Genomic DNA, 144,179 nt, shown 5'->3' on the forward strand with positions numbered 1-144,179 from the left:
TTTACAGATAACCGAGCTATACATTTCTGAAAACCGAGCCTTAGGAATACTAGTCCTTGTATACCATATTTGTGTTTCTAAGATATTAAATTGAGATATTCCGTAGCTTTTTCTCTATGTCTTTTCACGTCAGTGGTTACAGAAATTTCCGCCTATTTGTATAGACTGTGTTGAGTTTCTTTTGCATGTTAATTTATTTTTGTGGCCATGATGTTATGATTCTCTCGCGTTAAAATTTTAATTAAGTACTGCGCAAGTAATTCTAACGAACCACATTTGGTGATGCAAAATTTAATTCAGAAATTGTGGTTAAGAATGTGCTATGATTAGCTCATAATGTCTTCGTCTAAATATCTACACGCCCAACTTCGCAATGGACAGCTCAAGGCCAAAAGTAAGACCGTGCAAGCTGTACTAATGCCAGTTTTCATCGCCTCAAATGCCTATAGATTTAAACGAAAAAAAAAAACGTTTCGTGACGTCTAAGTTACGACACCGATTCGGTGGATCTTAACGATCTTCTGTTTAGGGAACTCGTAAACTGACACTAGACAGATGAAAAAAAAAATTAAATTCGTTTTTTTTAATAACTTTAAATCCATACGAAAAATATGATAATACAAACAGAATAACCATAGACAAACCATAGATAAATGATTGCCTAGGAAACTTCTTTGATTAGGCGTTAGTAACTTAGGCATTGCATTGTCCGTAGTGAAAGCGGGCATATGACGTAATCACTTTTTGATGTACTTGTGTACCTTCCCGCCATACCGCGCGACGAAGGCCGGCACTTGGAACTTGCGTTTGCAGCCCTCGTAGTTCATGTAGCGAACCTTGCCGAACACCGCACGCTCCGCCCAGCCCTGGTCGTGGATCCCACAGATCGACCACATGCAGCCTGCAAACCATTACATTATATAACCTTAGTTCATCATCATGCACGGGTCTCCCCCACAATGGGATTTAGGCCGTGGTCCACCATGCTGGCCTACACTACATTCCATAGTGGACATTGCGCGACAAGTGTCGAATTGTTAATAATTTGAATGATCAATACGACCAATGAGGATGCGAGGTTCATATTCCGCTACAGAAGGCTTTGTTTTGTAGTTCGCACTATGATTTTCGGATTTAGTTAAATAAATAAATATACTACGATAACACACACATCGCCATCTAGCCCCAAAGTAAGCATAGCTTGTGTTATGGGTACTAAGATGACTGATGAATAATATACATAAATACTTATTATATATAGATACACCCACCCATACACTGAAAAACATTCATGTTCATCACACAAACATTGTCCAGTTGTGGGAATCGAACCCACGGCCTTGGCTCAGAGAGCAGGGTAGTTGCCCATTGCGCCAATCGTCCGTCAAAGTTAATATGCATTGAGCACTTGTGGAAACCTACATTAGTGTCTGTATATAATATCTTTGTGATACCCAAATAACTTTAACTTCAATTTGCAAATTGCTAATACATCTAAAACATTTTTTTTTCATCATCATCATCATCATATAACCCATTACCGGTAACGGTTCTCCTCCCACAATGAGAAGGGTAAAGGCCGAATTCCACCACGCTGGTCCCGTACGGAATGGTGGAATTCACACACCTTTGAGAATATTATGGAGAACTTAGGGCATGAACGAATGAATGTATGAATACACTTTTAATGTACACCAAAGAAAAAAAGTAGTTAGAGAGATATAAACACAGAGCAAGAGAGTACAATTTGGTGGCCTTATCGCTACATAGCGATTTCTTCCAGGCAACCAATGACGCAAATGGAAAAAACATAGACGAGATGGGCATGCAGTTTTTCTCACGTTTTCCTTCAACGTGATCCATAGTTGAACATGATTACCACAAAACAAACAAGGCAGTCAGGTCAAATCCCTGAGAGACATCTAACAAATGGGCAACATATACAGACCATGTACGGACTAGAATAGAAAATTAGAATACAATTGGAATATAAACATACCAACATATCCGCTGGGGTCCCTTCCATCGACGCTGTAGTGGTCGTTCAGATAAATCGCATATTTTAACGCTTCCTCGGGACTGGGCGTCCACTCTAGGATCTTTTTACACCAGTACATGCGCAGAAATCCATGCATTTTGCCTTCCTTGATCATTTGTATTTGCGCGGAGTTCCATAAATCATCGTGAGTCTCCGCTTTTGATAACTGTTCTAGTGTGTAGATGTGAGTTCTTTTGTCTTTTCTGAAACAATTAAAGGGTTTGGCATCTCTTAGCATGGAGCCTGGCTAATGGTTTACCTACTATCCGCCATTTTTTTTTTATATTTGCCTCATTGTTTTTTTTTTTTTTTATAAATATTTTTAAGTTTTTTTTTTTGTTGTGTCCATTGTTTTTTCTTCCTATTTGTGGTGTTTAAATAAATAAAAAATAAATAAATAAACATACTACGACAGTACACACGTCGCTATCTAGCCCCAAAATAAGCGTAGTATTCCAATAATAATCCAGTGTTATAGGTACTAAGATAAATTATGAATATATTTTATGAATAATAAATATAAATACTTATAATATAGAGATAAACACCCAGACATTTTCCAGTTTTGGGAATCAAACCTACGGCCTTGGACTCAGAAACAGGGTAGCTGTCCACTGCGCCATTCGGCCGTCAAACAACCCACCTAGTTACCACCATTTTTTAAATTTTTGTTATTATGAATTACATTTTATACACATATTGACACAAATAAATACTAAATAATATTTCTATTTTTATTTCTAAACGAGTTTTAAGTAGTGAAAATAGCTCTATAAGTTGTTTCATTTGACTAGAACCCAACATGGTCAATTGATGATAATATAGAATACCTGTGATCATCCAGAGTTTTCTGTGCCCAAGCACTGGCCCCCTTAATGCTATCGTAATTCTCGCAATAAAAACAGAAGTTGTCCGCTAATTCTCTGCGAACTATCGCCTCCTCTAGATATGCGTTCACGCTCTCGGTGTATTTCTTTTTGTACTCCTGTACGCATAATGCAACTCTTTGTACTGATATTTGACCTGAAAGTTGCGAAATTTATTTATTTCAAGTAGGACTTTTGAAACGTCAAGTCTGTCTGTTTTTAGTGACTCTACCACCGGTTCGGAAGGCAGATTCTAACGAGAAGAAGTCGTTGAGAAACTCAGCAGATGCTCTTTTCCAACATCAACTATTGAGATTTAACATTTTAACATTAATCTCTTTTATTTAAAGAGATATTACGATTTAAAAGCTGAATTTTTATACCACACTAGCGGTTCCTCGCAACCTCATCCGCGTATAAGTCAACCTTACAGGATAGACATAATATGCTGTTCCGGATTTCTTTTTAGAACTTTTAATTTTTCAAAATCGGACCTAAATCGGTTTCTCAGATAAAAAGTAAATAAACAAACAAACTCTTCAGCTTTATACAACCTGTAAATGATAACCGAAGTAATACTTCAGGGCTTTTATTATATAATGTATCTGAGACTAATCTGTGAAACCGAAACACTAATAGTTTTTGAGATGAGATGCAGCCCTAACATCACATGCAAAGTCGCTTAGCGTTGGTACTATGCGCGTGTCGTCCTTTTATCTTCAATAGGGTTGTCATAAGTAAACAATAAGAATGTTTTGAAATAGTTTGTATGAAAAAATAAATAGGCTTCTTTTGATTCAATATTTCTACAGTGTCATTCCTTATGAAATATACGTATTCACCCTTCAACAGTATTTCATAATTCCGTTACACGTTGTATATGAGTATTAGAGTATGAGAGATATATATATATGTATTACCAAAATGGAACCATGGCGACAGGTTACTTAGGGCATCTAGCGTGGGGTCGTTTCTTTTGGTCGCGAAGATCTTGAGGCGTGTATCGATAAAACTCTTCATCACCTTCAGGGCGTTTTCGTACCCTGGAGCCGCCCATTCTATCGGCCCCACGGACTTGTCTGCCTCCCGAGATTCTATTGCTTCATCAAAGTCTATTGGCTGTAAATTAAAAAAATATACATAATCGTTAATTTCTTCACCATTGATAGTATCCTACTACTGGGCACTCAACTCTTCTATCTAAGGCGAGAGGGAAATAGAGTTTCAAAACTAGACACGCTGTTCAAAGGTATACGTAACTCACTGTTGATGAGTTGAACGGACAAGAATTATTACTGACTGAGACTGACTGACTGTAGGCGTAAATAAAGAAAAACGGTGATAGCGCATTGAGTAGGAGCTCGACTCCACTTTCGGGGGGCCGAGTTCGAATCCCAGCACGCACCTGTAACGTTTCTATATTATGTGCTTTTTAAATAATTAAAATATTACTTGCTTCAACAGTGAAGGAAAACATCGTGAGGAAACCTGCATGCCTGCGAGTTCGGCTTTAATCAGATTTAAACTTCAATTCTGCCTGTATGAAGTGACTCTTCGACAAGCTTACACCACTATTCTAATAGATAATTACCTCAGGCTCGAATTTGCTTGTGTATGGATGTTTGATAACGGGTGGAAATTCTGTCAGATATTCGTCCAGCTTAGAGTTGATCTTATTCCTGATTGTCCGCGCTGAATACTCCTGTTTGTCTGAAGCCACCCAGCATGGCACTACGTTGTGTGCATCTACCTTGAAATTACAAGTTATATTGAGATACACAACATGTAATAATACTTCACAGGTTTCAGAGGTACATTATGTACTGTCTCTAAGACTTATTTGTGAAAACGAACCTAATAGTTTCTGAGTTTACTGCCATAGTTTTAACTCAAAGAAATCAGATACAGCCCTCACATCAAATTCAGAATTAAACATCACATGCATAATTTAAATCATGTTACTCCTATCACATTATTAGGTACGCGTCGCGTAGCTTAGGTACTATGCGCGTGTCGGTTTTTTATCTTCAACAGAGTTGTCCTAAGTAAACACTTAGAACGTTTTGAATTCTTTTGTATGGAAAAATAAATATGCTTCTTTTCATTTTATATTTTTACATGGTGATTCCTTATGAAATATACTTAAGCATCCTTAAATATTATTTCGTAATATTATTACACGTTGTATATCATCATCGAAACCACAGAACGTCCACTGCACCTAGGTCTTTTGTAGGGATTTCCAATCGCTCAGTTTTGCGCCGCTTGTGTCTAGCGACTCCCTGCGACTTGTTTGTATGTCTACTGTCCACCTCGTGGGTGGGTCTGCCAACGTTGCACATTCCAGTGTGGAGATAATTATATATGTCTGAAATTATAATTAAAGTTGCTATTAATAACAACACCATCTATTTTAAAGTCGTTGCGCTACGCTCAATACCGACATCTATTAGCGAATTAGGTTTTGTACTATTTCAATTGGTTCATTCAATCACTCAATTGACTTTATTATTATAACCTGGATGAAGTTGGTGTGGCGGGGGTTTCGAAAGTGGGGTTGGTGCCCGCCAAGCAGTTGTGCTGTACGTTAGTTATTGTGAAATACAAAGTGTAACTATAGTGTGCAATAGATCTTGTAATCAGTTTCTTGAGACACGCATTGACCTCCAACATATGTTTTTCTTTTTAATCATTTAAATCTTATTTTGTTACAAGTCTACTAATATTATGAGTGTATACTCCATGGATAACATCTCCTACCTACCACTCTTCTTGAGCTGTGTTATGCCGTCGGTTGCCTGGAAGAGATACAGCGATAAGGCCGCCTAATTGTATACTTTTCGTTAAATTTTATTTACAATTTTTTTATATGTTTATGTGGTGTACAATAAAAGTGTATTCATTTATTCATTTTTTATATTAGATAAAACATAAACAGCCTCAATTCACTGAACATAAATAGCCTGAATTGCTTGTTGATTATATACTACAGAGTTACTAAGTCTAATATATAAATTATGTGATGCTTATTTCTAAAAAGTTTCATAAAAATTTTTAACAATAGCCTGCTTAGTGAGGCTGTCCTTGGTCATAGGTCTCCTGTAGAATTCGTGTGCTACCTATGCACCATCCTTTTCGCAGGTCATGCTCACAACATCATTTATAAAGATATTTTAATATATTTCACAACTTTGCGAAAATCCAAAAAAGTCGTACAACCATGCAAATTTTTCGTACCTGTATTAATGGAACATTCTTCTTAAACTTCTTCTTGGCTCCCTCCAGCCATCCCATTGGCACCCTGAGTGGATTGAAGTCGCACACAACTGCACCAATCTTGTGATCTATGATCCATTGTGGTAAGGCTTCAGCTCCGCTCCCTTCCAGCAGGTGGAAGGATATATTTAATTTTTTACACTCTGCTGCAACTTTTTCTAGCCCTGTTGAATCAGAACATGTCTTTAATTAAACAGAAAATTTTAATAAACACTATTTCCTAAGGCCTGAATTACTATTTACTTGTAATAATAATATGTAATGATTGGTGCCATCCAGACACTATATCAAGGCTGTAGCCAGGACTTTATTACCTGACAGCTCATATGATAAATAAAATAAATAAATAAATATACTACAACAATACACACAACGCCATCTAGCCCCAAAGTAAGCGTAGCCTGTGTTATGGGTACTAAAATAACTAATGAATTTATTTTATAAATAATATACATAAATACTTATAATATAGAGATAAACACCCAGACATGTTCTAGTTTTGGGAATCGAACCTACAGCCTTGGACTCAGAAAGCCGGGTTGCTGCAAACTGCGCCAATCGGCCGGCAATATGATGAGTTGAAGAAGTTAATATTTTACGCAAATATTCTAATTTTCTTCATTCAATGGTTATGACTACCTCTAGAGCCTTACCCAATAATCAACATGGATTCTAAAAATAATCAAGCTGGATTTATAGTAGACCAACATGCTGTGTTGTATACTGATATAAATGCAGATTTTCTGTTTATCATTATTACACAGCACATCAGTCAATTGTGAAATTAAGTTTTCTAAATTAAAAAAAAGTTAAAACACCAACCTTTTAATAAAAAGTGGAACTGTCTAACAGAGGCATCTAAATATTTGGCAATTAAACAGAAACATACATGGAGAGGTACTTCATTTTTCAGTGCCAACTTCTGTGCAAACAGAAAAGCCCAGTTGTCCTGAACTCTGCTGTCCCTTGACATCCAGTAAACAATACCTATAAACAAAGTATGAGTCAAACAAATATTATATTACATACGCCACTCCCCTTATTCAGTTATGTGATGACAAAATAGTAACACAGTGTTTTGCAATGTATAAGGAATATTTTGCTTGAGCTTGCCAGTTGCTAAGACACTGACAGACAGTTGCTAACTGATGTATATACCAATATATATACATAAATATGCATATATATTGATAGGTATTTAATTTGGAAAGTTTATGTTATTTATTTTATCACTAGTTATTAACCTGTTGCACTATCCCGTTTTCCCCTACTTCATTCTACCATAAAGGGGTGTCTGGAGGAGGATGGTTGTCACTTAAAGCGATAAGACCGCCTATGCACATTTTATATATATATTATTTTTGTTTGAATTCTTTTCATTTGTGCAATAAAGACTATATATCTATCTATCTGATGCTTTCAAATTATTATCACCTGCTTGTGATAACAGTTGTTAAAGCCCACTAACCTGCATTGGAGCAGCATGGTGGGATTTAGCTCTAAAATATTCTTTTCTATGAGAGACCTGTGATCAGCAGTGGCATGTGAATTGGCTGAGGATGATGATGATGCAATCAAATTATGTGTTTTGTATGAAGAAGAAGAGTTGTTATCGTTGATACCTTGATATGTTCGTTTGTTAATTTAGTGTTTTAAAGCAAAGTCTGATTTACGTCTGAACATGAAGATATATGGCGTAAGACACGAGAAACGCTAAGACACGTCTCAGTAAAATATTAGGACTTTCAAAATTATTGAGAAATGTAACTTACAACTTAAGACCGTTAAAAACGTAGCTCTTGACATAAACTGGTTTTGTAAAAGAAACTTAAGTTACTAATTTATAGAGATATAAATACCTTCGCAGCCATCCGCAACCATTTGTTCTTGCGATATTATTCGCACACGTTTTTTGTTAAATTTATACTTCAAGATCGATTCCGCGGTCTCTTCGCGCCTCTTTTGTATTTGGTTCGCGAAATCATCGATTTTGGTTTTGCTTTCGGTAGTTGTTGATGGTGTTGATAGTTTTAGTTTTTTTGCCGATGAAGCCATCTTCGTATTTGGGTATATAAGTTTGAAAACACTCTTTCTCATTAATTGTATTAAATTTAAACCAAAACCAAATCAATCGTACCTAGGTACCTACAATAATAGTTGACATTGACAATTGTAAAATGTCAATGTCAGTTAGAAGCCTCCATTTTTTTGGCAGTTGTCAGTTTGTTTGACATATTAACAGATATTGCGTATTTTATGTATTGCCTTTTTTATTCCACTACCATTAGCAGTATGACATTAATTATATTAAACTCATACAACTAATCGGTTTCTACGCGACATCGTACCGGGACGATAATTCGCTCTGCAGTCGTTGTCTACGTCTTTTCGGTAGGGTGGTAACTAGCCACGGTAGAAGCGGAGGCTTCTACCGGAGTCTTCACCAGACATAACCTAGTGCCTATTACCACCACGGACACTCTGACATCCACAGAACACCATAGCCTTAACGGGTGTGCAGTGGTTGTACAGACTGTACCTACACCTACCAAGCATTTATCTACGACCTACGTGCCTCTAGGAAGAAGATGTGGTTTATCAAGCACTATTAGCATGAATCAGTAGGAACTACATTACCCCGTAGACATTGGCAAACACATAGCGTGTTTCTAAGAAGCCCACTGCATTCCATTTAGTAAAAAATGCAAAATATGAGGATGCTATTTTATTAAAGAAGAATACGTAATATTTATTTTACATGAACGTAGCTTTCATTAGGGCTGGAGAAATATTTGATTTTCAAATAATCGCTACATGGATGACAATTTGATCGGTCGACATTGGATTTCATGCAATCATAGGAACAAAAAAAAATTTGCTTGCAGCCAGTACATAAAATTTTGTCTTCGTTTAGTGGTTGGATACATTCAAAGCAGACATCAAATTTTTTTACCTGAAAGAAATTATGATTTATGTTACGTTATGGTAAGTACTTACTCATAATAATATTTTGAAAGTTTATATACCAATTTATATTACACTTGTTTATATAAGACGGAGCGAAGCAATGTATTGTAATTTGTACTATACCTAAAGCAACTGCGTTTTGCTTATTGTAACCTGGGAATCGAACCCAAGCCTCCAAGGTCTTGTAATCTAAATTAAAACACGCCACTCGATTAAAGAATCTTAAATACTTACGTCTTTAACTAACTCGGGCTTTACGTAATTCAGTTTCAATTGAAGCATGGATGTCTTCATTTTCTTGTCAGCTTTATGCTGAAGTAAAAGTCGGCTGACGTCGGCTTCTATAGCGTCATTTACTTGTGTAGTAAGTATTGTATCGGGAGCCACGTTACTGGTCCGTCGACCATAATTCTGCCACGACAGAAATAAAACGATACTAAGTGCATGTGTCATAATACGTTTATCGTTGTATATCCTCTTTTTGGTGTCGGATAAAATGTCCCATATTTCCAAACAGCGTTGAGGGGAAATCCATAGTCCCGTGCTTAGCGTACCTTGACAAGACTTTAATATCATATACCAGTGTCGGTGTTTATATCTGAAAAATAAAAACTTTTGTAAATTTCGTATGAATTCAACGATTTAATTATATTAGAAGCATAGGCAATTGTATTATGGCCCATCATAAGCAGCTAAATCAAGAATTATATGAATGATTATTCGTGCTTACGCTGCAGGTTATCACAATGTTGGCATAGGATCTAATATGTGCTATCGTTGAATTTTCAGCAACCCCCCTTTAGCGACATGTATTGCGATTGTGCAGCCCTAGAACCAACGCTGTACCGTAAGTTCGTCTTCGCTCTTAAGATCGGTATCACGATTGTTTGTTATTTCACGAAGAAGTTATTTCTCTATTTCAGCATGCATGATTATTTAAGCAATGGACTGCCCACATCAGATTTGGTTGTTGGGTCTTGTCCCTTTAATTCTTGTATCTTGTCTCTGCATAAATAATTAGACAGACCGTCTTATTATTGATGCAAGGACAAGGCACAAGATTGTTTGGATGGTCTTTTTTTTGGCTGGATTATTTATCTAGATATTGTGCCTCTTAATCTAAAGATATGTAACGAATAGCGCACTTCAACTTCAGGGAACTTACCTATCTATAGTAACAATAAGTTCTTTCATAAGTTTGCTTTGCAGCCATCGAATGTAGATAAGCCTTGCACATTCAGTTACAAGGTCAACCGCCTGTCTATAGTCTTCAACATCATCGGCGCTTTTACCAGTTGTTTTGGTAGACGACTTTTCATCTTTTTTCAATTTTCCAGCCTTTTTACTGACTTTGGTATCTGATGCCTTCGCTGTAAAACGTCCCAACCTCCATTTAATTACCTTTATAATTTGATAATTTTCAGGTACCTGAAGACATTATCAAATACTTTTCTATTAAGTACATGAATAATGCATACCAGGGAGGCCAACTGTTTTAGAATGAGATCGTTCCATTTCATAAAATATTTGTTTGGTTATAACAAATATATTTTGGTATGTCTCTTCACAATTTTGGCATTTTAGCAACGGATCTGCTCCGAATAATAGAAGGTCTGTAAGCTGAAAGAAATAATATGATTTCGTAACTTCTTATGTTTGCCCAACCTGAATCGAGGCATTTAGCCTTAATTCAATCCGAGGGCTTATCGAGAAAAGATTATTGTAAAGAAAACCTGCCATCATTTCATCTAATGTTTGTCTAGGCAAGTTTATCTACTGTTGCATTGTATCCATTCAATACACAAGCCCATTAGCGCGGTCAATAAATGGGGTCTCAAAGTTTCATCAAAACGAAATATAGAATATAAGTACTTAGATATAAATATAATTTTAATAGGGAAGTATTAAAATATAAAATATAATTTTAATAGCTCATCATCAAATGACAAGTGATAACGGTGACAGTTTCTGCATCTTGCTGAGTCGAGTGTAGTCCTATTTTTGGAACCTATACAATTGATAGCTTTATTTGTATGTTAAGCGACAGAATACAGGTAAATATAAAAATTGTAACATTACCAGTTGTAGTCTATATGCACTCGTTATACTTTTAAAGTATGGAAAACTAAACATTTTCACAAGAATACTTTGGTTATTTGTATTTATAATAGAATTCAGGTCAGTTTTTGGGCTTTTTATAATAATATTCAGAATATCATTGCTTTTGCACATCGCTACGTCAAGCGCTGAACGACCTTTGTAAAATGTTATGGGACTGCAGTTATACTGAAGTAAAAGTTCTAATAGATGAAGACGGATCTGAAATCAATGATTGATTTGTATTGGTTGTTTTTTATATAAGTATTTTTATACGGTCTGCTTTTTTGTCACTTACATCTTCTTCAATTTCGTTGTCAGCCTTTTTTGCTAAAACAACGTGTAAAAGTGTAGGCCCATCTAATTTTTCATTTTTTGGGTCTTCATGATGATTATAAATTATCCTGTGCTGTGCATTAGCACCTGATTCCAAAATCACTCTCACCATTTCAAGATTATCGTAGCTTAATAAACGTGAAACAGCTACATCCAAAGGAGTATAATCTAACACCTTCAAATAATTATATAATTATTAATTTAAATTCAGAGAAAGTTTTAGTTAAAATTACGATGAATTTATAATCATGCCTGATGGAATTTTTCGTTAATGTCCGCCCCATAATGTACTAAGTGTCGTATCAAATCAGGAGAGTTAGACATAACCGCCATCAAAAGAGCTGGTTGTGGACATCGCACTAATCTTGGATTCGCCCCGTCCGATAATAATTGTAAAATTGTACTCATTGTTTTTGTTAACCTGTAATTAATTTAAAAACTGAGATCAAGACAGCGTTAAGACCTAAGAGGCAGCAATATTGAATACCACATTGATTAATAAAGTACATATAATTGATTAATATTAAGTGAATGCGAATGCATAAATCTAATACTGACTTGTTTGATTTTATGTTCTCGGCACTAGTTATTGAAATTTCTTCTTTCTCGGTTTGTTGCCACATAATTTCTTTGCTTGTTTTTCTCGCATCTTTAACGTTTTTCGCGGAAAACATGTTTTTCAAGCTTTTTTCCGCTATTTTCTTACGATCATCTTCAAAAGCATCTATTTCAGTTTGTTGAATCATATCAGTGACATCAAAAAAATACTGAACAGGGCCATTGGACATTGTATACATGTCAGTAATTTTAATAGAAAATTCACGATGTATACTGTTATACAATGTTTTGTCTTCAGATATGGACTCATCTGATTGATAAATAGGATTGAGAACTTTAGGTTGAGCAATTTCAGCTTTCCTTCTATTTCCCGGTTGGTCCTTAATCGATAATAAGGATTTGATTTTCTTCGAGCTCATACTTCTATTACTTTTACTTGGACTCTTTGGTAATGTACCAGGTGTAATAGATATCTGTTCACGTGTCATGTTCCACTCAAGTACTGGCGGTTCTTAACGTAATTATTAACTTTATTAATATCTGTTGCACATTTTGGTTCAGTTAGGTTAACTTACAAATTCTATAGCATCATTAACCAATTCATGTTTTGCCACCCTAATGTGGGTAATGTATGTCTAACATTACCATCATTTTAACAACAAAAGTTCAAAAAGATTGAATTAAGGTGGTGAGAACACACACAATAAAAACGAAAGATATAAATGGCATTTATAACGATGTAGATAAGTTGTACATGACATTTTTTAAATAATAATATTTACAATTTTTCGTATTAGTAATAGTGTTTAGGAATAATTTAAAGCCGTTACTTGGAGGTTGTGTTAGAGAAGGCGGTAATAAAGCTTGTAACATTCCGCTGGGTGGTACATCGTTCTCAGTGCAGACATATCGCATCAAGGCCATCCCCAGAGGTGTACAACATCCGTCGTTATAAAAATCAACATTTGCCCCAGCCTCCACTAGGAAGTGTATAACATCAGGTTGATCTCCAACCTGGATTAAAAAGAATGCAGATAATTTAAAATATAATTAAAAATGCATCCAAAAAATAATAAAAGTTCATTCTATATACGGTTCTATATTCTTTAAAAGAATAAACCGATGCAGAAGATATTAAAATATAAGAATCATTCTGTCATCTCTCGTTACAGTGTCTCATTGAAATATAGACCTTTAAAAATAGATCAGATCTAACACACCTTGATAAATGAATGCAGATTGTAATAATAACGAATCACATCCTTTGGAAAATACTTTTATGAAATTCGGGCTTCGTTAGATTAAATAAAATAAATATAGATAAGTACCTATTAGGATACACATCGCCATCTAAGTAGCCCCAAAGAGAGATTAGCATGTGATATGGGTACTATGATGACTGATGAATATGTTTATGAATAATATACATACAAAAATTATAATATTCAGATAAACACCCAGACACTGATATAATTATCACACAATTATTTTCTAGCTCTGGGAATCGAATCCACAGCCTTGATCTCAGAAAGCAGAATCGCTGCCCACTGCGCCAATCGGCCGTCAAAGTCTAGACTAGCATTAGTAGATTCTGGTTGAACTATACTGGAAAGAAGGTGACCGAATTAATATTAGTTAAATCTTCCAGATGATCCCGAATTCGTTTGACTGTATTATTTAGGTATACACTTACAGTGGCATACATAATAGCTGAATTTCCTTGAGCATCAGACACGTCTGGATTAACATTTTTTTCGTTAACTAACTGAGCAACATTCTCGATATGGTCCAGAAAAGCAGCCATAAGAAATGTCCTGAAAAAAATAACTTGTATGCCATGTATTTAATTTATTTTGACTGTTACAAAAATGATCCCAATAAATAAAAACGTTCATAACGAACCAAAATAAATCTTAAAATGTATCTATGGATACCTACCAAGTAATACTTTGTAGGTATTATAATCAGCGAACGAAAAAAACAACTTTATCAATAACACTAAATTATTAACACACGATTAAATCATAATTTGACGATTATATTTAAATTTTTTGGACGAGGTCTTCACCTGAGAGGGGTCCTTGCGAATTAAATATGGAAACCAAAAATAAATTAATTCCTAAATATAATAAAAGAAAAAAAATGTTAAAACAAAATTGTATTGTAAACTTTATAGACACTATTTTTTATTTCATTATTTTTTACTATGTTTGTAATATTATTTGCGTGGAATAAAAGGCTTTTTTATTTTTATTATATTATTATAATTTAAATCTATTGATGACAGAAAAAATTGGGCAATTTTTCTGTCATCAAAAGATGAAACATCTGTCTGAATTAGTTGAAGAAGCTTACTTCTAGTTTCTTTTTTTACCAGCTATGCAAGTATTTTACGAAATTATTATAGTCATACTAAAAACATTGCATTTATAACTATAATCTGCTTTTTCAAACCTGCAATTTATTTCGTATTCTCCAGCTGATTTAAACTGTTTCCGATATCCTGATAAAATGTGATTTAAATCTATTGTTATGCTGCACCGCTGTTTTTCGTGCTTAAAACTGTGCTTCATCATGTTTAGCATCATATTGTTATTGTTCCAAGCATAATAATAGGTACTACTTTGTTCTGAAGTATCCGCACTGTTTTGGTCACTCTATATATTAAAGGGTTAAATTATAGTTATTAATTTAAAGTAGCCCTACCTTTTATTTGGCAATGACTTTCTGAGATGAAAATAGAGAAGTTAATAAGGTAATTAATCCAAAATGTTAAATTTATATATTTTTGTGTGTTCAATTATTATTAGTATCATCATGTCCAGAAAAGGCAACATTTGTTTACTAATCGAAATAAAAGTTATAGCAAGCAAAGCGGTAGCCCCTTTGATGTTGCTTAACATTACTGTTACATACTCCTAGTAGGTAACAGTCAAAATAGCATAATATACGAACTTTTGCTTTTTCAGGAAGCAAATCCACCTCTTTTAACGTATACAATTTTCCTTTATAATAGTTCCAGTCAAAAGCTTCAGTATAACATAAAGGGCTCGAAAGATCTGTGCAATATTTGGGATAGACTTTACTCCATTTCTCCGCAGCTAACCGCGGGTCTGCACCGCATTTCTTAAGAAGCTCTATAGCTTTGTTGGCCTCACCAATCTAAAAATATTGCATAATTTAGTATCACCATGAGCAATCACAAGCTTGATTTTTTGGACGATCTGTAGAGTTATTGGTTTTATTTTAAGCTTAATTTTATGTTTTAATTTTATTTTAGGTAGGTATATCTAGCAATATAGTGAACACTATTTCAAAATCTGTGCCTAACATAATCCTGTGTTTTTCAACAACAACTCGTCCAGTGTTTGAGTTTATAAACTCCAGAATGACTTTCAGATCGCCATGGCAGCCTCACTAGCTATTTTAGGCTTCATTTTAAATATATCGAGCAATACTAACTATTTCAATATCTGTGGCAAGCACAATCCTGTGTGATTCGACAATTGTTCGTCCAGTGTTTGTGTTAATAAACTCCGGCACGACGCTGGGACCTTCAGGTCGCCATGCCAGCCTCACAAGCTTATCGAAACGCCACAGACCAACGTCCTCGCGGACGTCAGCGTGAGATTGTATTCCTGGACCCCAACGTACATTATTAAAAAATAAACCCTGAAAAGAAGCTTTAAGTTCAATATTTAAATTTTTTCCTTTTTACTTAGGAAATCTAGGATGAAAAGTGGGTGAGGATGTGTTCTTACCTATTTAAACCCCTAACGCCGCCGTATAAATATATTCAAAGTCAAAGTCAAAAATATCTTTATTCAAGTAGGCCCATAGGTGGCATTTTTGATGCGTACATAAGAATTACACGGTAGTGAGATGATGGCGATAACCACATTCGTAAACTTAAAACTAAACCTACGAGGGTTCCAAACGCGTCCTGGTCTAAGAAGAAGCCCACAACAAACTGGTGTTTTTTTTTTGTTATCACCATATCACAATGTCATTTTAAATTATTAGAAGAGCAACCTGGTTAGAGCAATAATTTACACCCAAGCTTTTTTATCGTTTACGTAGTCCTTTATACTATAATAGGACTTTTCTATAAGCTTACGTTTAATACACTGACTGATATTGATTCCGAGATCTATGAAGAACATATTGGGTGCCTTCATTGGGTGGACTGATATATGTACGTTACATTATATATGTATAACTAGCTTCTGCCCGCGACATTGTCTGCGTGGACGTTACAATTGTTTCTAAAGCGTTCGTTAATAATTTTTAATCCTACCACAGGAACTATTTGAGAAATCGGTATAAAAAGTACATGTCCTTTTCCATAGCATAGGTAACATGTTTATCAAATTTCAAAGCTGTCTGCCCGCGATTTAGATAGTAAATAATTTTCTCTCGGAAACTACTAAAGTAATCGGGATAAAAGGTAGCTTATATTCTTGTCCAAGTCAAAGTCTACCATGCATGCCAAATTTTATCCAAAAACGTTCCGTTCCGTTTTTGCGTGATTGAGTAACAAACATCCACAATTGCACATTTATAATATTAGTAGGATTTGATCAAACGACCAGTCAATAGTTTTCAATATCTCTGCAAAAATATTCTGTATTTATATTCCTACCCAAATTCCACAAAATCAAAGATAAAGCCAAATAATTACATAAAATGTCCTTCCATCGGAATAAGACATCGTTCCATAGCCATTCATCCTGTTGCAATAAAAATGTCCCTCGTAGGTAAAACAAGCGTTTTCAGGGCCTTGGTAACGCCAGCGGTAGTCGCCAAAACCGTGCATAGTGTCTCGAATAAAATTTCCAGTATAACATTCTAGTGACTGAAAAAAATATCACTTTTATGGAATACACTAACACCTATTTAACATCGAAGAATTATATTAAACCACTACTCAATTATCTCGACGGCCGACTGGCGCAGTGGGCAGCGACCCTGCTCCCTGAGTCCAAGGCCGTGGCTTTGATTCCCACAACTGGAAAATATTTATGTGATGAACATGAATGTTTTTCAGAGTTTCACTCAAAGGAGTATGTGAATAGATTAGCTGGACTTTTCCCAGGTAGGTATTTTGAAGCATAGTGATTGGGATCTGACTTTCGAAAATGGTTAGAGATAAAATCCAGCCCCAAAGTAAGCGTAGCTTGTGATATGGGTGCTAAGATGACTGAAGAATAGTTTTATGAATAATATACATAAATACTTATAATATACAGATAAACACACAGACACTGAAAAACCTTCATGTTCATCACACATTTTCCAGTTGTGGGAATCGAACCCACACGCTTTGGACTCAGAAAGCAGGGTTGCTGCCCACTGCGCCAGTCTGCCGTCTATTATATCTTATAATAAAATCGATATAGATTAAAAATTAAAAAAAAGCAGTAGTAGCAGTATGTTACCTATACACTGCTGCTTTGGTGACCTCAAATTCTTAAGGTACGTATATACTGAATGTAGGTACACTACTTTTGGTGCACTTTCACTAAGTACCTTAGCTCCAGACCAGTGATGCTGGCCTTCTCCGCATTTTCTATTTTCTTCATCTTTTTCTCCTAAGTAATATTGTTGATATTCCCAAGTTTTTTCTTTATGAGTTAGAGGTAGCGGACAACGTATGGTAGTGTTGGACATCTTCTTCTTTTAATTTCATTAATTATCTTTCAGTTTTAATGGTTTTATTATTATCGTTATTATTATAATGGCAAAAGACACGAACTATAGAACATTTTGATCATATTCTCGGTGTCAAATAAATCACAAATCTGAAGTTCAAATTGTCAATAATAAAAGTCAATATTCATTGTTCTTAGACCCCTCGTGAGTTTTTAAGGTTACATTTATTGGAACAAAACGAGCTTTTTACAAATAAAAGACTAGTTTTATTAAAGTCGTTTATTTATTTAAAACTAAGTATCCGTATAAAAAAATTTACAAAAAAGCTAAACTTTAAAGTGTAAATAGCAGAGAGAGTTTCTAAAAACATGTGCCTAACATGCCTTGATTTGCATTGGCCACTATCATCCAAGCGATGCGATGGTTTCAGTAATTACTGTACCCGGCTATTTCCTGGTTTCTTACACAAGTTATTAGTTGTCTTGTGCATTTCTTTGAAGGCAGGTTTTTTTTAACAGCAGCATCGACAGCAACTGAATTTAGAGCTTTCAAAATAAGTGTATTCCTGTAATTAGAAACAAAATAAAATAATACATATCACTTATCTTTTAAGTTGACGACAATATTTAACAGGTTAATACGGCAACAAAAAAATTAATGCTAATACAAGTTAGCCTTTTTCTTAATGCAAGTACAATTTCATGCAAGTGATGATGCAATATGGGATGCTAGTCGGCTAAGCTGTTTGGATAATGCAGTTTTATTAAGTCTCATTATCGGTTTCTCAATAAAAGAAAAAAAAATTCTTATCGGCTCAAAAAGTGTAACTTGAATTAATATCAAAGAAAAAACTTGAATTAATATGAAAGAAAAAAATACTGAATAAATAAAAAATAAATAAATAAATACATTAGCATAAGTTGATTTAAATATTTGTAGTATGATACTCATATTGGGGAAAGATTCTAACATATTATATCATCTCCCTCTAGAATGTCTTCCCTGGCCGAACTACCTGTGTACTGTACGCTGCGCTACTGTACTTGGTGAAATGAAACATATAATATTCAATACTGCTATATAATTATTTCTATTGCTCAATAGAAATTTTAAACAGACGACTATCGAGAGATTTTTTTTTAAATGGTTGGTCCTATTACTGCATGGTGGTCTCTTACGGATAACCAAATACCTAAATTAACAATTCAGCTATAGCAAGTCCCAAAAGTCCCATCAAAAACATGAAAATGAGAGGCATGTTCAATATGAAGTATAAGGTTGGTTGTTGACTTCAAACTACGACGACAAAATAATTGAGATCTAGTTGGTGTGTTGGCAGTGCCTTCATATAGATTAAACTTAGCTGACACGCAACCGCGTGTTTTGATTAATCCATCTTTTGAACACTACAGTTTTCCTTAGTTATGGTTTTCCAAAATAAATATCGCTAACGAGAACTGAGCATTCAGTTTGATCGAAAATAATAAGAATTTCGCGATAAGTTAAAATCAGCCATCGCAAACTTCGAGTTGAAAAAATATTTGTATAATTATTTTTATTTACCAGCAAGAACGCAGCCGCCAAAATTAAAGCCTTATGTTTTGGTTGGACTGCATGAACTGGAAAGTTGATATTTGTAGTGAAGCTGACTAGCTCGCGATCCCAGGCGTGAGCAATTTTGCCAACTTGACGAAGAGAATCGCCTGTCAAGATCTGTAATTTAACCAAAGTTCTGAGATTAGTAACAAACATATTTTAAATTGTTCATGGTCTCAAAATTAAGAATGAAAGAATGTTGGTTCTTTATTTCTTTAACAATACTTGAAATAGTCAAGGGCAATTTGATACGGGCTTCGTTTCGGGGCCCTTAAAACATCCAGTTTAAAACAATTTTTATAGAAGTTTTTTGTGGTGTGCAATAAAATTATTTTCATTCATTCATTATGTTATATGTTCTTATAATACGTAGGTTATAAACGAATAAAGAAAACATCGCATGGAAACCTGCATGCCTGAGAGTTCTACACAATGTTCTTTAGCGCGTTTATTTAGCGTTTATTTAGCGTTTTTAAAAATCACACAAGAACTTTTTATTTGAAGAGATGATTAAAATGTTATCATCAGATGTTGTTATTACAAATAAACGGACCCTAGCACGTTAAATTATTAATCAAAGCTTAGTATTATTAATAACCAAGTAATCTGCGTTTGTTTCTCTTAGTTAGTATGATAGATTGGCGAGCAAAGTTTCCTCGCTTTGGTTCGGAGCATATTATTTATTGTCAGTCAATAATGCACAGTGATTGATTGCCATTGTAATTTGCGGCTGTGGAGCCAAGTGCCAAGAAATATCCGTTTATTCAGAGTTCCGTACCGTATAAAGATATAAAACTTAATTGAATCTGGCTGAAAAAAATTTAAGTCTTACTCAACGACGAAACATTTAAGTCTTATTTGACGGCCGACTGGCGCAGTGGGCAGCGAGCCTGCTTTCTGAATCCAAGGCCGTGGGTTCGATTCCCACAACTGGAAAATGTTTGTGTGATGAACATGAATGTCTTTCAGTGTCTGGGTGTTTATCAGTATATTATTAGTATTTACCTGTATTATATTCATAAAGGTATCCATCAGCTATCTTAGTACCCATAACACAAGCTATGCTTACTTTGGGGCTAGATGGCGATGTGTGTATTGTCGTAGTATATTTATTTATTATTTATTATACTTATCAAGTTCAATATTGAAAGGTACCTATAGGTACTAAGTTCCGTGGCTTTTCTTACCCTAATATGAAACATGAAAAGTTTTTTTGACGTGACAACGTCTTATAATTCGATGGAGCCGGCTGCACGCACGAAAAAACATGATGTATGCGGCGTTACCTCGCTCTGAGGCGTTCCATTCAAGGCTTGAAGTGCAAGCGAGAGCGCGGAACGAGCGACAAAGAGGCTCAGTCGGCCTCCGCGTTTGACATCTGTCTCTCTCCTACTTGAGTGAGCGATGCGTCCGCGTGGACAGCTTCTATACAATAATACATTTACATGTTTTCGGCAAGGATGAAGTGCAGTGAAAAGTGAATGTGGTGTCAATTGTTTATAGCAACGATAATATCTATCAAACAAATAAAATTAAAATTTTCTTTTGAAACATGCAACCATTCCATCAATATTTTCTTACGACGTTGTCACGTTCAACTATCGTCAGTAAGCCGACTTTACAGACAACCCATTTTTTTTTACTTCATAATGAATTATGGTTGGATAAAAAACCAAATCCATAATCATACGTTTATTTTTAAAGTACGGGATCTCGGATTGCATGCTTTTTCATTGCGATTGGCGCGGGTTTGATTACCACAACTAGAAAATGTTATGTGCGATGAACATGAATGTTTATCAGTGTCTGGGTGTTTATATGTAAATTATAAGTATTTATGTATATTATTTACAAACATATTCATCAGTTGTCTTAGTACCCATAGCACAAGCTACGCTTACTTTGCGGCTAGATGGCACTATGTGTGTATTGCGGTAGTATATTTATTTATTTATATTTTTTTTTTATTAGTAGTAAAATTAAAATCATGTGCCACTTTGTTAGGTACGCGTCGCGTGGCGTAGGTACTATGCGTGTGTCTGAACTTTTTGAATTCTTATCAAAATTAAGCTTAATTTGCTATACTCCGCGAAAAGCAGGAGAATCTGTGTGGTGTAATTTATAATTTATTCAATCCTTAAACTCCACACCAAACAGATCTTCGGCAATATACCCTCTACGCACGTTTCGCTCCGAAACCGGAGCATACTTCTACTATCTTTACCCGCTCGAGAAGAGAATAGAAGAGAATGAATATGGAGAGAAATAAATGATTTAATTTGTTATGAGACTTAAATTAAAAATTTAATGCTGTAAGTTTATTGTTTAAATAAAATAAAGCAAAATCTAGCCCGGCGAAGCGGGCTGGGTACGCTAGTAACACTATAAAAATACGCAAAATACACAAGCCTAGCAGTTTCAACGTCTTTAAACTGCATAGACAGCTGTAGTGTAATATGTACATAGGTGAAACTTGGAGGCATTTTCTACCAGTCTGACCTTTGGTAATGTGGACAAGGTTTTAATAATTGTAGATAGTATCTCGTAATAATCGTAGATAGAGAAGACTTAAATATGAAAAAAAAATAACTTTCAGAGCATTGTTCATATTATTTCGCACAAGTATATAATATCCAAACAATATATGTGTATAAGCGGGAGTACCTACACTTCTCCTATTCCAGGTTTCCGTGCTTTAGAAGGTTGACACGTTAATTATATCCTTTGTCAGTGGATATAATCGGGGATATAATTTATGTGTCCTGCCAGTGCTAGTCTGAAGGGCTAGCCTTCAGAACACGGGTCTTCTCCCTCAATGAGAAGGGTTTAGGGCGCAGTATACCACGCTGGCCCAGTACGGATTTGTTGACCCAACACGCCTTTGAGAATAATATCATATTGAAGTCATACATTCATTTTTTTATATTTGTAATCTAACCTTAAATTCCGAGAGTTGCAGTGACCTACGTCTCCAGCCCACAGGTCCCTCGATGACATACAGCACGTTGTCGCTTACGTCGCGCACCAAGTAGAATGGCACCACCCACGTCCACTGTTGCTGTATCCTGCCGATGTAGTCTCCTGGTGGTGTGATTACCTTCATTTCCTGTCATGTGATAGACAACATAGGTTATTTTAGGCAAATACATTTATATGTATAACTAGCTGTCACGGCGAACTTCTTACCGCGGATCATTTTCTTTTTATGAATGTTATATTTTAATACTTATTATCCTATTGACGGCCGATTGGCGCAGTGGGCAGCGACTCTGCTTTCTGAGTCCAAGGCCGTGGGTTCGATTCCCACAACTGGAAAATGTTTGTGTGATGAACATGAAAGTTTTTCAGTGTCTGGGTGTTTATCTGTATATTATAAGTATTTATGTGTATTATATTCATAAAATATTCATCAGCTATCTCAGTACCCATAACACAAGCTACGCTTACTTTGGGGCTAGATGGCGATGTGTGTATTGTCGTAGTATATTTATTTATTTATTTATTTATTTATTCCAGTTTAAGAGAAATCCAAAAAATCAAAGCTCCGTAAATATCCCGTTATTTGTAATGACTACGTTTTTGCGGCGCTTGCTTTTGAGACTCTAGGGCCATGATCTTCGGACACGAAAATTTTTATTAACATAGTGTCACAAAAATTGGTCCTTACGTCTGGTGACCCAAGAGCTGGCGCTTATTTAGCCCAACGGCTAAGTCTAGCTATACAAGGGGCAATAGCGCCAGCATTTTGGGTACCATGCCCATAAGTGAACAGTTAGACGGCTTATATTTATTGTAAATATTAATTTTAGTTTGTAATCATTATTTCCATAGTTTCATTATTAAAATTTAAGATTTTGTTTGAACATAATATATATGTAAATTGTAAGAATCTTTTTTTTTAAAAAAAAGGTAATAACATGATAGATAAAATAAAATAAATAAACGAAAATCAATTAGATATCATAAAAATTGGTCCAACTGTTCTTGAGTTATAAATGGTTTAACTAACACAGCTTTCTTTTATATATATAGAAGAAGAAGATTATTGAAAACCAATTCTATTTAAAATTAAAAATTAATTTATGTCAAGTTAGGATTTCGGCTTCATTTTCGTGGGGCTGAGTTCAAACCGAGCACTGCTAACTTCTCTAAGATACGTGCGTTTAAAGCAATAAAAATATCTCTTACTTCAACGGGAGCATCGTGAGGAAACCTGCATGCCTGAGAGTTCTCCATAATCGCACTTGGCCATCGTGGTAGACTTAATTCTGTGTGTGTGTGTGTGTGTGTGTGTTTGTACGTGTGTGTGTTTGTGTTCGTGTGTGTATGACTGAGAGTATATGTTAGCAAGTTATCGTGTCAATTTGTTTTTGTAATTTAATTTTTAATTGATTATACAAGGTTTTCTGTTTCGTTAAAGCAGTAGTTGTGGTAAAGATTCTAATTAGAAGAAGCCGGCAGGAACCTCAGCAATTGCTCTTATTTTGGTTGATAAAAATTAAATAGTCTAGATTAATCAGAAGAATTCTACTTAATATTATGGTGCCAATTTTGTTCAACACAATTCTCTAAACTATATTCACAGGTATCAAAACAGTGCTATCCCTTTCCACAAATGTCACTTTAGTTTTGCTTAGAAATTGTGTTGGGTCTTCATTGAGTTTAAATTAGTTACTTCGCGACCTAGAAATCAAGCACTGCATATTTTACTGACAGGAGAAAAACCTGATCGCTGTGCGCTTTATTACCGAAATTGGCTTGCTTTGCGAAAATAGAACTTGGACAAAAATGTAATTATTATCTCACAAAATGGCTTTAATAAGATTACCTGTAATCTGCATGGGAACCAGCAAGACGCTGCAGCCAGTCGCCTGTGCAACACTAATGCTTCTTGCCTAGTACTGTCATGTAGATGCATCACAAAGCCTCGTCCCATACCGCACAGACATCGCTGTGTCGAAGTCGACACTTCGCTCGCAATGTACAGAGCTTCGCCTTGCGGCACCCTCACTATGTACCGGTTTTCTGATTCTATCCTGGCAGTTACTGAAATAGATATGTATAACAATAATTAACTCTAACGCCTTAATTTTATAAATTTAAAATGCATATAAAAAATTTCGGAACCGACATCGAATTTCGGATTTGAACCTGCGACTCACGGGCAATCGCGGCCTGAGCGCTTTCACCAATTAAGCTACGGCTCTCCTACCGTCGAAGCCGAAATTAGTATATGCATTTCACATCAGTCTTATAGCGACTGTAGGCGTCATCTACCACTAAAAACACTAATAAAAATTATAAAAATATAAAAAAGCAAGCAGGTTCAAATCCTGTCGGTTCCAAAATTTTTTATATGCATTTTAAATTTATAAAATTGATAATTCCTCCAAGTGTAGGTAAAAACACTAATAAAAATTATAAAAAAAAAAAAATCTAATGCCTTAGTAGTAATATAGCTTATTATGACAGAGCTCGTCCAGGAAAATAATACCGCCGTCTTTATTTCTGCCGCCAAGTAGCATTGCTGTATTCTTTTTAATTTTCGTTAATAAGTAATAATAAGACCAAGCATGTAGCTTACCTGTGGTAACTGGAAAACCATCTTCATATTTCTTTGATCAGCTTTTTGAAGTTATACTTCTTTTGGCGCGTTACGGAAAAATTATGAGAGTAAATTTTTACGATGAAAATCAACTACGCTGTCCAAGGTTAGTGGACTCCACACGCCTTTGAGAACATTATGGAGAACTCTCAGGCAGTAATTATATGATACTTATTTAAAAATTCAGTAACCTAATCTTCAGCAATATATTATTAGAAGTAGTACATTTTTGTTATCTTTATACGCTCTCTACTTACAAGTTATATATATTTTATTCCAGTAGTCAAGCCCTTTCATTTGATACCCATACTGAAAAAAATGTAATTTGCCATTTAGTGGCGGCGGACATCTTGCATTTTGATTTTGATATTGAAATTAAACGTTTATTATCCATATTTCATTTTAGTTGTGAAATAAAATGTAATTAAGTCGCGGATTTGCAGATTAGAAAAAAAGATGTACTAACGTTCAACGAGTTCTACAGTTTGTTGGATTTGTAAACTTGAAGCACCAATGAGGAAGTCAAGGCCATGAATGGGAATGAACTGCCCTCTCGTTGTATTGGACTGCCAGCCTGTTGTGGAGACCGGGAGCTCGGCTCGGCTACTTTCTGTTAAATAAAATAAATTTAAAAAAATATATTTTAATATAATGTGTTATATATATATATATATTTTATTCCAGTAGTCAAGCCCTTTCATTTGATACCCATACTGAAAAAAATGTAATTTGCCATTTAGTGGCGGCCATCTTGCATTTTGATTTTGAAATTGAAATTAAACGTTTATTATCCATATTGAGGAAGTTGTGAAATAAAATGTAATTCACTATTTTATGTCCGCGGTTATGTTGGATTTGAAATTTGTCGTATAATACTAGTCGCTTTAATTTAATACCCATATTGAGTTTATTGACGGAAATATGAAAAAAAAGTATCACACACATCTACACAGACACATACAAACGCACACACACACACGCATATGCTCACACACACTAACACACACCTATACACACACACACCCACCTACACACACACATACATGCACATCCACACGCCAATTTAAAACACCCCGTCGTTTTTGTGTCGGGGTTAATAATAAACATTTATATAGAGTACATACGTGATTAATGTAAGGTGGTGCAATAGAGTGTTATGCTTTAATCTAACTGTTGATTAGATATACGTTAATTCTCTAAAATATGTATAAAAATAAATAAATAAAGTAATAAAGTAAGATAAATTAATATCCAGCATATTATGAGCTTAGTAGGGTTGTTTTTATTTTGAAATACCCTATTAAAGCCTGAAACTCCCTTGCTGTAATAACAATTTAGGTGAATATTAGACTCAGTATGCATACTTACAGTAGCTTTGCATTATATTTATAATAATATAGGCTTTGTGAGCGATATATTACTCTTATAAACAACAAACTGATATTAACTATCGACTTACCTGCCAGCAACGGATATAATTTGGTGATGTCTGCATAACGTCAGCGAGAGGTCCAAAACAACAAGTCCAACACAAAGGATTGGGGGGTTGAGTAGGTATACGCTTTTACAACATGATTCCTAAGGTTATTATGGACCTACCAATGTAAACATTTACATATCTAGTACAGCGCGGTAACTATATATTTGATGAATTTCGTACATTGGAAGCAGCAAGCTTCGCTATCATTTCCGCAAAATAGAAAAATTATTTTTAATGTTTATGATAAAAAAAGCAACTACTGAGTTTCTTGCCGGCTGTTTTCGGAAGAATCTACTTTCCGAACCGGTGGTAGAGTTTCACTATACTAGTATAGAGTTACAATATATTATGTTTGCGGAGAATCACGTTGATGACTTCTACGCAATCATGGGAAAACGATCTGCATCAATGGCGAGCAGAATGCGCTGAAGCTCCAACAATATTTTGAAAATATTAAGCAATAAAGGGCAAAATCCCTTTATGGAGCACTGGGTTGGTACACAATCACACACCAAGTGCTCAAGAGGGCACTTACCTTAGTTTGGAGATTACTTATCATTTATTATTTATAGTTTTGGCCAATTTTTATATATAGTATAGTAAATAAGATAATCGTTATTATTGTAGCTATGGAGTTTTATCTGAATTAAACGTTATTATTATTATTAAAATATCTTACCTCGTGTTTGCGGTTGTATATTGATTACCAAAGCGGGTGTTGCCGTTGAACCGTCATCTAAAAACAAAAGCAAATCTAGCGAATGCACTTAAATGTACAAACCCGGTATATTTTTATAATCTTTATTAGTGTTTGTACCTACACTCAAAGGAATTATAATTAAACTTAAAATGCATATAAAACTTTCGAAACCGACAGGATTTGCTTATTTTGATTTATATCCCTTGTAAACTTACACTTACAGATGGATTTGGATCTATGTGTTATAATTAAAAATTCTAGAATTTTTAAAACAATTCTAAAGGGTGTCTTACTAATATCGACGGAACTGACACAAAAGTATATTTCTAAATTAAAAGTTGTGTAGTCTTAAATATAGTAAAAAATTATTGCATGCATTACAGAGTTAACAATAGACAGAACCCTCATTCAGCAATTATTGCATGCAGTGCATTGTGTCCAAAAAACAGTAAAAACGCTCCGCGCACATCTCACTTCACACCCGCAGAATGGTGCTTACTCACAAACTTCTCCCATTTTATAGTATACGTTTTGAACGTTAGAGGTAAAATAATAGTAAATTCTGTGGCATGGATATCTTTTTCATTACTGCATTTAATTGTGTTATATTTCTAATGTTACTGACACTTACGATTTCATAACATACATGAGTGTGTACGCAATGAAAACATCTATTGATAAGGTATTACATTTTTTATCAGAGCAACGTCTTTTTCTGCATTTTATACAATTTATAACAAAACAGTATATTATTTAGTAAATTGTATCATTACCTTCAGTCGCTGCAGGATTATCTACCCCTCTATCAGCACTCCTCGTCAAAGCCATGGCTGCAAATACTACCAAAACTGGTCAACTACAAAATTTGTTTAATTAGAATGTTCTTTGTTGTTGGTACATTGATCTACTGTGTTATCGATACGATTCAATCGCGTCGCTTGTTATCAACAGATAAATCTGTATCATTATCACTGACGCAAAAGTTTTGCTGTGTGTGTATCGATATAGGTTATGTGTGCAGTTTTTTGGGTTCTGTAATCCAACTATGTAGCGGTGATAATCTATAGCAGTGGAAGTCTAGTAGTGGCTTCAGCTTCTCTTTACGAGGGCCCGTGTTCAATCCCCGGCACGCACCTCTTACTTTTCGGTGATATGTGCGTTTTTGACCAGGGTATGCATAAAGCAGGCACATGGCATAAAATGGTAAAAATTCCACTCCGAGCTTTATAAAATTATTTGGGTATGCAGTGCTTTTGTGCATGTATGAAGTGCACGCCACTGCAGTCTCAGGCATACAGGTTTCCTGACGATGTTTCCTTCACCGTTGAAGCAAGTGATATTTTTAATTACGCACAGAACTTAGAAAAGTTAGAGGTGCGTGCTGGGATTCGAACTCGGCCCCCCGAAAGTGAAGTCGAGACCCTACCCACTGCGCTATCACCGCTTCCACGTAAACCTGCATGCCTGAGAGTATTTCGTAAATTCGTAAGAGGCGTGTGAAGTCTACCAAGTCGCACCTGGTCAGAGTGGTAGACTACGGCAGAATCCTTTCTCATCCTGAGAGGAGACCATCAGGATGAGAAAAGGAAGAGAAAGAGAAAAATAAACCGCAAAATTACCTTTCGCTATAATTAATTAGTTAGTTAACTGTTAGAACCCTACCTTATGCGAGCCCTCACTCGCAATTGACAAGTTTTTGTTATTTCTTATCTGGAAGATTTAGATATACTAAATATTTTTGTGTTACTCATAATAAATACATATTTAGACGGCCGACTGGCGCAGTGGGCAGCCACCCTGCTTTCTGAGTCGGTGGTTCGATTGGAACTGGAAAATGATGATGGGATTCTAGTATATTTTCACAAAAATATACATCAGTCATCTTAGTACCCATAGCTTAATTTGGGGCTCTAGCCCCAAAAGTTATGGCGATGTGCGTATTGTCGTTGTTTATTTATTTATTGCATTCCATCCATCGCCTTTACCTGAAATGTAGTACTATTCGTCATATGTACGGCAGGGCCAGGATACCTGTCACGTTATTTTGTTACTCTAAGGGCTTGTTTCATCACCACCTGAAGCGTCAGATAGGTTATTCACATTCAAATTTGGTCTCTGTCACCTGACATTAAGTAAGAAAATTATATTACCTACGCTTAGGTTATGAACCACAAGAAAGCAGGTGCTTTTTAAAACACTTTAAGTAGCTAGAAGTAGATATTGTAGCATGAACTTTATTTTAGGAACGAACTTGCTCAAACTGAGGTGGAAGATCTTGGAGTCTGTAGACCGCCGATGATCTTATCCACTGTCTCCAAAGTCTTCAGCTCCCTTGGTGTTAATATAGAGTTTAAAATTAGGAGTGTCCTGTTGAGTTGCGCTGATACCTCCTATTTTCTGACCAAACTTCACACATCACTAGTTCCAATTACAGTCACCCATCTGCCCGGCGTAGTAATCATGAGCAAACCCTCCCATTTAAGGTCTGATGTCCAGCAGTGGACTGCTTTCGGCTAATGATTAAGTAAAACCTCACACAGTAGAAACAAATTTCATCCACATCATCCGGATGCCTGGTTTCCCATCCGTAATTACAGATCATTGCCGTGCACCTAACAAATTTTGGAAATTTTGCACTTGTCTATTCTGTACCCTCAAAATTACGATTTGGAGTAATTCAAGGGGAGGATGAACGAATTTTTAAAACCGGAAATGCATTGGTGCTGCAGATATTCGTGTGAAGTGGTGGAGTGTAATCAATGGAGATCGGCAGAATCTGCTAGCTTGTATCCCCATTATTTATAAAACAACAAACTAAAGTGTTTACTTCAGGAGTAGCATACTCACGTGCCGCTATGTGTAAATATGGTACGAAATATAGTAGATAAAACGCACCACCTGTTTTTTTGTGATACATATCTTTTCGTCAGGTCGATAAGGGAATTGCTTTTATGGTCCTAACTTGGAATTCAACTCTTTTCGGTCACTCGAAGAGAGCCTTTAAGTCAATTCCTTAAATTAATTAGTTAGTTAACTGTTAGAACCCTACCTTATGCGAGCCCTCACTCGCAATTGACAAGTTTTTGTTATTTCTTATCTGGAAGATTTAGATATACTAAATATTTTTGTGTTACTCATAATAAATACATATTTAGACGGCCGACTGGCGCAGTGGGCAGCCACCCTGCTTTCTGAGTCGGTGGTTCGATTGGAACTGGAAAATGATGATGGGATTCTAGTATATTTTCACAAAAATATACATCAGTCATCTTAGTACCCATAGCTTAATTTGGGGCTCTAGCCCCAAAAGTTATGGCGATGTGCGTATTGTCGTTGTTTATTTATTTATTGCATTCCATCCATCGCCTTTACCTGAAATGTAGTACTATTCGTCATATGTACGGCAGGGCCAGGATACCTGTCACGTTATTTTGTTACTCTAAGGGCTTGTTTCATCACCACCTGAAGCGTCAGATAGGTTATTCACATTCAAATTTGGTCTCTGTCACCTGACATTAAGTAAGAAAATTATATTACCTACGCTTAGGTTATGAACCACAAGAAAGCAGGTGCTTTTTAAAACACTTTAAGTAGCTAGAAGTAGATATTGTAGCATGAACTTTATTTTAGGAACGAACTTGCTCAAACTGAGGTGGAAGATCTTGGAGTCTGTAGACCGCCGATGATCTTATCCACTGTCTCCAAAGTCTTCAGCTCCCTTGGTGTTAATATAGAGTTTAAAATTAGGAGTGTCCTGTTGAGTTGCGCTGATACCTCCTATTTTCTGACCAAACTTCACACATCACTAGTTCCAATTACAGTCACCCATCTGCCCGGCGTAGTAATCATGAGCAAACCCTCCCATTTAAGGTCTGATGTCCAGCAGTGGACTGCTTTCGGCTAATGATTAAGTAAAACCTCACACAGTAGAAACAAATTTCATCCACATCATCCGGATGCCTGGTTTCCCATCCGTAATTACAGATCATTGCCGTGCACCTAACAAATTTTGGAAATTTTGCACTTGTCTATTCTGTACCCTCAAAATTACGATTTGGAGTAATTCAAGGGGAGGATGAACGAATTTTTAAAACCGGAAATGCATTGGTGCTGCAGATATTCGTGTGAAGTGGTGGAGTGTAATCAATGGAGATCGGCAGAATCTGCTAGCTTGTATCCCCATTATTTATAAAACAACAAACTAAAGTGTTTACTTCAGGAGTAGCATACTCACGTGCCGCTATGTGTAAATATGGTACGAAATATAGTAGATAAAACGCACCACCTGTTTTTTTGTGATACATATCTTTTCGTCAGGTCGATAAGGGAATTGCTTTTATGGTCCTAACTTGGAATTCAACTCTTTTCGGTCACTCGAAGAGAGCCTTTAAGTCAATTCCGGTCATTATCACTAACCACCTAAACTTATTGGACGAACTTTTAGCACGAAATTGTAATGATATGCATCCTTGTTCTTCTGTGCCCAGAAACGGATTATGAATAAAGCTAATAAAAAAAAATATATAGCTATAAATCTTTATTCTACAGAGAGAGAGAATATGGATAAATGAAACAAACCATTTTCGAAACCATATATATTAATGTTTTATCATGAGCTTGAACATTTTACTAATAAAGTGATAACATTTAAGTTATATATCCACTGGCAAAATTTCAAATCTTCATCTATTAAAATGACTCATTAAAAGTTACAATGGGTAACATTTTATTTAATATATAAAATTGATTTTGCATAAGAGCTGGCGTTTCAGATACTTGAAGTGTTATGTAGCATTCATGCCATATTTTGCTCGGAAGACATAGGAAACAGATAGCGTTTCCTTTCAGCTAGTAGGAGGATAGGCAACAAGAACCAGTGGGTAATGGGAGCCATTATGAAATACGTACCATAACAAAATATTCCTAACTACGAAATGTTGCCTCAAATCCCTCATTGAAGAATAAAATGTTTGCATTGATAACTAGTGTCAGTTTAATGTTTACATTAAAAGTTTTCAAATTTGCTTATGTTATAAATAACAAAAATGAAATTCTTAATGCAAGGGCAAAACTTGATGCCTAGTATTCTTCTACCATACGTAAGAGCAAGATAATTTCTGCCACGCACTCATTATTAAACGTATGAGTGTTAAAGAATTTATAATAATTGGTTAAGCTTATAATTATAACTCCCATTATCCCATTCTCCACTAACTTAAAAAGCTCAAAATGCACGAAAGCCTTTACGTTTTTTGTAAGGCTTAACGAGTCTTCATGTTCTTCGTGGGTCTTAGAATTTAGACAGAATTAGTCTTGGAAAGCAATTTTTTTATTGTCCTAGTATAGTCTAGAGTGGTGCACTAGTGCTAATTGTGCTTTACATCATCCAAAAGTATTTTCTTCCTTCAATTACGGTCTAATAGAAGCGAGTTGACTAGAAGATAACGCTTAGGAATACGATACTGTACTTTTATGTCATTCACTTTTTTATGCTTACTTGCACATAGGTGCAGGTCTTGTTTACCATGTACCTACTCTTTATATGGTTTTTCGCATCATAAATCCCCATTAACATCCCAACCACTATTGTTACCAAATACCGCCATATAATGGAATACATAATTATGTATATTCGTTAATTATAATTAACGATAATAGATACATGTATAAATAAATTATGTAAATTTACTCGAAATATCCAATACATACTCAGTATGAATGATCATTTAAAATTTGTGTTTATATTTTGTATTAATATTTTTTAAGTACTCCTTTATTATTCTTATAAATATCTCTATATTTTAATACATATATAGATTTTAAAATTTAAATTTATGTTTGTTATATAGTTAATTTTAGTTAATGTAATACTTAATTAACGTTGACACATTTAAAGAAACATTGTATATAATGTTAGTAAATATTTAACAACGATAGAGATACTTTTCCAAACACCCATAAACATTACCTACAAATCCGAGAAATCACCCCATATTGATCTGACTCACCATGTACATCTAACGTTTATAATAAACTATCGAACTAGCAATGCAAATTAATAAAAGCTTACGATTATCCAGACGATGATTAAGAATATATCATAACTGAAAAACATTTGACAATCAAAGCGACTGAATTTGCATAACTTATATCAATAGCAAAAAGCTAAGTATACATTAGACGGATATCAGTTACAATAGAAAACTTTAACCTTGATGCGCTTATGGCTGGTTAAGCGCATAAGGGTTCGGAGATGGAAATAAATAGTTTACAGTGAAACTCTAGGAATAAGTAACAGTTTGAAAAAATACAAATATTAAAATATTCAAAAATTATCATGATAGTAATATTTTACTCATTACATTCTTTAATATTAAAAGAGAAGTTTTAAATAATCGAGTTTTTAAACTCATTAATTAGGCTTCGCTTCCATTTCGATACATTATGTGTCGCTGAGATCATTGAACTTGGCTTTAACTTCAAAATTTTTGATTGCTTTTCATCTTTTATCGCTGCAATGCTCTTTGCCACCCCAGATTAAGCTTCAATGTAGCATGCAAGCATGGGCTAGCTTCGCATTCACCATCTAGTTCATCAGCCAAATTATCATGTAGTTCCCTCAGAGCCATGAGAGCGGAACGAGCAGCTCGCTGACAACTCATATCACCCTCGCATGTAGAATCTGCTTCGGAGAGAAATACCAAGTCACAAGTTGTTGGAGGAGCCTCTCCCTGAAATCAATCACATTAAATTAATATAGAAGTACTTTTGGACAAGATAAAATAATTAGTTATTCTGTAGGTACGTACGCAAAGATAACAAATCTGATGCAGGCTGCACAAAGGAAGAAATAGTTGTCCGCGATCTCCAGCCAATAGATCAACACCACGGCATCTTTGCACAATCTTTGCTAGAACTGGGCATGCTCCAGATGAACTCGCTGTAGCAAAGAAAAATGAGAATTAGTAGTTAGTTCAAAACTAAATCTGATATTCATATCTACTGACCAGTTGACATAACCGGAATACGGTGTCTTCCACTGCCACCCATATATCCTTCCGACAGCTGTTCTTCGATTTTTCCATTCAAATAATGTCCGGCTCCTTGTTCATCTTCAAAATCTTCATTTTTCTCATTACTGTTAGCGAGCGTTGGTATTTCGTTACTCAAAATAACTTTTTCTTTTTTAATAGCAACTCTTTTATCTTTTGCTTCAGCTTGGTCAGGAGTGGAACGCATACCTGCTGAATTCCTTTGCAATTGCAGACTTTGTTTAAAATCTTTTAGGGCTTTTCGCATTTTTTCCAAACTATAAGCTGCAGCTAATCGAGAAAGTAACTTTTCTTTCATTTCCTGTTCTTCCTTTGAATCGAGTTCTTCCCCAATATTTGAATAATGCAATGCTTCATCAACAATCAATCCTTCCATATTTCGTAGTTTCTTGTCAATACTATCCAGCTTTGATTCATTATCGGAACTAGAACTTCTCTTTTCGTCACTAATCGCAGGAGTTTGTATTTGATTCATTTGATTTTCAGTTTCCTTAGTAGGCTTAGCTTGCACGTAATTTCTTTTAGCAAAGTTGTGTTGCCTAAACGAATTTAAGGGATATATGACTTCCTTGTTAAATGTATCAAAGTATTGTTTCTTCAATCTATCTTCATTAAGCTTGTTAACAAAGGAAACAGATTTTTGTAGCCTTTTGTCGATCCCAAAATAGTCAGACCAGTCAATTGATTTCTTTGTAATTTTTAAGGGCTTCTCACTTTCTCCAACATGGTCATGGTGCGAGTGGTCATGAGTAACTTTGTGATCAGCAGAATGATTATCGTCATGGCTATGTTCATGTTCCTTGCTAGATAGAACAGGTGGATGCATATTATGACCATGTTCTTCAAGACTGTGGTCGATACGGGCAGTACCATTATAATCTTGAGTATGGTTATGGCTTTCCATTATAAGTGTTGGAGGTTTTGTATCATGAGAGCTCTCGACATATTCACTACTTCGCTTTACAGTTGTTTTTATGATTTGGTGGTCTGAATCTCCAAATATTTTTGATAGATCATTTATGATTTTAGGATCCGTACCTGCACTGCTCCTAAATGATTTAGAATTGTCATGTTTGCCCTGGTCTGCTGCAAATCTTTTCTTTTGGCTATTAAAATTATATGGACCACTGCTTCGTTTTGATATTGGAAAACGTTTTTCCATAGACTCATATCCATATTGATCTTCATCTGCTAAATCAGAAAGGCCATCGTCATCAAGTGGTTGAAATGCAATAGCATATTCTTCTCGCATATCATCCTTATCATCTTCAGGCAATTCGTATGAATTGTTTGGATCAATCGGGTTCAGATTTTCTAAAGGTTTCTTAATGGCTTCGGTATCAGTTAAAATTGTTCTCTCGAAGTCCGAGTCAGGGCTACGTTTACGTTTAAAAGCTATTGGGCCCCAGTTATTTGGATATCGCTTCTTGACAATTTTTTCTTTATACAATTTCACTACCCCTTGAGGTGCATTCTCAGCATTGTCAGTCCGAGCTTTGTTATTCTTATACTTTGACCAAAGCTGGCCCAGCAGTACTGCGTATTCAGCATCATTTTCTTCCTTGTTTTCTAAAGCATTATTGTTTTCTTCACCTTCGTTTCTATCCATGAACAGATCACGAAGCCTTTCATTATCTGAATGCTGGCTGCGCTCACGAAAAGGTGATTCTTGTTTAAGAGCGGGCCCATTATACGCTGAGTTTTTCTTTATTATTTTATACTCGTAAGCTTCAGAAGGTCTTTCGTTTCCTAAAACCTTGACAATGTATTTTGGTGTCGGTTCCTCATCCATATCTTCTACATCTTCTCCATAATCAGGTTCTTGAAAATAGAAAGTTAGTATATTAATCTCAAAATAACACTCTAAAGAAGAAAAATGTAAAGAAATTATTTTACTTACGAATGATGATATTAATTACGGAATTAAAGAAAACAGTAGAATTATATTGATTTGTTAAATCTTTCTTATATTTAGATACATGATTTTATCAAAATGTAGATGTTGTAGGTAGATACCAGGGTAGGCTTGAGGTGGAACGAATTCATATAGCGACTCGTAGTCCGGTGGTGGTATTTGGCCTTGAATGCGGCTTCGCTGCCGTCTCTGCAAAGCCTCGAGGGCTCCGCGCAACGATCCGCCGCGGTCTGCTGAGGTGCCAGCCACCGCGCAAGCGGCGAACACCAAGATCCACAAAATCTGCATGCCGTTACTTCCTATAAAAACCATCGTCATCATCATAAACCCATTACAACCCATTACAGCGCACGGGTCTCCCTCTCAGAAAGGTTTGAGGCTGGCTGGCCATATACTGATTGCTAGACTTCACACGCCCTTGAGAACATTATGTGTAACTCTCAGGCATGCAGGTTTCCGCACGATGATTTCCTTCACACCTTCTAGACTTCTAGACTTTTACCGCTAAAACAATCATCATCAGCCTACTAAAAGCGTGGCACGACCCAAACTGAAATGCAATCTAAAATGTTGTGCTCTTGCTTCCACTTTTTTGTAATTTCAGTTGTAAAGTTAAACGACAGTAAAGTAATCAGTTCTTCCCACATACTTATACAACGTGAAGTGGAATTTCTAAATACTGTTTAAGGGTGCATCATAAGAAATAACCCTGTGAAAATATTAAATCAAGAGAAGCATATTTATTTTTCCGTACCCACTAACTAATTCTAAACATTCTAAGTGTTTACTTATGACAACCCGATTTAAGATAAAAGTCCATGACACGTGGATAGTACCTACGCTACGCGACGTGCCTTATAAAGGAGACAGGAGTCACTTTATTTTACTTTTGCATGTGATGTTAGGGCTGTATATGATTTCTTTCAGTGATAACTATGGCAATGGTTACCTCTATAGCTATTTGCGTTTCGGTTTCACAGATAAGTCTCAGAGACAGTAAATAATGTTCCTATCTATATAGTGTATAAAGTATTTCGGTTTTCATTTACACGTTGTTTTTTTTTAACCTTACTTAGTAGAATAAGTTTAAAAGTTTTCGTTAGAGTTTACTTTTTTCCGTAAAGAAAATTTTACTGACAATTGTTATGTGGATAACCATTTCGTCAGAAACATAGTTAAAGTAAGATTACTTTTCTGCTATCAATAACTCCATCCACTTTTTTGCTATTTTTGTTCCCTAAAAAAATTGGTTGCCTGTAAAGTCGGTATACGGGCGAAAGTTTTACGTGACAACGACTTTGAGTGGTAAAATAATTTTAATGTGAATATTCATTCGTATAGTAGGAAGAAGGATGAAATAATAGTAACAATTTAAAACATTTATTTATACAAAGAATTATATTTAAAACATTAATTTATACAAAGAATCTCGCACTGAATTTCATATTAACAAAATTTTATTTTTACCTTTACACATACATACGTATTTATATACAAATATACATACAATAACTTGCAATACATTTGCGTACAATGAAACAGCGTTTACTACAAAGGGACGCGTGCCTTTCACTTTTTATGTCTGTCTCTCTCGCTCTTAGGCGGGCGCGTGCCTCTCACTCGCTCTCATTGTGAGCGCATAACGTGAGCGGAGCGCAGTTTCTTGAAGTGTCACCCGGCAAACCAATTTATAAGACGTTGTCACGTCAATAAAATTAACCATAACCAAAATAAATAATAACCTTACGAAGTAGGATCTTATTAAGTAATTTTATTTAATCCTAAAGAGTAATTATCAGTAACTTAGAAAACGTTAGAGGTAAATTTTACATTATTTTCCGTCCAGAAAAATTTACTTAATCGTGTAAAATGTATAGTAAGTCGAAAAACATACTTTTTTTTGTGAAGAACTAAGTAAAAAGCTTTAAAGCAGTATATAAAATCTAAATAAATTTTAGATAGGTGAATTTGATCGATTTTTTTTTGTTTTGTCTGTTATTTATTTACCAGACGTTTCGTAAACATGAGGAATATTAAATTTCTGTCTATATAAATAGTTAAGGAAAGCAAATCTCGTAGCGTGGAAACGGCAAATCAAGTTAACAAATTTTTCCCCAAGGAACGCCTTAATGTCGAGTTGATTCTATTACCCTGAAGATTTTTACAGCAAACAGGATAATCTACGTCACTTTATTTTAATTTCAGTTCGCTTCCACAATATATTAACATATAAAATGTCCGAAATGATTTCATCATAACATAGCAATATAGCGTACGTGGTAAAGCTTGAAATTTCGCCCTCATATTAATATTTATTTATTTCTCCAAGAATCTACATTACGAACCGGTAGAGGTAGGTCTACTTTAAATAAATAAATAAATATACTACGACAATACACAAATCGCCATCTAGCCCCAAAGTAAGCGTAGCTTGTGTTATGGGTACTAATACGACTGTTGAATATTCTTATGAACAATACATAAATATTTATAATATACAAATAAACACCCAGACAGTGAATAACATTCATGTTCATCACACAAACATCTTCCAGTTGTGGGAATCGAACCCACGGCCTTGGACACATAAAGCAGGGTCGCTGCCGACTGCGCCAGTCGGCCGTCGACTTTGACTATGAATAGATGTATTTATTTGACTTTTCTTTTTGTACTCAATAATGCAAAAGTATGTGCCCAGCAATGATGATGTATTTAAGGTAAAAATACAATATTTTCTTCATGTCTTTATCCCACTCTGTATTGGGCGGAACACTGTGACGTATTCTTCCACTCACTTCAAAACACGAAATATATTATGCTAGAAATAAAATATTTCTAAAGTTATATGCAGCTCAAATGTTCATTAATGGACATGGTTCCCTTTTGGGTTTCAATTGAATTCATCAATCACTTCATTTTTTAAGAAACTATATCTATATATAATATTACCTATTACATATAATATCTATACTTCTATATCCTTCTAATATTAGAAATGTGAAGCTTGGATGTTTGCTACTCAATCACGCAAAAACGGCTAAACGGATTTGGATGAAATTTGACATGAAAAGAACATAGGCTACCTTTTATCTGATTCCTTAAGTAGTTCTTGAGGGAAAATTGAAAATTGTTTACGAGCTAAGCCGCAGGCAGACAGCTTTGGAATTCGGTATGCATGTCAATTATGCTATGGAAAAGGAAATGCTCTTTCTGTACCGATCTCTCAAATAGTTCCCGTGGTAGGAGAAAACTTTGACTTTGACTTTGACTTTGAAGTCGCGAGCAGAAGCTAGTAAACTATGAAGTGTTGTGTGAGATCATTTGTCATATCTGATCACAATATAGTGCTTGCTAAAGCGTATCATGTTTGAACATATATAATAGTAGTACCTATATAGCTTTTTAGTAGAGCATGCTTATTTCTATTCCAAAGCAGCATTGTTGCAATGCTCTGTTCCGGTTTGAAGGTCGCGGTTGCCGGTATAATTACAGGCACACGAGGTTTAACAAAACCCCCCCACCTTTTCTCGCGGGTGTCGTATGAGGCTACTAAGGGAATATAACGGAGAACAGGCAGCAGCGTTATCTGTGCTACTAATACTACTACTATCTTGCCGATGCAATTTGCATGCCGATACAATATGGGCAAATACACTAGTTGCGAGAAGCCTTTAGTCCAGCAGTGGACGGCTGATGATACGAAGTCTCTGGCATGTTTTAGCATAGACGGTCCGTTACAAGCAAACAAAAACAATTTCAACATTTTCGATGCAACTCGTGGTTCTACTACTATATTCTGAACATAATACGTACTTATATCTAACCAGCCAACATTTATATTTTAAATAAGAAATCGAACACTTTGTCTGCTATCTATATTCAATTCAGAACGAATGGAAGTTCATGACAAGCATGTATAAAGCTTGTATCCTAGAAGCAGACATAGACTATTTACCCGGAAAAGCACAATTATAACGTTCCCGCGGGATAAAAAAATTGGATTTGGTACTTAAACGCGGCTTAACTGTTCTATTTTACCATCTTGCAGGACTTTTTATTCCGTGAAAGAAATGATATTCACTAGATTTAAAATGAAATCGAAAGAACCGCGGAATAAGTCACGGACAACAGGCAGTTGTTATAAATTAAGCTCCCGCATGTATCCTTTATATATATGATTTCAATAAAAAAGCAATAACATTTCTATATAGGAATAAAAGTTTTATAAACTTTCTAGCCCCCACGGGACCGGGCAATAGTAATTTATTTTCCAGTAATTAGTTTAAGATTATTAGACCGTGCCAAAGCTAGTTGTTGCGGAGTTGAGATGTTATCCATTTCCATTATTTACTTTCTTACAGAGAGAAGCTGCGAGTAACAGTTCTTTGCAAAATTTAATTAAGATAAAAAAAAATTACAAATTGTCATCGACATCGACATCGAATGACATTAAAAAAATAGAAAATGAGAATCTAGGAGAGAATGTAAAAACATTCATTCGGTCATTCTCTGAACAATACTTCTATATTGAAAAGATGAGAAAATAAAACAGAGAGTACAAAAATAAAAAAGAGAGCAGAAAAAACTTAATCAAAACTTATAACATAACATATTAAATTTAATTCAACTACCAGTCGATTAAAAAAGGCCTAATAAAGTAAATTTGCAGTTTCTAATATTTTTAGTCTGTGACTAATGATATTTTTATTTCGATACGATTCTATATCCTGTTTAACATTATTATTTAAAAAAACACTTATTTTAAGTGGCATAAGGAAATATAACTTTAGGAAACTATTGAGTGTAAAGCTCACTAATCAAATCAAGCTCTCAAAACTTTTTAAAATTAAAAACAAACTGTCTATTCAACAGGTGACAACATTCTTAACGTTCAATTATTTTCCCAACTTCGAAAATAGTCGGGTCGTTAAAATAGGTCACCATTGCCCCCGCATAAAAGACATGCCTAACACTATAACAAAGAGTGTTTTAAAAACATTTCTCTATGATTGACTGTGAAACGCCGTACATTGAAGGAATACCTAATTGTTGTTATAGATAGATAAAGAAGCCTTACCTTACAGCATTTGTCACGTCACAACAAAACAAAGGGCTCGTCAAGCAGTGTGCGAACACTAGGACGCCTGGAAAACAACTGGGATTCTGAGAGTTGGTAGGCTGCGCGCTACGTACTGCGCCGTAGACAACCGTAGGCCAGGGTTCCGTAGATTTTCAGCAGCTACGAGACACCTACGGAACTTGCTATCAATGATACGGCTGAAGGATCTCCGCGGGGCGGAGTGCGGAGAGAGGGGTTACATAACGGCGATCGATACAGGCAGCGAAGCCTAGGCGGCGTGCACAATGTTGCAGATCGCGTTTGTTTATTTTTATGGAATATTATCCGTCGACTTCCATTTTACATTGAGTGTGTTAGCTTTTATTACGCTTAGTTAACAAAGCTATTTATTATACTTGCTTGTATATTAGAGAAACACATACCTACTTATCTATATATTAATACGTAAAGCAACAACTTTGTATCCCTTTACGAAATTTGCGCACCCGGAGGAGCATGAAATTTCCCACTCTTATAGTTTTTAAAGAGAAGAAGTCCAGAATTCTATTTTTTTCATTATGCATAAAAATACATGTTTTTTTTTATTAATTTGATGTATTTATACTTATACTCTTTTTCAGTAGTGACATAAGACAAATTAAAAATGTAGCCTTCGCGAAATCTGTGATTTTAAAAGTATAATCTTTGTCAACAGATCCTTAATAATGTTCAAACTTTTAATTTAAATTAATTATGGTTGAATTTCGACCACTGGGCGACCACTAATTTTTATCAATGCGAAAGTTTGTCCGCTCATTTGTTTGTTAATCATGTTATACGACCATAATACCGTTCTGGAGAAAATATGTCACATGTATAGCTTATCATTAGGATTAATGGACATCGAATTTTATCCAAAAAAGCAAAAAAAAAAAGCCCTTGACTGCATGTCTTGCAGTCTTGCAGTCTTGCTTGTGTCTTGCTTGCACTGCAAAGATGCAGTCTAATATTGTAGCCGGCGAACCTGATACTGCAGTTATAATAAAACGATACCCCTAACGATACCCCAGTCGGCTATTATCGGTTTCTACGCAAAATCACCTTATCGCTTGGCACGTCTTTGTCAGCAGTGTGGTAACCAGCCTCTAGCCTCCAACCAGACATAAGCAGAAAAAATTCACACAGCACAGTAGTTTATACTGGATTGGATCGTTATCATTACGGACAGCTGGTTAGCTCAGTGAGCAGCGACCCTGCTTTCCGCGTCCAAGGCCGTGGGTTAAATATACTATGACAATACACAGATCGCCATCCGGCCCCATAGTAAGCGTAGCTTGTGTTATGGGTACTAAGATGACTGATCAATATTTTTATGAAAAATATATATAAATACTTAGAATAAACATATAAACACCCAGACACACAAACATTTTTCAGTTGTGGGAATCGAACCCACGGCCTTGACACTCAGAAAGCAGGGTCGCTGCAAACTGCGCCAATCGGCCGTCGAATTTCGGGGGTTGGGTTCGATCCCCACAACTGGAAAAATGTTTGTGTGATGAACATGAATTTTTCAGTTGTTATTTGTATATTATAAGTATTTATGTGTATATTTTCATAAACATTTTCATCAGCTATCTTAGTATCCATAACACAAGCTACGCTGATTTTGGGGCTAGATGGCGATGTGTGTATTGTCGTAGTATATTTATTTATTTATTTATATCAACCCATTATCGGCCCACTACAGGGCACGGGTCTCCTCCCACAATGAGGAGGGATTAAAGCCGTACTCCATCACGCAGTGCGGATTGGTGGACTCCACACACCTTTGAGAACATTATGCCGAACTTTTAGGTATGCAGGTTTCCTGTTTGCTTTACTTCACCGCATATTAGATTGGATAGATTCCAATCAATAGACTAAGCAAGTTAATTCCGAAGTTTTTTTTTTAAATTTATTATCTATCTATCTATATACGAGTATATAAAAGAGAAAGTGTGTGGGTATGTTCCGTATAGGCTCCGAAATGGCTGGACCGATTTCAATGAAACTTTTAGGGAATCTTCGGATTGACCTGGCGAATAAACCTGTTAAGTTTGGTGACGATCGGAGCACTCCTATTTTTGAACTCTCAAACTGTCAAATACAGCTTATATTTACTATGATGATATTCTATTTTTGGGTGTACATGGATGTAGATAATGATCTTCACCCGCCCGAGAAGAGAATAGAAGATAATGAATACGGATAGATATAAATGATTTATTATATTTTGAGAATTAAATAAAAAAATTAATGATGTAGGTTTATTGTTTAAATAAAATAAAGCAAAATCTAGCCTGGCGAAGCGGGCCGGGTACGCTAGTTTATTATAAAAATAATCCTGAAAGCCTGAGTCAGGTTAAGTTAGGTAAGCCGTTATATCATTAGCATATGAATAATCGTGTTATTATAGTAATATTATACCTATATTACTCTTTTGCCAACCCGCTTTGAAGCTGCGTTAGTTTTGAATCTCTTTCGGGTGAGAGTGAAGTCTTTTGCCCAGCCATAGGACTGCTGGTACTGAATGTTTTGTTTTAATAATTTATTAGGTGGGTGCGCTTTATTTCATAAGATGTATGGGGTATATAAAATAATCACAGAGGTAAAATTAATTTGTGTCATTGACTTCATTAACGAAACTATAAAATAAGTAATAGCATCTTTAAGATTGTTGCGCTAGCCTTACTGCGCATTTCACGTTATATTATCGTAAACTACGACTAGAGCGGGCCTAATTCAAGGTTGCTTGGAAGCAGGCCGCTTTGCTTTCATTTCACAAAAGATAGAAAAATGATTATAAAGTGATGTTGGAAAACAGCAACTGCTCGGTTCTTACTGGATTCTTCTCGGTAGAGTTTGCTTTTCGAACCTGTGGTAGATTCATTACAAACAGAAATACTTGAAGTTAAACAATTATTTATTTTGTATCAAACCTAACTACAAATACGGTAGCAGTAATAGCCCAGTGCTTTAGACTTCATTTTAACTTCAGGACCAAGTCAAACCCCGGCACGTCCCTCTAACTTTCTTAAGTATGTAAGTACTAAGCAATTTAATATCTAAACTTTAACGGTTAAAGAAATCATTGCGAGGAAATATGCAGCACTAAGAATTATCCATCATGTTCTAAAAGGCGTGTGAAGTCCACCAATCCGCACTTGGCCAGCATGGTGGACTACGGCCTGATTCCTTCTCATTCTCTGAGTAGACCCGTGTTAATGATGATAATAATGAACTACGAACACCTGAATTACAGACAAACCAACAAAGTAGCAGTTGCTAGGAAAAACTGTTTTCGAGACGCTGCCGGCACCATTTAACAACGCGCGTTGCATCAGTCGGGCAGTACAGTAGGTTATTGTGGTTAAACATTAAATTAAATTACGGTTAAAATATGAAAGCAGCAGAACCCGATATCGGTTTTAATAATTTAATAATTTAAAACCGATATTGGGTTCTGCTGCTTTCATATTTTAACCGTCAAGTTGCATAAGTTTGAAGGTAGTTTCAGTTATGATTGCTTTACGAACACTCAAAGCGAAGTTCAGTAAAGTGAGTTAGTGTGTAGTTCGTGGGTACATAGATACTAACTTTAGACATAACTGTAAACTTATGGTACCTATCTCTCCCACTATCCTTCCTACTATCGATCTATATCGTGCATTATATTGCCGATAGAATAGTGGAAAGATTTATATTCTTTTTAATATTTACATATATTTATTTATAGAAGATGTAGCTCGCAAGATCGTCCGCTTTTTTTTCCGGCGGCACCGGGATAACATGTCTATGCCTTTGCAAAATCTCGCCAAGATCGGTTTAGCTGTGCAGCCCCACATAGGTGAAAGAGGGATTTTTTTTTAAATCCCCCGGGATTGCTACCTGTTTGTTCCGAAACCATAAGTCGTATGTTTATCTCCAGGAAGCCTAGCTTTGTCCAACGAGGACTTTTTTATAGTCACAATCGAATCGCAGAGTGCCCATCTGATGCGATGAGGATAACCATCGCATATAAGCAGATAAATATTGCACAGGGTGTACAAGGAGCGGGTTCTCTACGAAGAGCCGCCCTTTCTTCAACAACATGAGGCGTAGGTACACCTGCAACCACGCCCTTCAGAACAGAATAGCACAGAATTTGGAACATACAGCAACCGTGTACACCACTAATATTGAAGCAGAAAAAACCCCTCCACCTTAGTAGTTAGTCATTTCAAACCATTTAGCAGTTGACAGTAATTATTTTACCTCTAATGTTCTAGTTTACCATAAAAGAGTATAAATGGGAAATAGTTTGTGAGCTAGCAGCATTCCGCGGGTGTGGAGTGAGACGTGCGCGGGGCGTTTTCACTGTTTTTGGACACAATGCAATACATGTGGCTGAATGATGGGGCTGTATTTTCTTCATTCTGTTGCAGGTCAAACAGGTCGTCCATAAAGTGCCGCCTAATTCCCTGAACGAGTTCTGACACAAAAAGCGACTACGATCAATCTACAACAATAGTTTTTATATTATCAAATTGATTAAATAACTTCTCAATATCCAGGGATAAGCAATATTGAGACGTCATAACTTAAACTTTATAAGCTTGAGATTTCAATATTCTCATAAGTGGTTCCACAAGCACTTTGACTAATAGAGTTCTGAGGAGCTAGAGAAAAGCGGGACAGATAAAATTAAACCGCTTAATTCAAGAATCTATGAATTTTATTTACCAAAAATAATGAGGAGAATTTTCACAAAGCGAGACATCTCATTTTTTTTCTCCTTAAGATAAGAAGGAGTCTTAGGATTAAATAACACAGGGATATAATATTAGTAGGATTACTAGTAATAATTGGCAGACAAAGCAGATGGCCCATCTGATGGCAAGATTGTGTAAACTATTGTGTAAATTATTGATTTTTTCAGAACCATTATTCAATTATAATTTAAAAGTAAATAATTAAAATTCATTTCAATGCTGATTATAAATTATTCTTGGCGCCATAAGTATTCATATTAAAAAAGTAGGCAGACGTAGCACACTACGCGCGTATAATAATTGTGAAAGTCAATTTGTAAAGGGCGCGTTTATTAAAATATCTTTTGCGGTTTCCCACTCTTGTTGGTGGTATTTAATTATCTGCGCCGCCCGTCCTCGCCCCCATTTGCGCTGTCATCTCGATTATTTGCTTCGACTTGTTATGCCGGTCTTCCACCTACTCGCTTCACTATTAAAGCCATTACGAATAAATAGGTCTAAACCACCGCTTTAGAATATTTAATAGATAGGTTTATCAAACTATGAATAAAATGCTATCATCGTCACCCGGAGCCTATGAACGCCCCAGTGCTGGGCAAAGGTCTCGTCTCTCGTATGGGAGACACTGCCGAATGCGGGTTTTTGTGTTCTAATGAACTTTGACAAAATATGTGATATAAATCGGGATCGACGACTTTGTGTGCTCTCTGAGGCACGGGGATTTACACCGCCAAATTCGTGGTGTGTACTCTGTAGTGGCCCAGTAATTAGTTGATTTAATAGTTTGTTTTGAAGCAGCGCGACGATAGCGCATTGGGTAGGACTTCCCTTCCGGGAGGCGAGTTCGAACCCCAGCACGCACCCCTTACTTTTATAAGTTATGTGCGTTTTAAGTAATGGGTGAAGGAAAACATCGTGATGAATGTTGCATGTTGCATGCTCTGTATGCCTGAGAGTTCTACATAATGTTCCCGAAGGTGTGTGGAGTCCACCAATCCGCACTAGGCTGCCTGGTGGACTACGGCCTTAACTCTTTCTCATTGTAGGTGGTGCCCGTGCTCTGTGGGGAAAATGGGAAAAGATTGTGAGCTAGCTACTTTCCGCGGGTCTGACCCGAGACTTGCTCGGGGCGTCTTCTCTGTTGACACAATGCACTACAGACAATAATGGCGGAACGAAAAGTATACCATTTCATACCACAGAACATTATTTCAAATCGGTTAATAAATTACGGTGTTTTGAGGTAACAATCATTTAAAACAGTAAATCGGAATTAATCGATTAAAAATAGAACAGACAGAAGAGCTGAAGAGATGGTAAATTTAAAATTAATATAATCTGTCGAGTCGACACTGTAGTACCTTTATTATATTCAGAGCCATCGATATTCTTTTGAAGTCAAATTCGGAGCAGATTCAACCTCACTTAGTTAGTCCCAGCCATTTGACTGGCAGTCCGCCACTGTTATGAACGTGTCTATATAAAAAAAAAAATGTTAATGGACATGGTTTATTAAAAATATTTTTGCTCTACGTAACCCCTCGCGCTGTCTACTCGATTATTCGCTTCATTATGACATCTTGCTCTCACCTTTCACCATTATAGCCATCAGGGCTTGGAGAAGTAAAATGAGTGAAGATACATAAAGCTTCATGTATCTTCAAGCAGGTTCTAAAAACTATAAATCTAATTTTATGATAAACAATGACTATATACCCCATTGCTCCGGTGTCAGGGCGATATGTGCGGTAGATCTGTATTGTGTAGAGTATAAGTATATAAGAAATTAAAAATTACTTTCCAGATTTAAAGGCCCCAGCCCTTTGACTGGCAGTCAGCCACTGTTATGAACGTGTCAGGCTATTCAACTAAGAGTAAGTTGCTGCGTAAAAAAAAAAAACGTAAAACAACATCAAACTTTCATTTCTATAATATAAAGTAATAAAAATGCAGCACAAGTATTTTGAGTCTGTGTAATAATCAAATTTCCAACTCTCTACAATACGGTCTATCTATCTGTTTCCTAACAATTAAGATACGAATTAATATTTACGTAAATAAGTTTAAGCAAAACAAACAAAGTGATGAAAATTATTGCGAAGATCTATCTGTTCATCGAGATAAACATCCCGATTCTCGATCCAATGAATAAACATTAAAGTTAAACGGATTTTGCGTCCAACGTCTACTACCGAAAAATCACTTTCGACCTGGAGAGGAGACGTCAAATACTTACTAAACAAAATTTATCAATAGCCTAAAACAGTCACATTATCAATACATTAAATGAAACGTGAAGAAGTAAATTTTAATTACATTTTTATTTTGTGGAGATATCCACAACAGAGATATGAAATATAAATGAAATCCAATACAACATTGGATAGAAACAGACGTTAGTTTGCGGAATTCGTATATTTATTATTATTCCTATATATTATAAAAATGAAGATAAGTTTGCTTTACTCCAAATCTATGAAACAAAGGGGAATCTATTATTTATAATTTTTTCAATCTCCACACCGAACAGATCTTCATCTCTGTTGCCCAAAATCACCCTTATGACCTCTCGAAGGCGCGTTTCTCAATGATAACATTATATATACCGTGGCCTCATAATATTGCCAAATCTAATATCTGCCACCCCGGGCCATGAATAAATAAACATGAATAACTTTATCCAGATTGTTTATCAATTAAAATGAGATGTGAGGCTTTCGCGACTGGAAATATATTCCGAATAACCCAGATTACGATATCTATGCAAGAAATAATGTAAAAATAGAAATATAGCTCTAGCTCTTCCCCACGATTTCACCCGCTTTAACCACAGGCACATGAAGTTTAATTACAGGCACATGTGGCTGAATTATAGGCATATGGGGCTTGATTGCAGGCATATGAGGTTAAATTACATACCACGCTGGCTCAGTGCTGATTGGTGGACTCCACCACCTTTGAGAAAATCTCGCAGGCATGCAGATTTCCTCACGTTGTTTTCCTTCACCGTTGAAGCAAGTATTATTTAAATTGCCTAAAACGCACATAGAATAAATAGAGGTGCCTGCTGCGACAACAGCACCCGGATTTTATTTGGCGGAATATAGTTAAAAAATATATAATCTTGATAAAACATAGTTTCAACTTAGTCTGCCATTTCGGAAGGCAAATATTTAAATCACATAGGATCATGATACTAAATGAAGTAGTTATGTAATATTAAAAATCTTATTAAAGTCAAAACTGTAACAGGTCGAAATTTGTACAAAAAAAAAAATGTTTACAAATTGTTTTTGGAGGGTACTCGATAAGCCAAAATTGTATTTTTTCATTTTTGTCCGTCTCGCCGAAACTTCTGAATGAATTCGAATAAAACTTTGTACGATTTGAGTTCATACTACGAGGTAGGACATTCAGCTTAGTTCCTTTGGGAGAAGGGATGAAAGTGTTCGACGAATTTATATTTCACTCCTTAACATGTAACCTTAATATTTTAACCGATTTAAATAAATATTTATGTATTGGATAGGTTACACTAACAGTTTAGTTTCGTCCAAATTTCGTGTAAATATAATTAATATGATTGGTGATAGAGGACAGATATTCTCACACAGCAGAGTTAGCAAAGTTCTTGATTGACATACGAATTAACTAAAAAGAAAAGATACTAAATTATTTTTCAAACTTTCAAGGGAGGGACCCATCCATTTAGTTGCAAGCAACGTAGGCCCAAGTAAATCGCCCTATCGACTAACATTGTAGTGCTGTTGATAAGCCACACATCAGTCATGCAGCCATTTGTTATAGGGCACTCAAAGTATATTAATAAATAAGGCAAAACGGGAGTAGGTTCTCGGGACGGGCTTTTGCGATTAGCAATGTTTATGTGAACGAATGTTTAATCACATTTGAATAGTGGGTGATTAAAGCTCCAAGAGCAAGAACAGATATATTATTGATCGACACCTGTCGTTTGTTTAAATATATTTGAATACTATCTGTACTTAAATTGTATATTTGAAACCTCCAGTACTTACGATTGATAAAACTTTACGTTTTGTATATGATTTTCTCAGGTGAAGTAGACTTAGTAGCAGTACGCGTTCCGTAAGTTACGCGGGCGAAGGCGCAGTGCACATCTAGTAAAAAAAAACAAATGAAACCAACGATTTTTTTCTTAGAATTTTATTCTTATCACATAACATCAATGTTCGTAATGCATTAAGGCATTTTATTATTTCGTATAATGTACTAATAAATTATGTAACTTTACGTGATTAATATCATTAATTATAAAATAATCAATTAAGTAATATTACTTACAATATCAATGGCATAACAGATCTTTCGAAATTATTTTATTAGATCTTACATAACGACGTAACGTTGATTGATAACACGAAACTACTTATATAAATAAGATAAAAAACTTACGCGACGAAAAACTACGAAGCTAATTTAGAAACACTGATTTATCTCATTCATTGATTTCTATTGTCTATTCTTAAAACAACTTCAGAATAATTAATTACCAATAAGAGAAATTTGTATTTCACATCAACCCTGTCCTTTAGGTTATTTGTAACAAACTTATTTTAGGTATTTGCACCCATATTTGTTTGGTATAAATATTATGCGGCTCTAACAAAATAAGCTGTAATACATAAAAGATGTTCATATTTTTGGTACACCAAAGAAATTTAGTACCTAAACCAAAATATATTTTAGAAATAAAATGAAAAAATAAAAACTATCGTAATCCAATGAGGTGATAACTTGAGCCCATATAGCCGTAAAACAGTTTTACATCTCTGTTAACGATCTCATAATAAAAAGCAGCCTAAACACTGCAGAAAACTAGACAATCAATTTGATTTTCTAAAAACAATAACCCGATTTTTTCGGAATTTTCTCGACATAAAAGTGAAAGCTTTATAGTATACAAGTATTAAAGCACTTATAACTGAAATGAGTTAATTTCCCTTAATGGCACTTGCATGGCTATAATATATTTATTGTCATAAGTATAAATAAATCACTATTAACATTTTGTAAAGGCAAGAATTAGTAGGTACTCGTAAATATATTCTCGTTGTTAATCATAATATGTGTAATTTTTGTTAATTTCACTTTACGATTACATCAATCGATTCTTAAATTTGATACTCTTATAAACGATCACGTGTTTTTTACTCAAGTAAATGTTACTCCTTGACAGATGGTAAGGTAAGGTAATGTATGATGCAGTCTAAGATGCTAGCGGATTAACCTTTTTGGGATATATCCATATCGGTTTCTACCCGGCATCGTACTGGAACTAAAGTTTTGTTAATTAAAGTTGTGTATTTATAATTGTTGTAAAGTTGTGTTTATTACCCTACCAAAGCATACCAAAATTCATAAATTATATATTTAAACTGGTCCTACAGACCCGGTACCTCCCACTTAAAAGTCCACAGATCTCTACCGCACCAGGGAGGTCGACATAGAGATAAATTCAGTCTCTATCAGACTAAGTTTATTAAAGCTTAATGGGATAATTATGTTGTACACGAAAGTTTCGTTTTATTGCAAGATTTGCTCGTCGTCGACACATATCAAACTCTAAAATATGGGCCTAATACTACTCGTTTTAAAGTCGACCCCCAGTAAACCCTCAAATTCCACACACGTTCTACGTTTTCTCTTTGAACCAATTTGAGCTTTAATACAATTTATATAAGATCAACTTTACTCTGATGTTCAAGTGTTTAAATACTCGAAAACGACTTCACTATTGCAAAGCGAACAAATCTTTTACTAAGAGTTCTGATGGCAAAACCTGTTAAATAAAATATAATAATTTTAAGCGGTATATTCAACGAGACATTGTATTACACATATATGAGTCTGAGTATTTATATAAGGGTATTTTTTCATAGTAGGTACAAAACAGATTTGCATTGATATTCCATAAACCCTGTGACTTATCAAAACGGCGAAATAACAACAATAATACTTATAAACGAATTAAAACTACATTTCGTCGTTCGGTTCCTCGGCATCGGCCAGTTTAATGAGACCTATGAAGCTCTTCTCCGGCTGCATAAGCGAGTGTCTATCTCCTCCGGTGTTCCTCACCGCAAGCTTATCCCCAGCTCTCAGGAAGAGAGCTGCAGCGGAGAAGCAGGAGTTAGGTTTGTCCAGACGCTCTGAGGAGTGAGAGGACTGTGCGCACTGGAGGAGCGTGTCTCGCCCTTCCATGTACGGGTTCGTCCGATGAAGCACCCAGGATATCACGTCATGACTATCCAAATAGTATATCTGAAAGAATGTATAATACGAATGTTAATAAGATAAGAACACAACAGGACACTGGGTCCTCTCAGAATGCGAAGGGTTCAGGCCGTAGGGCACCACGCTGGCCAAGTGCAGATTGGTTTCCCACGTGTACCTTCGCCGCTAAGGCAAGTCATATTTAATTGCTCAAAAAGGCACATAAGCTTTAAGGCTCCCCGCACATACAAAATATTGGCAATATTATTGACAATATTTTGCATATTGACAATAATATTGACTGTGTGCCGTATTGAAGAATTGAAGTATTGATAAAAAATACTTATTGCCAATAATATAAAATGTACGCGGGCAGTGAAATAGTATCAAAACGAATTTTATCGTGGCTCCTACAAGGAAACAATTCAAATGTCTTATAGAAGCTGTTCTAAATATCGTTAAAATACTCGTAATTGTAGTTTAAATATAAGTCTTTTGTTAACGTTCGAATAATTTAACTTAAATATAGTTCTATCCCAGTACTTAGTTATTATTTTCCCGGATTAATATTTCTTCTTCTTTTTGTCCTTTTATTATCACCTTGTGTTGCATAGGGCCGAGAATACTTTCCTTAGGCCAGATGTATCCCGAGCTGCAGACCTAAGCGCGATCCAACGTAAATTGTTAGCCTTCATTTCCGCACGTTGCTTTTGGCCTGACTAGCCTTCGTTTCCTCCTTAAGCTGCCATTGAAATGCTCCTTGTTGGACACCGGATGTTAGGAGTAAAGCATAATCTATCCAGTTCAACTTTTCTACGCCGAATTTGGTCAAGGATAGGGTTGGGTTGGTTATCTTTGGCAAGGGCCCAGGGAATTTCGGTTCAACATCATCATCATATCAACCCATTACCGGCACGGCTCTCCTTCCACAATGAAAAGGGGTTAAGGCCGTAGTCCCCCACGAAGGCCCAGTGCGCAATGGTAGACTTCACACACCTTTGAGAACATTACGGAGAACTCTCAGGCATGCAGGTTTCCTCACGATTTTTTCCTTCACCGTTGAACCAAGTGATATTTTAATTGCTTAAAACGCACATAACTTAGAAAAGTTAGAGGTGCGTGCTGGGTTTCGAACTCGCCTCCCCGAAAGTGAAGTCGAAGTCCACTGGGCTATCACCCCTACTTTGTTTTGATTGATTAATATTATTTACCTGTACGTAAACCAGGTACACGCCAGAGTGGTGCACGTTGACGTGGCCCGACCTGGTGAGGGTGGGACGGGAGTGCAGCGGCGATGCCGCAGTCCAGGGCGAGGGGTACCACACGTCGTGTGGAGCGCCGTGGGCCACTCGGAGCAGGCCATTTCCTGGTAACAAAATAAGAAAATATACACGGTGACTTTTTGTCATCTTTCAACAGTGACCCGGTTAATCTGATTCTAATATTCATCGGTAAAAAATGATAGACAATAAAAATAAAAAAAAATCCTTTTATGTACAATTCATTAATTTTCATGTTTTTCTATAAATACTTATTATTTGCAATTTATTTATTGTTGTTTAATTACAACGGAACAAGCCTAATAACAATAATTAAATCAATTTACGCGATATGAAATTGAACAAATCGGATAAAAAAAATTACTAAAAATTAGACAATTTCTCTATAGTACATTAATGTAAATTTATATATACACATTCGTTTTACTATTACGGTTAAAGACATATTATAGCCTGCTGACAGTCAGATGGACGAACGGATAGATGCCACAAGCTAAATAGTACCTTATCTTTGGGTACAGAACTCTACTAAACGAAAAAATCCATTTGTTTTCGTTTGCGTGGAGATTTTACCGTTTCCAGTAAGAACAGGAAATTATTTTTTTAGAATAATTTTCCATTTCTCTTGTGGGGGAGAAAACATGGGGCGTTTTTAATTATTCTCCTCGGTAGGTTGAATTATTTCGCTCGCGGCAAGTTTTAATAAATTGGGCTATAAGTCGACCCCTTGCAGACTTGCCATACTCCGTAGTCACCAGTGAGTACAACCCGTTGTCTTGTGGTCTTCGCACACCATTGTGACTATAAACTAGACTCCCATAAAAGAATTAAACTGTAATCTCGTTAAGGTTTATATTTAAGTAGTTAAATAAATAAATAAATATACTACGACAATACACACACCGCCATCTAGCCCCAAAGTAAGCGTAGCTGTGTTATGGTTACTAAGATGACTGATGAATATATTTTTTTTTTAATGAATAATATACATAAATACATAGAATATACATATAAACACCCAGACACTGACAAACATTCATGCTCATCACACAAACATTTTCCAGTTGTGGGAATCGAACCCACGGCCCTGGACTCAGAAAGCAGGGTTGCTGCAATTGGCCGTCAAGTAGTTAATTGTAACTTTGTAACGTGTATATCAGCGCTGCTTGCTGCAACCAGTGACGTGCATAGCAGGTATGCACAGGGTATGCAGATGATTATTAAAATGTAGAAAATCTCCAGTACGAGTTATAAATACTTAAGGGTAGGCTTTTTATAACTCTTACAATGCCAATCCTTAAGTTTTTTATAACTCGTACTGGAGATTTATTTCATTTTATATCATCCGCATACCCTGTGCACGCCACTGGCTGAAACTGATGCTGACCTTAATTTGTCCAATGTTGCTTTAGTTTATAATAAACCTGCATGCATCGATAGCACTTTCTTAATACACCTTTCGTTGCCTGGAAGAGATAGCTGTGTAGCGACATATAATACCGAAATTTTATTGTAACGATAAGGCCGCCATGTTGTAGGTACCTTTTATCTTATCGTTCTTTTATGTTGGATTTACTATAAAGCGTATTCATTCGTATGCTATCTCTACTCGTAATTCCAATATGGTCGGTTTGGTTTTGAAACTGTGCATAGCAAACGTTTTTTTTAATCCCATGGGAAAGTAAAGCTGTTGCTTTTTCGGAATAAAATTAACCCTTAGTCCATCTCAATTATGTAAAGCATATTTGTGCCAAAGTTCGTTCAGTTCGGTGCGCTGTTTGAGCCGAACTTATATAAGAAACAAATAAGCAACCACACATTTGCAGTTATAATACAAGAATGCTCAACACTAATTTCAATGCTTTAAATTCCGTCGAGTCATCGTTGAGTCGATATGATGTGCGAAAACCTTTAACAGCATACGTTCATATAAATACCACCTCTAGCTATCGTAGAAAGACATTTAATCCACCACCACATTGTTTAGGGTTGTCCTATCTAACACCTGCTTAAATTAGGTTTATAGTAATAAGTAACATCCACAACACCAGGAAAGCTACTTGTGCTTTAACGCAATAAAGATGTACACGTGTAACCCACCTACTCGCTCGTCAGCTATTTGGATAAAATAAATAAGTACCTTTGTAGTGCTCATGTATCTCAGGGCTGAGGTGGGAGGTGTTGCCATGGAAATGGGCCGCTATAAAGGCGCGCCTGGGACCGCCCTCCTAAGAAAACGGTAAACAATAAATATTAATACAGATACACACATAATGTGTACAGTAAAAACAATATAAAATGTTTAAAACATCTGTTCCACCCATCAATAACAGCAATTTATAAACGTAGTTTAGCAGTGGAGACTGTTGAGGTCTCGCAGAGTCCTTATCAGGCTGGGGATCAGTTTAGGAATTGATTATTTCATATTGTGTTGTGTAATTAATTGTGGTTTAAAAGTGGTTAATTAAACCACCGAGTAAAAACGTAACAGTAGATACGTTATCAAAATTATAGTTAAAAAAATATGGTTTGAATAAAGTGACGGACGTATTTCAGGTTAGCGCGTTTCCATCTAAGTCCGTATTAACAGTATAAAATCGACTTTAAGACAAAAAATTAAAAATTTTTAAGACAAGAAAGACATTTAAGTCAAAAAAGACAATTTTTTTGACAAAAAAGAACCGACTGTATTAAAAACTAAAAAGCAGGAAATGAATATTATCTTCAACATTTTAATGCGGTGTCAAGAAAAATAATAATAACTAAGCACAAATATACTTCGTAAGTTTGAATACGGCCCCTTTTAAATAATGGCAAGGAAAATACCTAGTAATTTTCAAAATTTTACTTGGCAATGGAAAATGTCGTAGAAAATATTCATTTTTTCTTATTAGATGTTTTATAAAGTCGGTTCTTTTTTTGTCTTAAAATTTATCTTTTTTGTTTTGATAATCCTCTTTATAAGTAGTATAAAAATAAAAAGTGATATTCAGGAAGCAGTGTAATGCTATTCAGGAATCACAGAACCCATTTTATTGAACACAAAATATGACTTTTGTAAATATATATAAAAGAACGGTTCTAGTAGCAAAATTCATTTTAATCTTCATACAGTGAAAAGATATTACTTTCACTAACTTTCCCCCACAAACCATAAAAACTAATAGATTATTTTTGATAAAAAAGCACGAAATATCTTGTTTTTCTGTTATTTGAGCATGAGACGGAATCTCCCGGGTAGCCTCTAATGGTATATGGTGAGGTGGAGCATGATTTAATGAAGATATTCTTCTGCAGGTTTCTTTGTTACGGTACTTCAAACGGCAGAAACAATTTGCATATTTTTTTTTTATAAATAAATACTACGACAACACACACATCACTATCTAGCTCCAAAGTAAGCGTAGCTTGTGTTATTGGTACTAAGATAGCTGAAAATATGTTTATGATTATAATACACAATAATAATAAATATTATATACAGATAAATACCCACACACTGAAAAACTGCGCCAGTCAGCAGTCAAAATTGTATATTTACCTCGGTGTTACTGTTTCTTGCAGTCCTCGATACAGTGTGCAGTGCTATTTTGCTAATGGCGTCAACACTTGGTGTGAACTTCTTAGTCTTGCGTCTGTAATAAAAGAAAAACTTAAATTTTGAATGCACGGGCCTACACAATGAAGCTCTGAAGGCCAAAGTTTCTAAGCTCAATTTACTGATTGTAGATTGAAGACATGGTAAGATATGGAAAAATCTGAGTCAAAGTCTAAAAATTCTTTATTCAAATAGACACATTTTGATGCGTACATTACATAAAACTATGGACATAGTACGTAGTGAGATGATGGCGATAACTACAGTCGTAAATTATTAACTTGTAAACAATGGTCTAGACACTAATATTGCTATGAATGTAATTAAAAAATCGATTTAAATACTGAAGCTACTCCGAAACCTCCGGATGACAACGTCAGATTTTCTGACAGTACGAGTACAATACAAGATGGCTCAACGTGATCTAATCGGAAAATAGAAGTTCAGCGAGTTGTGTCGCCAAAGTGGCAATGGGGGCAGTACGTAGTTCGGAGGATCGATGTGCGTTGGTGTCTCAAGTGGGCATGTATTGGAAAACACAGTGTTGGTAGACCATCCACTAGGTGGACAGACGGCATCTTATTAGTCGCAAGGTGTCGCTAGACACAAGCAACTCCCTGAAAAGACATTATACCCAAAAATTTACGTCCATAACTTGAAATAATCATGATAATGGTATTCACTAATCAGCCCCTGGTCCTACGTAGGTAGCTATAAATTTATTGAAGGCTATAAAAGCATTCCATAAAATCTACGGACAAAGAAAATCGCTAGCAGAAAATAAATCATAACTTTCGGACGATCTAAAACCTAAAGTTCCAAACACGCTCTCATTATTTTAGAAAATTCTCCGAAAATTATTTGTTGGCTTCTCTTGTCTACTTTGTAAATTTACCGTGGGTTGTTATATAGTTTAATTAATGTTAATTGTTCAACAATCTGAACAAAATTACTACCGATAGAATAGTACTTTAGTTTGGGAACTTGGTTTACTTTTGTTCTCAGACCCAAAACCCAAACCGCAACTTACTGATAGCCTTATAGGGATTCGCGGTTAGCATATGTGTGTATTGTTTCAAAATTCAAAGAAAATTACGAAGCTTATTAATTTTTTATCATCAGGTACCATTAGGCTTGTAAGAAAAAACTATTATTAAGGTCGCAAATACGAAAACTTAAAGAAACTACAATGGTTATTAACGTTAAAATATTGTTAAGGTCATAATTGTCATGGCACCGGTAAACACAGCGTTGTTGGACTATCCTACCTTAAAACGTCCTACAGAGGACCTACGTCCAGTACTCGATGCCCATTAGTTGACATGTTGTGGCATCCCACATGGCAGCCATAAAATCAAAATTGAATAGGAGTAAACCACTTGACCACAAAGGATTTTGGGGATCTAGTATTTGCATTATTAGAAAAGGCGTTGCGGAACACATTTTATAATTCTTCTGACAGATTCTAACTAAGGGCGTCTCTCTCATCTTCATACTTCATTTGCGATGAGTCAAAAAGCGCTGCTGTCAAATTATACCATTTGTATGAAGACTACCAGTTCGCAACACATCAGCAAAGTTCAGAATACAACAGCTGGGCTCCTTCGCACGAGCTTTATATCTGTTGTCCCGGGTACAATACAAGCCAAATATAGCTTTTATACAAAGCTTAGCCGGCCAAGGTTGTCAAAGCATTGTAAGATTTTACCTTTTCTTAAACTAGAACTAAACAGCATTAAGAGCAAGTTTCCTAAACTAGAAATTAGCACCCACTTAGATGTCAAATCCCTTATCTTTCATGCCAACATTTCTCTTTGTTCCGAAAGCTCGTAAAACAACGTGGGCGAAGCAACAGGTAAAACCTTGTGTTGGCTATTTTTAATATATTAACAGGGTGTAATCGGAAACCAGGTGAGTGTCGTGAAGTCCTTTCTTCAGATTTTGACGTGGGATGGGATCGTATGACAGCATTTTACCTTTCCTTTTGTCGGGATACTGTGTTACTCAGATTGCGTAGAAAACGTGTAAAGATAAAAGGGGTAGAAAGGTAATACGATCATGCTATTACGTGAGTGACCCAGTCAATAAGTACCTGATAAATTAGGGTTTTCTCTGACAGCCGAGTCGAGTTTAATGCGATGTACGCAATAGGTGAATTTTCAGAATAAATCGCTACACTTGATTTTTTTTAGCAGTTAATAAGTAAGTAGGCTTCAAATGATCTTTTTTTTACTAAACAGACTTCATGAAAGAGAAGGTTATCAATTCGGATGTGCTCTTTTTAGTATGTTCGGACATAACTCCGTCATATACAGACAGACGGATTAGGACTTTTATTTTTCGTTTGAAATAGTCTAATTTAAAATACTTTCATATATTTCATGTAGATCTGAAGCGGTGATAGCCCAGTCGTTAGGATTTTGACTTAATTTTCGGGGGCCGAGTTCGAATCCCAGGACGCACGCACCTTCAACTTTTCTAAGTTATGAGCGCTTTAAGAAAATAAAATATCACTTGCTTCAACGGTTAAGGAAACATCGTGAGGAAACCTGCATGCCTGCGAGTTTTCCTTAAAATTCTCATAGGTGTGTGAAAAGGAAAGATAAAATTCTCATAGGTGTGTGAAGTCCACCAATCCGCAATGGGCCAGCGTCGTGGACTACGGCTGTTACCCCTTCTGAGATCCGTGCCGTAATGGGTTGATATGATGATGATATAGATCTGATGATGAGTTTCGGAGGCAGATAACGTATCTCTTTAAAAAATGTCAGGAAATCAATCGCGATCGCTGCTGTTGCATATACATGCATTGTTGACGCAATCACACAAGATAAAATCAAGCCTTTGCTAACATTCGAAAAAAAATACGCGGATTTATTCAGTGTATCGGAGTACACCCACATTTTCTATCAAAGTTAGCATCTAGTAGTTGCCAACGTTTTCGCGACTGAAAGCTAGTTAGAGCATTGATTAATAAAAAAACATATTTACTCTTTAGCAGGTACATTGCATATCGAAGTCGGTTTGTTCTTTGTTATAAAAAATTATATCTTCTTCATCAACATCATCACCATATCAACCCATTACTTACCCACTGCACGGGTCGCCTTCCAGAAGAGGTCAACACTCCGTTGAAAACATTACGGAACATTATTTAATTATGTAATAATTATTAATTTAATGACCGGAGGCAAGAGCTCTTTTCAAAGAATTATCGAAAAGGGTTATTGAGTCTACCGGTGATCTAAGAGCGGGCAGTTAGTTACCTTTGCCAACGAATTAGTTTGGCCATCCAAAGGGGCAATGCTGCCAGCATCTTAGGAACTGTGCCTTGCTGCGGTGGTTTCGAGGACGTTTTAGATTTTATTTAGTTTTAAATAGTTTATTTTAGGTTATATTTATAAAACAATTATTTAATAACTAAGTAAAATGTGTAAAATAATATGAAGGCCCCAGACAAAGGAAGCGACCACAAAAGCGGTGTTACGTAACACTTGTTGCTTGGTAGGTGTTGTTATTACTGTAGTCTAAGCTAAGCTTATCGATTTCGTCGCGTCGAGATGGTTTATGTTACAACTTACCGGCCGTATTTTATGTAGGCTGATTATAAATTTCTCATCGAGTTAAGTCACGCAGGAGATTCTGAATAAGAATATGTATGTAACACTGTTGTGATTTTAATGAGATTTTTATGATGAAAGTAGGAGAGCTTTATGAATCGAGATTTATTTGGTACGGATAAAACACTGCATTTCATCAACTGAAAGGTTTACCTACTTGGCACATTTGGACCGCAAGATAAACGAACTAAAACTACCATTTTCACACAAGGTGATCGCTTCTATCGTCAAAAATTACTTTATTTATGATATTTTTATTTTTATATAAATACATCAACAGATACTTTGTCAATCATAATCATTTAATGTCTTAATGTTTTCTAAGGGCTATTCTGGATCAGAATATTATCTACGGGTTTTTTTTAACCGACTTCAAAAAGGAGGTACTTAATTCATCGGAATCTTTTTTTTTTATGTATGTTACCCGATTACTCGAAGACACCTGAACCGATATGATTTTTTTTTGTTTTAAAGGGCATACGTTCCTATAGTCCTATTTAAATGTAATCGAAATTGGTCGAGCTGTTATTAACAAGTCAACAATAATGTAACCCAAATTAACAAATTTTTGGCTATAAAGTTCATTATTTGGCGTGCGCTGAGAAAATTATTGCTGATATCACATAGTACACAAAAAATATGTACTACGTGATTAAAGTACTCATTATCACCTACAAAAATGTCCCGGACGGAATAAATCTAACTATCATATTTAGGTCACAATAGTAGCGTTTGTGTTCTAAAATTTAATTAGATCGCCGGTAGAAACAAGTATTTTTTTGCATTTTAGTTCCTGGGCGTATGTTGAAGTCACTTTTTTTTTTTAATTTATTAAAACTAAATTATTATGTTACAAGTATAATACAACCAAAATTACTCCGAAATAAGTATTATGACATGTGGTAAATTATTACTTAGTCTAAGCCAATTTATACTAGTTCAGTAGTCAATGAACAATTGGATTGTTTTTACAATTGCACATAGGTATTTTGCGATGTAAATGTACCTACCTAATAACCATAACCTATAAATATTATACATCTAATTTGTTTGTGAAGTTTTTACAATTTTGTATTTTGTAGTTGCTATGTGTATGTACAATATGTAATGAAATAAATAAATAAAATAAATAAATAAAATTGTAATATGTACGCATAAAGACAGATGGGACATACGAACTCTCAGATGTTCGGTTAGGTTAGGTTATGAACAGACCTTTAAAACACGAGCGCGATTTAAAATCTAAAATAGATATGAATTCCTTTGAAGCAGCAAAAAATAGGATCCGTTAAATTCATCATTAAAATAAAAAATTTGGGAAGTTTTCAAAGAAAAATTTAAAATAGTTTAAGAGGATACAAGTTCAAGGGTTTTTATATTTGCAATAATCATTCAAGCTTAGTTATACTATAACATTTTAAACCAAAATAAATATTACATTTCTAGATTTTTAAAATTTAATGAAGTTATATTTTAGCATGTAAGTTAATTTTTTTTTTATAAATATTATAAATAAAGAAATATAAAGACGTATAGTTAAAATATTTTATTATAATTATTGCAAATAAATATCTAGGTATAGGCATATAACACTCAGTACATTTGTCGTGTCTTACACTCGGAAGGTTTATTTCTGATTTCTTTTTACTAAAAAATTTAAATGTAAAAAACCCCTGACTTTATATATAGTGTAGGATCATTATTCTACTAGTCAAGCAGTTTATGTATTAGTGATACCCATATTAAGGGAACTGTGAAAAAATAAATTTTATTCGCCATTTTGTAGTGGTAGCCATCTTGGATTTGAAATTTGTTATAGTGTTCTACTAGTCAAGCCCTTTCATTCAATACCCATATTGAGGGTTGTGTTGTAAAAAACGTAGCAAAGAACACTTAGGTACATAATTCAAAAATTCAAAATTCAAAATTCATTTATTTCAAGTAGGCCTAATACAAGCACTTTTGAAATGTCAAGTCTGTCCGTGTGTAGTGACTCTACCACCGGTTCGGAAGGCAGATTCTACCGAGAAGAAGCCGGCAAGAAACTCAGCAGTTACAACTAATTCACCTCTCAATAAAAATCCGTTCGGGACATACGATGTCACAGACACACACACGCACATAGACACGTCAAACTTATAAAACCCCGTCGTTTTTGCGTCGGGGGTTAAAAAAGAAACTTTACCATTAGGTATATTGAAAAGAGTTATAATGATGTAAGTCTCATAGTGAAACTCGATAACCGTTTGCGGTCGCATTCCGTCGCTGGCTGCAGCGCAGTGTAATCGCATACCCGACAAGATCTGTTTTAGTTTCATAAGGAGGACATTATATTTACCATCATACGAGTAAACCTCTAAACATCCCACAGCTCGACAAATCTCTCATAGGAGAGAGATTGTCAGAATTTTTTTTATTTTATTTATTTGTGAACTAACTTAACCGCTAATGAATGAAACGATGATCACTGTTAAAGTATGAAACTGCGTAACATCAAATCAGTATCCTCTTTTTGATTAGAGGGAAGAGTGACCCTCTGCAGCATAATGCAAAGCGATTTAATATTTACAAGTAAAAATAACCTTTTTTGCTCTAATAACTCATAGATATCATGGGAAACGTTGACGTAGGTATTTTTAAGACAAACCTAATAAAATTGCTTTTAAGGTTTATAGCCATCTTGAAATATTGGCCATATAGTTTTAAGTGTCGCACTTACGTAGTCAGTGGTGAAGAAGGAACAGAAAATATTATGTTTGCCTGTTTATTTTACAAGACTGAGTGTTTGGGTGTTTATCTTTACATCATAACTATTTATGTAAATAATATAAGCAAAAATGTTAACTTTACAATGAATAAATGTTAAGGGAAAAATTAGCCAAATGTGTCGCCTTTTAAGTTAAAAAAAAGGCGACACATTTGGCTAATTTTTCCCTTAACATTTATTCATTGTAAAGTTAACATCTGCTGCGAATGCTCCGGTTTCGGAGAGAAACGTGCGTAGAGGGGTTACATTGCCGAGGATCTGTTTGGTGTGGAGTATACGGATTGAAGTAATTATAAATTACACCATACAGATAGATTCTCCTGCTGTTGGCGGAGTATAGCAAATTAAGTTTAATTTTCATAATATATTATGGATTTCCGCAAAGTAACGCCTGCTTCTATCCAATATTATTCCTAAATACTTTTCGGTTATTTTAGTACCCATAGAAACGAGCTACGCTTACTTTGGGGTTAGATGGCGATGTGTGTATTGTAGTCATATATTTATTAATTTATTTATATTAATATGATTAACCAATCTCCCCAACTAGTAACCACAAACCTCTGCTTCGGAGTTAGCAAATTGACCAAAGATCAGTTGGTCACTCAGGTGAGGTTATGGCAACAAAATTAAATAGTGACAGTAGTTATTGATAAAAACGACTTAGACACCGGGAGGTATCTTTGCATCGTCCAGTCCGTGTAGGACTGAATTGTATACAAAATGCACCCGTATTTTTATCTAAATACCCACCAACTCAATGTCATGAACATAGGTTTAATTATTTACCCACTTTACAAAATTACCGTAACATTATACTAGAAAAGAGAAGATCAACAATAAAGCATAGGCACTTACTGATCACCGACACTTAAACCAAGCGTGGAGAATCTATAGACTCATATGCGAAAGTGTGGATGGATGTTTGTAACTCAATCACGCAACGGCTGAAGGGATAATGTGGAAATTTAGCAATGGCATAGATTATAGTCTGGAGAAGTAAATTTCAGTGGTAGTCGCTAGTAAAATATAAAACCGAAATTCCAAGAAATATATCTGTTCGCGGTAAAAAATATACAGTTTCATATCTTATTCTTACCTTTCCTCCATCTTAGACGCGACTTTAGGTTCACTGAAGTCGGAAACACTTTCGAGCGTGCTGTCTGGAAAGACGCTGCGTTTGTCTCGACTGCTTTGAGAAGGAACAGTTGACGGCGGATGCGTTGGGAGATCTGGAAAGTATTGCTCTTTAATATCTACCTTACCTTACCTTACCTTCAATATCTCTTTTTTTACAAAGTTACAGGCAAAGTGCACGTAGTTAATATTGCTCTTATCTAAAAAAAAAATAGATGCGAATGTGTAGTTTTTTATTTCGTTTAAAGCGAACAGCCTGGTTCCTAGCTTTAACAGCTACGTCGCAATAGGTATAAAAAGATAATCTTACGTATATCCTGGATCTCAGGGTTCTCGTTGAGAAGTCGCTTGATTTCCTTGAGATTGATCTGCGGTGACATCGCCATCGTGTCCGTAAAGTCGTCAGGCTTCAGCCTCACCATGTTTGTTGTTCCGATCTTATGAAGAAAACAGGAGAATTAAAAAACGTAACGTTACACGCAAGGTCTTGTATCTTTTTAACCATCATTTCATCGTTCCAGCCCGGAGTTGGGTTTTTTATTTTACTAACAATGAAGCTGGTTTTATACTTAAAAAAATTAAAGTCAAAAGAAAAAAAAAGTTAAAATAACGCAGTAAGCGAAAAATAAGTAATAGCACGGGAGGAGATGCGAGGCGGCGGGTCAAGTGTCGAAGGGGGAGTTATATGTATTGCGATTTCATTTCAATTAAACGTTGGGCGTAGCTAATTAGAAATGCAGGCCTATTATTTACTAATCATAATTTCACAGTACCAGCTCGGAGATGGTCTATTTATTTTGCTAACAATGAAGCTGGTTTTATATTTGAAAAAAAAACAGAGTCAAAAGAAAAAAAAAAGTTAAAATAACGCCGTAAGCGAAAAATAAACAATAGCACGGGAGGGGATGCGAAGCGGCGGGTCACGTGCCAAAGGGGGAGCTATATATATTGCGATTTCATTTCAATTAAACGGTGCTAGAAAACCCGGGGCGTAGCTAATTAGAAATTAAGGCCTATGCATGCAATTACCTCGCCTGCATCACTGTTTGTTACATGGTGTAAATGTTTTATGTGAACTGATTCTCGAGGGTAGCCACGTAATAAATTACTGGAAAACGTGCACCAAAATAAATAAATAGAGATAATTCAGAATGCGCGACGTTATCTTAATGGGACCGTAAAACACCATTAAAACGTTACACGTAATAGCTTTGGTGTGAATGTGATAAAAACCGTTTTACGACTTAGTAATGTTTAGTAGGTACATAGTTATTCCCGTGTCTTACTTCTATCATTATTATTCCCAGCCTTTTGCTGGGTAAGGAAGAAAAAAAGAAAAAGAAGAACAGATACATCTTAAAAAAAAGAAAAAATCTTTGGCGTTACAAAATAAAAATCTTAACTAAAATTTTATCTTTCGACTTATTCTACGTTTTAAGAAAAAAGGACAATAACAATAACAATAGAAAAAAGATATTCGTCTTCGTATTTATAGACATAATTTCTAAAATAATGTCGTTTTAACTTCAATGGAAATGTCTAAAAATATTATGATGGTACCTTTAAAAGCTATAAATCTACTTTCAACCGCGGGAAAATGCATTTGTTCGACAGGAAAAGAGTGCCACTGTGAACAAGTCGAAAAGTCGTATTTTACAACGCTGTGCGCTGGTGTTGAGGATATGCCACTCAACACAAACCAGTACAGAATCACATTCCTAACTCGAAAATCTTGCAACATGGACAGAATTATTTAGTACGCATCCATACAGAATATCTCTATATATACAAAAGAGAAAGTGTGAGAGAAAATTAGAGAAATTAGAGAAAATTTAGAAAATTAAAAATTATAAAATTAATATTGTAAATTAGAGCCTATATGTTCCGTATAGGCTCCGAAACGGCTGGACCCATTTCAATGAAACTTTCAGGGAATCTCCGGATTGACCTGGCGAGTAATTCTGTAAAGTTTGGTGACAATCGGAGCACTCCTAATTTTGAACTGTCAAATACGGCTTTTATTTACTATGATGATATTCTATTGTTGGGTGTACATGGCTGTAGATAATGATCTTCACCCGCTCGAGAAGAGAATAGAAGAGAATGAATACGGAGAGAAATTAATGACTTAATATATTATGAGACTTAAATTAAAAATTTAATGATGTAAGTTTATTGTTTAAATAAAATAAAGCAAAATCTAGCAGGGCGAAGCGGGCTGGGTACGCTAGTTATAAATAAAAAAGTGAGTCTGTTCTTTGGTTAAACTACTTTTATGCGGTATAACCGCTGCACCGATTTTGATGAAGTGTTGTACAGATCAAAACTAGCAAACTTATCCAACTGTTCCAGCAAGATATAAAAGTTCTTAGCTATTCACGGAGCGATTTTAATCAAATTCTACGTAGTCATAACTTGTGATGAACTTTTTAGCACGGGGAACTTGCCAACGTCCTTGGAAATTCCTTAATGTTAAGTTAAAATCTTCGCTTAAAAATTCAGTCATCTCCGCTGAATTACCTTTTATCGAAAATTCAAGAGAAATCTTTTTAAATTGGGTTATATAGAAATATCGATAGCAATATGAAGCTGTCTTGCTTCACAGATAATCGGTTCTCAACTTGATCCAATTAGACAGAGTTACTAATTTGCTCCGAAGATGGCATGCCGGGATTAGATTTCCCGCCTCTCACTGTATATTGGATTACCGCGCTGTCATCCAATTATCAGATTTCGCTACTATTAACTATTTATATTTAGATATTTGAATAATTTGATATTCAAATATAAGAAAAAAATATCCCTACTAGTAAACAAGTTAGTTATCAAATGTTTAATTACGATCGCATTTTCCTAGTTCATGCGTCTTTAATTCCAAAATTAAAAGTTCAGTAGAAAATCGCCCCATTTTAATGTCACAAGGGCACTCCAAAATTCACAGTTGGAGCAGATCGCACTTTGGACTACGCATTGCATGTCCTAGATATTTGAGCTTTCTCCTTTGCACACTTTTATACATGTTAAATTATAGGATGTGGATAATTATGTAGTTTTATTATCCATTACCTTTTCTCGCCTGTTGTCATAATCAGGATACCAATCCCCGCTCTCATCTCCATCGTACATATCTTCATCATCAGCGAGCTCGTTGTCATCCTCCAGCACTGTTAGGTCGTGCAGCTTGTCCAGAGACTCGGTGCCCTGGTTTTCTTTATGTGGAGCGATGGCATCGTTAATCAAGTTACCGTCTTGGTCATCGTCTGCATAGATCTGGAAAAAGTATATATCTTAGATAATTTTGGAAAACTCGAGTGTATATACTAGTAAACTGCATCGTTGGTCTATTGATAAGCATATCTGACTACTGTACATCATAATCATAATCACAGTGGGAAACAAGAACTGGCATGTCTCCATACCGTAATCAAAGACGTATGACCACCAATGTGCTGTTGGCCAGCGTGGCGGCCTAAGCCCTTCTTATGCTAGGCGGAGGCCTGTACCTATCGTGTAGCAGGCCGCTAACGGGCTGATGACGATGATGATGACTGCTTCATTAAAAGCGCTTAAGTCGAAATTCATGGTCACTCTACACCCGTGAACCTAACTTTGCTTTTTATAAAAATGTAGGTGAAACCAACCACTTGAACACACGAACAAGTGGCCGATGACGTCATTAGCAAACGCATTCCCGTATTATGCTTAGCGTGTGCAGAAATAGAACAGCGCTTCTATCATGGTAGAATAAATTAATGCGCAAATATAGAAACAGAAGCCGTTACCAAAAGTGACAACAGCTGAGCGGTAATCTACTGAACCACAGAACCAGTTACAAAACGTGACAACAGCTGAGCGGTAATCTGTTGGATTAGTATGGATTTGTAAAATCATGGCTTGTGTTGCCTATTAAAACGTCAGATTAACCGTGAAGTTTGTTCATTAATTAAAAGCTATTTCTAAAGGATAGTCCACGTTTTTGTGCACATAACAAAATAACATTAAGTGGTCCGTTGCTTTAACGAAAACTAAAGGTAGTTTGAAAATTATTTTTAAACTAATTAATTAAAGGTGGCGAAATACAATTTGTAACAACTGGCTAATCCTTGTATTGAATTATTGGAATTGTGGCAATGCCGTGTTCCGGTCTGAAGGGCATGGTTGCCGGCTTAATTACAGGCACATGAGGCTAACACGAACACCTCAGGTTGACGGACACAGGGCGGCACGTGGTAGGACGTGTTTCTTGCATGCCCTGCGAAGTGTTGCTATTTTTATATGCAATAAAATCTCATCATGATTTTTTTTTGATTTATCATTTATTGATTTTCATTTTTTTTTTTAAATTCTTAACAATGCTTACAAAAATTAAAAAAACACTTAAAAATTTATAAGAAAAAAAAAAAAAAAAAAGAAAAACACCCTCCGCTTATGAATGCCCAAGCAACCGCCGATCAGGGCTCCAGAGTGAGGAACCTCCTCACAATACGCGCCGTTTCAAGGAAGCTGGTGATGCGGTTTGGTAGTTTTCTCACGATTTTGAGAACGTTATGGAGAAATCTCAGTCATGCATTTCACCGTTGAAGCAAGTGATATTTTATTCGCCTAAATTAAACGCACGTAGAAAAGTTGACGTGTGTGCCGGAATCGAACTCAGTCACCTTGAAAGGGATGCTGGCCAATCATCAACTTTTTTATCTACCCCTACACACTTTTAATTTTGCTTTGTTTGAACAGCCCGAGGTAGAGGTGTTAAAATTTATGAGTTTCTAGGTAGGTAATCAATCTCATGTTACACATTAATGTGCTTTCAAGGCGTTTTCTAACATCATTTTAACGTCACATAGAATACAGTACCTAATAGGATTAAGGGAGCAGTTCCGATAACGATGCTTGTGCTTATAGTTATGTCGATTCTTAACAATTGGGTAAACTATATATATACCAGGACATATGTGTTGTAGAAATTCTTAAGCAAGAATTACATTGGGTAGAACTGCACGATACAATATACCAATTCACAACATCGACATACGAGAAGCGATATGTTCACTTTTTATTTCAATTCTTTTGCCGATAGTCACAATTATAATTAGTCTTCCCCTTCTTTCATCTAATGTCATAGAAATAGGACGGGAATTTTACCTCAGGCGCAGGGGTAGATTGGTGTTTAAAGTCGAATGTCAAAGTTGCTAATTCAAACAACAATTTTAACGTGTGTATGAAAGTATCGTGCGAATTCTTTTCTGTTAAGTAAATATTCAAATTGGTATTTTTTGATTCAAAACAGTGAGCTTGCTAACATATTAAATCAATGTTTCAAAGTACGTTGTTTCGTAATCGGTAATTAGGCCGGTACCCACGTAGGTACATTCATTTTGATCCAACTTTTATGCAGCACCCTTTCAAAATGTACCAGTCTCTTAGCTCAGGACAAAAGTATATTTAATAATTTAAATATACTTTTGTCCTGAGGTACATTTTGAAAGGGTGCTGGATAAAAGTTGGAAGTTTTCAGTCAGTTTTACCATTTGAGTTTCAAAAATTAGAGTTTTTGGCCAGGCAGTTGTGCGAAACGAACTTTATACAAATTGGCAAATAACTCAATCGAAAGATAATTTCGGTAATAGTAGATAGATAGGAAGATAACACTGCACCTATACTAATTTCTCACAGCCTGGGGGATCGTCTAGTAGAATAGGTGGAAATTGAATTTTGGTTCAGCACTGTGCTCCTAGCCCCTCTACCCGCATTGGAGTAGCGTGGTGGGTCTATGCTCTAAAACCGTCTTTCCAATGAGAGAGACGGCCTGTGCCCAGCAGTGGGACATTAAACAGGCCTGGTTGATGACTGTGCTTCGTAGGAGTACATTCATCAACCAGGCGGGCCTCGTCGAAGTGAAGAAAATCCGGTACCTAATTAATTATATTTTTGAGCGAGTTCTTTATTATTTTCAGGGTGCATTATATTTATTTATATTTGTATACCTTCCCTCTTTTTATGTTTATTTCTTGTTATGGAAGAGCGGAAAATCTTCTGCCACAGGGGTAGTAATACTACCCTTAAAAGAAGGCTCCAGCCATTAACGTTTAGAGTTATTTTATTTACCCAAATAAACTTAATTTTTTACTGTGTTGTTAGAATAGCGGGACAATAACGAGTGTGCCCAAATATGCCAGCAATGTGGGACGTCTACCTAAAAGTCGTAAATTGTGCACCCACCATACATTAACTGTCAAGTCAAGTTTGCCATACTCAGATAGTTCGCGAAAAGTTTCTTAGGCTTTAACTTTTATAACATTTACTCCTTTATTTATTAGCTGGTCTTGGCGGATTATAGCTTAAGCTTAGATTAAGCTTTATATTCATTGTAAATCATGGAAAGAAAAGCCTGCGTCTATCCAAAAAAGAAGTTTAATTATCATTGCATTTAGGAGTAACGTTAATATAAATAATCTTTTCGTAATGTAAACCTACATACCTACCAAAGGGATATGGCGATATCTCTATAAAACCAAACCGAGTTCAATGATTTTTTTTTATATGAAAGGGTATCCTCATTAGATGCATTAATCAAGTACCTTCTTAAAATTATCCGCAGCCTCTGGGTGTATTTGGTGTCGCTTTCCTATGATTGATTACAGTATACAACGTCTCATGCTAACGCAAGGATATCTCTCCCTTTTCTTTATTGTAAATACCCAGTACCCAACCAGCAACCGATACTACCTGGCAATCCACCTTTCCGGAACGATGCTGCAATACTTGAAACTGGTTTCAAAATAACTGATATTTATTTAAATCGTTTTCGTTATTTAGGTCCGAGAAAATGCATTTAGTAACGCTGTGTAGATACTTACTGTACGATACTTTTTATCCGATTTCTCATATAAGCAGGATCAAAGAGTCTCAACACAAACGCACAAATGCATTCTACCGTGCCATGCTTAGTGTGAGACCGAACACTAGAGGTCAAACAACCGAGTCAACGCTAACACAAAGAGGCCGTCAATACTGGTTAATAGATTTTGTTCCCCGTTACGTTCGAAAATAATCAACATTTAAAAAATGTTTTTTTTTTATAATCTAACTGCTAAAATATATGGTTTACAAATACGATACTATAACTAAGCCAGATTTTAAGCCCTAGTAAAGAAAGAAAAAAAAAAAAAAATGTTTATTTTCCTACATAATTGCTTACTTAGGTACACAAAAATATAAGTAACGACAATATAATTAGAATTATAATTAAAAATATAATTCACTGGTACTGCGTAAAATCATCCGTAAAAATATATAGGTGAGGGCACTTTCATCTAAGAAAGCATCGTCTACAATAAGGTTATCGCAGCAAACGAGCACATCAGGTTGTAACGTCATAATTATTTTGGCTGTTGATGTCAGAACACACGCTCGTTCGTTTTAAGCAGGATGTTTAATTCTTTTTATCATTGCTTCAATTAAGTACCACAACTGATTTAAAATACCTTTTTATTGTATAGGTATTAACATAGAGGTAAACATGAATGTACTACTATGCTAACACTATGTATTTTCACATTGTTACAATAAGTAGTGATAAAGTATATCTCCTTTCATATGGTTACCAACGACATCGTCCACGTACATCTTTTGCAAACAAAAGTTTGTACTCTAGATATGAAAATCTAAACGATATTTTAAGCTAAGAAATGAAACGGTTTCTAGTTTTTTTCGGTTTTAAGAAATCCATTCTTAAAACCGAAAAAAACGCGGATGATGTCGCGGGCAACTGCTAACCAAACTAACATTTTTAATGGAAAACTGTGTCAGAATATAAAATATTGAAAACCTACTTTCTGGAGATTAACACAATATAGGTACTTCTTTCCTTTCCTTCGATTAATTAAGAATATAGAGCTTTGCAGCGGAGCTAAATTTTGGCAAAATTTTGCATGAGAGATAGATTAAATCCTGGAGACGTATATAGTTTTATATTCCGAGAAGAGAAAAGTTTCCTGAGGGATTTTTCAAAACCGAAAAACCGAAATATACGACAAAGTAGCGGACTAAAGATATTTTGTAATATAAGGACACGTGTAAATGTAGCAACCTAAAAATAAAATTCTGTGATCTCTTAATTTGATCGCAAGGCGGAGGCGAGGTGAGGCCGGGTGGGATATTAATGCTCTTGTATTTTATTAGCTTTGTGATTGAATAGAAACATTTATTACGAGCAGCTGCAGTATTTGATGATCGATCGCTTTTTAAAACAGTTCATTTATTTATAGCACTTTAAACGTGTTATGAGTTTTGAGAACAACCATGTTTAACGTGTCTGGAAAGACGGAACAGACATACATTTAGTGTATTATTGGAATTAAGAATAAAATATTCACTTATTGTTATAGTTTATCTGTTAAAGTTCTTCAAAATATATATATATGTGTACACATGTATGCCCATCCTTTTTCGTTACATTACACAAACTTCAACTTAGGGAATAGTGTAAGTTTAATCAAATATGAACTTAAGTTTGCACATGTGTGAGTTCTAAAGAAGTTGATCTGCGTTCTAAATGTTTAATTTATTTTGACGTTGCGTGTTGGCGAAGTTTTGTTTGATTTATCTATTTTTCTATACTCGTATGTTACAAGTGTGAAAGTGTCATGTTTATCTAAATATATTGTTCCCAATGTAGGTACGACTCAATAAATTTGACACAGACATAGCTCGCATCCATTAGTTTGATATATACGATCTTTTTTCTCTCGTGAAATTAACCTACCTTCAACCTTAACCAATATTTATAATAATATCGATATTTCATATATAACAATATGCATCATAAACATGGAATTTTTATTTTGGAAAGCTATTGAGAACCATTTCTGCGAGGTTTAAAAAAAGATTTCAATACTAGTCGTGCATAAGCACGACTGTACATTCTGGAGACTATATTGTATATTAGCATGAGACTTGCTAAAATTCCGCATACAAAACAAACAACATGCATGCCTCTGAGTTCCAAATAACGTTCTCAAAGAGAAGTCTACATATACGCACTTGGCCAGCATGGCAGACTACGGCCTAGATCCTTCTCTTTCTGAGAGGAGACCCTGGCTCTGCAGATAATATAAGCATGGGAAAACCAACACTTCCAACCAACGAGGGTTGTTTAGAAAGCCGCAACAATTCGCGGTATCAGACTAGTATTTGCCAAAGATATATTTTTATTTACCTCCCTCTTATGAAAGAGACGGATATACTTAAAGCTTTATCAAATATCGAAGCTCTATTATGTCACGTTCAATTGATCTGCCAAACCTTCCGCTCGCAATTGATGTTTATTGAAATGAAAAGCAAATATAAATGGGTCCGTTAAAATTTATTATCTTTTTGTTCCGAATGATTGATTCCATATAAATATCATACAGTACAGTCAACTGGCTCAATAGTATTGTATAAACAAACATCGACCTTTTGGCTTTGATTTATTATTCCAATGCCTTTAGACCTTTATTAAAAATTTGTAAGTTGGTGTTGAGCCACGGGCACTTTAAAGCTTAATATTTCGCAAATGGATAATGGAATCCAAAATGCTGTTTTCTCGCACCAACATTTGGAAAGACTCCCTGGAGCTCCCTAGTAGGAGGTCCGGGGTTCGAGTACCGGCAGACGCAATTTGGGAAATAATAATTTCTAAAATTTCACTGGTCTAGTCCGGTGGGAGGCTTTGGCCGTGGCTAGTAACCACCCTACCGACAAAGACGAGCAGCTAAGAGATTTATTGTTCCGGTGCGATGTCACGTTGAAACCTTTCAGGAGTATGACTACCATACTCCCTTACGGGTTAGCCCACCGCCATCTCAGACTGTATCTTCACACCGACAGTTGAAATTTCAGTCAGGGGCTAACTTGTGTCAATAGCCTATAGACGTCTACTGCTTTACTACAGGCCTCTCAGGGGGAGAGTTTGCCCATAACAGCTGGGCAGACGGGTTCGTAATCGCAGTTCATAGTAGTAGTAGCACGGAGGACTCTGATGCCCTTCATTATTTTGCACACCATTACAAGTTGTAGAAATAAAATAAGAATAGAAAAAGAAAGACAAGCATAATACATCGCTTAACTGTACCTACATCACATCCTTGTCGCGGCCTTATCGCTTAGTAGCGATGTCTGCCAGGCAACCTTAGAATTTGGGAAACATGAGGAAAACAGAGGAAAACATAATAATAAAATATACTCGTATATAGTTCTGTCCTTTGGTATAGATTTCGTTGATATACAACTAAGTACCGTAGTTTATTTTTCATAGATTTCGAAGTACTAGTTGGGAAGTAACATAGGCTACTTTTGGTCCAGAAAACACATCAAGTTCTCAAAGGTTTACAGCACATTGGTATTTTAACACCAAACATCGTCCTCCGTTTACGTTCCCTACGGGTAACAACGCGAGGCGCATCTAGTCTAGATAGAATTTATTATGTCGCTAATGTGTTTATAGATATGTTTTTTAAGAATTGCAAATATCCCTATTATGAGGTTCGTCCAACACTTTTACTTGTAGAACTAATAAATTTTCGCCCAGACTAAGGAGTAAGCACTCTCATACATATGTACGTAGGAATCGAGCGGGACAAAACCCAGCGATCTAATTCCAAACCATGTGATTTCTGCGAACCTCTCAAGAATCCAATAAGTAGAAGTGGCGACCGGATCCAACTTATTTCGTTTATACGAGCAGGCGTTCTCCGTTTATAACATTCTTCGTATTCTTATTAAGGTTTCTTATAAAGATAATTATTAAAGAGTGTGTTGCTTCGTTATCAGATGGCGCTGTTTAAAAAAATAAACACGATAAATTTTTTTTTTAATGAAATTTATTGACAAATTTTAATATATGAATATCTATAATAAAAAAAAATTCGGATGATACGAGCCCTATACAAACTTTAGCTCACCATTGCTTCATGTAATCAGAGCGTGAATTTTCTTTGGCAACGCATCAACGCACGAAAGCGGGCGTTGTTCCTTTGTTTCTCGGGATCATTGAACTTGCATCAAAATATTTGCTAATCTGTATACTTTCAAGTCGGACATCGAATACATAACTCACGTCGCTGTGACCCGTTTACAAGGCAAATACATTTTTCGCTGGTTCTTTGATAAAAACGCCCTAATTTGCCAAAGGATTTGGAAAGTTTGAAAAGAATAAACATACTTTCAGGAATCAATTATGTCCGTTCAGGAATGTTTACCAACGTTATGTATATATATATATATAAATATTGATTATTTTTTATCTTTATTGGTTGTAGCGTAACTATATTAATTATGCCATAAGTTTTGTTTAAATTGAATAAATTGCTGAGATTACTAACGAGATCGGACAGTCTGATGATATGTTACACATATTCTCAGGTAGTCCAGTTTGTTGATCCAACAAAAACCGACCCGACCGATGAAACGCGGTCCCGATACGCCACCATATTCGAGTGGCGTATCGGAACCGCGTATCAGGACTGCGTATCACCTGTTCGATCATGATACGCCCCGGCGATACGAATACGGGGATTGGGGCGAGCTTTAGTCTTAACTTAGTAGTAGTAGAGCTGTTTGTGTCAGAGCTCATCCGGGGAACTACTACTGTCATGCTTATTTCTGCCGCCAAGCATTCTTGCAATGCCCAGTTCCGGTTTGAAGGTCGCCGGTGTAATAATATTCACATGAGACTTATATGCTATGCCGCAGTTATAGGTAGATGGGCACAGGGCGATACGTTGCAGGTCGTGTTCCTTGCATGCCCGACGGGTTGCTCTGTTCATAGGCATGCACAAGGCTCGGGGGTGGATAACGACAATATACTAATCGATAGGAAAATTCGATATCTAACTAAAAACTACTTGGCCCGGCCCGGGTATTAAACCCAGTTCCGCACAAACAATAATCAGACATCCTAACGAACAGGGCATTATCATCATCATATAAACCCATTACCGAAAGGATTTAGGCTGTAGTCAACCACGCTGGCCAAGTGCGGATTAATGGACTCCACACGCCTTTGGATTATGGGCCTCATAAGAAGGCTCAGAGTCACTCAGCGATTGAGAGAGCTATGCTCGGAGTATCTCTACGCGATCGAATCAGAAATGTGGTGATTCGTAGAAGAACCAGAGTTACCGACATAGTTTAACGAGTCGCCAAGCAGACGTGGCAATGGGCCGGGCACATAGTTCGGAGAAAGGATGGACGTTGGGGTCCCAAGGTGCTGGAATGGCAGCCCCGAACTGGTAAGCGCAGCGTTGGTCGACCCCCAACGAGGTGGACAGACGACATTAAGCGTGTCGCAGGTAGCCGCTGGATCCAAGCGGCTCAGAACCGTGGAATTTGGAACTCCCTACAAAAGACCTATGTCCAGCAGTGGACGTCTATCGGTTGATATGATGATGATGATGACACGCCTTTGAGAACATTATGGAGAACTCTCAGGAGGAAACCTGCATTCCTCACGACGTTTTCCTTCACCGTTTAAGCAAGCGATAATGCTAAAATCACACATTCTTAACTTAGAAAATTTAAAAGTCCGTGCTACGATTCGAACTCGGCCCCGAAAGTTAAACGGCCGCCCTTACCACTGGGCTATCACTGCTGCATTAACAGGGCATTTAATCAGTCAGATGCAGCAAATAAATACTAATTGTCCATTAAGCCCGCACTCGATTGGCAAAAAATAAACGATATTCCAGCACAATTTGAAGAGCAGTAGCTCTAATGGAACGGGTAAGTGGATCACGGTTCATTTCCTCATTCCCAGATGACCTACAGCGGGATGGAAAACAGGAACGCATCGAACTAATTGACTGCAGGTGTTTGAAACTGGGGCTCATAAAGCTGTTTACCCATCGTTTAAACAAGTAATAAAATATAAAATAATCTTTTTATAATTTATTATGTTAGTTAGTTGTATGTACTTTAGTGTCTATATTTATGTATTGTTTATTGTAAATGCGATTTCCCGTCTCACATGTATTATCGTTAAGGTTACCTGGCAGAGATCACTTTTAGTGATAAGGTCGCCTTTTGCTTCTAATTTTTTTTAAGTATATTTTTAATTTCTCCTTTACTACGCAAAGATAAAATAAATAAAATTGAGCATTTTAATAAAACATGTCGAAAACTAAAACATATTATGAACTAGCTTTTGCCCGGGGTTCCGCTCACGTTAAGTTCAATTTTTGATTTGGTAAATTTTATATTGGATAGAAGCAGGCGTTACTTTACGGAAATACATAATATGTTATGAAAATTAAGCTTAATTTGTTAAATACGCGAACAGCAAGAGAATCTGTATGGTGTTATTTATAATTTCTTAAATCCGTATACTCCACACCAAACAGATCCTCGGCAATGTACCCTCTACGCACGTTTCGCTCCGAAAACGGAGCATCCTCAGGAGATGTTGACTTTACAATGAATAATTGTTAAGTTTAACTACAAATGTCTTGCTGCTAATAGAAAAATATGAACGTAAATTACTTAAAAAAGCAGGAAATGTCATATAAATTTTCATCCCCTATTTGATGCCTTTGGAGTTGGAATTTTTACAATAAGTGAAACTTGAATTTCTTTATTTTTAATCGAAAACCTAAAATTGATAACCTTGAAAAATAAATTGATAAATGAAGGATTGTATACAAACTTTCATCCCCCATTTAACCCTCTTAGGGTTGGAATTTTCAAAAATTATTTTTTGCCTACATTGTAATAACTATCTATATGTATATGCAAATAATTTCAGCCTGAAGAATATTACTTTTGCATGTGATGTTAGGGCTGTATCTGATTTCTTTCAGTAAAAACTGTGGCAGTGGTTTACTCGAAAACTTTTAGCGTTTCGGTTTCTCAGAAGTCTCAGATACAGTAAATAATGTACCTCTAAAGCCTCTAAAGTATTATTTTGGTTTTCATCTACACGTTGTACATTTTGACATTAATCTATGGTCTTATAAGGGGGCGGTCGCCGGTCACAGACTCGATCCCTAATTAATCATTTGTGAATTTTCTTTGGTCTGGCCAGGTGGCAGGCTTCGATTATGACTTATTACCACCCTACCGACAAAAGCAAGCCGCCAAGCTATTAATCCCCTTTTGCACTTAACCTAGTCATCGCCTAAATAGAATGCCTAATGATTTAAGCGATGTTTTGAGAAAGAAAAAACGTTTCACCAACTCTTAGGTGATAACTATTGGTTGATAAATACTTAGGAGATCCTTAGATTAGGCGTTACTTATAAGTTGTAGTGTAAGTACTAATGTTCCGGTAAGATGTCGCGTAGTAACCGATTAGGGGCATGGGTTTGAATATCAGCAACTACTGAGTTACTTACTCCCTTCCCGTTAGAATCTGCTTTTCGAACTGGTGGTAGTGTCTCTACAAACAGACACATACTTGAGTTTTCAAAAGTGCTTATAAAGTAGGCGTATTTTGAAAACAAGGAAATTGGAATTTAGATTATTTTTTATTTAATTGCTATAAAATAATTGTCGACACCGTTGTCATATCTCACAGACTCTCTTCAAGATATAATTATGCATCGCTTTTTCGACTAAGGATTACGTGAACCTGGTTCGAAACAAAGTGGAGGCAAAATTCATGGGTACAAAGGGGTTCTCTGTTAATTTATTGGCTTTACCAATCATTGAACGGCAAAGAACGTATGGAAAAAATCACTTACAAAAAGTAGCGGGGAAATGCTATAAAGAATATTAACAACGATAAAGCTGAAGAGTTTGTTTTTTGAATTTGTATGTTTCAACGAGCTAATTTTGGATATGAAGAATCTTTTGCATATGATAACCTCATTCTTGCCCTCAACAAATTGTTATAGAGTTTAGATATTTAACACCCCGCCACACTCTTACGTGCTGGCCATGGGACATTTGCGTCGCGAGACAAGGTTATGGAAGTTATGGAAGGTACAAGATACAAGGTTGCTTGGAAGAATCCGGCTCCGCTTTCATCTCTCACAAGATAGAAAAATTAATGTTAAAAAGTTAAATGTAAATTGTTGATGTTGGATAAGAGCAACTGCTGAGTTTCTTGCCGGCTTCTTGTCAGTAGAATCTGCCTTCCGAACCGGTGGTAGAGTCACTACAAACAGACAGACTTGACGTTTCACAGTACTTATATTAGGCCTACTTAAAATAAATGAATTTTTTTTTGAGAATTATCGCGAAGCTACCAGCGAAGCGTCTAATGTGGGAAACAAATGTATGGAAATATGCAAACATGCTACAGGTAGCAGCGACTGGTGGCATGTCGTATGACGCGGCTACCCATGTATTTATTTGATATGGCATGTGCCCAGCGGGTTAGTCTTAACACAAAGAAAAAAAAAACTGACAGGACTGGGAAAAATTGATTTTTCAGAAGTTGCACGCGCTAATTTGTGAATCTAAACCATGCAGGGTGCCAACCAAACGCATACCAAAACATTCATTCAAATCGGTCCAGCCGTTTAGGAGGAGTTCAGTGACATACACACGCACACAAGAAATATATATATATAAAAAGATATCAATATGATTATGAAGAGAAACATACTTTTGAAAATTCTCAGTATTGCGAAACTAATTTTATTCGAATGCGAACTAAGACCCTCGCCTTTCCATCTGGAGATGTACGCCCACGACGTTCATACTTCATGTGATATACTTTAAAGAGCGATAGGGGTGTCACAGCCAGGCAATTTTTGTTTTTAAATTTCATAATTTTTTTCTAATTTAAATATTGTTTTTATATATTGAATTGACGGCCGATTGGCGCAGTGGGCAGCGACCCTGCTTTCTGAGTCCAAGGCCGTGGGTTCGATTCCCACAACTGGAAAATGTTTGTGTGAAGAACATGAATGTTTTTCAGTGTCTGGGTGTATGTATATTATAAGTATTTATGTATATTATTCATAAAAATATTCATCAGTTATCTTAGTACCCATAACACAAGCTACGCTTACTTTGGGACTAGATGGCGGTGTGTGTATTGTCGTAGTATATTTATTTATTTATATAATTTTTTTTATTCCACTCAAATTAGCCCTTGAATGCTATCTCACCTGGTTGTAAGTAGTGATGCAGTCTAACTTGGTAGCGGGCTAATTTGTTAGGGAGTATGGTAGTCATACCCCTAATCGCTTAGCGGCACGTCTTTGTCGGTACAGTGGTAAATAACCACGGCCAAAGCCTCACACCAGACCAAAACAAAGAAAATTCAGAAATTACAAATTCCCCTGCCGGGAATCGAACCTGGGACCGCTCACCAGACAATTATTATGTATAATTATATATTGTTTATCTATTTGTAGTTAGTAGGTAAATGCCATCCTCACTATAAGCGGAAAGTTTGTTTGTTTACTTGTAAAACTATATTGCACACACATTTAATAATACGGAAAAAGAAACAAAATAATACAAAAAAAAAAGTAAATATAAATATTTTGCATGCCAAGGCGGTTTTAACGCTCCCAGAAACTTTTGGCTAAAAAACAGTGAAAACGCCCTGAGCACGTCTAACTTTACCCCCGCGTAATGTTGCTAGGTCACCATTTTTTGCCCCATTTTCCCATTTTATGGCAAACGCTTGGAACATTAGCAGTAAATAATTACTGTCAACGGCTAAAAGGTCTGAGGTGACTAACCATTTGTTCGAGAAACCAATCTAAAGTGGAGTGGTTTTTGATGCTTTAACATTAGTCGTGGACACGGTATCTGTATTTTCTTAATTCTGTGGTTTCGGTTATATATTTGAGCAGTCTTGCGTACGTAATAAAACTTCAGAAGGTTCTGCTGAGATAATGTGTTATTACATTCCCTGTTTTCCCATTATCCTGGTAATTCCTGGTAATCCGACATAGATATTCTGGTAAAGGTAATCCGGTAAAGTTGGGTGTGGGTAGCTGGCAAGCATATATTAAACCTTCTTCGATCAATAATGGAAAAAAAGCGGGACTGCTGATAAAAGTGAAAACTACTTACATCTATCTAAACAGTATTCATATTTCTCATGCGAAGAGTGCGTTAAAGAGGACTCGAGGTTCACGCTTTTTGTTCACCCAATGAGTACACATACACTGTTTATAATATTAGTAGCTCATGGTAAGCGTTCGGTCGCGATGACACGAGCTTCCCCCGAAAAGTGCTCAACACGCCTAAAGACGTTTTCACTTCCAAAAATATTATAAAAACTGACAGATGGCACCCTGGATGTGATATAGGTTGCAAGCACTACTGAATCAAATAGAAAACGCTTTGAGTTGCACATCTTCTCGCCCACGAGGCATTTGCGCGAAAGGGCGTGAGAGACGAGAACCCTATTTATTTCATTTCCACTGGTATAAAGTTTATTTCTGTAGTTTGTTTGATGCCGTATTACGAATGAGAAATTGGTTTTGTTTCATGTTATATTACGAACGAGGGATTTTATTTTATGATGGTATACATTTATGCAATTGGTACCTACTGATGATTTTCTATTGCTCTCAACAGAGTGCTTAGTGTGAGATTTTCTACCTTTTAGATCGCATATTTTATATCTTGAATGAATGTAAAGGTTTTTTTTTACAATATTGCATGCTGTAGGTGGAATTTCGCTGTGCTTATCAGTGTTTCTCCTTAAATCATCTGTATCCATCATCATCATCATCATCAACCCATAACCCATAACAGGGCCCGGGTTTCCTCTCAGAATGAGAAGCGGTTAAGGCTGTGGTCCACCAGGCTGGCCCAGTGCAGATTGGTGGACTCCACACACCTTTGAGAACAGTATGGAGAACTCTCAGGCATGCATTTTCCTCACGATGTTTGCCTTCACCGTTTAAACCAAGTGATATCTAAATTGCTTAAATTAAATTAAACTATATCTGTATACAAACCACACAAATTTGTAATAAAGAATATTGTTTACTCTGCCACGGATGAACTGTGCCACTAAAAGTTCTATTACACACACGTTCTTATTTTATTTGTGTAAGTATTAGTATGCAGTTATTCGTATGTATTTTTTTTTTAATTATGCACCACCTGCAATCTGTTATCCTCATGTTTTCCTAATCCTAAGCTTGTCTGGTAGAGATCGTTAAGCGATAAGGCCGCCTTTTGTATACTGCCTTTGGATACAAAAGGCGGCCTTATTGTGTCTGTGGATTTTTATTCTTGTTAGGTTTTTTTTTAAATTGAAGTGTGCAAATAAAGAGTAAAAATAAATAAATAATCAATCAATTCTTATATTATAATCATCTTTACGATACGTAACTGCGCCAAAGAGATGCGGGTTTTATTGAAATATTCCGAGGAAAATGGAACTCCGCCAGCAAACCGTCACTTGTTTACGAAATTGTTTATTTTTTATGTCTTTTAAATTTATTATTTCGATAAAAATGTAGGTACATGTCCACTAAATATATGATTCAGACATTAGGTCCCTCCACCCATTAATCCTTAACGCCATTTTATGTTTAACTAGCTGTTGCCCGCAACTTCGTCCGCGTTTGCTTTTGTTTTAAAAGCTGTTTATTCTTAAAAAAAAGAGATAACAACTTTTAGAACAAATTTTAGAACACAAAAGCTGCTAAACCTACTTTACTATAAGATATATTTATTCCCTTGCAGACTGATTTGAAGGTAAAATTGAATACTATAATCATGTAGTAATTACCTAACTTTTATGGATCATCAATAGTTTATTCAGCGCACGCTAAGTAATAAACTTTTCTGTCTGTCTTAGTGTCTGTGATCATGAATCGAGATAGTTAGACAGTTCAAAAATTCTATACAACGTATTATATATATCGGCATATAGTATTCGTGTGGAACATTTCACTAACGTCGAACACTTCCTTCAAAGTGCCGCTCTGTGTTCTGTGAACCTGAGGTTTAAGAGTTAAACATCATAAGCCTACAATTACATCGGCAACCACGCCTTAAAAACCGTATGAACGAACTTACCTACTTTAGGATAGGTATATCGACCCTTGGAAGTTGATAATTATTTTACTTGCAAAGCGAGTGGCATGAGGACGTAATAACGCTTTGATGTGGGCGGATATCGGTAAGCCGCCCTAACGAGAAATTCTATACATTATTAAATAACCTTTCGCTGAAAAAGATATCAGCCAACGAAGTAATATTAATCATAAAATTTCAGAACCTCAAATGAGAAAAACACCAACAAAACAAAATCATAAACCGACATGTTAAAAAAATATACATGTCTTTTTTTCATTTCGAAATGACTGCCTCTTACTATGGCCAGTATTTGGGTTGGTCAGGGCGGCTCGTTTTAGTACGTGTTCCTGGCATGCCCTAAAACGAGCCCATCATCCTGAGGTTTAGATTTAACACTGGCAACCACGTCCTTCTAAAGGGAACACAGCATCGCAACATTGTTGCTTGGTACTACTCCGGACGAGCTTTGTCACAAAATATTATGCTTAGATGTTTAATAGTAGTAGATTTCCCTGAATCAAGTATTACTGTTAACTTTTTCTGACAGAGCTCGTCGAGGTGAGTACTCCTGCCATGCTTATTTCTGCCGCAAAGCAGCATTGTTGCAATAATGTGTTCCGGCCGGCGTTGATGCCGGTGTTTAAGACCTCCGCCTCAAGTTGATGGACACCGGGCCGCATGTCGCAGAACGAGTTCCTTGCATAAAAAGACGCCTGGCCAACTAACCATGTACAAAGCAAATAATTAAATGTATCATCTTCATTTCAACCAATTGACGTCCACTACTGGACATAGGTCTTTTGTAGGAAGTTCGACAATCCCCGGTCCTGGGTCGCTTGCCACCCGCGGATTCCAGCGACTCGCCTGTTGTAATCTGTCCACCTCGTTGGGGGCCGACTTACGCTGCGTTTACCGTTGCGGGGTCGCCATTCCATCACCTTAAGACCCAACGTTCATCGGTTCTCCAAGCTATGTGCCACTTCAGCTTCGCGACTCACTGAGCTATTTTGGTAACTCTAGTTCTTCTACGGATCTCCTCATTTCTAATTTGATCACGTAGAGATACTCGTAGCGTAGCTCTCTCCGTCGCCCGCTGAGTGACCTATGAGCCTTCTTATGAGGCCCATATCAGTCAATACCCTAAAACCGTCCACTGCTGGAGTAAAGGGTAACTATGAGTAAACCTTAACCCTTTTGCTGAAGATGTCTTTTTCACATTGACGCGACAATAAATGTATGAAATGTCCGTAAATTGCCGGAATTCGGGACACGTCGGCACAGCACCGGGGCACAAATATGCATTTTTCATCGACTTAATTCCCAGGAGCCGCCGTTTGAATACTAATGGACTTCGGGGAAATTCACTCGAGAGGTATTGCATGAAATTCAGAGAATTATTTTCAGCGTGCAAATTATTATATATTCGAATGTAGATATAACTTAAATACATTTATAATTATTAAACGTAGCATTTAGATTTAATAAATTCAAAATTAATTTATTTCAAGTAGGCCCACTTTATAATTACTTTTGAAACGTCAAGTACGCCTGTTTGTAGTAACTCTACTAGCTGTTCCGGTATTATATTTTGTAAGCTTATACTCGTTTTATTTTACACAATAATAAATTGCGTACTACCTACCGTATTGTGGCGTGATGGAGGTACCGTTACTTACACTACAATGCATCTACATGATAAATGTGTTTGGGCTTATAATAAAGCCCGAGCGATTTCACGCAACAAAGTGCGCCCTTTGATATCGCGCTGTCGGAGTCCGTGCCACTTAACTACTAAATTCATCTGTTCTATTTCTTTATTCTCTTTTAATGCACACTAGAAGTAAAAAAAAAAAACAAAAAAAGACAGAAGCAGTATACACAAGGCGGCCTTATCGCTTAGTTGAACTTGAGAATAACAGACTGCGGGCGGTATAATAAAATAAAAAATACTAATACTTGAACTAAATTACACAAATCAAATAATACGTAATATAATAAATATTGTATTTAAATACACAATTAATATATACATTCATCACTATCATCGTATCAACCCATTACCGGCCCGCAACAGGGCATGGGTCTCCTCCCACAATGAGAAGGGGTATATAAATTAACATATCATTAATAACAGTTATCTAGTTTCTTATCCTAACTTTGTTGGGCTGTAACCGCAGCACCGAACACAATGAAATTTGGCACACATATACCTCGCATCCTGGAGATAGACATTGTATGCTTTGTATTCTTACTTTTTATACCCGGAAAATAAAGGGTTCCTACGGGATTCCTAATAAAACACCGACAGGCAGTCGTGAAAATACGCCAAAAAAATACAAATAGGTAGTCCGTCTTCAAGAAGAAGGAGACCTATTATTAATAGTTTAAAAGGCTTTTTCCCGCATTAGCGAAACCAATAAACATAGCTAAGTTTACAGAATATGTCACAGAACCAGATACCTGTTATTTATGAAATAAAGGCAAGCAACTCCCTCTTAAAAGAGCTTATATAATTGGTCACCTTCGGCAATGCTTATATTACAGATAAAAAATAAGTAGATATATATGTACTACGACAATATACACATCGCCATCTAGCCCCAAAGTAAGCGTAGCATGTGTTATGGGTACCTACTAAGATAGCTTATGAATATTTTTTTGAATATAGCACTCATAAATTGTTACAATATAGGTACACGAGATAAACACCCAACACAAAATAAAGACTCATTCATAATCTTATCCTTAATGACAACAGTACAGAAGCTGTTTGACTCCCTAATGTAATTTTTCTTAATTTACAAACCATTAAAGTGATAAATGTAAGTAAAAAAATAAAACGCGCCCGCTCTTTACGCAGATGGATGCCCGCTTTGATCTCAGCGCCAGGGTCCCTCACTTAGCAGTTAATTGAGCGAGTAAATCGTTGCCTGCCTGGACTTCTGATGTTATCAACGTCTGCAACTTGGCTTAGCTTTTTGTTTCATGATAACAATAATTTTATAATAAACTTCTTGTTTATGCTGTGTGTAGATTAAACAGTTTTTGTTCTCTCTTACATAAAACGCTACTTTATTTCTGCACTAAACGACTGTTTCTTCCATAATCCTTCAGTGCCTGAAGACCAAAGTCTTCGGACAGTGCGTGTTGCCAGTGATGAATTAAGGATCCGAAACGTGGTTGCAGCGGGCGACGGAGAGAGCAATGTAAGTATCTCTACGTGACCAGAGTTACCGACATCGCACGTCTCCAAGCTGAAGTGGAAAAGGGAGGGGCACATAGCTCGGAGAACCGATGGACGATGAGGTTCCAAGGTGCTAGAATGGGGACCCCGCAAAGGTAAACGCAGCGTTGGTCGGCTCCCAACGAGGTAGACAGACGATATCAAACGAGTCCCTGGGAGCCGCTAAGTTGTTAGGGTCATGGCATTTATATGTAACTCATGCTCTCGATCGGTTTCAACGCGGCCTCTTATCGGAACGTCTAAAAGCTTGGTCACACGACTTTGTCTGTAAGATGGTAACTAGCCACGGCTGAAGTCCCGAGTAATTGCCCCTATGGCTTGATCCGAGTCCGGAACCTTCCACTTATAAGACTCACCACTACATAACAGAAAAAAAAAAATTCTTTGCCTAGTCTTCTGTGACTTAAGCCTCCTTACCAGGTCATAGGTAAGATTATTTTATAATTATAAAATGGTGAAGAGATATGACGAGTGGAGAATCAAACCCGGACTTCCACAAGGACAAAGCGTACACCGCTGGAAAGTCCTTAAAAGAGTAAGTACAAAGAGAAATATTCAATAGATACTGAAAATATGACTTATTTTACTCGACTCGAAAGGACTATCAAAGTTTAGGTTTACTTAGAAAATATTCTTTGCACGAAGCGAAGCTCTCAAAGTATTAAATTTACCTACATTAAGTTTAGCGCATATTTTTTTTCATCCTACCTTTTTTTGGTTAACGGTTTTGAAAATCGGGTGATTCAAACATAATATATATAAAAATATCTCATTACGTCATTACGGAACTTTCTTCCGTTGCTTGTATTTTATGCTCTATAAAGCGACGGTATATGTTCTTATATTAGCGCCTGAGTAAACTAGCGCCGCGAAGACTTAAAAATACAAAATACCGATGAAAAACAGATTACTTGTTATACATATTTTGAATTTAAATAAAAAAAAACAAGACTCATGCTATATCGCTCATAATATTTGTAAACAGCAAACGCCATGATGACGCATACTCATTACACAGCCAATGGCGGATGAAAATGTTTCGCGCGTAAATATGGTGTGTTATGATTTGCTAAAATATTTTCGAGTGCACCAAATAAATTACTTATGCACATCGTTTTAATATATGTATAAAAAGGTACTAAACTGTTTTCTATTTTTTTTTATAGTCATAATTGATAGACAAGCATCGCCTTCAAACAGAGAAACACTTCGCAGGGCGTACAAGTAACAGTTCTGCAACGTGCCCTGTGTAAGTAAACCTGAGGCGTAGATGTAAAGGCTCGTATTTCTGTGGTTAAACCGGCAACTACGCCCTTCTGACCGGAACACAGCATTTCAACAAGGCTACTTTGCGGCAGAGATAATCATACCATCATGTACCATATTTTAGCAAATAAAGTAATTTTATGCTATTAAAAAATAAAATAAATAAATAAATATACTACGATAATACACACATCGTCATCTAGCCCCAAAGTAAGCGAATCTTATGTTATGGGTACTAAGATGTCTGACGAATATTTTTATACATAAATACTTAAAATATATAGATAAACACCCACTGAAAAACATCCAGGCTCATCATACAAACATTTTCCAGTAGTGGGAATCGAACCCACGGCCTCGGACTCTGAAAGCAGGGTCGCTGCAAACTGCGCCAAACGGCCGGTTATTTTATTCTATTCCCCGAAAAAGCTTTGTCACTAAAAGCTAAAATATTTATATTATTTGCAGCCGACTTTAAGGAAATGGGAACAAATAGCGTAGAACTAAAATGTTTATTAATCAATTTCGCAAAAATATTCCTGTAAATTTATTATTGTTTATGGTGAGTCAATAAATGAATAATGCGTCAAATTTATCAGTAGCTACGCACTACTGTCCTGTGATGAGTTTACTGTACAGTGATTTCATGAAACCGCAACACGTATTCGACTGATACCGAACATCCTAATAAATTGTTAATTAACTTATTAAAGTTTAAAATACTCAACATTATGTTTCAAACATTTTTCATTTTCATTGCAACAATGCTATAAGAAAATTATATGATTAGTAGATTATGCAACAAGTGCATAAAACAAGCCATTTCATCCGAGACGTTTATCCACTCACCTCGTCGAAGCAAAGAGTTGAGAGTAATTTATGTCGAGAGTGTAATGGTTTTCATGATTGCGTCTTTTTTGGTTTTTTATTAAAAGTTTGGACGATTTTGGCCCCGTAAAACTTGTTTACAGATATTATTTTTCTTTTGTTATCATATTCGGGTATTTTACACATAATAAATACTTTAAGCACATAAGCATAAAAAGGTCCGCTTTCAAACAGCATAAACAGTAATTTTAACAGCATAAAAAATGAAAAGGATAATTTAAACACGATTTTGTTTTTAATCCATCCTAACGACCTCTAAGTTAAGCAACATAATAGGTTTTTTTATTATTGAATTAAACATTTTAGTTCCAGCAAGAAATGCGGTATAGAAAAATACGTTGTAATTAACCCCGACGCAAAAACGATGGGGTGTTATATGTTTGGCGAGCTGTGTGTCTTTCTGTGGCATCGTATCTCCCCAACGGACGAACCGATTTTTATTTTGTTCCTTATTTTGTAAGGTGAACTAGTAGGCAGTATTGTTAGTTAGTAGAATTGTCAGTAGTTCTAGTTATGTTTGATGAAAATCGGTCCATGATGGCCGCCGCAACAAAATTACATATTACCTATTTTTTTACAACGTCCTCAATATGGTTCGAGACCAAAAAAACAATATGACAAATTATAAATCCAAGATGGCCGCCACCAGAAAATGGCGAATTATGTATTTTCTGTATCAAAACATTTCGGGGGTTTTTAAATCTTTAATTGCTATATTTTGACGAAGTTCAGAAGCGTTTGTTACGTAGCTGAACCTATTCATCCTTAGCGGAACGGTTTGCGGTGAGGTGAGCACTGACGCCAGCCGCGTGAGCAGAATCACGTTAACCTACATATGTGACTAAAATAGAATGCTCGCGAATGTTTCGCTTCAAAATTCGTTTTTCGAGACCGAAATGCAACCTGCACGAGCTATTTTTGGAAGTAATGGAAACATGATCGCCGCGTTTGGTAACTTGATTGCTGCTGCTAATAAGACATAAGAAACACCTAAGATATTGTTAAATTTTATTAATTTTTTATTTTTTTATTTAACTTTCATTTAAGATTTTAGTATTACTAAAATCTTGAAGAGAACAAGAGAAAGAACTGCATATGGAACACTTTTATTTTTTTAGGTTTTGACGGCCTCTCTGGCGCAGCGGTGAGAACTATGGTTTTAAGCGGGAGGGCCTGGGTTCGGTTCCCGCCAGTGGCAATTTGGATTTTCTCTGGTCTGGTGGTCGGTGACCGCTAAGTGATACAACGTTCCAGTGCGATATCGCGATAAAAGCAATTAGGGACATGTATTTAATATATCTGCCATACCAGGTTGGTCCGTTACCATCTTAGACTGCATCACGTACCAGCAAAGATTGCGGTCAAAGGCCAACTTGTATTGGAATAAAAATTAATTACTTTTTAGTAATTCGAAATCTTTTAAGCTCTCAAATAGGTACCATATTTTTAATTTCCCCTGAATATAACATACATCGCTTATACTTACACGAACGTAGTAATAAGGAAATAGAATATAATTCTTTTTATGCTTTGAATACTCGAATCAAAGCATAAACCGTCTAACTTCCTACACACATGTCGATCTCGAATGGTGATTAAACGTAACGTAAATATCTTTTGGTCAATGTGTTACTTTGCAATTTGGGGACAAATCGTGCAAGTCGTATCGTTTGATTTCAATTTGGAGCATAATATATAATGCAGCTGCTTATTCTAAGTGGTCATAAAAATCTATTTTGTATAGTCTTATCAACGGTATTTTTTTAAAGAAATTAATTTGTAAAAGTATTTTTAGGATCCAAGGGGGGGAGTCATTATTGACATCATCAATTGCCTATAACAGTCCACTGCTTGACACAAGTCCTCTCCCAACACAAGTGCGCAGACTCTAAAAAAGTTTGTATTAATCGAAAGCTTATAGAAAAGTCCTATCTATATATATACAAGAAAGTTGTGTTAGTCACACCATTTATAACTCAAGAACGGGTGGACCAATTTTTATGATAATTAATTTTTTGTATTTATGTTAGACGGCATAGAATAATAAGTATAAAGTATGATTTTGAAATTCATCAAAAAAATTAAGATCCGCGGTACGAAGTTCGTCAGGACATTTAGTTATAGTATAAAGGATCACGAAAACTATAAAAAAGCTTGGGTGAGCAAATGCTCTAACCAGGTTGCTTCTTAAATATTTAAGAATGACAATGTGAGATGGCGATAACAAAAAGAACACCCGGCTAAGTTTTTTGTGGGCTTCTTCTTAGACCAGGGCGCGTTTGGAACCCTCGTAGCGCGATTGGATCACTACTCACTGCTATGTTCACATTTTGTATGTAATCAACGCATCAAAAGTGCCATCTATGTGCCTATTTGAATAAAAAAATATTTGACTTTGACTTTGACGCTGCTGCTCATTCTTCATTATATTCCCTTAGTCACCTCGTACGACACACCTAAGAGTAAGAAGAGAGGGGTTGACAACTGTATTCTGATCTACCGTCAAGACCTCGCTCATAAACAGACACACTTTTACATTTATGATTTTTTTTTATTCCACTACAAGTTTGCCCTTGACTGGAATCTCACCTGGTGGGAACTGGGAAGTGATGATGCAGTCTAAGATGGTAGCGGGCTAACCTGTTAGAGTATGGTAGTCATATCTCTAATTGGTTTCCAGGCGACATCGCATCATGTACCATACATTATATTCGTGTGGACGACTTATATTAACAAAAATAAAACATTTGCCTGTAAAGAATGTACCATAGATATTTAGTTACATTCCTTCTAGATATAAATAAATAAGATTTACGAGCGACTAGCGGATGCAGCCGGTAATAAACATTTTGCAATCCAAATATAAACATTTTAACCTTGAACTACATAATATAAACATTTGGAACATCTTAAATGTTCATTGGAAATATAATGGTGTTTTAATGTGTTAATTAAAATATGCAACAGAAATTCAGTGCAGGAGATACATCCCCGGGTGCTTATAAATTATTCTTAACCAACTCTACAGCTAGATACTAATAGGAAAAAAAAACATCTCAACAGAAGTGTGTACTTTTATATAGTAATAACTAGCTTCTGCCCGCGACTTCGTCTGCGTGGACTCCAGAATTCGGTCTAAAGGCTTGCTCGTTAACAATTTTTAATCCTACCACGCGAACTATTTGAGATCGGTATAGAAAGTGCATGTCTTTTTCCATAGGTGACATGCGTACCAAATTTCAAAGCTGCCTTCCCGCGACTTATGCCTATGTTATTTTCAATGTCAAAGGCTACATGCATGCCAAATTTCATCCAAATCCGCTCAGCCGTCTTTATGTGATTGAGTAACAAACATGCACACTTTCACATTTATAATATTACTAGCGTACCCAGCCCGCTTCGCCGGGCTAGATTTTGCTTTATTTTATTTAAACAATAAACTTACATCATTAAATTTTTAATTTAAGTCTCATAATATATTAAATCATTTATTTCTCTCCGTATTAATTCTCTTCTATTCTCTTCTCGAGCGGGTGAAGATCATTATCTACACCCATGTACACCCAACAATAGAATATCATCATACCTAGTAAATAAAAGCTGTATTTGACAGTTTGACAGTTCAAAAATAGGAGTGCTCCGATCGTCACCAAACTTTTACTTTTGGATTTGGACCTGGATTACTCGCCAGGTCGATCCGAAGATTCCCTGAAAGTTTCATTGAAATCGGTCCAGCCGTTTCGGAGCCTATACGGAATACCCACACACTTTCTCTTTTATATATATAGATAGTAGCATAGTAGGATAGGACGGACAGATTAAGAATGTTAAGTGTTATTTTTTCGAATGTCAAATCACTGATGAAGGAAAGAGTAATAACGATGTTTAAGTTTAGTGCTTTAAACAGATTGTGCGTTGATAACAAAATATTATATTTGGGCGTGTGTGGGCGATCTAACTCAACTGGAAATTGTATATTGACCACATAAAGTTGCGTGGGATCTAATGGGTGTTTGTTTCAAACTGGTGCAATTAAACAGTGCGGTGGGGAAATGATTTTGATATCGGTTTTATTAAATAGGATTGTTTCTATACGATGCTAAGTGTTGTTTTTTGCTAATCCACTGGGAACCGTTTGTTTCGGGTATTAAAATAAAAGTAGCCTTTTTTACTCTACGGCAATTCAATTAACTACTAGCAGACCCGCGCGACTGCGTCCGCGAGTAAGCCGACTTCGTATATTCGTATGTTGTCGCGGACTGTTTTATAGAACTTTAAAGAAACAACAATTCCGACAATTCCGATATACTTACTCAATACTTCCGTCGTTTGGCGTAACGTTTACCGTTCACGCATCGCACGCGTCAGAATCTCTCAAAAAGCATATATTTTGCAATTTTGCCTGAGGTTCCAATATAAATGAATCCTAGCTAGATCGATTTATCGCCCCCGAAACCCCCTGTATACTAAATTTCATGAAAATCGTTGGAGCCGATTCCGAGATACCAATTATATATACTCGTATATATACAAGAATTGCTCGTTTAAAGATATAAGATATGCAAAAAATTAAGATGCCAATCATCTCGATGTGAAGTTAGGGCGTAAAGGAAGGACAGACAAACAAACACACTTCAACATTTATAACCATCGTCATCATGTCAATCCATTACTGGGCAACTACAGGGCACGGGTCTCGTACCGTAATGAGAAGAGTTTAGGCCGTAGTCCACCACGCTGGCCCAGAGCGGATTGGTGGTATGTATAATATCAGACACATAAGGACGAGTGTTTTAATTAGAGAACTTTGTCGGTTACTTTTTACGTAAATAACAATTTTTACCTAAGTCTTGTTTTGAGTATCTTTTTAGATTTATTTCTATATGGATTTGACACGTAAGGACGAGTGTTTTAATTTGAGAACTTTGTCGGTTACTTTTTACGTAAATAGCAATTATTTACCTAAGTCTTGTTTTGAGTATCATTTTAGATTTATTTCTATATGGATTCGACACATAAGGACGAGTGTTTTAATTGGAGAACTTTGTCGGTTAGTTTTTACGTAAATAGCAATTTTTTACCTAAGTCTTGTTTTGAGTATCATTTTAGATTTATTTCTATATGGATTTGACACATAATGACGAGTGTTTTAATTAGAGAACTTTGTCGGTTAGTTTTTATGTAAATAGCAACTTTTTACCTAAGTCTTGTGTTGAGTATCATTTTAGATTTCTTTCTATATGGATTAGACACGTAAGGACGAGTGTTTTAATTAGAGAGATTTGTCGGTTAGTTTTTAGGTATTATTTTGAGTATTCAAAATTCAAAATTCAAAATTCAAAATTCATTTATTTCAAGTAGGCCCAATACAAGCACTTTTGAAACGTCAAGTCTGTCCGTGTGTAGTGACTCTACCACCGGTTCGGAAGGCAGATTCTACCGAGAAGAAGCCGGCAAGAAACTCAGCAGTTGCTCTTTTCCAACATCAAAAATTTACATTTTATATTTTAACATTCATCACATTCCCGTTCTCTTGCTGTTAGTCCTATCTACAAAGGTTGCCTGTAAGAGATTGCTTGCAGCAATAAGGCCGCCTTTGCATGTCTACATTGTGTACTGTATACTCCTTACTGTTTCTTTTCCTGTATGTTATACGTGCAATAAAGTGTTTCTTCTTCTTCTTCTTCTTCATTTTTCTATCTTGTGAGAGATGAAAGCGGAGCCGGATGCTTCCAAGCAACCTTGTCATTAAGAAACTCATCAATTGTATAATAACCTCGCTGTAATAAATGTGTTTTAACACATTCTTTAAACTTATGGATTGGTAGGTCCAAAATTACCTTAGGAATTATATTATAAAAGCGTATACTCAATCCCACAAATGACTTCTGCACCTTTCGCAGACGATATGTAGATGTCACTAATTTATGACCATTTCTTGTAAGTCGACTGTTTATATCCACTTTTTGTTTATAAAGACTAATATGTTGTCTTACAAATACTATATTGTTATAAATGTATTGTGAGGCTACCGTAAGTATACCAATTTCTTTAAATTTTTCACGGAGGGATTCACGTGATTTAAGATTATTTTAGATCTCTTTATACTTAGTAATAATAGTCGTCGATAGCCCAGTGGGTAGGATTTTGACTACTAAACAGCATTGTTGCAATGCTGTGTTCCAGTCTGAAGGGCGTGGTTGCCGGTGTAATTACAGGGACATGAGGCTTCACATCCACGCCTCAGCTTAATGGACACAGGGCATTACTTTCCAGGATGGGTTATTTGCATGCCCTGCGAGTTGTTGCTCTGTTTATACGATGGTTTTCTTCTTTCTACTTCTACTACCAGGTGGACTATCAATTATTATCTATAAGAAAAAAATTTCAAGAAAAATTTTGGAAATCCTGGCTAATGTTATAAATGTCAATGTAAGTTTGTTTGTTACGCCTTCACGCAAAAATTACTTAACCAATCCTCATGAAACTTTGTACACATATTCTTGAAAGTGTTAGAAGTAATATAGGATACTTTTTATCCCGACATTAGGCTCGGTTCCTTTGGGAGAGGGGATGAAAGTGTTTGACGATTTTACACCATAACTCCGACAAATAATAAACGATTTAAATAATTATTTTTGTACTATAGAGGTTATACTATGTGTTTTATTTTGCCCAAATGTGGTTGGAGATTGAGGACAGAACTCCTCAGCAGACAGCAGCAAACCCCACATTTAAGGCTAAGCGATACCGAATACTTAAAATTTTGTTAGGATTACAACTAACTTTAATGCCACATAAAAAACAAAATCAGACGCAGACGAAGTCACGGGCAACAGCTAGTTTGTTATATTCCATAACATACCTACTTTAAACCGGGATGATCTAATGTAGGTATGGTAAATTTTTAACCCTACATTCCAACCTACCTGAAAGTTGCTAGTTATTTTTAAGTGTTATATATTATTCTAAGTTATCTCTGATATACTATTTTAGGCCTAGTAGTTACAAAAGGTTAAGTGTTAACAGTATAAAATATATAACAATAGGTTCGGTCGTTTTACTACCTGATAAAAGCTTTTACAACTTATAAAAATCATATTACCGTGCATCAAACATTAAGCTTTATGTACACGTCTTTAAGCTATATATTTTATTATCTTTAACAGATTCAATGATTTGAAAGAAGAGGTTTGAAAAGGTGCTACCGCAGGTACCTACCTTTTCTGTTGAGATTGAGAGATGACACGTTATTTTGTTATAATTTAAACATTAGGCATTTTCGTGTTTTTACAAAAAGTAGGATAGTTCTCTCTTTTTTTCCTTAGACAGGTAAATTACACAAAAACCTTGCACTGTAATCTCACCACTATGGCAGTTAATTAAATCTACCTTGACCCCTTATCGGAACGTAAAATCTCTTGGCGGAGACCAAGTCTCTCGGCTCTCGGCCGTAAAATAACGTAAAATCCCAGGTGGTCGTAAAATGTCTATGTCGGTCGGGTGCCAAACTAGACAAAATTCAGACATACATTGCCATATTGCCCGTGCCGATTCGAACCCGGGACGATTTTAGGACCACTACGTTAGGCTGGTCGTTCATAATTCTTAGGCCGTCTGCGACCACACTGAGTTGTAAGGGTTAATAATTATAATATCACAAAAGATAGGGGTGCGTGTCACCCCTCTAAAATCGCGCTCAGACATTTTCCACTTCGTCACGTTTAGATTCTCAACATGTACCTACCTAAATTTGGAACCCTCTAGAACCCTTTGTAGGTGTATTTATAACAGTACAACGCACAATAGGGTTACGTCTGCACTCTTAAGTAGACAATGCACATTGCGCAGGTTTTTTTTTTAAATACTTTTTTGGCCCTGTTGTTTCTAGTCTTTTTTCTCTAATGCCGAGGCAACCGCTTCCTTGTGAAACAATATATAAAAGACTCCAAATATATGGATTAAAACTCGGAATTTTAATACGTTGAAGATAATAATGAATTTTAGGTCAACACGCAATAGCATGGGCAGGAGACAATTATATCCCCGGGGGAAGGATAAAAGTTTATCTTCTTCCACAGATTTATCAACTCTCAGAGCACTGGCGCACAAATTAAAATAATATCCAAAGAATATATGAGTTATAATAAATGGGAGTTGTCGTATTCCATGTTCCCGTGCTTTAGCAGGTGGACACGTTAATTACATTCCCTGTCAGGGGATATAATCGGGGGATATCTATTTTTTTTTTCTTCCTATGCTAGCCCTGCTGGACAGCAAATGTGAGTTTTTGAAAAGAATACATAACAGGGATCTTGTTGTAAACGGTAATCTATGTATGGAATCTAGCAACACTTCCTAGAAGGCATAAACAATTGAATCCAACTGGTCTAATTCACTACAATTAATGTGAATGGAACAATTGTATTCAGTAATTAATTCATTTAAAAGACTATTTTAAGAACAAAACGAATCGCAATACAATTGGATACCGAGAGATCGATATCACGATTCACGTGATCAAGGAACATACGAAATAGTTTTAAACAAAAACTTCTTTGCTGAATCTTCTTTATTCATCATGATTATTTTATTTGTGTTTTTTGTCTATGAATGATATTTTTTTATATAAGAGGAAATCGTTTTTCGTTGAACTATCTAGAGACCGCGATTGGAGACCAAGTTGACTTTGAGCTTAAGTATTTGAAAAGGGTTTTTTATTATTTGAGAACAAAAGGATCCTCAGATGATAATGTAAAAAAAGAAAGCGGACAAGGGTATTCAAAGAAACTCGACCTAAATAATTTTATCGACTCGATGAAAGCGTGCAATCAGATTAAAGGTCGACGAAATATTTTTACCAGCTGTTAAAAACATGAATTTTATAAGTAAATAAAGATAAAGAAAACATTTGGTTCTCGCTATAAAAACCGACACGTGGATAAATATAACTATTGAATAGCTATTTTATGAGCATCACGTTTAACAGTAGTGAAATTAGATAGACTTCAATATAATTTAAATCCAAAGCTAGAAATACAATTAATACATTTCTTATTGACAAGGTGGATTGGAAGCCGCTCCGCTTTCGATTCACAATAGGATAGAAAAATGATTGTTAAGTTGGTAAAGAACAACTAATGAGATTCGTGGCAGCCTTCTTTTCGGTAGAATCTGCCTTCCAAACCGGTGCACTGAAAAGGTTTAATTATTTGAATTATGTTTAAATATGTTCCTTGGTCAATTACGGCCCAGTGGTAAGCATGTTCGACTACGGATTACGAAGTCCTGGGTATGTTTTCCTGGTAGGGTCATTAACTGTTACAACGAGTAGCTGTACGCGAGATGCTTTTAAGATAATTTTAAATGACAATGTAATATTGTGATAACAAAAAAAACACCCAAGGGAAATTACTTAAAGGTTGCTTCTTAGACCCTCTCTTAGGTTTTTGTTTAAAATTTCGATTGTTATATATTTAAATTAAACTTTTTTTTAAATTCTACTACAAGTTAGCTTTTGACTGCAATCGTCATAAAATCATGTTGCTGAAATACCTTTGTTGAAATTTTCGTAACCTTGCTGAAAATTGTAACCGAGGAAACGAGTTAATTTTTAATGACCAATCATTATTATACTGCAAGAGTCGTTTCGAGTGTAATTGTACGGGCATCTTACATGCATATACAATAATGTATCCTTAATAACTTCCAATCAATAACTTCCAAGGCAAGTTTGTAACTTTCTAGCTTAATTTTAGGTCTACAAAAGTTTTAATTGCGATCACCTCCTAATAAATATGTAATGTACGCATCAAAAGTGCATGGTCTATTTGAATAAAGAAATATTTGTCTTTGACTTTTAATTTGTTAGATATTGAGTTCATCATCGACAGGGTCACCGTAGGAAAAGGATAACACTAATTTTAATCATCGATCTGAAGACTTTGGGTTAGATTAAATATATTATAACATTCGGGCATATATAAACAAGAGTGAACTGGTATTATGGGCAGGTATTCTGATCTCGTTTCAACAGACATGAACTGCCCTGGGTACTGAAGCGTCGGAGATAATATCAAGGAACGATTACGTGCAGCTATGTGCTATGTAGTATATAATGGTCCTACGTTCAATATAGCCTGCCGACTCGCATTCTACCGGCACATTTAAGTGTAAATGCTTCATGCTTCGCATATCAGTATAGATTAAATATACTTACTAGTGCAGAATATACCTACTAGTAGGATAGTGTAGAAATCGTTTTTTTTCAGTAGATAACGAGCTTTTAACGCTGAAATAGCGTAACTGAAAAAATCTGTATCGTGTTTAGGTTTCATTTTTAAACTTATGTGTTTTTTTTGATAAAATAAATTTTGAGATAATATGCTAAATTTAATTCTATAATTAAATTTAGCATAAATACCCAAATTGCGCCTGCCGAGGATTCAAATTCAAATTCCAAATTTCTTTATTCATGTAGTATGTACTTTAATAATATATATGTTTACATAATTATAAGGGGATGGTGATAACTTCGTTCGCGTAACGTGCCCTGGTCTAAGAAGAGCCCACAACAACCTTAGCCGGGTATACTATTTTTTTGTTATCACCATCTCACAGTGAATTAGTATTAAGCTATTAAGTTAGAGCAATTCACACCCAAGCTTTTTTATCGTTTAAGTAATCCTTAACGTTATAATAGGGTTTTTCTGTTAACCAACGTTTTATATAATCTTTGAACTTATTGACAGACATCTTAAAAATTTCATTCGGTAATTTGTTATATAGTAATATACAATTTTATGTAGCATACGATTGAACGCGAGACCTCCCAATTACCCAAGCGCTCGCCACCAGGAAGGAAGGTCGCCAGATACGTGAAATTCGTTGCTTGCGTTGTCGCTGTATATATGATTTATGACCCGAAGCTTTAGTTTAAAATGCACGTTTTGTACAAAACCCGGAAACGGTTATTTACCTGAGATAAAAGATAAAAAATAGCCTATGTTACTCTCCGTCCTTTCAACTGTATGCAACAATCAAGTAGATTGGTTGGGCGTGAAGGAAGGACACACAAACACACTTTCACGCGTTACATAGTGAAGATTTTACGTATATACAGTGTAAACTCTTTATAACGAAACTCGAGGGACTGAGCATTTTTTGTCGTTATAGAGAGTTATCGTTATATGGAGTGAACAAAAAAAAACCAAATTAATAAGAATTTTTAATACAAGAATTTTTAAACGCCTTCCAACGTCACTTTTCTTTTCTCCCTTTTCAATCGCACGTATCACACAAATTTTTTCGTCAACACTAATCGCTTTCCGTTTACTGGCCATGTTAACAGTTTCAAAGTAGGTTTACGACTGATAATACGATAGGTCCCCAGTATGCTTGGTCGAAGACCATCACTTCCGAGAAAACAATGCGTCATACTGCACGTGTACAAGGCAATTAAGGATAACAAAAGCTAGACCGACCTCGGTCCGACCGAGCTTCAAAGTCTTTTGTTACCTGATAACATAACATAAACAATAATACCGATAATAAATATTTACTGTCTACAAATATGAACACATTTCTTCGTAATAGAGAATGGCGTATCGCTATAAAGAGTGTTTCAAAATGTGAGTTTTAACGCAAACCAACCAACTTGGGCTCACTCCAACGTTATAGGGAGTTTATCGTTATAAAGGATAACGTTATAAAGAGTTTACACTGTATTTTCTTTATTTTCACGTACGAGACAGTCGTTTAATTGATAAAGATCGCTTGTTACACTACGACTCGCGTTGGACATCCAGTTACGTAAGTTCAACGTCTCTACATTTTAATCGTTTTGTTTTATTGTCAAGCAAAATAATATCTAAAATGTACGCAATAAAGCATTGCTTATCTGATCTGTTGCTAATAGATAAAAATCTGTTTTATCTTTGTTCGATTCCCGGATCGGAGTGCTGAGTGTGAGATTTTCTACCTACATTTACTTATTGGATTGCGTGAAAGTAAACTACGATTTATATGGTATCGAAAGAGTGCCATCTAGTGTCAGAACTGTTTCGCGGTCATCATCATCGCATCAACCCATTACTCCGATTGGTGGACTCCACACACCTTTGAGAACATATGTAGAACATATAACTTATGTAGAACTCTCATGTATGCAGGTTTCCTCACGATGTTTTCCTTCACAACTGAAGCAAGTGATATTTTAATTACTTAAAACGCACATAACTTGGAAAAGTTAGAAGTGCGTGCTGGGATTCGAACTCGGCCCCCCGAAAGTGAAGTCGGGCTCCTACTCAATGCACTATCACAGCTTTTTCGCGGTACTGAATCAAAAATTATACTTCGTTTTTAGAAAAAATACCTATATTTTTATGTTTAGCAATGAAAAACACGAATTATATTCATACTGCAATGTCTACGACTAAATTTTCCACGCTTATAAGTAATAGTGCACCCATTGTTAGTTTTGCTATTGCCTATTATTACTGTAGGTACCTATAAAACCGCGTCTAATTAATGCCTGTATTAGCTCAAATGAAACATGATTCATTGACACCACAGCAAACAATGGGCTGCATTTGGCATCGTAGGCGTTAGTTCATTGTGATGCGGGCGGCAGTCCGCTGGTCACTTTGAAGTCGCATTACACTATAGCATAAAAAACGCTGAGGACTTCACATTATACTTTCTTAAATTAGGTAACCGGTTAGAAAAAATCCCAAATCTATTTTAAGACAATGCGTATTAGAACATTGTGCATATTAGAATTAAATATGTACGTCTAAAAAAACCCTTGGAAGCTTTAACAAATATATGTTTTGTTCCGTTCGCTGAATAGGTATATTTTCAACCTAAATATTTGTTACTGTTAACTTCTGATATATATTTTATAATATTATTTAAAACAATTAAAATATCACTTGCTTTAACGGTGAAAGAAAACATAGTGAGGAAACCTGCATGCCTGCGAGGTCTAAATAATGTTCTCAAAGGTGTATGGAGTCCACCATTCCGCCAGTGTGGTGCGTGGGTCAGGGTAGTGGAACTGGACTGCCTTCATCTTCTCATTGTGGGAGGAGACCCGTGCCTTGTAGTGGGCCACTAATGGGTTGATATTATGAGGTTAGTTTAGGTTACAGCTTCAAACTAATATTTGAACATTAAACAAAGAAGTTTTGATTTCATTTAATTTCAGTTTGAATTTCTGACATGGTTTCTGTGAAATTCTGACATGAAGTTTTATAAACGCTGCGTTTTAAACACACTAGTGTCGTCTTAATTGGATCTGTGTGTAATCCGGACTGCTAACTCGATTGTCGCCTGACCACTGCTCACGCCTCGCGCTCCGGGCAAACAATACCTCACACTGATGTGATAACAATCATAGGTCATGAACTTGTGACTCAACGTGACAGGCGTTTTGAGTGCTGGATATGTGTGATGTGTTTGCTACTATATGTACTACCCTGACACTTGAAATCTACACAACTCTAGTAGTCGTAGAGCTCATCCAAGGAATACTACCTCCATGCCAGTGGCGTGAATAGAAGGTATGCACAAGGTATGCAGATGATATAAAATGAAGAAAATCTCCAGTACGAGTCATAAATACTTAAGGGTAGGCTTTTAATAGGCTTTAGTACGTTTAAATTATGTAACCACCTTTTACACGGTGTATCTTAATTAGTTATTGATATATGTACGTTTAATTATATATTTAAGTTTAATTTATTATTATAGTTGTGGATTTATTTACTTAGTTTAGTAGTATTCGTTTTCTTGTTGATTTTTTTTTTCGATAGATTTTTGTTAAACTAAGCATTTAAATTAAAATTTTAAAATGTGGTCAGTGGATGGCTACGTATTTCCGTGGTGTTACCTGGTACAAGGTGCCAACTGAAAATAAGCGCTGTTTGCTCACTGGCGCATGTAGCACAATGCTGAGCTGGCACCTTTTTTCTAGGTTGTGCCACACATAGCATATGTAATGTGTGGCGCAATATAAAAAATATTTTTTTTTCTTTCTTTTCTTTCTTTCTTTCTAATAACTCTCAATGTCTATCCTTCAGTATTTTAAAACTCGGACAGGAGTTTTTCTTTATTTTACATCATCTGCATACCGTCTATGCACGCCACTGCTCCATGCTTAGTTCTGCCAATAAAGTAGCATTGCTGTCACCAAGCATCAGAGCTGCGTTCAGGGCGTGGTTGCCGGTGTAGTTACACACGAACACCTCTTTAAAATTTTAGAATATAAAAGCTACTATTGCGACTTAACTATGATAGTTAGACATATTCCTTCATAGACTTTTTTATAGGTTATAATTAGTACTTTAATTATGTAGTGCATACTTTGTATGTATCATCAATAGTTATGTATCTCAGCACAAGCCTAGTAATAAATTTTATAAGCAAAATTTTGCTAGTTTAAGTTTTTTTGCATTATTGCAAGGATCTCCAATGTTTTTGAAAATTAATTATGACGTATGTTATTTCGTTTAGCTTTCTCTTGGCGGCTAAGAAATGGTTAGAATCGGTCCAGTGCTTTTGGAGCCTATTGGGTACAAAGAAACGCACAATAAATCTTTTCTCTTTATAATATTAGTGTAGAAGCGACAGAACAGTAGGTACATCAGAAATCAGAAGATAAGGGATTAAAATCCTTCCTAGCTGTGATTAACTCAAGTTAGGTAAATGTCAAGCAAAATCCTGTATTTAATAGCGTAAAAGCATTAAATTTAATTGTTAATTGCTTCCTGTGTCTCACTACATACACTTTACATAGATTTTAAAGATTTTTCACACAACCAAGGTTTAAATGATGTAGAAATATGAAATTGGTAGCGAGGCAAGTCTCGAATTTGCCGACCTCCCAGACGCAGTGTTAAGCCCGGTGGTGTTACAAGTGGGAGGTCCGTAGTTCGATCATAGGCGGGGCAAATTAAGGAATTTACATTAACACGTACTTAATTAAAGAATTATTTGTGCAGTAACTAAAAGTATGTATTGATCCCAGAAAACAAAATGTGGAACAAAAGTTTTACACTATCTGTAACTTTTACGACCTCTTTTTAATTTGCTCTACAATCTTAATTAGTGAACAGTTCAAGGCAATGACCTTGCACCAAAACCAACGCGCACTTTGTGACCAATGAAAAGACTTGCTCAAAAAGGCGCGTTTTTGATTGGCTGCACGTAGGTTGCAAACTTGCACGCAACTGCGAACGCTGTTTAGCAGGTTGGCAGCTTTTAAGAAAGTCACTGGCTTTTAAATTTTAAATGAACTTATAAAGCCCTATTTAAATATAGAGAATTTTCTGACATTGATTTAAAAGAAAGACACAAAATATGAAAGTCAATAGTGACTGACAATAATGATTTAATGAGTATAGACTTATTATTATCAATCCAGTTCCAGCCTTCTACAGGGCAAGGGTCTCCCCTCAGGCTTACGTAGTCCACAATGCTGACCAACTGCGGATTGGCAGCTCTCATCACTAAGTTTTCCTACTTCACCGTTATAGCAGAAGCTAGCCAATATCTTAAATTAAAATGTCAAAACTGCCTGCCTGGCATCGAACTCGAATCCTAACAACAAAGGCAGGCCGAAAACCTAACCTCAGGGCTATCACCACTTATATGTATAGTCACTATAATAATATAAAGCATATATTAAAATCGTCTACTTTGCGTAGGTAGATAATAAAATATTAACTAGTTTACATTCGGATAAAATAGTATCCATACAACCGATAACATCTAAGCTTTGGCTAAAGACTACAATATTATCCAAAGGTCAGCCACGACATGACGTCTTATATCGAACATTCTAAAGCTGGAGATAAAAGATAAAATCCTTTGGGCCTTTATATAAGTTAAACCCCTGACGAGATTTTTTAGGTAAACTGTTAGTATCTTAATTCACTATACATTCAATCAATCAATATATATAAAAGAGAAAGTGTGTGGGTATGTTCCGTATAGGCTCCGAAACGGCTGGACCGATTTCAATGAAACTTTCAGGGAATCTCCGGATTGCTCTGGCGAGTAATCCTGTAAAGTTTGGTGACGATCTGAGCACTCCTATTTTTGAACTGTCAAACTGTCAAATACAGCTTTTATTTACTATGATGATATTCTATTGTTGGGTGTACATGGGTGTAGATAATGATCTTCACCCGCTCGAGAAGAGAATAGAAGATAATGAATACGGAGAGAAATAAATGATTTAATATCTTATGAGACTTAAATTAAAAATTTAATGATGTAAGTTTATTGTTTAAATAAAATAAAATCTAGCCCGGCAAAGCGGGCTGGGTACGCTAGTTTATTATGAATATTAAAAATTCCTTCTCTTTTGTAAATAAAACCGTGGTAGTTTTTTTACATATTTAGTAGTTTTAGCGTAGAGGGTACATTGTCGAATATCTGTTTGGTGTGAAGTGAAGATTGAAGAAATTATAAATTACACCATACAGTTTCTCCTACTTCTCGCGGAGTATAGCAAATTAAGCTTAATTTTCATAACTTCTAAGATGATCAATTGAGTACTAGGCAGTATTCACAACTTTACGGGTTAATTACACTAAAATTACAGAAGCGAAAGTATGTGTGTTATCGTGTATGTATTTTACTTCTTCACTGAACACATTATGGAACACAATTGACTGATATATAGAATGGAGACAGATTACTAGTCTTCCAGGATTAACACATAGGCACACGCACACACGACAATATTATTAACAATATTCTGCATATTGATAGTAAAGTTGCCATACGCGGCGTGTTGAAGAGTTGAAGTTTAGTGAAAAACATTGCCAATATTATTAATATTGAGTGTGCAACCAGCCATATCGTTTTAATCCATGTTTCCCTCGTGAATTTGTAAATGCAATCTCACCTGATGCTAAGGCAAGCGTGCTCCAACCTAGACTTCATAATTGCTTTCCAACGGGCATGATTGTCGTCAAGCGCTGGCCTATCGTTAATAAATAAAAATAAAAATAAGTGATAATGCAGTGTAAGACGGTAACGGGCTAACCTGCTACGGGTATGGCAGTTACATTAAACCCACGCCTCTAAATTCTAATCGTATTTCAGCACGTCTTTATCGAAAAACATCATCATCATTGTATAATTTTAAATATTATTTATTGCACCACCTACCTCTTTTCTATGTTTTTTCCTTTTACGCCATTGGTTTCCTGGAAGAAATCGCTATGTAGCGATAAGGCCACCAAATTGTACTCTCTTGATATGTATTTATATATCTGTAACTACTTTTTTTTTTTTGGTGTACAAAAAAAGTGTATTCATTCATTCATTCATTCATGCATTCATCATTATCAAATCATTACCGGCCCACTACAGGGTACTGGTTCTCTAAATGAGATGGAGTTAGGTATTACTCCAACTAGCTGGCTACTGGCGCACGCCATTGGGAACGTTACAGAAAACTTTCAAGAGTGCAGGATTCCTCACGATGTTTTCTTTCATCGTCAAAGCATCGTAAAAGCCACTAGTCTATGACCGCGATGAAATACTTAGTATAGAATAATTATCATCGCTTTAGCCAGTTCAGTATTCAAAACACATGCATCGAACAACCCAAAAACAGCTTTTATGTTGTTTAAATTTGCAAGACAAAAATACCACCGGCATTTAAGTATAGTGTTGATACCTCGTAGCGAGCCACTGGCGTATTTCCAATGAACGAGTGCAAACTCGTGCCGAATCGGTCTATATTTAATTCCGTTCGGCTATTATGTGTGCCACCTCTACACTACAGTGTACACCTCCGTGACGCATGAATTAAATGATCGCCTGGAAGCGGAAAACGCCAATATTTTTTACGACTGACTCAGCGGATCTACAAATCCGCGCAGTAGCAATAGCTGGGGTATTTAGTCTATTATAAATAGGAAAGATTTTTTTTGGTCTAGTAACCAGCCTAGAAATTTAGCGTTCCGGTACGATACCGGGTATGGTTTAAAATAACCATACATCTTCATGTACTTTCACTTCTGTACTGTGTGTTATTTAATCCTAAGACTCCTTCTTATCTTAAGGAGAAGTTTAAATTTCTTGGAGTGCAGTCTGAACTTAGATCGAGTCGTGCGCTGACTTTGAGCATGCCGTTCCACAAAACGAAGTTTTATAAGCATTCGTTCACTGTCAAAGCTACTGAATTGTGGAATGCACTCCCATTGATCATAAGACAGTCGAAGTCATTGGGCATATTTAAAAATGCTGCTAAGGCTCATTATCTCGCTCAGTAAAGACGACTATTATTATTTATTTATCTACTCAAACTCATATTTAAGTATTTATGGTATATTAAGATATGTATTAGTATATTTATTTTTTTATATTTATCAATAGTATTTTTAATTTTTTTTTATTTGTGTAGTCTGGTTTATGTATTAGTATGTAGATATTTGTATGTATGTACTAAATAGTGTACCCCACCTATTTGTTTTCTTTTTAGTTTTCCTAATCCTAAGGTTGCCTGGCAGAGATCGCTACTTAGCGATAAGGCCGCCTTTTGTATCCTGCTTCATTGTTCATGTGTTTGTTCTTTTTTGTCTTGTTTCTTTGTTTGAGTGGTGTACAAATAAAGAGTATAAATAAAATACTCTGAATAGATATGCCACCACCAATTTAGGCTGTATAATCATTTATCAGTAGAGAAATAAAAAAAGTAAGGTTCATGGTTCTATAACCAAGTACCAACAGTCTACTTTTAATTATTTTTCTTCTCCTCCTATTCGAGTTTTATATCAATGTTAGGGTATGCAGTGCTTTTATGCACTCCACTGGTTATATGCTATTGATGAATAGTTATTCTACAACTTATTGATTCAAACACAAGAATGAGTGAAATTCTGTACTGCTTTTATTTAATTTAGAGGTCAAAGTACTATTATAATGTTAACGATTACTTAAACGATAAAAAAGCTCGTGTATGAATTGCTCTAACTACATATCTTAACATTAATTTACTGTGAGAAAACAAAAAAATCACCCAGCTAAGTTGGTTGTGGGTTGTTCTTAGACCAGGGCGCATTCGGAACCCTCGTAGCTAAAGGTTTAAGTTGGCGAACGAAGTTATCACTGTCGTCCCTTAACAATGACGTGTAATGAATGAGTATGAACGCTTCTTGAGTGCCCGTGATAGGCCTACATGGATAAAGAATTTTTGAATTTGAATTTGAACGCAGGATAATTGCCAAATGCGAGTATAAAAAATTTATGATGCTGAGACGGGTACCGGGCGCTTATTTTTATCACCGCGTAATTTCTCACGCGATGCGCTTGGGAGCTTCATTATATGTTAATAGCTTGTTTAGATTTTAGATCCCTAATTACGCTCGCTAAATGGGGCGACAAAATGAGTCACACGTGGTGACATAGTGTCAATACGTTATTTGTTCTTTGTAACTATCTGTGATACTCATTAATTTGAGTAAGCATTTTAACATTGGTACATAACTTCATAAGCTACATTACCTACTTATATAATTGCTTACTCAAATTGACTCCCTACTTTGAGCATGATTTATATATAATGCTAATATATTACTAATATAGTATTGCTAATGATCAATGCGAAAGTGCGTTTGTTTGTCCTTCTTTCGCGTACCGAGACTATTTTTTTTTATTCCACTACAAGTTAGCCCTTGGTGCAGTCAAGGCGACCACCAGACGAGATTGCAATCTTGCCTGGTGGAGTCTAATAGAGTAGCGGGCTAACCTGTTAGAGAGTATGGTAGTCGTACCTCTAAACGGTTTCTATGCGACATCGCACCGGAACACTAAATCGCTTAGCGGCACGTCTTGGTAGGGTGGTAACGAACCACGCCCAATGAGAGGTATTGGACCAGACCAGAGAAAATTCCCGGGAATCAAAGCCGGGACCTCCTACTTAAATTCACAGCGCTCACGTTACGCCAGGGAGGTCGTCAAATTATGTTACTTAAGTGGATTGATGACTAGCGGTTTCTCGCGATTTCGTCCGCATACAATTTCTGATTAGTAAAGTCCCATACCAACTTTAATTCTATGACCTTCGCGTCGCATCGCCCGCCCCTTACTCGACAACTAGGACTCTTAGCATGAAGTTAAATAGCCTCTTGAATAACTGAGCTACAAAATGCAAAATAAACATCTATCAAATACAATGTAGGTATATAATGATTTGCGTACAACATAAAAACTTAAAAAAAAGTAAAAAGCATATAAAATTTTGTCGTTGTAATCTAGTTTGTCAGTTGTTGTAATCATGTTTATATGGTGCCAACTTAAAGGAGTGAATTCTTTCACTACTTTGCATTCTTTATATTTTATTTTATGTTTTTATTTGTGTATATTTTGTTTATGTATTCGTATGTAGTTATTTGAATGTAGGTTTATAATAATTTTTCACCACCTTTTTGTTCTCGCTCTTGTTGTCTCCTAATCCTAAGGTTGCCTGGCAGAGATCGCTTTTTAAGCGATAAGGCCGCCTTTTGTATTCTACTCCAGTTTTCGTGTTTCTCTCTATTCGTTCTTTTGTTTTCCTAACTGTGTAGTTGTGTACAAATAAAGAGTTTAAATAAATAAATAATAAATAAATTCTTTTTATACTCCATCACGGCTAGCATGGGCAGCAGGGGCACCTAGCACAGGCAGGAGAAAAAAGTTATATCCCCCGATTATATCCCCTGACAAGGAATATAATTGACGTGTCTTTCCGCTAAAGCACGGGAACAGGGAATAGGCGAAGCTTACCCCCGTTTATTATTACATATATATTATTTGTCTCCTGCACGGCTAGCATGGGCAATTATCTCCCCGGGGAAAGCTTAAAAATTGATCTTCTCCCACAGCTTTTTCAACTCTCAGAGTACTGGCGCATAAGTGGAAATAATATCCAAATAAAAAATTTGGAAAATCCAAAAGTGCACGACTCATAATGCTCATTTAACTAGGAAAGTGCTGCACAGGCGCCCCTGGTGGAATAAAATGTATATAATATCTATAGATATATCACCATCCATGTTAATTTTACATGGATATATATAGATATACAGTCTTGCAGTTTTCGTTTTTTATTAATTGCAATTAAACTACACTGAATTAATTAATCATTCGCATTCACCTACAAACGTCGATTAGAATTTTTTTTTTTTAAATTTTACTCAAATAATGGATTTTTTCACAAGTTAGAGTGTTTTCTGGTTTCACTCATGACGGACAGGAAATTTTTTTGACCTATTTTGGTGTTTTTTTCCAATTCTATTGCAGTAAATCAATTTTTTAAAAGTATGGAATTAATCCCCTTAAATTATCTCGACAATAGTATGCAAAATATCTTGATTCCGTGAACTAACAAGGCTATAATAATAAAAATAGCCGCCGAAATGAGGCGAAAACAATTTTTCGATCGTAAAGCACTCTCTGATGCTTCGCATCATGAGTCCTGCAATACAGAGCGATCCGGTGATCCTAGAGCGGGCAGTTACCTTGGGCAACGAATTAGTTTGGCCATCCAAAGGGGCAATGCTGCCAGCATCTTAGGAACTGTGCCTCGCTGCGGTGGTTTCGAGGACGTTTTAAATTTTATTTAGTTTTAAATAGTTTATTTTAGGTTATATTTATAAAACAATTATATTAAATATTTAATTATTTTTTTACAAATAAAGGTCATGCTCGGAAATACAATTTATAATAATATATGAGTATTAAACGATTACTTAACTTCTGTTTCATGTTTCCGTTATTTAGCAGGTGGTCACGTTAATTATATCCCCTGTCAGGGGATATAATATCTGTCTATTGCCTGTGCTAGCCCTGCAGAAGTGGTAGAGAATAACTAAAGACGTAGAGAAGACGCCGCGCGTTTTATCTATATATATATCTATATATATATATATCTATTAGTTATGTGTTTAGCAATTAGGCTAAATATAACAAAATAGCGAGCCTATTCTTCAGATATTGGCCACTCGCTCTCATACCTGTTTTACTCCACGACGGATCACTCGCTTTAGAACGTGAATTTCCACGTTCCCGGAATCGATCCATCAAACAAACCAGCGTGTTTGTGTTTGTAGAGCAAACACTTTGTTTATTTAGTTGCGGTTATCATTAAATTTGACCTTTTGCATTGATGATATAACGTTTCTATTTGAAACTAGGTATATATATACTTATTTATACCGAGTTGACTTTATGTAATTTCCTTGATAAAGTTAACGCAGAAAGCAGGTGAGACTGAATGTTTAAAAGTGTTATGTGTATGTATATGTATGTGCGTCTGTTTGATGAACCGATTTAGATTGTGTTTTTTTTCGGGATTAGTCGGGAGTGTTCTTAGTATATTTTATGGTCCAAGATGGCCGCCGCCACAGAATGGCGGTTAACATATTTTTTTCCACAACTCTCTCAATATGGGTATCCAATGAAACTAGATGAACACACGATATTGAAAGACATAGTTATTTCAAATTTTTATTTTATAATTATTATCATTATTCTAATATTTTACAGTTTTTGTTTTATTTCTTCTAGACACATACAATAGATAAAACATCAAATTTTTGCATTCAACTTGTAACATATTATTAAGAGAAAGTTTCATTAGGAACGATTGTCAAGTTTTGAGTAATTGATAAATTAATGAATTAACACAGTTAGTGATTATTTACAAAAGCGTTTCTTAGAACGAGATTATAAATAGCCTATTATATCTACCTACCTGCCAGAGTACTAAAGTTAAACATTTAATGACTTGTTTTGTCGGCATACATTGGCCATAATAAAAGATAATAATATTTTGCTCGGTCGTGAAACCCGAAATATGTGTTACGTAGGTAACCTATTTGTATAGGTATGGATTCTTAAATAAAGAACATCTAAACTGAATTAAAACTTCCGAATGGGAAAAGAAACATGGTCTATGTCTATGGGCCTCATAAAAAGGCTCAAAGTCACTCAGCGGGCTATGGAGAGAGCTATGCTCGGAGTATCTCTACATGATCAAATCAGAAATGTGGAGAATTGTAGAAGAACCCGAGCTACCGACATAGCTCAATGAGTTGCGAAGTTGAAGTGGCAATAGGCCGGGCACATAGTTTGGAGAAAAGTTGGACGTTGGGGTCCCTAGGTGCTGGAATGGCAGCCCCGCACTGGTAAGCGCAGCGTTGGTCGACCCCTAACGAGGTTAAGCGCGTCACAGGTAACCGTTGGATCCAAGCGGCACAGAACCGTGGAATTTGGAACTCCCTACAAAATACCTATGTCTAGCAGTGGTCGTCTATCGGTTTATACGATGATGATAAAAAGGCCATCGCCCTGATCAGTTACCCCGAGCCCCCTACAGGGACTTCGAGGACGTCTTCGGTGAAAAACTTCCAGTCAAGTCCATAGCCCATAACAATACACTGCGTAACTGAAGATATCTCTCGACGGGAAGGTTTTTTCATAATCACCACGCTGGGCAGAACGGTTGGTGATCGCAGTACACTGCTGCCCGTTCTCCGTTCCCCTAAGTCTCATCGTACGATACCCGCGGTAAGAGGAAAGATGGTGACAACTGTATGCTGATCATTGTAACTACGTGGATATCTACTTAACAAAAAAGGTTAAGTCGAACCAACCACACTGAATTTTCACTTTGATAATGGTGGCGACATAGTTTTTTTTTTCCTAAAACATCCCGAGTATGATGTAGTTATTCTAAGGATACCCCATTCATCCAAATCTTTTCGAGCATGAAGGAGTAAGGATGAAATAAAGAAACTCTTGGTATGGGAAGAACTAGTGTCATGCTTATTTCTGCCGCCAATTGAACTGCTGCGTTCGGGTCTGAAGGAAGTTTTATCCGCTGTAATAACAGGTAACATGAGGCTTAACTTCTACGCCTCAGATTTATTGACCTAGGGCGGCCCTTTGTAAGACGTGTTTCTGCTCGTGCTGCGTGTTCGCTCTGCGAGGTTATGCTCTGTTTGGTTATGATTTTCTTTTTAACATTACATTGGCGGCCGATTGGCGCAGTGGGCAGCGACCCTGCTTTCTGAGTCCAAGGCCGTGGGTTCGATTCCCACAACTGGAAAATGTTTGTGTGAAGAACATGAATGTTTTTCAGTGTCTGGGTGTTTAAATGTATATTATAAGTATTTATGTATATAATTCATAGAAATATTCATCAGTTATCTAACACAAGCTTTACCATACCATACTTAAGGACTAGATGGCGGTGTGTGTATTGTCGTAGTATATTTATTATTATATATTATTGGCACGAATATACGTCAGCCCTGTAAGCATTACATTTTAATTACCTAACCTACAATAATAGAGCATAATTTACTATTACTTTCTTTTCAAGGCTTTCAGAGCTCTAAAATTAAGAGATATAAAGTTACATTTAAAATTTGGCAATCGAAATAGCTTGACCAAAAGCAGCAGCGGACGTCCGCGCCAGAACTTAGAACCGGTTGTGTTCGCACAAACCAGTTCGGACTGTAAACAAAAACGGATGCATCACTCCGGCCTCCCGCGAGGAATGGACCCTTTCCTCGTTATGTAACCGATATAATAAGACTGCCTCGATAACTCAACCTTAGCGAGGAATGGAATTCTATATAACGAGTCCGCGTTTTTTACGGGGATAACAACTTAAAAGCGTCCTTTATCCGTCCCTAGAATATGCCTATACCTAATATGCAAATATCGCATTTTCAGCTTTTATTATATTAAACGCACGGCTGCGTATAATATAATAAAAGCTTTTTTTAAATCCCCCAGGATTAGCCACTTATGTTGGTTATTTGAACCAGCACACGAGAACCCGATTAGCAAGTCCTCAAAAATTACAGATAGGTACAAGGAAGAAGAATAAACGACCAAATCTTGAAGCGGTGATTGAGCCATGGTGATTTTTCGGATTAAAAGTATGATATGTCCATCTTCAGAATGCAAGTTATAGATAGATTAAGTCTTTATTGCTCAAATTAAAAAAAAAACTAACTTAAATTATAAAAAAAAGAAATAACAATAAATGCGCAAAGGCCGCCTTAACGCTTTGAGCGATCTCCTCAGACAATTGACGGAAGAATAAACTAAGTGAAAACGGGATAGTGTAAAAGGTCAATAACAAGTAATAAAAAAAATTACATAACTTTACATAACAATAATACATAACTAATGTTTGTGTATTTCATCTTTATCGGTACTGGGGATGAGCCGAACATAGGTAACAAACATACAAACAGACACTATCGCATTTATAATATAAGCCTAATGGATTCATTGGGATATTATAATAAAACGCCTCCGTCAGATAAAATCCAAACAGGTACATTCATTCAGGTATTTGTGTTTTATAACTTCTTTTTTTCTAATTCATGTAGCGGAACTGACATCAATATATAAAAAGAAGTGAACAAAGTCAAGCTTATTTATCTCTGTTAGAAAGGAAAATTATTGTTTTTGGGTAATCGTCGACGTTATAGAAATTCAAGACATCTATATTTTTTTGTAATTATATTTAGAAATAAGATCTTAAATCAAAAGGTAGGTACAAAACAACTTACTTTATAAAGATATTTTTAAGATCAAAAGCATTCTGTGAATACATTATCTATATCTACTTCCACTAATCTCAGAAACGTGAATTTATACAAACGCGGACGCATTATCCATGTTTAGAAATACTTACTAAGGCGGAAAACCTATTTAAGTAATCAGATTGAATTACTAGTTAGGAATGAGAAAACATTTTCTCAATCCAGTCTCATGAAGGAATGAGTGAGAGGTAGATACATGGACAAAGGTAGGCACTAGGTACCTACAGCTATGATGTTCAAGGTAAATAAATTAATGAATACACTTTTAGTGTACACCAAAGAAAAAAGTAGTTACTAATATTACAAAAAGTAATAATTTTTTTGTTTCTTTGTTTGGCTCAATAAGGAGGCGTTCATAAAATACGTGAGATTTCTAAGGGGGGGAAGGGGTCGAGTCAAATCTCACGACATCTCACCAGAGGGGAAGGGATGGACAAAAAATTTAAAAACACCTAACGTTATTTATAAGGCTCCAAAAACCCAATAGGCTCCCAAAATACTCGACCGTTTTTAACCATTTCTTCGCCAAAAGAAAGCTAAACTATCACGATGTAACCTAGGCTATTTTGATTTAAAAAAAAGAAGTTCCATAAGAAAATGCAGTTTTCTTGTAACGTCACCCTAAGTAGCAAATCATTTCCTATAAAATTTATTACTACATTAACTAATACAAATTATATAGGTACTACATGTTTTGAACTCATTTTTACCTTAAAAATGTCCCCAAGGGATTAAAGCCAAAAGAAGTAAATAGAAAATATAGATTGTATAAATTATTTATTATATATATATTTATCTCCCATTTTTGCTTACCCTAATTATGTGCATAATTCAAAGATCTAACATACTCGTAAATCCTACTAATATTAATAATGCTAGTTTGTATGGATGGTTGTTTGTTTCTCTTTCACTCAAAAACGACTGACGAACTCTAAATCGCTAATCGTTGGGGTGCTAACTAGCCACGCCCTAAGAGCTTAGACCCAAGACCTAACCAGAAAAAATCTGAAATTTTAAAAATATAAATTTCTAAAATTCCCCTGCCGAAGATCGAACCCGCAACCTCCCACTTATAAGACCGCATAATTGACCTGTAGGTGTGTTATAAACCTTGTAAGTGGTTCAAATGGTTAAATGGAGCAATGCTTTTATTCAGTAAATGATTTGTTTTATATTATAGAGTATACCCAATAAAACTGTTTCCGTAGTAGAGGAATATGTGTTAGAAATTCATGGAATTATTTTATTTTAAACCAGGCATTCATACGTTGTGTAATTAAATTTATGTTAAATATTGTATTATATTATAAAAGTAACTTAATCACTTGTGCTAATTAAATAAATTGAAATGATCAGGTCATGAATAGACTAAAAAAACTTTTATGTATGAGTTTTCCGAAAATGTATTCTCATTTTCTTGTATTCATCATTCCAGGCACGTTTTAAACTAGGCATTGGTTTACATACACGTAGCCAAGTAAACATACATTAGGCGGGTATAATTTTGGGCTAAAGTTGCGTAAAATCACACATGTATAACACTTCACGGCAAAATATTTACTATTACGTCGTTAGCAATTGGCACAGCTACGTAAACCGCTTTCAAATATTAATATTGTTTTGTTGCAAATAAAAATAGCTGATGCTGTTTCGAATTTTATAATAGATGCTGACGAAGTTGGCAATGAAAACTTAATATTACAAGGTAACTAGGTACGTACGAGACAACGGAAAATGAGACAGTAGATATAATTCAGCAAAAACGCCATAGAATAAATTTAAGCTGCGTCCAAGGTTAATTAACACTTCTTAATTTTCAAAAGAGTACTTACATAACCAGTTATTATAAATTGGCTGTTATATTTTTTGAAGTTATAAAAGCGTCGGTTAAACAAACAATAAAGCGGCGTTAGACTAGTGATCAGGAATTCGGCTCTAGTACGCGGTGATAACGTTAAGACTTCCGTTTTACTTTCAGGGAGCCAATTTCGAATCCCAACCTCTAACATTTCTGTTTTAAGCAATTAAAATATCACTTGCCACATGTTTATAACATAGAATTAAGGTAGGTAAAAAAAAATTCTCGGTTTCACTTTCAGCGAGCCGAGTTCGAATACCCAGCTCGACCTCAACCTCTAACTTTTCTAAGTTATTCGCGTTTTAAGCAATAAAAATATTACTTTCTGTATACAAAGAATCAAGGTAGGTAGGTAAAGAAAAGTTTAACAGGCCGCTGTTGTAAGGCTGGCGACATGTAGACCCAGGTAGCTTCTAAATGCTTGAAGCACAGACATCTGATTTATAAAGGTTTGAAACTGGAAAAGACCTAGAGGCCGGTCACCACTGAGATAGACTGACAAGTTGAAAGAGAGTTGAATCATGCCGATTCTATAAAATCGCGTAAATGGCCTCCTACGAGAAACTGATGAAGACAATAATTTACCGATTCGAAGCTGAGATCTCACCAGCACCACGAGAGGCAGTAACATTTTTACAAGAACTCAATGTCAAAAATCATGCGATTATGAATTGAATTGTTTTATACGGCTGTCGTCACGTCATCAAGTCAATTGAATGTAATCATCGCGAGTTGTTATGAGGCCTTGACTACGTGTAACATTATTTTATAAATTATTATTTAATGCATACCAGGCTTCTAGTATATAATTGATTTAGCTATTATAGGTTCGAAATGCAAAATTTAATTCCTATACAGTTGACGTCTTGTTTTAGTTTAGGCGTTTCTTGGAACTGATTGAAAATGCTTTATTTGATTGTTTGTAAACATATGTCTATAGCTCTACCTGAAACTTGATGAAAGCGATCATCGCACCTTTTTCCTATCTCCATCTATGATCTCCAGAAGGCCCGTACCAAACAGTGTGAAGTTAATAGCTTGAAGAAGATGATGATGTGAGTGCCCCGGAAAATTTAGTCCTCCACTAGGAGAACAGACAACATCAAACTGGTGGCCTGGAAATTCTGTACAAGACCGTGAAATTTGGCCAAACCCTAATAAAATCTATAAATAAATATATCACTACAACGCACACATCGCCATTTAGCCCCAAAGTAAGCGTAGCTTGTGCTACGGGTACTAAGATGACTGATGAATATTTTTATAAATAATATAACATTCATGCTCATCAAACAAACATTTTCCAGTTGTGGGATCAAACCCACGGCCTTGGACTCAGAAAGCAGGGTCGCTACAAACTGCGCCAGGCGGCCGTCAAATATGTTCTAATAGATGAATATGATTCAATATTGTGAGATTGTCAGTGTCACGTTAATTGAATTGCTTTTGTTATTAGGAGGTTAGAGGGAGATTTTATCCAATTAGATACTTTATTACTTAATAAAACTACTAATCATCGTCATCATTATAAATTACTATAGGACACGGGTATCCTCATAGAATAAGAATGGTCGGGCTAAATGGTTCGAATTTAGGCTGTAGTCTACCACGCTGGTCAGGTAAAGCCTATGAGAACACGATACAGAACTCTCTGGTACCTATGCAGGTTTCCTCAAGATGCTTTCCTTAACCCTTAAAACAAGTAATACTGAAGTGTTTACAAAAACATTTGTCCTTCAAAATCTGTTTTACAGCTAATTTCTTCAAAGCTTTTAAGCTTAAACACATCTTAAAGGTGAAGATAAAAGAATTATTCTAGCCAACTAAGATCAAAAATAATATATTCAATATCTCAAAATTTTATATTGCCGTGGCATTCGTTTACTATAACATTGTGGCTTATTCAAAGTAGGTTTGCAAATAGGTACATACTAATACGATAATCTTTTGCCAACATAACGGAGTTTTCAACATTATGCTCAGTTATTGACAAATTGGCGATAAGTTAAGCCGTACTAGGTAATTATTATTGGTTGTCTAAATGCAGTCTTTATTCAGGTAGCTTTTCAATTATTTATAGTATAACTTACTTAACTACTCCTTTAAAAATAAAAATAAAGCAAAAGTTATCCAAAAACTGGTTTGTATTGAGTAGACAACCAACCTACAGTATTTGTTTGAGCTCCAACTTTATCTATGGCATGTTTATATATGCACACATTATCTCCTTATGGAATACCTCAGTGTATAAAGGTAAACAATGCACGTGTACTCACCGTGTCCTCCAAGGTTTTGAATTCATTGAATAGCCTGTTGTTGGTGAGCCTCTCGTTCAAGGACTTGACGGTCGCGGACATCGCGATCATGTTCGCCGACAGCTCGTCAACCTCCTGCCGGAGTCGGTTGACCTGCACCTCGCGTACTATCGTTAGGACTATCAGCCACACTGCCAAAACTCCCACAGTAACCCCGAAGATGACACATCCTCGCCGCTTTTTACTGCCTTTCTCAGCTATATCATTAGCATACTGCCTCTCAAAGTCTCCACTCATCAAGTTCTTCGACAAGTCCTTCACGTCCCTCAACGCTTCCGTCTGCGTGTACATTGTTACGGGTTCAGGTATTAGGGCGCAGTTCTCGGCCATCACACTCTCTTGGGCACTGCACTCGCGATCTAAACGATAGCAAACTGGGAGCAATTAGCCGTTATCGGCCCATTGTCGTGTTCTCGGAAGGCCGCGCCGGCTCGGTTAGTAAAGACGCACGTGCTAAGAAACGTATGGAAGACAGGGATATACGCGTTACCGGCGAGACGGACTAGAGCCGAGTGGAGCAAAACGAAGCGAGTAGTTGGCACGCGGCGCACGCGCACGCTTGCAATCGCCGACGTACAACTATCAGAATGCAACGTTTTGTACCCTTAGTATAAAACCTAATCGCTTCGGTAAACCTATTCTAAATCGTAAGGTCGTTTTCGGGTTTTGAAACCCGATCGATCGTTGATTAAACGGTGATCAAACAACGATCTACGTAAGATTGACATTAGAACTCGAAATCAGTAGGTAGGTACTTATTACTTAAAATTTATTTAGACGGGGCGTGTAAGTGTTATACTTGGAATAGTTTAACGAATGCAAACGCAGAAGATTTCTAGAAATATTAGGTGATATATATGAGACTGCATCATCGCTTACCATCAGGTAACATTGCTTGAAGAAGTAATTTGGTATTGAATTAAAGTGAGACCATAGACCCATCGGGCAAAACAAAGATCAATAGATTAGTGTGGTGACATCCGAAACTTTTTAATCAGCAGTAGGTGCAAAATTCAAATGCAAATTCTGTACTGCTGATAAAACTTTTTTTTATACAATAGTCAGACCAAGCAGCATGTGGCTGTAATTACACGTTTTTAATTAGTAAGTCGATCCATATAATACAACCAGAGGATGCTAAATTTCTTCCAGCAAGGAAAGTGCTGATTTTCCTGACGGCGACCAATGCTTGCTGGGAAATCTAGACAGCGTCGTCACATTTGATCGTAGCCGGCCGACGTGACACCAGGGACCAGGCTAACCTGAGCCGCAAGCAGAAGAAGAAGAAGAAGTACGTTGACTTGTTCGATACTCGACAACGCCTCGAAGATTTAGAGCGTGCAAATCTTATACTAGGGGTACAGCCCAGCAATTGAGAAGATTAAACGTCGCAACAAACAATTGAGGAAATAAAACAATCAATGAGACGATATTGTACCCGAGGTATCGAGGGAATTCCTGCCTCTCCTCGAGTTTTATCAATGTAGAGTCGTTCCGCTTATGTAGTTTCTTCGTAGCATACCATCTTTTGAAGGTATCGATTCGCTGAAAAATCGTTCCGTTGCACGCAGATCGCAGCTGCCGTTCTCACATGCAAATAGTAGCTACAAAATCATTTAAATCAAGATCTGGCATCACAGAAATCTCGTACAAGTTGCCAGAAAACTTGTGTAAATAGAATTTATGTGCATCTCGCTTGCAGTAAGAAATGCATTGTGCAATATATTATTAAACGATATAGCAAGAAACTCGTGCAAGACTTACGCAAGTGTACTTGCCTGTGAGGACGCGCTAGATTGCAGGTGATTATCACCTGCGATGTAGCTAGGCATGTTGATATGCACGTGCAACTCTGGACACTTATACGAAGGTTTTTAAACACTAGAGCTGCAGAATTAGCTGATCTTAATAATGCTTTAGTGCTCTTTTAAAACTATTGAGTATTGACGTATATTCTTCAGCCCTGATTCCCGCAGAAGAATAGAAAGATTAAATGTCGAAGAAGTTCATACTTCTTGTGTTCCGCATCACCACATTTTCCCATAAAAGTTAGCTATAAAGAGGTTATCTAACCTAACCTAACCTAACAAGTTCTCTACACTGCCGCCGTCACAAAATATAAAGAGCATAAAAAAATACCATGTCTGAGTTTAAGGAAATAATAATTTCGTTGAACAGAAAAGAATTTCGATACTCCGTCTATATATATGACTCGTATATACTTTGATAAACCCGATGAAATAGATACATACATAAAAGAAAATAATAAATCCGAACTGATAACCTTCTTCTTATTAGAGTCGGTAAAAGGGGTACAAACTGGCAGATGCGCCATATTTTCAACTCCAACGAACTTACAAAATCGGATTTCACTCAACTCTAAATCTCAACATTGCAAGTTGCACCTCTTTCTTTGGATAGCAATATATTTTATATATCTAGAAAAATGTTTCACAAATATAACATTTCTGTAATATTATGCATATTAAAATAGCAATGGCAATTATAATAATTGTATGTTGTTCGCACAACAACCCATATATGTAATAATTATTGAGTATGCATAAAATGCATGGAAACCACTCGGATTTAATAGGGTAGCAATATACGACATAACTGCCTACTTAAAAACGTTGTTTATCCTAGATTAGCGGTTGTGACACATGACAGTTTATGAAGTATTATTTTATAAACTGTCATGTGTTAATTTTAAGTGATAAAATGCATTTAAACAGTGAACATACTGTAGATAACATAGTAGTAAGTTGCAAGTGAAAATTTAGTGGACCAGAAGGTGGTAAGACAAATGAATGAAAAGAAAAGTAGTGATGAAGCTTAAGTTAGTAGCGGGCTAAACTGTTGAATCCCATACTCCTAATGGCTTTCTAGGAGGCGCTTAATCTCTAAGCTTGGTTCATTGACCAAACACCAGATAAGATGTCTCTAATTTAAAATCTAACTCTTTTCATAGTGACCTTTCATATTCACATCGGTCATCTTGAGTTTGAAATTTATCATAGTGTCAAGCCCTTTCATTTGATACCCATATTAAGAGAATTGTGAACACATATGTATACGTTCGGGAAGTTTCTCGTGGTTTGCATAAACCTGAGGCCTATATTGCGCGTGTTCCGTTAATTACATTTGCAGACATAATTATATTATGACTTCAATATTCTTACTCCATGCCAAACAGATGGTCCGCAATGTACTGTCTACGTATGTTTCGCTTCGACACTGGAGCATCCTTAGGAGACTTTAGAATTAACAATCGCTAAGAATAAGCTGAGCTTTTTGTGACCGCTCATCCGGTAAAGTACTACCACCATGCTTATACAGTGTTTCGATCTTAAAAGCGTTGTTGCAAATGTAATTAACGGAACACACGCAATATCGGCCTCTTCTCCTGCTTTTCGTTAAGTATAGCAAATATAGGCTTAATGGTATATTTCTTATAAAGTCCTGTTACCCTTTTACGAAAGGCGCTTTTATACTGGAATATAGTGAAATCTCTACCTATTTCTTCTTAAAAGTATACAAAAATAGCCGTCCATTAAGAAATGACATACCCATCTCGGCTATTCAAAGTGTTTTCTTTAAATATAATCGATGACGCAGGCGGGTACGGGGCGGTTCAAAGATCATTACATAAGGCATGGCACACATTGCAATATTTTCCTTCGACCGATATAATTATGTTGCCAGTCCAACTGATATAAGATAATTTGAGCCGCATAAGAAGGGTCCGAGTCACTCAGCGGGCGATGGAGAAGAGCCATGCTTGGAGTATATTCTCTAGGTGAATCAAATCCGTAATCCATAGAAGAACTAGTTACCGATATAGCTCAACGAATCGCGAAGCTCAAGTAATTGGCGGAGCACAAAGTTCAAAGAGCCGATGGACGTTGGGTCCCAAGGTGCTGCAATGGTGGCCTCGCACCGATAAACGCAGCGTTGGTAGACCCCTGTCAACAAGTCGCAGGGAGCCGCTGGATTTAAGTGGCCCAAGTATTTAAGTATGAGGTCCCGGGTTCGATCCTCGGCAGGGGCATTCGGGAATTTATAATTTCTGATTTTTTTCTGATCTGGGCTGGCTTTGGCTGTGGCTAGTTACCACCCTACCGACAAAGACATGCCGCTAAGCACTTGAAGCGGAATAAAAAAAATGGTACTTGGAACTCGCTACAAAAAACCAATGTTTAGCAGTGGACGTCCATTGGTTGATATAATGATGATTATATAAAATGAAACTTATTATATGAAGTAACAAATACAAATCATTTTTTTGTTATAATCTTCCCCTCGACATAATGAAGTTGTAGACCACATAGTTCTGTGTCACACAATGTACAATCCGCGGACCTGGGCGGTTTTTACAAACGGCGCCGAGCGAAGTTAGGGGTTGACCAACACCGTTTCGGCACCTTGGAACCCCAGCGTGCATCGGTTGTCCGGGTACGCACCCTTCTCCTTGCCACTTCAGCTTGAATCGTTGAGCTATTTTGCTCTTATTTGAGAACTGATAGCTCTCTCCATCGCTCGGTGGGTCACCTAGCCTTCTTAGATACTCACAGTAAGTGACCACGTTTCAGAGTTTTCAAAGACTAGATTTTTAAGCACTGAACATCTGAACACTAGACATCCAAAGTCATCGTTGGATACGTTGGGTCAAATTCTGAACTGGTCTGACTTCTTCTCGGTTAAATCGATTTTCCAAACTGGTGGTAGAGTCACTACACATAGTCATATATATATACGTTAGCAAAATGGATTTTAAAATGACCATACTCGAAATAAAGTGAAAAGGTTGTAAAGATGTATAATCGTCATATCAACTTACCGGCCCACACGGGTCCTCCCCACAATGAGAAGGGTTTAAGACCGTAGACCGTAGACACCACGCTGGCATACTGCAGATTGATGGACTTCACATGCCTTTGAGAACATTATGGAGAACTCTCAAGTTTGCAGGTTTCCTCATGATGTTTTCCTTTACCGTAGAAACAAGTTATTTTTTATTTGCCTAAGACGCACAAATTCCTTAGAAAAGTTAGAGGTGCTTGGATTCGAACTCGCTTTTTTATATTCCGGGAAAAATACAAATTGTAATAATTAGTTCTTACTTTATTTCTTTACGCTACGGGCTCTAGAGTGGCCTGATGCTTATTGGTAGACTTCACACGCCTTTGAGAACATTATAATAAATAACTACGGAAAGTAAGTTTGCACGGTGCGTCCCGGGTAGCGAACCGGGTCCACCGAATGGAAAGCCAAAGCCTTGCCCACAATGACGACGGGGGGACAGATAAAACTTCATTTTCCTAACATGTGTCGCCCTAAGAAAACAGCGAGGGAACAGGCCGGATAAAATATGTTTGATCTGTCCCCTCGTCAGAAGCAGGGTGACAGACCGCGCTTTTTTTTCTTTCCTGTACTCCTGCAGGGCTAGAACAGGCAGGAGACCAAAAATTTTATTATATCCCCTGACGGAATATAATGAACGTGTTCACCTGCTAAAGAACGGGAACATGGAATAGAAGAAGTTTATCCTTACCTTCCTAAGACATGTAATATTTAAAATTTTAACTTAACCCACCAATAAAAATTGGGGCAGCGCGGTGGTGCCATATCCATTTTCTTACGAGATGAGACATGTTCCCCCGCGCAGGAATAGAATCTTTGATATATTGCCAAACATTCCGTGGAACTTTGAGACCCGAAAACCTGTCAGAATTCAGTGGAACAGTACCCAACCGTTATCAGTTCAGGGAATTAGGTATTTATACCTGGATTATTAATCAGAAGAATCCTATAATATAAAATACACAGCAAGTATGGCGTGCGTAACTAAACAGTGCTATAACGTGTTTTAAAGCATTAATGATTTCTTAGAACGCCTTGTTCTGAATAACTAGAGTGAGATTTAAATTGGCACACATTGCAACCAGTTAACCAGTGGGTCAAACCTTAATAACATATCACAGGGTTTGTGCCTCCGCCATGTACGAGATTGAATGTAAAGCAATTAACTTAGGAATTGGAGATAGGAAATTCGGCATCAGTATTTAAACTCGGTTATTTATTTATTTTTTAAATTTATTGTTCAAAATAAAAGTAACAAAAATTTTCCAACATAATTATCCATCCCCTTAGAAACTATGCGTTTATGGTGGGGATGGCGGGTTCGCATGTATATATCTTTAAAAATATTCAATTACTTAATCTAAATGTAAATGTAACTTAATACTACTAATCGAATAGTGGCATTTTTTTAACTATTAGCTAAAAAATGTCTTTTACATTCCCTTAAAAATATATGTTTTTGTTCATTTATACACTGCAAAGCGGGTGGGATAGTTTAGTGGTTAGGACTTCGGCTTCACTTTCAGGGGGAACAGAGTTTGAACCTCGTCATGCACCTCTACCACTACTTATCCGTTTTAAGCAAATAATTATCACTTGCTTTAACGACGAAGGAAAACTACATAATTTTCTCAAATGCGTGTAAAGTTAACAATTTGCACCTAGCCAGCACAATGTGGACTACGGCCTAAACCCGACTCATCCTGAGAGGGGACCCGAACCCGCGCCCTGTAGAGAGCCAGTAATAGGTTGATATTATGAATACTTTATAATATACAGAACACCGAGACACTGAAAAGCATTAAGGTTCATCACACAAACATTTTCCAGTTGCGGGAATCGAACCCTCGCTCAGAAAGCAGGGTCGCTGCCCACTGCGCCAATCGGCCATCATATTCAATCAATTTGGTTTACGATAATGATGTCTGAGTAGGTACGTACTGACCAAATACAAAAAACTTAATTCCTGAATAAATACCTAGAACCACAGAAATAAGAATGTACAGAAACCGTGTACACCACTAATATTAAAGCATCAAAAACCACATGACTTTAGTAGTGTTTCTCGAACAGGCGGTTAGTTACTTCATACCATTTAACAGTTGTCTGTAATTATTTTAACTCTAATGTTCTAAGCGTTTGCCATAAATTGGGAAAATTTGAAAAAGTTTGTAAGCTAGCAACACTCCGTGGGTTTGAAGTAAGACGTGCGAGGGGCTTTGCACTGTTTTTGGACACTCACATGCAATAATGGCTGAATGCGGGTTCTCTATGTTTTTAATTCTGTGCCTATTGTTTTTAATTCTAAGAACCCCAATTAACCAGATCAAAGATCAGTTGGTAGAAACAAGAAAGGAGAAACGAATTTGCGCCTGCTGTAAAATATAAGCAAAAGCGTAGTCATGATAATATGCAACGTTAAAAATAACTAAACGCCTACAGCTGGCGAAATAAACTTTGCAAGTGCGAATTTGCCATTATACTTTGCCCGAACCTGATAACTTATTGTTATTATTATGCAAGAAAACTTTTTCTCCGTTAAAAATGAGCAACTGCTGAGTTTCTCGTCGGCTTATTCTAAGTAAAGTTATTCTGAACCTGCAATTATTAGAATCACAGTAAACCAAAATAATTGTATTTGTGTCTGTGATGGTCACACAAAAGGCAAAGCTATCCCTACCAATCTGAGCGTAAAACACTGAAAATAAATGATAAAAAGACCGTTGCATAGATACAATTGACGGCCGACTGGCGCAGTTTGCAGCGACCCTGCTTCCTGAGTCCAAGGCCGTGGGTTCGATTCCCACAACTGGAAAATGTTTGTGTGATGAGCATGAATGTTTTTCAGTGTCTGGGTGTTTATATGTATATTGCTATTTATTTATGTATATTAATCATAAAAATATTCATCAGTCATCTTAGTACTCATAACACAAGCTACGCTTACTTTGGGGCTAGGTGGTGATGTGTGTATTATATTTATTTATTTATACAGTTTCAAGCCACAGTGGTCAATCTGACCAGAGACAATTTCCAATGCGGACATGAGTGTTTGCGCATCTGCACAGACACTTGTGCGCCACAGATGCGCTCTCTATTCCCTCACTCTCAAAGTCTCGATAGGACGGAAAACCCGACACGAAGCGAAGGATTGACAGCTTAACGTGCTCTCCGAGTCACGTGGGTAAATTTCTCAATTTCCAAACTTCGAGCTGGTACTAAGACTTTCTTGATAGAAAAACCCACCTGGCCCACGTGATGGTAAGTTAAAAATCATCACCTATAAACCGAGAGGATATGCAAGGAAAATGTGCTACAAAGTGCCACCATGTGTCCATCAACCTGAGGCGTAGGTTTTAAACCTCATGTGTCTGTAATCACACCGACAACCATGTCGCTCAGATCGGAACACAGAAATTCCATGTCCGCAGAAATAACCATGGCGGTAGTAGTTTTCTAGACGCACTATGTCACATAAAGCTCTACTATTTCTACTAATAGCCATTAAGAACTTATTTTATAATGCTAGCTAGCAATATGACTCCATTAATTATTGATCAAACAAATCATCGCAAACATTGTCATAGACAATGATTTACAGATGAAGAACAATGTGCAAAGAATTCGGCCAAGGATAAATGTAACTTAAATCCTGTACGGATGTTCTTTTTTGGCAAGCAGACATTAAAATAGGTATCCATGAGATAGTATTGATCTTGTCATAACTACACATCTTAACTTTATCTGTGTAAAAATATATAAACTGGAAGTTTATATATTTTGTGAAAAATTATCTGACTGCCGCACAGGTAATTAGTGTAATCATTAACGTTTTTCGCGCCTAAATTATTATTTGTAATGGGATTGTCTACGAATATTGTTTTTAAATAACTCCCGGGTAGAAGTTGATATGTATTGGGATTGTCTGGCAAGGTATTCGGAGTACCAGGCAAGAGGAAATAGGCGCTGTCTGCCTATAACTCGGAGACGACATAAGCCCGGTAATATCACCAAGTTGTGATGATATACAGAACAGATTTAATTATTTTGTAATCCGTGTCTCTCGCCTTCTTAATTCTGTTTACAATGACCCCGAAATTGATTTATTTCATGGTAATATGAATAGTGTACGTCGCAAGTAGTTTTAATTTGTTGCATTTTTGCTGGGTTCTACAAGGTACAAGGTGTTTATATAATACTTATCTGTTGAAACCTGTTATTAGTTTTAAATCGACCAATTTGTTAACTATTTAGTATTTACAACTGTTGGTTTTCCAATTTAAGAAAAATAAATAAATGTATATTAATAGTTAAAGTCCTTTCCTTAATAGTTCAGGACTTTTATGACTTAAGAGTAGCCTCGCAGGATATATATTTTTAACTTACTAATATTACAGTTTTGTAGATGTTTCTTTTTCATTTCATAGCAGCGGTTTCATTTCATAGCAGTTTTTCATTTCAATTCCTCAGAATACCTGAGCCCAGCAGTGGAATATAAGAGGCTGAGGATTACTATGATGGCGAATCGTAAAATAGTGTGTACCTACCTGAAATCTTAAGACTTAAGGCATTCAATATATACCTTAAGGCATTAATATTAATAGCAATGTTCAATATTCAATGCATATGTAACAGCAATTATGCGATATGGAATCATATTTTGGGGAAATTCATATGACAGAGACAGAGTTTTTAAGAGTCAAAAGAAGTGCATAAGATCCATATGCCATTTAAGCCCCACCGATTCATGTAAACCATACTTTGATAAGTTTAAAATAACGTGTCCATGTTTATATATTTATGAGGTGCTCGTTAAAACTAATGATCAACTATTTAGATATTCTAACAATGAACGTAGAAAGAATAAACTATGTCATACCCATCATTATACAAAATTTTTCGTTAAAAGTATCTTTAATATGGCACCTATTATTTATAATAAGCTACCAGCGTCATTGGCGGACAGAAAACTGAATGTTTTATCATTTAAGCGTAAAATTAAGGAGTTCTTACTTAAAAAGCGATATTATGATATTAAAGAATATTTATGTGCCTTTTTATAGAACTTTGACATATATTTTATTTATAGATTTGTTGTATATTATTATTATTTGATTTAAATACTGGATAATAATTTAATTAAAAGAGCATTGTCAAGACATGGTTTTTAAGAAATCACTTTAGCACTATTATATTATTGTACCCACCAACTATGTAACTCAATCTGCAAATAAAGAAATTGAAATTGAAATTCAATAAAACAAAGCAGACCTAAGTGTTGCATGAAAAATAAAACTGGTTCTTTAAAAGAACATGAGTTATTAATGTTGGAAAAGAGTTTCTAGCCGGCTTCTTCTTGGTAGAATCTGCCTTCCAAAACGGTGGTAGAGTTACTACAAATAGACAGACTTGACGTTTCAAATGTTATTAGGCCTACATGAAATAAATGACTTTGAAAATAGCAAAATAATAATCTTTATCATTCCAACCCTCTAGATTGCGTCGTGCATCCCAGCGTTTGATTCTCACTGGACCATTTTCAAAAGAGCGGACTCTAGATGAAATAACATGTTATTAACAGCAACGATCTAGACCAGCTCCGAAACGGGTCAAACAATGAAAGTGTTCAATTGACACAGATATTTGAATCTCGCCTTATTTTAAATGCAATAACCTTGAGACTCCGCCTTTATATGGAAGTTGACAATCTTATAATGGAAACTTGACACATCCATTGATTCAAGAGCATCGTATCAAATAATAGGTACACCGACTTATTGATGACCTAAATAAATACATACTGCAACAAGGCAAAATTTTAGTATAAAAACTAAAACTGCTTTACAAAAAAACAACTTCTAATCGTTTAGTTATTGTTTTGAAGTTAAACTTCTTGAGGTGAGTTAGGGAAAAATTATGAGGGTTTTTACGTTGCGCGCGCACACAGTCACAAAAAACCGACACCCTGAAGACAGAAGACGGTCAACATTTTAGTTTTTGAAAAACAGGTTTGACAGTGTAAACTTACAATTGTTAAAGTCTGCGGGATCAATCCGGTGATTTAATTGATTCAACAATTGTTTGTACAAATTGAAATCTCAAATTTCAATTTTGAGTGAAACTTGGTTATTCGATAATGAAATAACTAGACAATCGTTATAATAAAAATTTCAATGTATTAAATATTAAATACCTTTTTTCTTTTGCTAGTCTCGTTTCTTCTACTAACGTAGAATAAGGCGAAAGATAAAAATTTTAAAAAGATTTTTATCTTGTTACGCCAAAGAAGTACTTCTAACGCGTGTGCATAACAACACACACGTTTTTTTTTAAATTGGTATTGTAGCTAGGTACCAAACTCTGACAGAAAATTTTATACTCAGGCCATAATCCGGTATCTTAATGAGGATCCTCATTAAAATTTATAATCAGTGTAATCTGGGATAATGATCATGACATTATAAGGTTACAATTGTATTAAAACTCAGTTTTGTGCCATTCATAATAATAACGTTTATCCCGGATAAAATTCCATAGCTGGTAAGAATTATATTATTAACTTTTCTATTATTTAAAATCGGCCAAACATATCTCCTAATTAAGGTAAGTATGTACACTTGTTGTATGAGTGTGTACCAACCCAGTGCTCCATAAAGGGATTTTCCCATTTTTTACCTAATATTTTCAAAATACTGTTGGAGCTTCCGCGCATCCTGCTCATCATTGATGCATATTTTCTCATGATTGCGTAAAAGTCATCAACGTGATTCTCTGCAAACATTTTTGATGCACTGCACAGCCCTATCAATACTCTGAAGCCATTATTGTCCTGTATATGTAGGTTTTATATATTTATTTTTTACCAATTTTAAAGGGTTAACTTTTTTAAGAGATTAACTTGAGTCTGTTTGTGGATCTTTCTTTTTTTAGATATATACCTATAAATGATAGATACCTATATATGCTTTCAACAGTACAGTACAGTGTACAATGCCCGTTGGCTTGGCAGACCTGCCTATATCTAGGATAAATTATTTATTTGGCGGATGGGCGGTGTTTTAAGCTCAACCCAATCCCGCACTGTTACCTCCTTAAGTATTATGCCTTCCTAGTACATTGCAGCTTTATTAGACACCCCACAATTAAAGAAGTTGCTTTGGACTGTACAAAGTTTTTTTATTACTACAAAATAACCATCGACTGCAATCTCACCTGGTGGTACCTAATGATGCAGTCTAGGATTATTATTATTTATAGAGGGGACGCCTGCCAGTGCCAGACGGGTGATCAGTCCTCTGTAAGGACTATTCCACCCTATTCCCCAGGTTGGGACACAGGTTTACTGGTGTCCCGGCAGCATCCCCCCCTGCGACCTACCAGTCTCTTTTGTGAACCTCAGGGTATCCCCTATAGAGAGGTTTGCTAGGTCTTCTACACTAAAACTGTCCTTACCTTGTAGTTCCCATCTTACCATCGCGTACATGGGGCACTCAGCTATGAAATGAAAACTGGTTTCCATCTCGCCACACACTGGGCAGGATGGATCTTCTGCAATTCTCATTACCGTTAGGTGTCTATTTAACAGGCAATGTCCTGTGGTTATGCCTGCTACCAGTGCTATATGGGTTCTGCTCCGTGACATTAGTTGTTTTGTCTTCTTCTTGTCGAATGACTTCAGAAACAATTTCGATTGCCTGTATTGCGTTGAATTGTTCCATCTTGTATTCGATTCTCTTCCGTGATGCCTTCTATCATTCTTTTTGTGATGTTGTATGGAATGGGTACACAAGGCTCAGGCCCGTAAAATTGGATGCTTGCGCCTATTCTTGCTAGCTCATCTGCTTTTTCATTGCCCCGATTTCCATTATGGCCAGGAACCCAGGCAATCGACACTTTTGTTAACTCCGCTAGTGAATTTAATGTGATTTTACATTCCTTCACCAGGGAAGAAGTGGTATCCTTCCTACCAAGGGCCTTTAGTACAGCTTCAAAGCAGCAGTCTAGGATGGTAGCAGGCTATCCTGTTCGGTAAATCCGTTACATTTAATCCCTGTATCTAATCAACCCTAATCAGTTACTACGCGACATCGTACCGTAACGTTAAATCGCTTTGCGGAACGTCTTCGTCGGTAGGGTGGTAACTAGCCACGTACAAAGCCTCCCACCAGACAATAGTTTGTAAAAAATGGCCTACCTTTCTAGAGCTTGTTTTCTCAGACTGTATGTCTCTATCACTGACATATTAACCTCCTAACTTTTTTTCAATAAATAGCCCCAATCTGCAAAATGTATAATGTAGAATTCGCATTTTTTAATACACTTATTTTTCAGTAGAGTCGCTAAGTAAGTGGTTCTCATTACACCGGTATCAACACTTTTATGTAGACTATTAGATACGGCAGACAGTCCGTTATATATTTCCTTATATACTAAGGAGTCCCTGGGTCGTACAGTCAACATGTGTGTCAAACATGTGTGGTAATAGATTTATCGCATACGAAACTTCATTGTCAAATAGTTTTATATTGATTTTACATAATATAATAATAAATAAATAAACATACTACGACAATACACACATCGCCATCTAAAGCATAGCTTGTCTTATGGATACTAAGATGACTGATGAATATTTTTTATGAATAATAAACATAAATACTACAACTGGAAAATGTTTGTGTGATGAACATGAATGTTTTTCAGTGGCGTCGTACCGGAACTTCTAATTGCTCAGATGCACGCCTTTTTACACGCTTTATGTTAGCTTAATCACCTGTATGTATGTATGTAACCGACTGCTTCGGACTTAATTTTGACTCTCTTCAAACGGTCTGATTTCGTTCAAACTTTATAGATAGGTATATCGAGAACCGATGACAATACACTTATTTGATAATTAATTCATTTTTAAATTTGTAAAATAAGATTTTGGTTAACTTATCTAATTTTTATCTATAGTCGACTATAGATTAAAATAAGTGCTACTGGCAAAGCTATGGCGGATAATAAACATAAATACTACAACTGGAAAATGTTTGTGTGATGAACATGAATGTTTTTCAGTGGCTGGGTGCTTATTTATTACTCATATTCATCAGTTATCTTGGTACCCATAACACAAGCTACGCTTACTTTGGGGCTAGATAGTGATAAGTTTAATGTCGTAATATATTTATTAATTATTCATCCCATAAAAGGTTCAAGGTTACGTTCGTAACGTAAATAGCCTTTGATATCTACATTTGTATGGCTTGAAGCTAAACCAAATCTAAACCGAACTTTTGAAATCTTGTATTTTGGTGACCACTTTTATCAACTGAAAACAAACGCGAAAAAAGACACTGGCTACAACCAGTTACCGATAAATTTATATATCATAAAATATATAAATAACTATCACTGGGATAAAAAAATTAACTTTTTGATCCAATCTAAAAAAAATCAACAGTTTTCCAATTTAAAATTTCGTTTTAATTTTTACATCATTTGAGAGCTTAAGTTCAAAATATAAGCGTTTGTGCCCAATAATCCTGAAATCAGAATCCTTAAGTATAATGATGTAGTGACAATGTGAGATGGTAATAACAAAAAGAACACCCGGCTAAGTTTGTTAAGGGCTTCTGCTTAGACCAGAACGCGTTTTGCCATCGTTATAAATAATAACTACTATGTACATATTTTTTATGTAATGAACGCATAAAAATTGCCATCTATGTGCATATTTGAATAACGATATATATGACTTTGACTTTGACTTTGTCTTAGTCACCCGCCATAGCTTTGCCAGTAGCACTTATTTTCATCTATAGTCGACTATAGATAAAAATTAGATAAGTTAACCAAAATCTTATTTTACAAATTTAAAAATGAATTAATTATCAAATTAGTGTATTGTCATCGGTTCTCGATATACCTATCTATAAAGTTTGAACGAAATCAGACCGTTTGAAGAGAGTCAAAATTATGTCCGAAGCAGTCGGTTACATACATACATACAGGTGATTAAGCTAACATAAAGCGTGTAAAAAGGCGTGCATCTGAGCAATTAGAAGTTCCGGTACGACGTCGCGTATAAAGACACTGGGGATACGGGTTAAATATAATAATAAATCTTTAAATATATTTATTTATGTTCCATTATATAATACCTATTTAAAATAATATCCAACGTAATTATTTACGATCACGTTTCTCATCTGCGTAGTAAATTTACATTATACAACCTGAAAACAATATGACCTCGCTCTCCCAAAAAAAACCTGACTCGAATTACGCTTAAGGTATTTATTAGAAACTAATATAAACAAAGTCTCGATATCAAGGTGTCTTATTTCATATATCCTACATTTTCCAATAATATTCACATAGTTCGATACAAAGGGACAAAGCCGACTCAGTATTACATAACTGACAAACACTAATAATAACTTCACAGAAATTTAATCTGTATCACATAAGATTAAGTTCTATAATCTCGTGTATCATTTAATCTCGTTTTATGAGAATATTGCGAGTGGTGTACTCTAGAACACATTACTTACGAACGTAAGGAAAATTTTAAATAGTTAATGTTGCGACATGTTAGATTCGTTACAGTAGTCAGCATCCGGCATTTTGTGTGAATGCGCAATAAATACAATAATATAAACATCAGATATAAAACAAATAAATACCTACCTTAAATTTAAAATCGCAGTTAAAACATACTTAAATCTTAACTTCGATTATACTTTATATATGTTACATTTATGACGGGGTTTAGGATGCAAGCGCTCTAAGGCTGCGTTTCCACCAGAGCTGTTCTAGGTAGCTGAACGGTGCGTAGCGAGGCTGTTAAACGAAGCCTTCTTCTTTAGAGATGTGGTAGGTAGCTGAGGTGCTAGATTTGGTTCAAGCTGGAGGCGGGCAGCGTTGGTAGTCCAAGCAGGTAATCTCCAACAACAGTGTAGAGACGACTGCAACGTAGTCGCAGGTCATGTAGTAAAAGTAGTCGTGTAGCGTGAAAATCCCTACAAAAAACTCTTTTTTGTCATAACAGTTTTACTCACCTGGAGGTAAATTATGATGCATTCTACGATAGTAGCGGGGAAACCTGTTAAGGGGTGGAGCGGTTATAAAATTACAGCCATATAACTTAGGGGTATGTGCATACACAGTTCTTAAAAGCGCCGCGCTTTGGCGGGAAATGTGAGTCCACTCGACGCGACGTGCGCGGCGTTGTCCTTTGTATCGATACGCACGCACGTTAGCATTGTGTTTGTATCGATTCAAACGAGTGTTTGAATTTATACAGGCGTGCATAGGTCTAAAGGCTGCGTCTGTATCAATACAGACGTGCGTCGTAGTCGCGTTAAAAAACGCGGTGTGCACAAGCCCTAATCGATTTCTACGCGGCATAGTACCGGAACCGCTTGGCGGCATGGCACGTCGATAAGGTGATAAATAGCCCACCCGAAGCCACCAGACTGGACCGAAATTCTGAAATTACGATTTCCCACACTGCCCCGGCCGAACCCGGACCTCCCAATTATAAAACTACATCATTCAGCATTGCCCCAGGGAGGTCGACATAATATCTGTAATGACAATTGTTGAATTATTGTATGAGTATCTCAGAAAAGGTTCAAAAGGAGGTTTCTAAATATAGGTTTTAGGCTTTTTGTTGGCAAAGACTGTGGTCGTTCATCTGTGCTGAATTTCCAATGACTTGAGTGGAAATAATGGGAGAATTTTCCAGCTGACGCCGCGTCACCCCATTTATTCTTTGAATATTTGGGATGCTATTTAATCATGCTACCCTTTAAATATGCTTCAGCATTCGTGCACTCATGAACTAACATGCCCATAATATATTAATTCAACCTTACAGTCCTCAGATGCTAAGTATTCTAAAAATACTCAAACAACATAATTATATAGGTAATAATATAAAAATTAGAATTTCTCCATTAGGCACTAGACAGCGATTAAAGGATATAAACTATGTTATAAAATACATAACTATTCTTGCAAGTGATTCTTAGGCTGTCAAGTTTTCTCGACAAGAAATAGTTAGCCCTAACGATAATTTGCAGTAGAGTTTTCTTAGTTATTTATAAAAATCCGTTTCGGAGTGTCGTCTTCATCAATGTTTTTGAATTTTAAATTTTAGTGGTGAGCCAGGCTTAACTACCTATCTAAGTCGCGGATGGGTGAGAAATCGTTCTCTTGGCCCAGCCACCAGGCGACTGGTTAGAGCACCGTGGGGTTTTAGTCGGTACAATTCTGACGTACCTAATCATGGTGCCTTCCCGAGACGCGGTGATATCCATCCATTTCTTTTTCCTTTGGTGTGGCAACACTGCCTATAACAGCTGTTCTAAGATCTCTGTACTTTATTTTGTATTTTTAATTTATTTCGTGTGTTTTTATTGCCCAAATCTAATTTTAATCGCCTAGTTTAAATATTAAATAGTAATATATATTTATAGTTTAATGTTAAAGGTGCTTGAAAAGTTTTCGTCCCAAGTCAAGTGACAGTTAGGTTATTACTCGTAAAACTTGAATTTTTAAACTTCATGAGGATTAAAAGGCATTCATTACCTAGCTATTGTCAACCATTTTATGTTTTGGCTTACCTTTTTTATAATGAAATAGTTGCCACGCAAAAAAAATTGTTAATAAATACGGATTTAAACACAAATAGGTAAGAATTTTATGAAACAATATCTTAAAGCGCCAGGTTTACTAGATTATTGAGCATTTCGACGTTTCTCAATCAAAATATTTAAACCTACGTATTCGTAAACCAATATAAAAAACGAACTACATATAATGTGTACCTAAAATCTTCATAGTATATTTTTATTTCCTTCATAATGAAAGAGGAACTAATTAAATGTGTTTAGTTTTGACGGAGATATTGGTTAATTGGTTAATTTACGCACTTATTAGTTAAGTAATTGCATAGTTTAATATTTGTTATCTCATTTGCTGTCTCAAACAAACTGTTGGCGATATATCACGTGTCGTGAACCGTGCCAGGAAAATTGCAAGCAAGTGTATTCTACGGCTTATAGGTACATAATTGTAGTAAACAACCTGAAATTACTGAGTACGCTATAAATCAATGACGTAGTAGTGCGTTTTACGTTTTCTTAGGTTAGGTCGAGTACCAGCTAAGAACACAACCTTGATTTAAATCTCTCTACAAATAAAAAAAGTAAATCCTTTGTGCAATTCACACACGGCAGAAATGAAACTTCTAAAAAGTAGCCTACCTGAGATTGAGATGGATATAGAGTATCAGGAATATTAGCACTGTATATTATTATGACGGTAAGGTATATTAAGCGAGATCACCGAGAAGCGGTGATAGCGCAGTGGATAGGAGTTCGACTTCACTTTCGGGGGGCCGAGAACTTTTCTAAGTTATGTGCGTTTTAAGTAATTAAAAATATCACCTGATTCACCGGTGAAGGAAAACATCGTGAGGAAACCTGCATGCCTGAGAGTTCTACACAATTTTCTCAAAGGTATGTGGAGTCCACCAATCCTCACTGGGCCAGCGTGGTGGACTACGGCCTTAACCCCTTCTCATTGTGAGAGGAGACCCGTGCCCTGTTTGACCGGTAATTAAAATATATTTAATATTTTAATGTAACACCATGGAAGATAGTAATAGTATTCATTTTTCATGGTAACTAATATAGGAAACAAAAGGTGTAGTCTCATTCTCTCCTTTAGGTACATTTGTATGTTTGTTTTTTTATCTTCCTATTATTCAGTTTCCATGGCAACTAAAATAATTCTATCTCATTATCTCTCATACAATAATGTGTTTGTTTCTTTGTGGTGGCGCATTTTCGTTTCGTCGTGTTGCAAATAACAACTGTTCTAAAGAAGTTTCACTTCAAAAAGCGTTCCCCAAATAGAGGCGGTGCGATCAGGTGTAACAGACGCTATAAAGAGAATTTAAAACACGCCATAAACGCCGAAAGAGACTTTTCGTCGACGCCTCGCCATTTTGAAATATAATATTTCGCGTTAAAAAAAATCACATAAAATCACAAAATATCTTACACATTGAAAAAGAATACAGCTTTTTAAATGAATACTTACCAATACCTATACTAAGTACTAGAGTTACCGATATAGCCCAGTGAGTCGCGAAGGGACGTTGGGGTCCCAAGGTGCTGAAATGACAACCTCGCGCTGGTAAACGCAGTGTAGGTCGGTCCGGTCCGGTGTAGGTGGTCCCCAGACGAGTCGCGGGGAGCCGCTGGATGCAATCGGCCCAGGACCACCGGCATTAATTGCTTAGCGGCACGTCTTTGTCGGTAACTAGCCAAGGTCAAAGTATCCCACCAAACCAGACCAGACCAGACAAAAAATCATAAATTCAAAATTTCTATATTCATGTAGGCGAACATGATAACTTCGTTCGCCAACTTAAATCTAAAGCTACGAGGGTTCCAAACGCGCCCTGGTCTAAGAAGAGCCCACAACAAACTTAGCCGGGTAATTTTTTATTTTTTTTTTATTTTTTTATAATAAAGTCTAAATTGCCCCTGCCGGGAATTAAACCCGAGACCTCCTACTTAAATTCACAGCGCTTACCGTTGCGCTAGGGAGGATAGTCCGGATAGTCCGCAACAAACTTACGACCTCAAAACTCACCATCTCGCGGTCTATGATGTTGTCGCACTTCTGGTTGCCGCTGTTCCGAACGGAAACGGTGGCGACACGTGACAACTATAGCGAAGTTTTACGAATGCCACCGAAGCGCCATCATGAAAAAAAAGGATTGGAGATCGGAGGGGCGTGAGGTTAAATACTTTTTGCGGAACGTACGTCTGGCAGGCAAGAAATATGCTTGTCAGGCGAAAAAAGAGTGACGGGGAGAATTATTGGCCAAGCTAGGGATAGGAGATATATTTTCCAAAGAATCTAAAGGTATTGTTCTAATGTAAGGTTTGGTGATAGTAAATGTAAATGCTTATACGAGGATAACCCATGTGTACTCTTTTAATAAATAATTATCTATGAGGTTTCAATTCATACGTACACAATCAGCAATTCATACGGAAGTTTTTTAAACATTTATATATACAGATTTATATTTATAGGCACTCAGCCTAAGGGTATATACTTATGTAAACACGTCTTTAACGCTTTCGCTGTCCTAGTTTGTTGAAGGACAGTGCCAGACGCCAGTAACGGTTCGAACTGCCGACACACATGGCAGGATAACTGTTAAAAAAAACTATAGACTGGCGAAAGAACCGGTTGAAGATCTATAGGAGGTCAACTTTAAATTGTAAATTATTGAATTTTACGACCTACGGATTGTTCTAGGATTGTATAGGAAAACAAATCCTTTAGCTATGCTTTGGTAGAGCTAAGCGGTAAAAAACATTACCCATACTAACGCGTATTTGAGACACACACGCATAATTATACTCTTTCTTAATCATTTTTGGATTATAATTTGATTGAAAAATAGGCAAATTGTCAACAGTGTCAGTGTCAGCACGTTAGCAAATTCGGTGATTATAGAAGCCATGACAAAGAGCCATGAACTCAAAGAAGGAGTAGAAGAGTATAGAAGTATAGTCTGACAATGTAAACTTAATAATGTTCAAACTTATTATTTAATTAATTATTGTCAAATTTTTCCACCACTAGTTTGTTTTCAAGAAATTTTGTATGAAATAAAAAATAAAGAAGAACGTATTAAACCTTTTATTTTAAACTCTAGTTTGCGAGGGTTAATTCCAACTCTTTTAAATTTTAGGTTAAATAGCTGATAAAAGTTTGTAGAAAAGTAATTAATTTTCCAAGTTATACATCCACAAATTTGGTATTTTGACTTTCGGTATTTTGAAATTCTATGTGGACGAAGGTGCTGGCATCGTTGTACCCACGTAGTATTTAAATAATTTGCATACCTACATTGATTTAAATCGTTGTTTAAATATAAGCAAACAAATTAGATGAATGACGAAAATAAATGTTCCTACTGCGGGTAGAACTTGTGAGCTGAAATCGATACCCTCCGTGATCTCATTTCAAGGCCAGGGGTAGAAATCTAGCAAAACCTACGTACCTACGTCGGCTGGCGCCGTGCCAACGCGCGGAGCGGAATAAATAGCTGAGGGTGGCTTTACTTGGAACACTGCCAATTAAAGTTCAGGCAATATATGTACTTACCTAAGTTAGGACCTAAAAAGTAATAGGTACAGGAGGGGCTTACTACCATCGCTTCAAGTAATATTATTTTTAAACGAAACAATTATATTACTTGACGTTTGTGACCTTGACCTTCATGAAATATGGCTCACAAAAACACTAAGAAGAAGGGTTTTTAAAAACACATAATACACGACTTCGTTCGGGTTTATTATTTGACGTTTTATGACCTTGAAATTGATGAAATATGGCTCACAAGAACACTAAGAAGAAGGGTTTTTAAAAACACATAATACACAACTTAGTTTGGGTATTATTGTTTATTATAAGCCCTCAGGAACCTTATCTATTCCCGAGTAAAATGTATATCCTACGGCCGTCTCCAGGATGCGAACTATTTTATGCAATTTTTCACCATTATAGTTAAGCGGTCAATTGCGCATTGTATCTAGCCATACCTGCCTTGCAAAGACATGGAGTCATTTTAAATATGTATACGAAAAAAGACGCAGCTTCGACGCTGCGACGACGTAACGCAACGCAAAAAATGATTTCCATAATCTAAATAGGTAACTGCGTTGCGTTGCAAATCCCCCGATAGGATTCTTAAAATTTTGATATTTTTTACCTCGCTGCGTGAAAGAAGTCAACAAACCACGGAACAAACCGTTGCCTATTTAGTTAATGATGAAGGTATGAGAAAAATTTTCTGCATTCGGGGAGCTTCCGAACAAAAAACAAAGGCATTAAGCGATGCATAAAAATAAGGTTTTATTGCCTTTAACTGCATTTTATTAATAACGAGAAGTCATCCGCGTGCATGACTAACCTAACGTCCACATAAAAACATACACGTGAAAAAAAATGCCAGATCTTGAGGTTCAATCAACTTAGGTATTGCGATTTCTGATGACTCACAAGTCATAGAAATCGCTTAAAATATGTCTAAAATAATGATAACACAAATTAAAACTAAATTTACCTGCTACCTAGATAGGTAGGTAGGATTTTGACGTCATTAGTTCGAAGATAGATTGGACGATTTGAGTTGCAAAAAGCTCGACTACTACTAGCCGAGCTATTTATTTATTTATTTATTTATCATAGGTAGGTTGTATATGTACAAGTAAAGTAACGTAAAGTAATTACAATAATTATACAAACAAATGTGTAGCTCACAACTTATATTGGTGTGTATGTAATGGTGCAATTTAAAATCTACTGTCCCTGATTTAGGTAAAAACATGTATTACAGGCGACAGTGCTCTCGTTAAATTGTTGTCTATATGATTGAGTGTATGATTGTGCGTGTGGCTATTTATGTCCGTTTAATACCACAGTTCCACAAAGCTTTCCCTAGATGGCGTTGGTGAACGTTATTAATTAATTAGCTCGCGCTATGTATAGTCCCAATGCATTTTATATGGTCACTAGCTGTTGCCCGCGACTTCGTCTGCGTTTGATTTTGTTTTTAAAGTATCGCTAAACCTTAAAGGAGCATAGTTGTATATATATATAACATGTGACTGTCAATTAATTATAGACAAATAATTTGCAATAAAATAAAATTGTGACTTTACTTAAAGATCTAAGCTATCCTATCTCTTAAGTTGGACCAGACTGCTCACGGTGTGCCAATTTAATTTAAAATCGGTTCAGTAGTTTAGGAGTCCATCGCGGACAAACATCGTGACAGGAGATTTATATATATTAAGATTAAGATTTGGACGCCTCTTCAGTTCAAGGTCAATAATCAAATAAAGTCAGTGCAAAAAATGTTTGTTTTATATTTCAACCTGTAGGGTGTGGACATACATACACATGAAGCTTAGCTCTACCCCTCAGGTTGATGAACACATGGCGGTTTTCCACTAACATACCAGTACCAAAGTCAAAGTCAAATTTTTATTTATTCAAATAGGCACATGGATGGCACTTTTGATGCGTTGATTATATACCAAATGTGAGTGAGTAGTGATGGCGATAACTACAATCGTAAACTGAAAACTAAAGCTACTAGGGTTTAAAACGCGCCCTGGGTAACAAGAAGCCCACAACAAACTTAGCCGGGTGTTCTTTTTTTTATCACCATCTCACATTGTCACAAAATATTTAAGAAGCAACCTGGTTGGATCAAAACCCAAGCTTTTTTATCGTTGACGTAATCCTTTATACTATAATAGGACTTTTCTATAAGCTTTGGCTTAATACAAACTTTGAACTTTTTTAGTAAAATCCCCAAGGAAAGGAAACTGTATACAATTTTTTGTAAAATTGTATACAATTTCCTTTAAATGAATTGGTTATTTTGTGTAGTCTAGCGTACTGCACTGCAAGTTTATTTTTGCTTTTAAAGTTCAAATTTTTGCAGTTTTATTATCTTTTAAATTTAAATTTAACCATCCCCACCAACTACTTGGCTCGTTAATTATTACTATTTAAAAAATGCTTCCTCAAGGTTTAAGATTCACTGTTATAAAGTAGGTGTCACTTAAAGATAGTGCTGACCATTTAAAATTAAAACAAATTGTAATTTGAATTTTTAATAATTCCTCATGTCTCTATGCCTTATGTTTTGATCATCGCCCTGGCGCGGGCGGGCGCAGTGTTGACCTTTGTGGTATTATAAGTAAGTTTATAATTTAAAAAATTTCTCTGATCTGATCTACGGCTAGTTAACACTCTACCGACAAAGACGTGTCACCGAGCGATTTAAATAAACCGAAAGGTAGTGGTGACTGGTGAGTATAACTTATCGCTTTTAATATTAATATAATCATCAGTAAGACATCCAGCGAAATTTTAACGTGGTATGACGTTAGACCACTGCCTCATTAGTGCATTGCGTCGTTTGCCATAAACATTTTGCATGACATTAATTAGTTTAACGCTTTCTTCTTTAAACATGGCACGGTGTTCACTGCACTTCACGATGCAAGTCATACATAGTCAGATAAAAACATAAGCTTGAAATCATCACGTTTGAAACTAAATGCAATTAACATAAGTCTGAAAGATTTAGCATTAATTTTAATTTATATTATATACAACGAGTCATTCAAGTTTAAGGTACTCGTACTTAATTCAAGGAGCAAAAACTATTGAGTTTATCAGTAAGGCAAATAAGAGAGTTGTTTTCCCCCTTAAGTAAAACGCACACAACAGATTCATAGCAAAGACAAAGTAGGGAGCACTACGATAAGACTGCCAGCGTTATTTTTATGTGACATAACTTATACCTACATTTTGCAAGAATTTTTAATTCAAGTATGCGCTCTATAAAACAAACAAAACAATGATTTGACACCTCTGCCTACTTCCTCACATGATTCATTAAGCTTGGCCCGGTTTCACTTTCTCGGAAGCAATGCGTGCGTATCGTCACATCAAAACATGATCAACGCCTCTAAAACAACTTCTAAACTTTATGTTCACCCGTGGCGTGCATAGAGGGTATGCAGATGATATAAAATGAAGATAATCTCCAGTACGAGTTATATATATCGATATATATAAAAGAAAGTTGTGTTAGTTACACCATTTATAATTCAAGAACGGCTGGACCAATTTTTATGCCATTTGATTTTTTGGATTCCTCTTAGACCGGAATAGGATAATAAGTATTAAAATATAAAATTCATAAAAAAAATATTCGGGGTACGAAGTTCGCCGGGACAGATACTAGCTGTAATATTTATATAAATACTTAAGGGTAGGCTTTATGACTCTTACAATGCCTATCCTTAAGTTTTTTATAAGTCATACTGGAGATATTCTTCATTTTATATCATCCGCATACCCTGTGCATACCCTCTGTGCACGCAACTGCCCACTACAGGGCACGGGTTGCCTCCCACAATGACGAGGGTCTAGGCCATAGTCCACCGCGCGGGCCTATGAGACCATTATGTAGAACTCTCAGGCATGCAGGTTTCCACACCGTGTTTTACTTCACCGTTAATTAATATTTTAAGTGATATTTTATTGTCTAAAGCGCATGTAACTTACAAAAGTAACTGGTGCTGCGGGGCTGGGATTCGAACTCACCCCTTCGAGTGACCCCCACCACCCCTAGTGAAGCCGAAGTCGTAGCCACTAGGCTACACTCGTGAACTTACGACTTGTATATAATAATAGAAATGGAATATGGTTCTTGGGATTCATCGTGTTCATCAACCTGCTGTTGTTCCCCGACGCAATCCCGGGCCTCGGAGTGACATCCCAATTTCCTAACTCCGGGCCTGGTATTAAGATGTTTTAAGAGCTCGCAATACCTAGTACCTAGTAGAACGGATTATTTGTCAGAATCCACATGTCCCAGA

At 36.1% G+C, this 144,179-nt stretch overlaps 5 protein-coding genes across 5 annotated transcripts; all 5 read right to left on the bottom strand.

Moving 5' to 3' along the window:
- Positions 1 to 309: 309 nt before the first annotated feature.
- Positions 310 to 8,311, bottom strand: LOC120631733 (deoxyribodipyrimidine photo-lyase). Its single transcript, XM_039901415.1, has 8 exons — positions 8,040 to 8,311; positions 7,003 to 7,167; positions 6,142 to 6,344; positions 4,496 to 4,654; positions 3,825 to 4,023; positions 2,869 to 3,061; positions 2,000 to 2,241; positions 310 to 901 (listed from the first exon to the last, which is right to left on the bottom strand). Exons 1-8 carry the CDS (start codon positions 8,275 to 8,277, stop codon positions 738 to 740), a joined length of 1,563 nt encoding a protein of 520 aa, XP_039757349.1. The 5' UTR covers positions 8,278 to 8,311; the 3' UTR covers positions 310 to 737.
- A 579-nt stretch (positions 8,312 to 8,890) lies between these two features.
- Positions 8,891 to 17,890, bottom strand: LOC120630803 (ankyrin repeat and MYND domain-containing protein 1-like). Its single transcript, XM_039900095.1, has 15 exons — positions 17,668 to 17,890; positions 16,820 to 16,993; positions 15,601 to 15,810; positions 15,094 to 15,300; positions 14,593 to 14,795; positions 13,832 to 13,952; positions 12,963 to 13,152; positions 12,139 to 12,640; positions 11,833 to 12,001; positions 11,543 to 11,755; positions 11,227 to 11,466; positions 10,626 to 10,767; positions 10,313 to 10,517; positions 9,382 to 9,745; positions 8,891 to 9,133 (listed from the first exon to the last, which is right to left on the bottom strand). The coding sequence occupies exons 1-15, from the start codon at positions 17,806 to 17,808 to the stop codon at positions 8,930 to 8,932; spliced, it is 3,285 nt and encodes a 1,094-aa protein (XP_039756029.1). The 5' UTR covers positions 17,809 to 17,890; the 3' UTR covers positions 8,891 to 8,929.
- Positions 17,891 to 18,073: 183 nt separating this feature from the next.
- On the bottom strand, positions 18,074 to 28,056 carry LOC120632125 (phospholipid scramblase 2-like). The gene is made up of 7 exons (XM_039901931.1): positions 27,945 to 28,056; positions 27,151 to 27,207; positions 25,458 to 25,601; positions 24,215 to 24,432; positions 22,325 to 22,492; positions 19,354 to 19,503; positions 18,074 to 18,355 (listed from the first exon to the last, which is right to left on the bottom strand). Exons 1-7 carry the CDS (start codon positions 27,997 to 27,999, stop codon positions 18,302 to 18,304), a joined length of 846 nt encoding a protein of 281 aa, XP_039757865.1. The 5' UTR covers positions 28,000 to 28,056; the 3' UTR covers positions 18,074 to 18,301.
- Positions 28,057 to 33,017: 4,961 nt separating this feature from the next.
- On the bottom strand, positions 33,018 to 41,275 carry LOC120633836 (stress response protein NST1). The gene is made up of 5 exons (XM_039904202.1): positions 41,216 to 41,275; positions 36,240 to 36,437; positions 34,179 to 36,044; positions 33,981 to 34,111; positions 33,018 to 33,902 (listed from the first exon to the last, which is right to left on the bottom strand). Exons 2-5 carry the CDS (start codon positions 36,424 to 36,426, stop codon positions 33,678 to 33,680), a joined length of 2,409 nt encoding a protein of 802 aa, XP_039760136.1. The 5' UTR covers positions 36,427 to 36,437; positions 41,216 to 41,275; the 3' UTR covers positions 33,018 to 33,677.
- Positions 41,276 to 51,828: 10,553 nt separating this feature from the next.
- On the bottom strand, positions 51,829 to 119,365 carry LOC120628156 (protein eiger). Its single transcript, XM_039896391.1, has 8 exons — positions 118,786 to 119,365; positions 67,714 to 67,917; positions 64,958 to 65,084; positions 64,610 to 64,742; positions 57,067 to 57,160; positions 55,666 to 55,753; positions 53,457 to 53,611; positions 51,829 to 52,293 (listed from the first exon to the last, which is right to left on the bottom strand). The coding sequence occupies exons 1-8, from the start codon at positions 119,152 to 119,154 to the stop codon at positions 52,006 to 52,008; spliced, it is 1,458 nt and encodes a 485-aa protein (XP_039752325.1). The 5' UTR covers positions 119,155 to 119,365; the 3' UTR covers positions 51,829 to 52,005.
- Between the last annotated feature and the right edge of the window lie 24,814 nt (positions 119,366 to 144,179).

This window comes from Pararge aegeria, chromosome 2 (assembly GCF_905163445.1).
Source record: "Pararge aegeria chromosome 2, ilParAegt1.1, whole genome shotgun sequence".
In the NCBI taxonomy this organism is placed as follows: Eukaryota; Metazoa; Arthropoda; class Insecta; order Lepidoptera; family Nymphalidae; genus Pararge; species Pararge aegeria.

Bases quoted from the DNA above. Each gene is read 5' to 3' on its own strand.
- LOC120631733 (XM_039901415.1), bottom strand. From the start codon at position 8,277: ATGAGAAAGAGTGTTTTCAAACTTATATACCCAAATACGAAGATGGCT. The intron at 7,168-8,039 runs GTATTTATATCT...CTTTGTTTATAG, and splicing joins GGTTGCGGATGGCTGCGAAG to GTATTGTTTACTGGATGTCA. The intron at 4,024-4,495 runs GTAATTATCTAT...TTTAATTTACAG, and splicing joins CAAGCAAATTCGAGCCTGAG to CCAATAGACTTTGATGAAGC.
- LOC120630803 (XM_039900095.1), bottom strand. From the start codon at position 17,808: ATGTCCAACACTACCATACGTTGTCCGCTACCTCTAACTCATAAAGAA. The intron at 12,641-12,962 runs GCTTTAAATTAT...AAGAACCGCCAG, and splicing joins AACACAACCTCCAAGTAACG to TACTTGAGTGGAACATGACA. The intron at 10,518-10,625 runs GTATGCATTATT...GACGTTTTACAG, and splicing joins TAAAACAGTTGGCCTCCCTG to CGAAGGCATCAGATACCAAA.
- LOC120632125 (XM_039901931.1), bottom strand. From the start codon at position 27,999: ATGGCTTTGACGAGGAGTGCTGATAGAGGGGTAGATAATCCTGCAGCG. The intron at 24,433-25,457 runs GTTAGTACATCT...TATCTATTTCAG, and splicing joins AACTGTAGAACTCGTTGAAC to TAACTGCCAGGATAGAATCA. The intron at 18,356-19,353 runs GTAAATAAAAAT...TTCTAATTACAG, and splicing joins TGGCGGCTGCGTTCTTGCTG to GAATACACTTATTTTGAAAG.
- LOC120633836 (XM_039904202.1), bottom strand. From the start codon at position 36,426: ATGCAGATTTTGTGGATCTTGGTGTTCGCCGCTTGCGCGGTGGCTGGC. The intron at 34,112-34,178 runs GTCAGTAGATAT...TCTTTGCTACAG, and splicing joins TATTCCGGTTATGTCAACTG to CGAGTTCATCTGGAGCATGC. The intron at 33,903-33,980 runs GTACGTACCTAC...GATTGATTTCAG, and splicing joins ATCAGATTTGTTATCTTTGC to GGAGAGGCTCCTCCAACAAC.
- LOC120628156 (XM_039896391.1), bottom strand. From the start codon at position 119,154: ATGGCCGAGAACTGCGCCCTAATACCTGAACCCGTAACAATGTACACG. The intron at 67,918-118,785 runs GTGAGTACACGT...TACTTTTTCCAG, and splicing joins TCAAAACCTTGGAGGACACG to ATCTATGCAGACGATGACCA. The intron at 55,754-57,066 runs GTAAATATACAA...CCGTTTTCTTAG, and splicing joins CAAGAAACAGTAACACCGAG to GAGGGCGGTCCCAGGCGCGC.